Raw genomic sequence first — 144,179 nt, 5'->3', positions numbered from 1 at the left:
GATGAAACAAAGAATACAGACTCTTAGAATTCAGTCTCCTGACTTCAGGAGGAGGTCTCCTTGAACATCATAAGGGAACATTCCTGAAATGCGAACATTGGAAGAAAATGAGTGAGTGAGTGCACTGGTCAGAGTAGAAAGCGGGATGGAGCTTTGGTGAGTCCTACCTAGGTCAGCTACTTTATCATCTTCATGGTGGGGAATTGCGTGTGCTTTTCATCATTCAGTTCTCACAAGGACTCCATGTACTGGGAATAATGTAGTTTAACAAGAATGAAAATAAAGAAAGAAATTAAGACTCAGATTATAAATAAATTGCCCAATTTCACACCATTAGTATCAGACGTAGAATTTAAAATGTGGTCCATTGTCTCCGGTAGGTTTCATGATCATCCTCAATTCTGCATCGTCTCTGTACCCACGTCTTTTGCCACTGAGCGCTGCAGTGCTCCATGGAGAGCAGGACACGCCTCTTCTGGGTTCTACCACCCAGCCTCATGTGGGCAGTAGATCTCTGAAAGTGATGGTCTGTGAGTTCAGACTCTGACCTCAGTCAGACCTTGTGTTCCAGAGTCTCTGTCACCATGAAGAAAAGAACATGTCTGGGTTGCCCACAGGAACCAGGAGAAGGATGGGAGACAGGTGAACAGACAGAGCCTCCCTAACCGAGTCCAGCCTAGATGTCAAGACAGCTGCAGACATGTGAGTCTATCCATGGTCATTCCAGACTAGAACAGCTTTTACTGTACATTTAGATGTATTATTGCATGTCATCGAAATTCATAGTGGTTCATAATGGATGAAGAGCTAATGAATGCACTGTTTTGGAGTTTGACTACTGGTTTTCAAGAGTTTACCAGTGAAGCCCATTCATCAGATCAATGTTTACTAAGAAGCCTGAAGTGGGAAGCAGATATAAGTAAGCAGGTTATTATGGTTTAAACCAAAGGTAGCTTTATTCTTAGCCACCCAGGAAATGTGTTCTAACCTAGTTCTTTCCATCCATGTGGCTACAAAGAATGGCCTGAGGAACCCTCAGCTCAGGAGGTTGAGAATGATCACTTTTTGCTCACATCCTAGGAGTGAAAGTTCATCCTCAGGACTATCGGATGCTATGATAGTAAATCTCTGATAGACATTCTGTCCTAGGTGACTTTACTGCAAAAATTCAATTTCCAATCATATTAATTCTGCTTTTTTTGAGCCACATTGATGAGATCCAACTAGGCTTGGGATATAATGACAGTTGCTTTTGGGAATTTAGTAGCTTGATGGCTCAGATACAGGCATTTTCAGAGCCTCTACAATCTCTCATCTTAAACCAAAGATATGTGCCCATGAGAGAAAGAATGTAGAAATATGATAAAGATCACGGACATCAGAGCTGAGAATGAACCCTAACATTGTCCCAACCCATGTGGCTTTGGGCAAAACATTTACCAGTTCTAGACCTTGGTTATTCTCGTCTATAAAAGGGACATAAAAATACCATACTTCCTCTCATATGAGATAAAATAAGGAAAGTAATGAACATGGTTCCTGGCACATAGTAAAGGCTCAGTGAGTGTAGCAAAAAGGAAAGAAGACAATACAGCTAACTCAATGTGGGCAAGTGAGGGCAAACTCAGACAGCACAGCCTCGCCTCTTCCATGAGCTGCCAGTGGGGCAAACGGTGAGATTTTGCTCTGAGAATTCTTTATTCATGCTGAACCTCTACAGACCTCCCCTCTGTCACTCATGTCTATGTCACCTCCTCGATTACCAAAGAGACAGCTCTGCTTACAATACGTGATCCCAGGAATTCCCTGGTGGTCCAGTGGTTAAGAGTCCATGCTTCCACTGCAGAGGCAAAGATTTGATCCCTGATTGGGGGAACTAAGATTCTCTCATACCATGTGATGTCACCAGAAAAAGAAAATAAAATAGGGAGTGATTAAAAAAATATGTGAGCTGCATTAACTGTATATTTCAGAGGGGTGAGCATGCTACTTTAATTTACATATATATAAATTAAATATATTATATATAATTATACATTTATTTATGTATTATATATATTTATATATTAAATATATGTTTATCTATTGCATACTTTTATTTAATCTATATTAAATGATCCCCCTGGAGGAGGGCATGGCAACCGACTCCAGTGTTCTTGTCTGCAAAATCCCATGAGCAGAGGAGCCTGGTGGGCTACAATCCATGGAGTCACAAAGAGTTGGACATTACTGAAGCAACTTAGCATGAACACATGCATATCAAATTATATTATATTAAATAATGATGACAGTGGTGGTTTAATTGGTAAGTCACATCTGACTCTTTGGAACCCTATACACTGTAGCCCATCAGGTTCCTATGTCCATGGGATTCCCTAGGCAAGAATACTGGAGTGGGTAACCATTCCCTTCTCCAGGGGGTCTTCCCAAACCACAGATCAAACCCAAGTCTCCTCTGTTGGCAGGAGGATTCTTTACTACTAAGCCACCATGGAAGCCTATATTAAATCATATTATATATCATATATCTTCACTTTACAAATTAAAATTGTATTCTGATTACCCTGAAGTTCTAGATTTTTTGTGACAATGCATCTGTTAATTGGTTCGAATAAGAATAAAACCATCTGCATAAGTTCTCTTCGTTGGATGTGCCTCCCCTTCTGTCTGTCTCTCTCTCATAATCATACAGCAAAGTGTAACTGGGAATTTAAAATTATACTGACATCAAATTCCACCACAGGTTACAAGTCAAAAACACCTCTATGCATGTAATGCTTTCCATTTAAAGGTAGATGCTGAGATACAGTTTAATAAGCAAGAAATTGATGGAAGTTGCTGTCCAGCACTGACTCACATCATTATGTGCCCACTCACTTCTTCATTACCCCTGGCCCTTCACACCAGGGAAGCAGTTAGATTTATGAGAAAGAAGCCCAAGAATTAAGTGAAGAACACGGTGCGAAGAGCTAATAGTAGATTTCCAGCTGGTCAGTCCCCTTTAATGGTGAGAGGGAAGTGAAAGGAAAGCCAGGCAGAGTGACTCATCAGATCCCAGGACGTGGGAGAATTAGATTTAAGTGAAAAAGGATGTTTCCTAGGAAACTACATGATCGGCTTGTGAAACATCAAACAAGTGCAATTTCCTCACAACAACCATGACTAAATTGATCCACCTCAGCCGGCTTTATCGGTAGGGGGGAGATTAGCTGCCTTTTGTGTTTTCTTAGTTACTATCTTCAAATTGTCTATTACATGACAGCTTCAGTTGCTGTGTTTCTGACCTTCTATAAGGACAGCCATGGCATTTGCTGTTATGTAAGTGGAAAACAGGTTTTTTCTCTCCCTATTTCCCATTTCTCCCCCAAGCCCCCTAAACCCTTGGAACACACACCTCTGCATCACCCCCTTTCTAACTTCAATATAAGCTTCTGACACTGTCGTTGCAGCAAACCACAGGATTCAGTCATTAGAATCACTAAAAATATCCTCCCAGCTTTAGTCATCCAGGGGTCTAAATTAACTTACTCTCTTTTAACCATGACAGTGAATAATCTGTAATTCACACTAATAGGGCAAAGGAGGTCGGTCTGGATGAGAAAATGGTCTGAAAATAAGTGGAAATACTTTGAAAAAATAGAGCTCATTACCAAAAGCATATGGAGTGTTTAACTCAAATACATTAACCGTATAGAGTCTAATCAAAATCTTTAGTTTAAAAAAAGGTTGATAATTAGCATGCTAATTGATCAGAAAGCAGAACCTTGTTGTTCAAAGGAGTTAATTATTCATAAAATTCTGGAGATTTTCTGGAGTCACAGATTTGAATCCTGTGGTTTGGAGAAGGGAGCCACTGGCCTCTCTCACCACCTAGGGACAGCTGGAATTCATGCCTGGATAGGGCTTTGAGGATCTCTGCTTCTTGAATGACATCAATTGTTTTTGTATTAATGGAGATTTACAATTGAATCCACTTGCTCAGTCAACAAAAATTTGTTTAGTGTCTAGCATACACTGGACAATGTTTTGATTGTTAGAACTAAGAGATGACCTCCCCTCCCCCAAAGCACCCTCTAATAGAAGGAGGGAGACAAGATAAAAATTCAACAAACATGTCAATTTCAGATACTGGTAACTTCCACAAAGAAAATAAATGAAGGTGATCTGGTCAAGTGACCCAAGTAGGTACATAATTTGCACTCATGCTTCTCAAACTGTCTCTGGTCTGTCTGTGTTGAGGATATATTATTCTCACACCCATCACCTCATCCATTATGGGCCAAAACTTTTGTAAAATACAATACAAATAAATCACCAAAAATTAAGTCCAATTTTTGAAATTATTAGATTCAATAGGTATAAAATCACTTCATCAAATTTCTGTAGAATTTTCTGAAGGTCTATTCTCAATGACTATTTTCTAATCACAGACCACTAACAGCAAATGGACGGCAGAGACCGCTGTATCCACACCACACTTTGAGAGTGACTTACACAGGGGCTAGTCAGAGACACTTACTCTCCAGGTCCAAACACTTTGTCTCATATTAGAGATTAGTCACCTACTATAGTACACTGTAGACTCTTAATAAGTGGTAGTCGATTCACAGTGGTTTAGTTCACACTGTAATATTTCAAATTATTTAAGATTTTTAATTTTTTGGATCTACCCTGGATTTATAGCTATCTCCACTTTTAATATTGTTTCTTAGGCAAAGATATGTTTAGAATTCCAACTAACCATCTTCAAAACAATTTTTCTTAATGTAGCTACTACGTATTCACTGCTTTACCCTGCACCAGGTATTATGGTAGATTTTACATATATAATCTCATTTGAATTTCAAATAAACCTAAAAGCAGAAACTATGATTGTCCTTTCTTACGTTAGGAAACAAAAATTTTTACATATGTGCCTAGAGGTGTCATTTTTCCATTTACATTTTTTAAGCTCTCAGATTATGTAATTGTATTACCAAGATGAAAATTGGACTCTCTCAATTCTGCCAGTGATGAAGTTCATTGAAATTCCACCAGTTACCTGTGAAGTAGTGTTGTGGAGAGTCCAGAGAGGAAGCGGTCTCTGCTTTCTTCCCTTCTCAGCTGTGGTGGAAGATCCAGGAGGAAGTTCAGCCACAGACGGTAGGCAAGTGCTGCAGAGCTACCAGGAGTTCAGGGAAGTGGCAGTTAGACCAGGGGCATTAATCGAGGGAGGGCCCTTCTCTGGCTTTATTTGTTTGTTGCAATGGCACCCCACTCCAGTACTCTTGCCTGGAAAATCCCATGGATGGAGGAGCCTGGAAGGCTGCAGTCCATGGGGTCACTGAGGGTCGGACACGACTGAGCGACTTCACTTTCACTTTTCACTTTCATGCATTGGAGAAGGAAATGGCAACCCGCTCCAGTGTTTTTGCCTGGAGAATCCCGGGGACGGGGAGCCTGGTGGGCTGCCGTCCATTGGGTCGCGCAGAGTTGGACACGACTGAAGCGACTTAGCAGCATATTCCCTCTATTGCCACAGTTCTTTCCTCCACTCCTCCCTGGTGTGTTCTAATGGGTTCAGCATGTATCCTTTTACGGGCGTGTCTTCTCAGTTCAACCAGTGGCATAGCTTCTAAATATTTCTCATATTCTTTTGTTCTCTCAGCATCCTCTTTTAAAAAACTATGTTACTATGTTACTGCCAGCTCTTGTGGATTTCTGCCATTTTCTTTAACCAATATCACAGAAATGGACACCCACATCCGCTTTTATAGGAGCAAAAAGAGCTGGGTCAGGTGGTACATCCACACTTCTGTGAAAAGTGGTCAGTACAGGTAAATCGTTCCCCAGAATGACCACTCAACAGCCCCACTCCCTTCAGGAGAGAATGAATCCACAGGGCCTTCCCTAGTGGTCCAGGGGTTAAGACTTCACCTTTCAAAGCAGGGGTTGCTAGTTCAATCCCTGGTCAGAGAGCTAAGATCCCACATGCCTCACAGCCAAAAAATCAGAACATAAACAACAGAAGCAATGCTGTAACAAATTCAATAAATAATTTTAAAATGGTCTACATCCAAAAAAAATTTGTAAATTTTTTTTAAAAAAATTAGTAATTTTTTTTTAAAAAATTAAAAAGGAGAATTCTCTGTAACTTCACATTTCTTGATCTCTCTAACCTCCTCCATAGCTATCAACTTTGAACCTCCCTTTTCCATTATCCCATCAATATCTTTCTCTTTTGTTCTGTGTTATGGCCCTTTTTCTCAGACCCCATATCTTCCTCTAACTTAACTTATTCCCTTGATGCAACACAAAGTCCAGTGGCTTCCAGAAAGTGACATGGTGATACATATTTTGAGAACTTGCTTGTGTGAAAATATCCACTATTTTCTAAATGCTGTGACTCAGACTGTTAAGAATCTGCTTGCAATGCAGGAGACCCAGGTTCAATCCCTGGGTGGGGGGAGATCTCCTGGAGTAGGAAATGGCAACCCACTCCAGTAATCCTGCCTGGAGAATCCCATGGACAGAGGAGCCTAGTGGGCTACAGTCCATGGGATCACAAAAAGCCAGACACGACTGAGTGACTAACACTTGCATTCATAGTTTGGATGGTTACAGAAGGCTGGTGGGTATTTTATTTATCACTCGAAGTCAGAGGCCACTATTTCCAGTGCTGTTGCTGTGAAGTTTCAGGGAACTGGAGTCCCACTTCTGTGTGTGTTATTATTTCATTCTCTCTGTGGGATTTTGAGATCTTATATTCATTTCTGGTGTTCTGGAGAACAAACATATATTGGGATGATGTTACCTAAAATACGTGACTTCCATTTGTTAGGCAGTTTTTTTGTTCTTTAAATGTTCCTTTTTCTCTGGTTTTTACTTTAGGATATAGTGACCTCTATATTTTACAAAATACTTAAGAATTTTTTTTTAGTTTTATTGAGAATAGACAGGTATCCTTGTATAAGTTTAAGGTATATAGCCCGAGGCTTTGATTTACAAATATTGTAAAAATACTTCCAAAATAAGTTTGGTTAGTATCCATAATCTCATATAGATACAACAAAAATTAAATAAATAAAAAAAAGTTCTCCTTGTGATGAGAACTCTTAGGATTTACTCTCAACTTTCCTAATACATATTTAACTTTCCTAAATATCATACATCAGTGTTAACTATAGCCATCATCTACATAACAGACATACTTAATTTGTTGTGCTTTCCTTTATTGTACTTCACCTATTTTGTGTTTTTTACAAACTGTATGTTTAAGGCAACCCTGCATTGAGCAAGTCTATGAATGCTATTTTTCCAACAGTATTTGCTCACTTAATGTCTTTGTGGCACATTTTGGTCATTCTTACAATATTTCAAGTTTTTCATTTATTATTATTACATATTTGTTATGGTGATCTGTGATTGGTGACCTTTATTTTACTACTGTGATGTCCTGAAGTCTCAGATGATGATTAGCATTTTTTAGCAATAAAGTGTTTTTGATTAAAGTATACACATTGTTTTTTTTTTAAGACATAATGCCACTGTACATTGATGATAGACTACAGCATAGTATAAACATAATTTTTATATGCACTTGGAAATAAAAAAATTTTTTGTGATCTGATTTATTGAGATATTTGCTATACTGTGGTACTCTAGAGCTGAACACACACTATCCCTAATGTGTGCCTGCATTTCTAGAACTATTTATTTTACACCTGGAAGATCGCATCTTTTCACCATCTTCCTCCAATTCTTCATCCCCCTACCCTCCACCTCTGGTAACCAAAAGTTTGATTTCTTTTTCAGTGAGTTTGCTTTTATTTTAGGTTTCACATATGAGATCATTCAATATTTGTTTTTCTGTGTCTAGCTTATTTCAATTAGAATGAGTGCTGAAGAACTGATGCTTTTGTACTGTTGTGTTGGAGAGTCCTTTGGACTGCAGGGAGATCAAACCAGTCAATCCTAAAGGAAATAAAACCTGAATATTCATTGGAAGGACTGATGTTGAAGCTGAAGCTCCAGTACTTTGGCCACCTGATGCAAAGAACTGACTTGTTGGAAAAAAACCCTTATGCTGGGAAAGATTGAAGGCAGGAGAAAGTGACAGAGGATGAGATGGTTGGATGGCATCACCGACTTGATGGAGATGAGTTAAAGTAAGCTCCGGGAGTTGGTGATGGACAGGGAAGCCTGGCATGCTGCAGTCTATGGGGTCGCAAAGAGTTGGACATGACTGAGCGACTGAACTGAACTGAATGCCTTAAAGTTCCATCAGTTGCATCTGACTGTGACCCTATGAACTGTAGCCCGCCAGGCTCCTCTGTCCATGGGATTCTCCAGGCAAGAATACTGGAGTGGGTTGCCATTCCCTTCTCCAGGGGATCTTCCCGACCCAGGGACTAAACTCAGGTTTCCTACATTGCAGTCAGATTCTTTACTGTCTGAGCCACCAGGGAAGCCCCAAAGTTCTATCAGTGTTGTCTCAAATATCACGATAGTCTCATTTTCATGGCTAAATAATATTCCACTGTTGAACCTATATAGGTACAACTTCTTATCCACCAATGAACATATAGGTAGTTTCCATGTCTTGGCTATCATAAATAATGCTGCTATGAACATGGGGGGAGTGCAGATATCTTAGTGAGTTAGTGTTTTCATATCCTTTTGAACATATGCTCAGAAATGGAATTGCTGGATCATATAGTAGTTCTATTTTTAATTTTTTGAGGGTCCTTCACACTGTTTTGAATAATGACTATACTGATTTACATTCCTACCAACAGAGCACAAAAGTGTTTTTAAACTTGCCTTCTGCGTTATCTCCAGTTCCTTTTTCTTATTTTCATTGTTTGTTTTGGTCTCTGACTGAGATGCTGGGCTTTCCTCAACTGTGTGGTGGCCCTTGCTTTAGTATTTACAACGTAAGAACTCTCTTGGCCATTTGTGTATGGAGATATGACTTTTCATGGGGAGCTTCACTGGATGGTAGTTCAGCTCCTCCATTTGGGGAGGACTCCACAACTTTCTGTACCTCTGTTTTCTTGGACTTTTTAGTTTCTCCAGAGGGAAATTCTCTCTTGGTAAGGGATACAAGTTGGCTTTCCAGTATTTTTTCTATCATTTCAACCCCATGATTTTATTCTATCCCTTGATACTCAAGTACATGTTGCATTCCCCAAGACCACAGTCCTTCTTCTTTCAGCTTTCCAGCCAATAAGCCCCCAGCCCTCTGCTGAGATGGGGAAGTGGGTGCCCAGGTGAGCACGATCAGGGAAGGGACCCGGGTGCCTGTTTTTCTGTAGACTTTCAGTCAGTCCTCCCGTGGTCAGTCTGCCTGCTCCTGGACTCTCAGGCCTTCTTGAAACCTCCAATAAGTAGGGTCTGTGTGTATACACAGTAGGGCAGGCTTTGAACTATGAACAGACTTGCCTCTGGACGTCTGCACTGTGAAGTTAGGCTTCAGCTTCCCCAGGCCTGTTAAGTCCATGATTGCTCCTGTATCTCCTCTCCAGGCTTCTGAATTTTATGGCTCTTGCTTCCCCTCCTGTATCTTTATCACACATTATTTCTATTTTATTCTATCCCTTTCCTATCATTTCTGTAAGATTTCACAAAGGTATTGAAATAAATGCCCATGTGAATCCACTTCTATCGTTTACAAGAAAAGAATTGCAGTTGTTGTTTTGTTCTGTTTTGTTAACAGATTTTACAATACATTCTTGAAATAGTACAAGGTCACTTTGCCTGTAACTCTTTCTCTATGGACAGTTTGTATTAGTGAAAAAAGAAAAGATGGTGATAAACAATATATGTTCTTATCTAAAACTGTTGAGTTCATACCCCAAAATGTATGCTATTGGGGACTTCCTGGTGGTCCAGTGGTTAAGAATCCACTTTCCAATGCAGAGAACATGGGTTTGATCCCTGGTTGGAAAACTAAGATTCCACATGCTGCAGGGCGATTAAGCTGTGCACCACAACTAGAGAGAAGCCCACACGGGGCTCACCCAAATACATATATCAATGTCTTAAAAAAAAAGTAGGTGGAAGTCCTAAGCCCCAGTAATTCAGGATGTGATATTACTTAGAAATAGGGTTGTTGCATATGTAACTAGATGAATAGTTGTGTGGCAATAAGGTGGGGCCCTAATCTAATAGGACTGACCTCATAAGAAGATGGCCATGTGAAGACAGAGATACAGAAAATGCTGTGAAGATGCAGTTAAAGACTAGAATGGCCTAGCTCTAAGTCAAGGGTACCAAGGACTGCCAGACATCATCAGAACCTGGGAGACAGTCATGGAACCAATTTCCCCTCAGAGTCCTCCAAAGGAACCAACCTTCACTAACACCTTAATCTCAGACTTCTAGCATCCAAAACTGTGAGATGATATATTTCTGTTATTTTAATACACCCAATTTGCAGATTTGGGGAAAAGGTCAGTTTTCATTCCAATCCCAAAGAAAGGCAATGCCAGAAAATGCTCAAACTACCACACAATTGCACTCATCTCACATGCTAGCAAACTAATGCTCAAAATTCTCCAAGCCAGGCTTCAACAGTACATGAACCAAGAACTTCCAGATGTTCAAGCTGGATTTAGAAAAGGCAGACGAACCAGAGATCAAATTTCCAACATCCATTGGATCATCAAAAAAGCGAGAGAGTTTCAGAAGACATCTGCTTCTGCTTTATTGACTCTACCAAAGCCTTTGAGTGTATGGATCACAACAAACTGTGGAAAATTCTAAAATAGATGGGAATACCAGATCACCTGACCTGCCTCCTGAGAAATCTGTATGCAGGTCAAGAAGCAACAGTTAGAACTGGACGTGGAACAACAGACTGGTTCCAAATTGGGAAATAAGTACTTCAAGGCTGTCTATTGTCACCCTGCTTATTTGACTTATATGCAGAGTACATCATGCAAAATGCTGGGCTGGATGAAGCACAAGCTGGAATCAAGATGGCTGGGAGAAATATCAAGAACCTCAGACAAGCAGATGACACCACCCTTATGGCAGGAAGTGAAGAGGAACTAAAGAGCCTCTTGATGAAAGTGAAAGAAGAGAGTGAAAATGTTGGCTTAAAACTCAACATTTAGAAAACTAAGATCATGGCATCTGGTCCCGTCACTTCATGGCAAATAGATGGGGAAACAATGGAAACAGTAACAGGCTTTATTTTCTTGGGCTCCAAAATCACTGCAGATGGTGACCGCAGCCATGAAATTAAAAGACGCTTACTCCTTGGAAGAAAAGCTATGACCAAACTAGACAGCATATTAAAAAGCAGAGACATTACTTTGCCAACAAAGGTCCGTCTAGTCAAAGCTGTGGTTGCTTTTGAACTGTGGTGTTGGAGAAGACTCTTGAGAGTCCCTTGGACTGCAAGGAGATCCAACCAGTCCATCCTAAAGGAAATCAGTCCTGAATATTCATTGGAAGGACTGATGCTGAAGCTGAAACTCCAATAATTTGGCCACCTGATGCGAAGAACCAACTCATTGGAGAAGAACCTGATGCTGGGAAAGATCGAAGGCAGGAGAAGAAGGGGACAACAGAGGATGAGATGGTTTGATGGTATCACCAACTCTACAGACGTGACTTAGAGTAAGTTCCAGGAGTTGGTGATGGACAGGGAAGCCTGGCATGCTGCAGTCCATGGGGTCACAGAGAGTTGGACATGACTAAGCGACTGAACTGAGACTGAACTGCATTCAATTCAGACTGAACTGAACTGAATTTACAGATTTTGGTGTCAAGAAGTAGGGTGGCATTATAACAAATACCTGAAGATGTGGAAGTGGCTTTGAAATACAGTAATAGTTAGAGGCTGGAGGAATTTTGAGGGGCTTGGTACAAAAAGCCTACATTGCTTGAAAAGATTGCTGATAGAAGTATGGATATAAAAATGGCCCTGGTGAGGTCTGAGATGGAAATGAAGAACATGCTATTGGGTGCTGGGGGGGACAGAATCCTTCTTGTCTTTCTGGTGACAGAGAACATGAATGAGTTTTGCTCTACTGTTTTTTGAAAAATAAAACTTGCAAGTGATGAACTTATAAATGTAGCTGAAGATATTTCTGTAAGGCGAGTGCAGAGAAAAAGAGATCGAGCTGGGTAGTCAGGCAAGAAAAAGGAAATTTATCAGAGGGAAAAAAGAGGGTGAGTGGCTCTTAAGGAGAACCAGTGTTCTCCCTTTCTGATGGAGTCCTTCTTATACCCCACCAATGAAAAATTCTCTGAAGGGATGGTCATGTAGCAGAGGTCTGAAATTTGATGGTCTCGTAGCTTTGAGAAGATAAGAGCCAGTGAGATAACAGGATGCCATTTGGGCAATTTGGTCAGTCTCACAGATCACTGTGATTTTATTCTTCATTTGCGAGGGCAACATAACAAGCCATCTTATCAATGAGACCCTACCTGGGCCCTATCAATTTCCAAGCAAAGAGTGGAAAAAATGTTTCTCTTTGCTGATGATAATAATACGTGAAAGAAAGGAGATAAATCAAAGGAGAATTGCTAAGTAGAAAGGAACCAGCACTTAATGATTTGGAATACCCAGATACTTACTCTGGAGACAGGGTCAAGGTTGCAGCTGGACAACCATTTGCTGGAGAGATTAGGTACATTGATCCAATCAACCTCCAATCAGCCATCTCAGCAGTAACTAGGAATAAAGGTATGGTTCTCTGGGAAGGCTCTGTAGGGACCACTTCTTTTATGCTGTGATCCCCTCAATATACAAAGAAGACCAAGAAGGTTTTGAGAATTTTCTGCCAGCAGAAATACTGCATGTCTAGACTGAGAAGGATGAAGATGAGATGAAATGAAGAAGGAATGACTCCTGGGACAGAGTCACCCATGCAAAGACCTGGCCCAAGGGGAATCCTAGTCTCTAGAGGGCAGGGCAACCCAGAGCCAGGGGGAGTGGGGCCATTCCAGCCAAGGCAGAGCACAGAGCATCAAGTCACACAGAACTATTCTTAGGTCTTGGAATCTAGCGGAATCTTGCCCTGCTGAATTGCAGGCTTGCTTTAGACCTGGGATGCCTTTTTCCCTTGGAGTTTCTCCCTTTTAGAGTGGGATTATCTATCCTATGCATGCCTACCACTGTATCCTGGAAGCAGACATCTTGTTTTCTGAATGCCACATGAAGCAGGCAGAAATGCATCTATCAGTCAAGGAACACCAAGAATTAGGAGACACCGTCAGATGACAGGAGACAGGCATGGAGCAGCATCTTTCTGAAATCCCTCAGAAAAAAAGCAACTTTACTGACCCTTTGACTTTTTTAAATCTAGCTTCCAGAATGTTGAGACAACCCACTTCTGTTGTTTCAAAGCACATAGTTTGCGAAACTTTTTAACGGCAGCCCTAGGAAATGCCCACATTCAGTCTACTTATACCAGTTAGCAAGAATATAAACTACAGTTCTATTTCAATAGATTTTAGAACTTATCCTTAGATACAGTTGAAAGTCAGAATGCTCATATTTTTTTCTCCATAGACAATTTCTTGTAAAGAAAAAAGAAAATGTGACAAAAGATACACTCTTGTCTTCTTCAAAAGAGTAATCATCAAGGATATATTTTTTGCTCCTAATTCACAATAAAATTAGAATGACTATAAGCATTAATTCAAATGTCACAGAACTAATATATGTATTATATATATATATATATATTTCAAAAGAAAAAGGTCAAGTAAGATTAATGGATATACAATAGAAATAAAACAGTTTATAGACCAAAATTTTATAAAATAGAAAAAATTTATAAAATAGCATAAAGATTGTCCTTGTTTTATACTGAATGTGTTTTCATTATTGTAATATTTCTCTGATTCAAATTCACAGGATGGTAACACTTAGGAGGGGTTCAGCTACATAGGTAATGATCAAAATGCTGTGAAGAAAGATTTTTAGAACATGCTTTCATACTGTTTCACTAGTAAATATAAAAATCATTTTCCAATTGTTATGATAATATCGTGTGTGTTCTTCCCCTTAGCTTCTTTCCCCTGCTGTCTCTCTTAACACTTAGGAATAATTTTCACAAGGTTACCCATTCTAAGTGTGCCAATAAATGTAATTATATTTATTTCAGAAGGCAGAGTTAAATTTATAGAAGTAAAAACAACACCATTTTTTATTTATAACCACGGTAAATTTTAATAGTGAGTTTACTGTAGCATTGCATAATGTGATGTCTGATGTGTTTAACAAGATTATGATTTAATATAAACTCTGGGGAATTCCTCAAGAACCCTCTCCCCTCCAGTGTTTCTGTTTGTAGTTTAGTAAAAGAGCACTGAATTAGAAATCAAAGGATTTGAGCAAGTTCTCTGCCAGGAAGCGACAGGTCCCTCCCCTGAGCCATCTAGTGTTCTTGAGATTGACCTTCATCATTGCACTTCCCACACCTTTCTGCATTCATTGACTTCTTCCTCAGGGTTCCCCTGTGTGCATGCTTAGTGGCTTTGGGTCATGGACTGTAGCCCGTCTGGCTCCTCTGTCCATGGGATTTCCCAGGCAATAATACTGGAGTGGGTTGCCAGGCCCTCTTCCAGCAGATCATCCCAGCCCATGAATTGAACCCATGTCTCCTGCACTGCAGGTGCATTCTTTACTGCTGAGCCACTGGGGAAGCCAACTGTAATTAGTGCCTTAGGCTCAGAGCTTGGCTTATCTGCCTTAGCAAAGTGCTCACTGAGTACGTGTGTGCTAAGTCACTTTATGTCCAGCTCTTTGTGATCCTATGGACTGCAGCCGGCCAGGCTCCTCTGTCCATGGGAATTCTGCAGGCAAGAATACTGGACTGGGTTGCCTTATTAGCTCTTTGTTAAACAAGTGAGTGAGGAAACAAAATGTGAGATATTGAATAATGCCATGGACTTATTTCCTCAAAGGGAAAGGAGCACTTCAGAGCTGCCAGTTCAGCTATATTGCTTCATAAATGTTTATATAGTGTAGATGAAAAAGCGGTGTCTTCCATATCTGCAAACAAAGGATAGCTGTGGCCATCAAGCCATTAGCACCACCGCCCCAGTAGTGCACCCTTAGGGGACTTAGGCTGGGAAAAGCAGGATACAAGCCCCAGATAGCTAAGGTGCTTATCAAAGGATTTCAAAGAGCCCAGACTCTTGCGTCTTCCCAAACACAGAAAAGCGCTAAATTCATTAACTTGAGATGTCTGATTTTCTTTAATTATCATAATCTTTTGATCTTCCAACTACCTGGTTTTTGTTGCAAATGCCCCCATATATCCTGGCTTCTCCCTTGTCTCTGGAGCAGTCCCTCAGAGCATCTGAGAGGCTGCCTTCTGGGCTTATGTCCTCAGCTTTGTCTGCCAAATAAAACACAATTCTCAACTTTTAGACTGTGCATTTTTATTTCAGTCGATAATATTTTATACCAGGTAGGGCTAGTGGTAAAGAACCCGCCTGCCAATGCAGGAGATAGAAGAGATGCATGTTCCATCTCTGGGTTGGGAAGATTCCCTGGAGGCGGGCATGGCAAACCACTCCAGTATTCTGGCCAACTGCTTAGGGTTTAACAAAATGTTATGACTCACAAGATAAAACAGACAGCATTGTAAAAAGGTTCAAGTGAAACCAGAGTTGAATTCTTAACACAAACTGATGATGGTATCAGTTTGCAGCCTGGGCTTATAAATGGGGACCCACGAAACTGCAATTGGAAGTCTCATCCATGGAGGGGAAGCATTGCCCAGGATCTTTTCCCAACTGGGCCACCAGGTTGCTGTTAACAAGTGATTTAGCGCTGTTTAATCTGGATGTTGGTCAGCCTAGTTTGGTGATGTATGTGCTATGACTCTTTTCTATTGTTTCTCTTTCTCCTTTCTTTCAATGATTGTATATTGAACTTAAGTTAAATAGTCATCTATTAAATATCGAAACTGTTTATTCTGTGGGTGACAAGTAGTTTCTTTTGTTAATGAATCCTTCAAACCTAAAATAAAAGTGAATTTTCAGCAAAACAATCCTGCTGCTGCTGCTGAGTCACTTCAGTCGTGTCCGACTCTGTGAGACCCCATAGACGGCAGCCCACCAGGCTCCCCGTCCCTGGCATTCTCCAGGCAAGAACACTGGAGTGGGTTGCCATTTCCTTCTCCAGTGCATGAAAGTGAAAAGTGAAAGTGAAGTCGCTGAGTCATGTCCGACTCGAAGCGACCCCAGGGACTGCAGCCTACGAGCCTCCTCTCCATGGGATTTTCCAGGCGAGAGTACTGGAGTGGGCTGCCATTGCCTTCTCCCAAAACAATCCTACTGGACTGCAAATCCTGTACTTGCCCAGCCTCAAGACTAAAGAAAGAGCCTTGAGTGAGCAACAGAGACATCAGTTGTTTAATGGATGGGGGGATCTTAAATATATCTGAAACAAGGTCCTAGAGCAGACAGTGGGTAGGACGTGGTAATAGTCTTGACTCCCAGGAAAAGAGGGAGATTACCAGTTACGGGGAAATTGACATCCAGTTGGCTCACCTGTTGCCAGGGAAACCAAGCAAAGGGGCAAGTCCCTCATTGTCCCTTTGATAAACTATCATAGTGGAAATAGTTCTTAGAACAATCACTAGCTGGGGCCAGGGGCAAGTACCTAGGCATTTACTCACTTACTAACTAGGCTTTAAGACTAAAAAGGAAGATCGGTCAGGTGACTAGGGCCTGGTCCAGCAAGCAAGACGAAACAGCCATCACAGGTTGCCTGGTACAACCAGATTGGTGCAGCCAAAAGTGAGGAGAGCCCTTCCTCCAGCTACCAGTCAGAAGGCCACCTCCTTGGGAAGGGCAGAATGTCAGCAGTTCTCAGCCTGCCCCAGATACCTGTTGTTGAGATGAAGGTCCTGGTGAGTGCAGCCCAGAGCTGGGGCCTCCCTTCATCTGCCCAAACCTCCCTTATAAGACAGGGCTCCTTGGGTCTGGCATAGCTAAGAAAACACAAGTCCCTTTCTCCATCTCCTAGGCTGGTGGTGCCACCCCCAAACAGGAAAGCTGAGGAGACCCAGACTGCAGACCACCCATCCATGGAGTCTCAGCTCCTAAAGCAGGATGGTTACCTAGAGAATAATATTCCGTTTTCCCCACTGTTAACATGTGAGCTCTGGGTCAGAGAGATTTCTTGAGGGAAGAAGCAGGCCATAGACCAGAGTTCTCAATATGATCCCCCACCACCCAGCCCAAAAATATTGACTTCATTTGAAAGGTCAAGCCTAAAAATGTTTTTGTTTGTTTTTAAAACAGTGGAATTTGTGCTAAAAGACAACAGGGAGGAGATGTATGGATTCATTGGTGACGTGTCGGTCAGTGAGCAGCAGGGCAAGAGACCAGGAGGAGTCCTCCCAGTATCAGAAAAATCTCTAACGTGGTCCTGGGCTGGTGTGAGAATTCTTGTCTCACACATGATTTCCGCTGACACCAGGGACATTTGGTCTCACTGCCAGAACTGCTTGTTGTTTGCCCACTGACTCATTTAGAAATTAATGACTTGGGTTTTTGAGTCATCCTACAAGGTCAGGGTGCAGCCAGAGTCATAGGACAGAGTACGGCAGCCTCCCTAAGCCATCAAAGGTCTGTAAAAAAAAAAAAAAAAAAAACAAGAGAATTTGGAATCTAAGTTAAAATACTATAAGGGGCAAGAAAGCATTAAGCCTTTGCATAATCCTTTAGCACTGCTTACTTACAGGGAGCTGCCGATTCAAAGAGTGTGGAGAAGCTATCTTTGGAACCATTTTCACAGCCTTCCAATTGATTCATTGCTTCTGCCACTTTGAGCTACAAGGCTATGTGCTTAGAAATCAGCCATCTACATTGTATGTCTATCTCCATCATGTCCTTTTCTTAAGATATTCTTGCAGGTTTAATAAGTGTTTATATTTAAACTGTTATCTCTGTCAATCAAATGTCTCCAGTCAGTCATATATCTAGCTTAAGATGGAAGAGGGGCAAAAAGCTGTTAAGATGACTTGGCTGACACAGTGTGTGTGAGATCTATTCAGGGAACAGGTTAAAAATGTATTTGTTATACACAGTTAAGTTTGGGACAGAAAGTTTGTCCTCTTAAACCAGCCACTGGATAACTTTCACGACACCATCATTTTTCCTTCTTCCCTTTAGGACTTATGTATTAATAAATACATATATAAGACATCTCTCCCACTCAGGTCAGTGTAGTTTTGACTGCAAATATCAATGAACCTGTATTGTGAAGCAACCATTTTATATTATTACCTTTAACATTACCAAAAGCATTTATTATGTGAGCATGCAATAATATGTAATTTGTAAAATTATCAGGTAACTGTGTTAAAATGTATTGGGGCAGGATTATCTATGTCATGCTCACCTTTTAATAATGTGGGACTTGAGTAAATTACATCAGTTCTTTGAGTCTCATTTTCTCTACGTGCAAAATTGAGTGTGGCTTTTCTGCCTCCATGCTTCTTTCATTCCAGTCAACACCCATTAAACAACCACCAGTATGGTGTGTGTGTGCTGTGCTTAATCACTCAGTCCTATCTGACTCTTTGCGACCTCATGGACTGTAGCCTGCCAGACTCCTCGGCCCATGGGGGTTCTCCAGGCAAGAATACTGGAGTGGGTTCCCATGTCCTCCTCCAGGGGATCTTCCCAACCCAGGGTAACTTTTGTAAATGTATATCAGGTCATAGCATCTAAAAGATTTAAAATCCTCCAGTAACTCCTCATCACCACTAAAATGATGTTCAGATTCCTTAGACTGATCTTAGAATACTCTGTGATCTGTAATATGCCATTTTTATGCCCCATCTTCTCCACACATGCACATTTATATCACATTTAAGTCTAGTTACAGTAATCAGAGTTTGCTAATATGACCTTTTCCTTTCTGGACATGAACAGTTGCAAATAAGCCATTCTTCTTTCCAATATGTCACCTGGAAAATTGCTTTCTTATCTTTCTTCTCCAAATCCTACCTACCCTGTGTTTCAATGCTTTCTTGAATATACTTGTAGATATACTTCCATTCTGACACACATCATTGTAAGTAGTCTATATATTATGTTTCCCCATTAAATTATTAGTCCCTTTTAGTGCAAAAATAATGTTCCATTCATTTTCAACAATGAATCAAAAATCAGTGTTCCATTCATCAACAGTAAACAATGTCAGCAATAGTAGATTATTCATTATGTTGTGTGAAATGTTTATGATTAAGAAATAGCTATTAATATCATAAGGTACATCCTAACCACTGGGTTAAGCAACTCAAAAAAAAAAAAAAAACAAAAAACAAAACCCAAACCCTATTCAATCTTTAAAGAAGTAAAGGTGATAGAATAAATTCTAAATAAATAAATGGTTAACCCAAAGGAAGACAGAAAAGTATAAAAAAGAAGAAGAAAGGGGGGAGAAAAAGCATGGCTAACAGAACACAAAAAATGATCGATGATGGTAGAGTATCTAGATGATGGTAGGTGATGGTAGATTTAACTCCAACCATATAGTAGTTACATTAAATATAAACAGTCTGAATGCTCGAGTCAATGCATAATTTTTCAAAATGAATAAAAAGCAAGACTCAACTATATGCTATTTAGAAGACACACTTCAACTAAGGCATAGACAGATTGAAAATAGAATGATGGAAATAGATACGCAAACCTGAAGCCTAAAAGGAAGCAGATGTGGCTGTATTGATATCAAAGTAGAATTTAAAGAATTACAAAGAATACAACCAGGGAAAAGAAGATAATTTCATAATGATGAATGTCTCATCCTTTAAGAAAATCCATTTTGCATATGAGGAAACCCAAGTTCAGAGAGGATAAGCAATATAAACAAGAAGTCAAAGAGTCAGATGTGAAAACTGTCTGCATGAATCCAGCATCCGTTCTGTCCACTGTGTCACGATGCCTACTACGACTGAGCATGCCAATACATGAAGCAATCAATGAATAAACATATTATCTAGGGCCCCTTTCATCTCCCAGTCCTGAGAGTTCATTTTCTTTTCTATGTCTTTCTAGGGCACCTCTGTCATAGGATCCCCACTGCCAATGGGTCTTTGAAAGAAGAGGCAGTTCTCACATCCCACATATATACAGATGATTCCAGGTGGTAGCTGGAGAAGGCAATGACAGCCCACTCCAGTACTCTTGCCTGGAAAATCCCATGGATGGAGGAGCCCGGTAGGCTGCAGTCCATGGGGTCGCTAAGAGTCGGACATGACTGAGCGACTTCACTTTTCACTTTCATGCATTGGAGAAGGAAATGGCAACCCACTCCAGTGTTCTTGCCTGGAGAATCTCAGGGACAGAGGAGCCTGGTGGGCTGCTGTCTATGGGGTTGCACAGGGTCGGACACGGCTGAAGTGAAATAGCAGCAGCAGCAGCAGCAGCCAGGTGATAGCAATCAGTCTGCACACATTTATGATGAGTGAACTTAATGATTGAGTTTCTCACAATTTTGATATCCTCATAACTGTAGGAGAATTGTAAGAGTTGTAAATAATATCTCTTCAGAAAGAGAGGGCTAAGTTTCAGCCATTCTGTAGTTATTAATTTCAAACATGTTAGCATTTATTGGTTGGATGAAAGATTTGCCATTACTTGAGATGCTAGAAAAAGATGTTTTTGCTCTGATACTGGCCTGAACAGGGCAAGTAAGTGGTCAAGAGGAATAAGATGAAGGATTTTTATTTGTAAGTTTACTCTGATTCTTATATCTCAGAGAAGTATGTCAGCATTTATTACTTTAAGCTCAGGATGAGAATTATTGCAGCACTTACAGGTATCTAAGACTATCTTCAGAAAACTCTGATAAAGTTTCCCTCTCAAACTTCTATCACTAAAATGCTGTTTGAGCATCCTTGGAAGTATGCAACCTTTCTAATCTCTTCATATTTTGTTTTTTTTGTTTGTTTGTTTTTTGGCTGTGCTGAGGTCACAAAGAGTTGAACACAACTGAGCGACTTTCACTTTCACTTGTTCTTGGGATCTTAGTTCTCCAATCAGGGACTGAACCCAGGCCCCTTGAACCTGGAAGCATGAAGTCCTGACCACTGGCCCACCAGGGAATTCCCAACCTCTTCATATTTTTGATGTTCAATTTCACTATCGAAAATTTTACTTTAATGCTTAAAGTTCTCAAAACTGTGGGATCAAGTTCCTCAGCCCTGGATCCTGGCCTTTCTGCTGTCACCAGTTGAGATTCTTGGCAGGAGACAACGTGACATTGTGCTTACGTCACATTGCTGAAAGGCTTGACCTTTGAACCAGAGAGAACCAAGGTCTGTTCCTAACTCTGTCACTACTAATGTGCCTTTGGATAGCCATCAGCTTCTTTAAATCTATTTCCTTCTCTGTGAGATGATTATAATACGTACATCAAAGTAGGCAAGACATTTTATCTAGAGTACATGGCATAGGATTTAACACAAAGAGATAGCACTTAACACGTGGTATTTTGAAACCCAGAAGCAGAATGAAGGTGACTCAGCATTTTACAATCATTTGCTGGAGGTAATTGTAACAGAGGTCGTGTGTCCAACAGAGGTTGGTCACAGAACTGGGGTCACCACAGTAAGGAGCGTTCCAGCTCACTTCTACTCCTGGCTTCTGAATGTCTTTGAATATGTCCTGTTAATATTGTCACTGACTCACCTACTGGGGTGTTGCAAAAATTTGAATTTAAAAATGTGCATGAATGCAATTAGGAAAAAAAAAAAAAAAGATGCCCCTGGACATGATAATCTGGGCTACATCATGGTGGTGAGGTTGGTCAATTCTCACTTGAAGGAAACCTCCCCAGCTTCAGTGGAAATGTTTGTGCTGTCCACTGAACCAAGAACACAGTGTTTTGGAAAATAGATGAGTCAACAGGAAACAGAACAGTTTGAGGTTTGCTTTTAGGAGGAAAGTTACAAGGAATCTCAAACTTCATCTCTAATTACTCCCAGTCACTGACAGACATAATGTGGGAGAACTTGGACGTTCTGTAAGTGAAAAAAACTTAAGATCTCAGAAACTTAAAAAATAACATCTTAATCTATTCTAAAAGTACATGAAATTAGCTACTGTTCCATTCATTCTGCAACACTAGAAGCAGTGAAACATTTTCATCATGCCAGAGGATAAGAAACTGGGAAAGACCATAAAGGGTACTTTGGCCATACCGTATCTCTATGCCCAGGTTCTTCTTACCCCTGCCATGAAATTCTTTACTTCACATATTTAATGGCTTGGTACACACTTTCTTATTACCCACTTGTGCAACATGCAATTTAACTGATTGGAATACTTTTTCTTGACAACTGTGTTACCAATGATAGCTTTTCTTTTGTTTGTCCTAATAAATGTGTTGATATCTCTTTTTCTCTCTCCCTCCTCCCCTCTCGCTACCTTCTCTTCTGCTCCACAACTCTCTTCTCATCTCCTCGTGTCTTATCTATCAGAAAGGTTTGCCTAAGCTATAAAAGTGAGAGCTAATTCTGTCCCTTCTTGCATCTACATATGTATGCCATCATATGGTAGAGTTAATTTCTCCACCATTGGGATTGGTCCTGTGACTAACTGTGACCCCTGAGGCAGTAGAAAACTGAAATAAACAGAGATCTTAAAAGTCTTGTGGGGGGCTTCCCTGGTGGTCCAGTGGCTAAGCCTCCGTGCTTCCAATGCAGGGGCCCTGGTTTCTAGCCCTGGTCAGGGAACTACATCCCATATGCTATAACTAAGAGTTCAAAAGCCACAGTTGAAGATCCTGCATGCTGTAACTAAGACCTAATACAGCCTAATAAATAAATAAATAATTGTTCTTTAAACTAAAAAAAAAAAAGGTGCTTGTGGGACTATTGTTTACAGAAAAATCAGTATTACTTTGTCACCAAAATCAAACTAAAGTTTATAAGAAAGAATCTATAGACCAATTCCCCTCATAAATATAGACAGAAATCTTTAACCAAATATTTATAAGCAGAATTCAGAAATATATTAAAAGGACTGCACATCACTACTATGTGAGGTGAATTTTGGTGATAAACTGTTTCAAAATTTAAAAATCAAGGCTTCCCTGGTGGCTCAGTGGTGGGAAATCTACCCGCCAGTGCAGGAGACATCGGCTTGATCGCTGGTCTGGGAAGATCCCATGTGCCATGAGCAACTCAGCGTGTTTCACCACAGCTATTCAGCCCATGCACCACAACTCCTGAAGCCCAAGTGCCTAGAGCCTGTACTCTGCAACAAGGAAGGCCACTGGAATGAGAAGCCCAAGGACCACAACACACAGCATCCCCGGCTCGCTGCAACTGGAGAAAAGCCCTCGCAGAAACAAAGACCCAGCACAGCCAAAAATAAATAAAAATTTGTTTAAAAAATTAAAAAGCACTCAATGTAATCAGCATATTAACAGACTAAACAAGAAAAATCACATGACCCTGTAAATTGATAAAGAAAATGCACCTATCTGATGAAAGATTAACACTAACTCATAATAAAAACTCTCAGAAAATGAAGAAGAGAATGTGTTCAACTTAGTTTTAAGCATTTTAGCCAGTGTAATAACATAAGAAAAGGAAATGAAAGACAAATGAGCAAAAAAGGAATACAATTGTCCTTATTTGCATACGACATGCTTATCTACACAGAAAACCCCCAAAAATCTCCCCACAAAAATATCTTCTAGAACTAATAAGTGAGTTGAGTTCAGCAAGATCACAGGGCAGAAGATAAATAATCAGAAATAAGTTATACTTTTATATACTAGCAATGAACACTTGGACACTGAAATTAAAAACACAATGCAATTTATAATTGCTCGTAAAATGAATTTCTTCAGTGTAAATCTAACAAAACATGTATACTGAAAAGTACAAAATGTTGATCAAAAAAGTTCTAAACAAATGAAGAATCACATCGTGTGTGTAGATTGACAGATTCAACAAAATAAAGATATTAATTTTCTCCAAGTTATTATAGTCTTAAAAAATTATAATAAAAATCCCAGCAAGATTTTTAATAGAATAATAAATGTTTTTAAATGAATGTGGAAAGGCAAAAAAAAAAAAAGAATAATTAAAACAATTCTGAAAGGATAATAAAAATAGAGAAAGAAATCTACCTGGCTTCTAGACCTATTATATTATACAGCTACAGTAATAAAGAATGTGGTATTGGCAGAGAGATAGACATAAATATGTCATTGCAATAAAATAAGAGAATTCAGAAATAGTGCAACACAAGTGCAGCCAACAGCCTTTCTTAAAAAAAAAAAAAAAAGGAGGTGCAAAATTAATTTAATTGAGGAAGAATAATCTCTTCAACAAATGATGCAATTGGATAGCCATAGACCAAAAATAAAACCTTGACCTAAATCCCCACCTGATACAAAAATTAACTCAAAATGGATCATATGTATAAACATAAAGCCACACTTTTAGTAGGAAACAGTCTAGAAAGAAACATAGAAAAGCATTTTCAGAACCTAGCACTTGGTAAAGAGTTCTTTTGCATGATATCAAAAGACAGATACTTTTTAAAACTGATAAACTTGACATCATCAAAGTTAAAAACATTTGCTATATATAAGATCTTGGGAAGAAGATGAAAAGATAAGCTTCAGACTGGGAGAATACATTTGCAAAACATGTAACAGACAACGCCTAGTACATAGACTACCTAAGGAACTCTCAAAATTCAGCAGGTTTAAAAAAATCCAATTAGAATATTGACAAAAGACATGAAGAGACATTTCCCCCAAGATGATTTGCAAATGGAAAATAAGCACGTGAAAAGATATTCAATATTGTTGACTATTAGGAAAATGCAAGTTAATACCAAAATAACACATCACTACTGACCTCTCAGACAACCTGAAATGCTGATGAGGATGTGGGGAAATGGGACTCCTTATATACTGATGGTGGAATGTAAAAAGGTACATCCATTCTGGAAAACATTTTGAAATGTTCTTTAAAAACAAAACATGAAAATAACATATGATTTGACAATTACACTCTTTAGCATATAATCCAGAGAAACGAAAACCCATGCACAAAAGTTTACGGCAGCCTTATTCAGAGTATCCCAAATCTGGAATCAACCTAGAGGTCTTTTAATGGGTAAAGAGCTAAACTGCAGTATCGTAAATGGTGCATGTGTGCTTGTGTGTATGTTCAGTCGCTAAGTTGTATCAGACTCTTTTGAGACCCCATGGACTGTAGCCTACCAGGCTCCTCAGTCCATGGAATTTCCCAGGCAAGAAAACTGGAGTGGGTAACCATTTCCTCCTCCAGAGGATCTTCCCGCCCCAGGGATAGAACCCACACCTCCCGCATTGCAGACAGATTCTTAACCACTGAGCCACCAGGGGAGCAGCATCACAAATCCTACTCAGCAATAAAAGGAAATGTCTATTTGCTACATGCAACAACCTGGATGAATCTCAAGCAAAATTTATAAACTCTGTGATTTCATTTATATAACATTCTTGAAATGACAAGATGATCAAAATGGAAAACAGACCAATAACTGACGCGTTAAGGAAGAATCAGGTGCAGGAGAGCAGGAGATATGGCTATGAAAAGAGCAATAAGAGTCACCCTCGTGGTGATGAAAAGTCCTGTCTCGATTGTGTCAGTGTTGATGTCCTGGTTGTGATATTGTGCTGTAGTTTTGCGAGATGTTGTCTTTGGGGGGAAACTTGTCCATTGAAACGTGCCCTTTGTTGCTGCTCCTAGTACCCTAGCTCATTCATCAGGAGAAGCAGCCTGGACTAACCTGCTGAATAAAGAATGACATAAGGTATAGTCACCTCTGTCAACCTGGACAACAGCTGGCCATCTGCCAGACATGGGAGCACAGTTATCCTTCATTATTCAGCTACTAACTCACCTGCCGGGTGATGACAAATGCTTGAGGGATCCCAGGAAAGATCAGTCAAACCAACTTAGCCCTGGAATGCCACTCAACTGACGCACAGAATTATGAGCTAAATAAATGCTGCTTGTTTTGAGCTCCAACATTTTGCAATAGTTTCTTATACAACATAATATAGGCTAATATAGAACCTAAGCAGCACATTCCCCTGTTTGCCACAGTCTTTATCACCCAACCTCCCTCTGGGCTGAATGCCCAAGACTACAGGGAATGGCTTCTGCGTCCAGAAAACTGTGAAGCCTCTTGCTGTCTAGAGACACCAGGTCTGACAGGATCATGCTCCTTGGTTGCAGGTCACACATGTCTTCCGGCCTGTATCGCTCTTAGCTCCTTGCCAGAGGGACAGTCTCTGGCGTCTCCTTAAACTGGAGTTAAGTTTAGGACGCTCATTCCTCTCCCTGAATGCATTCTGAGTCTGAGAAACACAAAAACCCTCCATCCTTTTTCATCTGGCCCAATATCCCTTGTTACCTTGTCTCAGCATCTCTTCATTTTAGGGAAAATAGAAAATAAAAATGTTGAGACATTGCTCTTCTTCACCCTCAACTTTTGAGGAGGATGATCTTGTTATAAAATCAAGGTTTTGAAATCAGAGCAGGTCCTATTCAGATATCGGCCCCACTGCGAAATAACATATTGTTTTGCGCAAGCCACTTAACCTCTTTTAGGTCCATCTTGTTCATCTGTAAAATTTAAGGGCAGTTGTGTAATACAATGGAGCTCCCCTGTGGCTCAGATAGTAAAGAATCTGCCTGCAATGTGGAAGACTCGGGTTTGATCCCTTCGTTGGGAAGAACCCCTGGAGGAGGAAATGTCAACCCACTCCAGTATTCTTGCCTGGAGAATCCCATAGACAGAGGACCCTGGCAGGCTGCAGTCCACGGGGTTGCAAAGAGTCAGACACACTGAAGCAACTTGGCTTCAGAAATGTAATAGATATGAAAGAACCTGAAGCTACACATGATTTATAGTTGGTGTTTTAGAAACATGAATTCCCTCCCTCAGAAATTTATTTATTTCTCAGGCATGTGCCTGATTAACTCTAACCCTCAGAGATGGAATTACTTAAAACCTCTTTCAGTAATTAATGTCTTGGAGACCAGCTCACTGCATTTTCTAAATGAGGGTGTTTCTCATACAGCAGTGTTTCATACTGATACTGGATCGATCTCTGAGAAATCAGATTATCAGTAATGACCACAGAGGGTCCTTACACAGAGAAGAGAGGACCGCAGAAAATCAGAGCCCCTCTTGCCCAGCACACTATTACTGACTCACAGAGAATGGCTGCAAAAGCTTGACCAGAGACACAAATGCTCTTCAATTTAAATTAAAACTGGAAAGAGGTTGTCTTTCTTATTCCACTGTGCTCCCTGCTGAATGAAGAGGAAAGTGGAATTATATAACTGTCCCTTGCTAGCAATCCCTGTGCCCCATCAGGCCCAGGGACCTGAGCCCTTGTTGCTGAAATGAGATGGCAAAGGGATACAAATCAGTGACTATTCCTGAAGGTGTGCGGGAGAGGCAAGACCAGCATTCATCTCCTGGGTGACAGGAAATGCAAATTAAAAATTAGAGCTGCACATTCTCCACAACCAAACAGATTAACTCTAATCATCGGCAAAAAAACACACAAAAAACCCATAACTTTTATTAATATAAAAGGGCAACAGAGATGGTCTGATCTCCATTTAAATTGTATCTGCTGTCTTAGCTTTAGGTTCCTCCAGAAACAATTACTGAGACCACTTTTGTACAAAAATGTACTTAGGATGTGAAGGTAACACTGGTTGGGAGAAAAGAAAGTGAAGGGAAAGGGAACCCATAAAGGGTGCATTATTAAAGCACAGTGAGCCATGCTGTGCTTAGTTGCTTCAGATCAGATCAGATCAGTCGCTCAGTCGTGTCCGACTCTGCGACCCCATGAATTGCAGCACGCCAGGCTTCCCTGTCCATCACCAACTCCCGGAGTTCACTGAGACTCACGTCCATAGAGTCAGTGATGCCATCCAGCCATCTCATCCTCTGTTGTCCCCTTTTCCTCCTGCCCCCAATCTCTCCCAGCATCAGAGTCTTTTCCAATGAGTCAACTGTTCACATGAGGCGGCCGAAGTACTGGAGTTTCAGCTTTAGCATCATTCCTTCCAAAGAAATCCCAGGGCTGATCTTCAGAATGGACTGGTTGGATGTCCTTGCAGTCCAAGGGACTCTCAAGAGTCTTCTCCAACACCACAGTTCAAAAGCATCAATACTTTGGCACTTAGCCTTCTTCACAGTCCAACTCTCACATCCATACATGACCACTGGAAAAACCATAGCCTTGACTAGATAGACCTTCGTTGGCAAAGTAATGTCTCTGCTTTTGAATATGCTATCTAGGTTGGTCATAACTTTTCTTCCAAGGAGTAAGTGTCTTTTAATTTCATGGCTGCAGTCACCATCTGCAGTGATTTTGGAGCCCAGAAAAATAAAGTCTGACGCTGTTTCCACTGTTTCCCCATCTATTTGCCATGAAGTGATGGGACCAGATGCCATGATCTTCGTTTTCTGAATGTTGAGCTTTAAGCCAACCTTTTCACTCTCCACTTTCACTTTCATCAAGAGGCTTTTTAGTTCCTCTTCACTTTCTGCCATAAGGGTGGTGTCATCTGCATATCTGAGCTTATGGATACTTCTCCTGGCAGTCTTGATTCCAGCTTGTGCTTCCTCCAGTCCAGCGTTTCTCATGATGTACTCTGCATATAAGTTAAATAAGCAGGGTGACAATATGCAGCCTTGACGTACTCCTTTTCCTATTTGGAACCAGTCTGTTCTTCCTTGTCCAGTTATAACTGTTACTTCCTGCTTAGTCATGTCCAACTCTTTGCGACCGCATGGTCTGCAGCCCACCAGACTCCTCTGTCCATGGAGATTCTCCAGGCAAGAATACTGGAGTGGGTTGCTGTTCCTTTCTCCAGGGGATCTTTCCAACTCAGGGATCAAACTGAAGATTCCCACATTGCAGGCGGATTCTTAAACCAGCTGAGCTACCAGGGAAGTTCAGTGAGCAAGGGAAACTTAATCACATCAGAATGTTGTATAGTTATTATGGCCAAGAGGTGAGGGAGCTATGATACTTATCCCCACATCCAGAAGCCAAACTGAATAGAAAATCCATCAACAAATCCTCTTGTCTCCATCTTTAAAATACATCCAAAATCTAGCCTCTTATTATCACCCCAGTCCTAGCCACCAGCATCTCTTGCCTGGGTTACTGCCGTAGTTTTGTCTGTTTTTAATCTGGTCACTCTGCTTATCTGCTATGGTACCATTTATTCTTTAAAAGGACCCAGAACGTTCCTTCTCAAATTTAGCCATATCATGTCATGCTTCTGCTGAACCACTCCTTCATTGAAGACAATGAAGCCATTGTCTTCAGAGTAAAGGCTAAGATTTTAATGATTCTGCAAGGCCCAGCTTGATGTGGCTGCTTCCCCTCTGTCAACTCTCCCTCCGGGCACCCTCCCCACCAGCCAGCCTTTCTCCTAGCACCCTCCTCCAGTCACACCCACTTCCTTCTTGGTCCAAGGCTCCGGGGTCAAGCACACTCCCCGCTCATTCCCTATTCACTTGTTTTCTCTGCCTGCAATACCTTTTCCCTCATAGTCACATGCTGCTGCTGCTGCTAAGTTGCTTCAGTCGTGTCTGACTCTGTGCGACCCCATAGACGGCAGCCCATCAGGCTCCCCCGTCCCTGGGATTCTCCAGGCAAGAACACTGGAGTGGGTTGCCATTTCCTTCTCCAATGCATGAAAGTGAAAAGTGAAAGTGAAGTCGCCCAGTCGTGTCCAACTCTTAGCAACCCCATGGACTGCAGTCTATCAGGCTCCTCCGTCCATGGGATTTTCCAGGCAAGAGTACTGGAGTGGGGTGCCATAGTCACATGACCTTCTCTTTTTCCTCTGATTTCTCAGATGTCTTTTAACAAAGAGGTCTTGCTAAGACTACTCCATACAGAATAATGCTCCCAACCCCATCCTCAGTACTCTGGATCCTTTTTTAATTACTTTGTTGTTCTTCAGATCACTGGTTGGCTCCTATCACACCACATATTTAACTTTTTATGTTCATCAGACTTCCTGCATTAGAAATTGAGCCATGGGACTTTCGTAGTGGTCCAGTGGCTAAGACTCCATGCTTCCAAAGCAAGGGGCCCAGGGTTCAATCCCTGGTCAGGGAACTAGAACCCATATGCCACAACTAAGAGTTCCCATACCGCAACTCAAGATCCTGCATGCTACAAGTAAGACCTGGCTCAGCCAAGTAAAATACAAATACATAGTTTTTTAAAAAGAAATTGAGCAGTAACTGTCTCTTTTAGGTTCAGTATTGATCCTTCAGCTTTTAGAACTTGGGTGCTTAATAAATATTTGTTGAGTGGATGGATGAACATAAAAATACTCTCTATAAATATAAACTATCATAAAAATTTCCAGTTACGATGCAAGACACTGAGAAATGAAAAGTTATCTCTTTGCTCACATTCACAGTTCTTGGCCCAGCATAGAAACTTAATAAATGTTGGCACAGGGTTAGAATCAGCAGTTGATAAGGTTGCCCTGAGCTGAGCTAAACAATTTCTCGGAATGGCTTGGTTCAGCAGTGAGGACGTGCAGGGAGGTAAATGGATTATGCTTCCTACTGTGTATCTGCTTTGACGTTATGGGGCAACGTGGAGCAGTGTTTATTTTTCTTAATTAACATAAGTAACAGATACCCTTTGAATAATGATCCTGAGTGTCAAAGTGTTAGGCAACTTCCATTCGGCTGAATTGTTCTTATCAGTTTTAAATACTATCCCTATTCTTGCTTGAATAATAATGCCACTGCTTTCTTAGTCCTGAGCTCTCTCTCTCTCTTAGGAATAGGTGAGGGCATCAAGGATATAGCAGATAATTTCCTGTTTTGGGTAAACAACACTGACCTGGGCAACTTTCCAAGTGGAATCAACCACAACTATGGTTTGCTTTGAATCTATAACCTTTCTGTCTCCAAGAGCGATTTGTGGTGAACGATAGCACCATGGCACAGTTCCACTGGGCAGGCCCCCAGCTTTCAAAAAAGAAAAAAAAAAAAAAAAGGAGCTGTTATATTTCTGTATTCAGCTGTTCAACAGCCTGATATGAAAAATCAACTTTTCTCAAACCAGACAGCCGGCTTTTCAAATGCAATGTCATTGTTGTCTCTCTTGAGAGAAACAACTAGATTGTCAACCTAACTAAGCGTCAGATGACTTTATTACTAGATCATAAAGGAAAAAATGTATTAGGAATCTGTGCTTTGGCATTAGGCTGCTATAAAATAGCTCTAATTAGGGTTGTAAAAAATGATGCTTTGGGAAAAAAGTATTTGGTCTACAGTAGCTTCCCAAAAGGTCAATGCCAGTATTTTCATTTCGACACTGAAACCAAAATTACTGCCTTTAGTGTTGATGGAAAAAATTTTTAAAAGTGTGATGTAGTGAAAATACCTCTGTGCTGGCAGTCAGAAAGAAAGTCTGAATTCTGTTCTAGCTTCAGCACTAAAGAAACCACATGTCTCTGCAGGAGGGGAGGGCTAGCTTTGGACTGAGTTTAATTCCAACTCTATAAAGCTGAGAAACAGAGTCGGGCCTCTGTGCTCCAGGCATATTTGAGATTTCTCTTGCAGGGGCTTAAATATCTCGTAATACATCCTAATCTGCCTGTGATCTGATCACCTGCAGCTATGGTGTGCCCACTGGGAGGACGAGATTTTGTCTTATTCATCTCTGTACCACCACTATTTAGTTTAAAGAAGAATTTAACAGATAATAGATGCTTATTAAACATCTACAACGTTTGAACTGTGTCGTTGGCAGAATACTCAGTACCTTTTCAGAAGTGATCTCATTTAGTGTTCACCATAACCCTGTGACAGGGGTATCGCTGTACCCTTTCTGCAAATGAGGAAAGAGGCTAATGTTACTGTCTTAAAAATCTGACAACCAATAAATGGTCTTATTAGTAGGAGGCTGAGAGTTCTAATCCCTTTGTTGCTAGTCTGCCGCCAGAACTGATGTGCTTGGGGCTCAGACCAAGCACTTTGGGTCTGAAAGAGACCACTCTAGGCTCACAGTGCAGTCTCCCCTTCCAGCCTGAATGGCGACAGAAGACTTCAGTACTCACACATGTCATGTTGACCAGGACAGACTGTTTCCTGAACACAGGAGGGATATTTTCTCTGCAACCATTTTCATACCCTCATCAAGCTCTTCTCCTATGTGTCCCTGGGTTTTGGCCAGTTGCAGGAGGACTGTGACCACTGCCAGCTGACTGAGGCTGAGTATGACCATTTCCTCACTCCTGGGTTGACCTCTCTGTGTATCTGGGCTTCTCACAGGCTCGTCTGCACTTTCCCACTAACAAGCCCTATGCTTAGTCTGAGGAGATGTTCCTGGGGTGACCTCGGGCCTCTCTACCACTTTTGATCTGTCCACTAGACTCTGGTGAACGTGAGAGTGTTAGTTGCTTAGTCGTGTCTGACTTTCTGTGACCCAGTGGACTGTAGCCCGCCAAGCTCCTTTGTCCATGGGATTCTCTAGGCAAGAATACCATGTGTGCACCTAAAACTCTTGAGCTACCTTGGGATAAGGGCTACTTAGCTTGAGAGTCCAGGTCTAGGTGTAAGAAGAAGGAGCAACTACAGGGTCAGAGCCTCCAGCCTGTGGGTCAAGGAAGCTCCCTCAAGCCAGCTTCATAGTGTCCCCTCCCCTAGGGGCTGTGATGAATGGTCCCAAGGTCTCAGCTTGGACTTGCAGGCACGGTTCCCCACTCTTACATGTGTACACATCTCCACACATGCATTTCATATAACTGTCTTTCAATCTGTGTAGACTCTGTCTGGGCACAAAGGTGCCAAGTATTGTGCATTTGGCTCCAGGGCTCCCTGCCCTGGAATCTACAGGAGCTGGCTTGCTTTCAGCAGTCCACTCATCTAGCCCAGCTGCAGCATATATCCCCCCAGCTCAGGCCTTTTCAGGCTTGGAAGCTTCTCCATGATGTGTTACCAAGACAACCTGGCCCCCTGGCACTTTTATAGCCAGCTCCATGATGGGATAACATCCTTGCTTCTATGTATGGCTTGTTGGTGTGACTCAGTATATCACTCAGCAAAGACACCCGATCTTCATGAAGATAGGCCACCTTCCTGTTCTCTCTCAATAGAGGAGACACTGGTTCCCAGGATGATGCCAGTGTCCTTCTGTCTCCAAACCCACCTGTGAGTCAAACGTTTGGAGACACCACCTCCTGTTACCCTCAGACCATGAAATAGGGATGTATAGGGAGTTTGGTGCTCTCACCAGTGGGGAGGAAGTGAAAATAATGGCCACCCTCAGAAGCAGGACCTCAGGAATAGAACACTGCCTCTGACTGAAGCAAGTTAGGGCGTTTACGGGGCACTCAACAAATGTTAGAGCTCAACTCATGGCACATGATGGTATCTCAATAACAGAGAGCAACACAAGCCAGCATGGAAGCCTAAGTCAAGAAGAATCAGGGTCAGCGCCAGCTCAGGAGGGAGTCAGGACCAGCAGGAAGCATCTGCCAAGACAGTGACATGAGAACTGAGTCCTAAAGGTTGAGTAGAGTGTTCAGGAGGAGAAGGGCATTTTACACATGGAGAGCGGCTCAGTTTACTAAGCTCCTGCTGTATTCGGGGTCACCCGATCATTCCTGTGCAAAAAATCAAAGGAATTGATTGCACTTTGTACAGTATGGTGTAAGAGGTGCCACTTCCGTGTCAGAGACTCAGTTTCCCCATTTGACTAACAGAACAACTAGCTCCCCTTATCTTTCTGGCTTAGTGGGTTTCCCTAGAAGGACCTGAGTCAAAGAATCTCATCAAAAAAATTTATGGAGGGGGTGCACTTAGGTAAAATATGCGAGGAATGAAAGACAGCAGGGGAAGAATGTAGACTTCACAGAAGAGGCACTTCAGCCTGATTCTGTGGGGACCTCTGGGGCATGACCTGCACCGCAGTCAGTTCTCGCGTGGAAGCAAAGGGGCTGGCAGTTTGCACCCTATGTCAGTCAATCATTGATCAAGTTCTGACTCAAGGAGGAAGTGCCCCATAAAATAAGGTCACTCCTTTTAGAGCAAAGGTAATTCTTTAGAGAAAGGAGTGGTTATGGGATTCTAACAGCTAGTGCTCTCAGTAATTATGGTATGGGGGTACCTGCTGGCGAAGCGGACCGGGATGGGGCTCTGATGGCTTCCAGGAAAACCTTCTACCCCAGGAAGACACAGAGAATTGTTGGAGGTGCCCAATTGTCCCGTTAAACCAGCCAGGCTCTCCTACACACCTGCATCGAAAACATGAACCCGCCTGGAAATAATGGTCAAAATGGTGCTTCTTGGCATCTGTATTCTGTCTGTTCTTTTTCTCCTTTTCTTGCCAATACTGTGCCTTTTTGATCCCAAGCTTGGTTCTCATTAGGAGAAGGCAATGGCACTCCACTCCAGTACTTTTGCCTGGAGAATCCCATGGATGGAGGAGCCTGGTGGGCTGCAGTCCATACGGTCATGAAGAGTCGGATATGACTGAGCGACTTCACTTTCACTTTTCACTTTCATGCATTGGAGAAGGAAATGGCAACCCACTCCAGTGTTCTTGCCTGGAGAATCCCAGGGACGGGGGAGCTTGGTGGGCTGCCGTCTTTGGGGTCACATAGAGTCGGACACAACTGGAGTGACTTAGTAGTAGTAGTTGGTTCTCATTTCTGAAGCGAATCTAAGTTTACTCCTCCAGGGGATGGCCAGGCTGGTTCCTTAAACTCCCAGGGCCCCGTGGATAGAGAATGGCAGCCTCAAACTCAGGCCCTGGGAACTTAATCCCCTGTCCTGTCTACTATCCACAGGTGCCCTCGGCAATCTCTCTTCCAGGCAGAACAGACATGCTAGATGACTCATCTGAAAGTTTACAAGCAGAATTTCTTCAAACATTCTTTGCCGTCATGCCTGTAAATTACCATTTTTATTGTCTCTTATTTCATGGACACCAAAACTGAAAGTATTGTTTTCACATGAAAAAAGCAAACTATTTTTAGCCTGCAGAGGGAACAAGATGATATATGCTGCAGTTGTCAACTGTCTTTTAAAATGTATGTAGCACACTGGAACTCATAAATATTTAAAAGGACTAAATAATTATCTAATGTTCCCCAGCCTTCTTTTTGAAATGATCATTTCCACAGGGAGCAAGGGAGCATTTGTACTCTGTCAACTGTCCAGACACAATTATCATCTTGGAAAGCTTGTCCCTCCTGTTTGGTGCTCGTTTTGTCATTTTTGACTCACTACTCAGGTCCCCTTCTTCATCTCCCCACTGGTTTCAATGCCACACATTTGGCATGTGTGCAAAATACTTCCATCAAAGGCTCAGAGGCTCTGACCATCCGGGGGGCCTGCTCGGGAGCAGTCATAAACAGAGGTCAGGGATACACTGAGCACAGCTTTCCTCTTCTGGAAATGTCAGGGGATCCTCTGGGCAAGGAAGCGTGACAGATAATGTCTCAGCCATCTGGGATATTCTTAGAATGTGGCTATAGGATAAGAGTTTTTCCTGGATGAGAAAGAATAGGAATGGAAAACAGAAAGAGCAGAGGAACTGTAGTTCTGTCTTGGCCACTTACTAACGGTGGAACTTTAATGCACTTATTACAAAGCAAGGCTTTATAATAGCTACCTTGCAGGTTTATTGTGGGAATTAAAATAATGTATTAAAAATTAAGTAAAAAAAAAGAGCCCAGTACCATACACCTAGTAGAAGCTCAATAATTGGAAATGATGTTCACTTTTATCTTTTATCTGTGATCTATTATGATCTACTCTTTTAAGTAACATAATATTGAAAATTATTTCAGGAAAAATGATTTTTAAAATACTTCACATATGTTACTATTGTCAGTACAGTGAAAAAAAAAGTATATGTTTAATTTCCTTGATGTCAACATTATTAGCATGAGTTACAGTTTAGCTGTGGGACCTAGATGACCCTCAGGCTTATTGAAATATGTAGAGATGATTGTCCTGCACTAATTGTTGTTGGGCTTCCCTGCTGGCTCAGTGGTAAAGAATACACTTGCCAATATAGGAGACATAGGCTCATTTGCTGGGTAGGGAAGATTCCCTGAAGAAGGAAAGGCAACCCACACCAGTATTCTTGTCTGGTAAATCTCATAGACAGAGGAACCTGGTGGGCTACATGTCTTGCTGCTACTGCTGCTAAGTCACTTCAGTCGTGTCCGACTCTGTGTGACTCCATAGAGGGCAGCCCACCAGGCTCCCCCGTCCCTGGGATTCTCCAGGCAAGAACACTGGAGTGGGTTGCCATTTCCTTCTCTGGGCTACATGTCCATGGGGTCACAAAGAACTGGACACAATTTAGTGACTTATCAACAACAACATGGGCTGTGATGTGTTCTCTTTTGGTCCGAATCTATGTTTCCTGTCTTCTCTATTTCTATGTTATGTCTCAGGCATGTGTTTGCTCACAGCAAAGTCTCTTATTGCATTTCTGCCTCCAAGTTGATATGCATGTATAAAACAGATCTCCAAGCTTGGCAGGATTGCAAATATTCAGGAGTTCTGTTCCTGGGAATTGGGAAGACAATATATCATATAAGTCCTACCAATAACAACACCTAGAAAAAAATTTGATGAAAAATGATAAACAAGATTTTAATGCATAACAGGTCTCTAAAGAATATAAGAGAAATATCGAAGGGCCAAAAGTGAAGGAGAATTTGACATCAGACATGAGTAGGCACTGACGTTTCAGCTACTTTGGAGGTACCTGAAATTCCAATAACTGAGAATTAAGGTTTTAACACCCACATATGGTTAGGAGAAAAGGATGGGCAAATACTTATATTCCCATAGAAGCCTGGGATGCTAAAAATGCTTCATCTTCCTGTGATAAAACAGACTAGGATTTGTTTAATGGCACCTCAGACATAAAGGTAGGTGGAGGGGGAGCAGAATCTACTTTGCTATGAATTCTGAATAAAGGAAAAGAAAAAACTGTCCTCTGAGAATTTATAAACATAATTCTCTGTTCATAAGGGTGTAAGTTTGAAACTTGCAATGTCTGTATAGTGCAAGAAACCCCAAGGTAAGACACATTCAGACAAAAGGTGGGCCTACGCTGGTTATACCTCAGGAGGGTCAGACAAAGGCATTTTTTTGAAACTTAGCCTGGATTCTTTAGAAAGCAGAGCCTGTGGCAAAGGACTTTTTAGGCTACTATTTTTTTAGGGTCAATGAGAAACAGGGAGTGAATTTGGGAAGACAGCAGAGCTGCCAACAGGAGGACGTGCCGTGGGGTATGCCCTGAGAAGTGCAGCTGATTTCTTGATGCTTTGGAGACTGTTCTTTGAGTAACTACACAACTATATCTCATCAGTCTTCCCAGAAGCCAGGGCAGCTCTATTTCTCGGCTTTCATGTTTCATTTGTCAACAAGTACCCCATGTTAACAATCCCAATGTCCCAATGCTTGCTGAGCCTGGTCTTTGAGGTTCCAAACACAGACACAAAAGGAAGCCCTGGACAAGAGACAAAAGGCAAGTGGTGTGAGCATGCAGCTAGGTGATGTGGACTGTGTCTATCTACATGAAGCCAGCAGGAGTCCAGGGAGAGCTAGCAACCACAGTGACAGGGGGAATAAGAGGGAGTTTAGGCTGAGAGGCCTGAAGTAGAGTGTAAGCAGTATCGTATTAACATATGCATGATTACCACAGACGAGATCCCTTTGACAATGCATTTGCAATATAAAATTACAGAACACACAGAGAAGCAAAACATCATGAGTAAAGCAAATAAGCCATGATAAAACTCAAGAAAACTTGCATGACAAATATTCAGATGCATGTTTAAAATAACTATATACATGTATCAGAGAAGGCAATGGCACCCCACTCCAGTACTCTTGCCTGGAGAGTCCCATGGACGGAGGAGCCTGGTGGGCTGCAGTCCATGGGGTCGCTAGGAGTCGGACACAACTGAGCGACTTCGCTTTCACTTTTCACTTCCATGCACTGGAGAAGGAAATGGCAACCCACTCCAGTGTTCTTGCCTGGAGAATCCCAGGGACGGGGGAGCCTGGTGGCTGCCGTCTATGGGGTCGCACAGAGTCGGACACGACTGAAGTGACTTAGCATAGCATAGCATATACGTGTATACACAATGGAATACTGCTCAGCCATAAAAAAGAATGAAATAACGCCATTTGCAACAACACGGGTGGACCTAGAGAACATTGTAACTGAAGTAAGTCAGACAAAGACAGATACCATATGATATTGTTTATATGTGGAATCCAAACTGAGACAAATGGGCATATCTATGAAACACAAATAGACTCACAGAGACAGAGAACAGACTTGTGGTTGCCATGGCAGAGCAGGGGGAGTGGAGGGATGGATTGCAAGTTTGGGATTAGCAGCTGCAAACTAGTATATATAGGATGCGTGAACAATAAGGCCCTACTTTGTAGCCCAGGGAACTATATTCAGTATCTTGCAACAAACCATAAAGGAAAGGAATATGCAAACGAATGTAGATGTATGTATAACTGAATTACTTTACTGTGTAGCAAAAGTTAACACAACATTTTAAATCAACTGTTATTTCAATACAATTTTTTTTTTAAATCACTGTATGGTGAAGGGAAGAGAAACAATTCTAAAATCAAACTTCCAAATAATTTATGTACATACTACCCCCTCCCTGTTAATGCACTCCTTCTGTCCTTAAATGTAGGCTGGGTTTAATAATTTGCTTCAAAAATCCATAGGGTGAAAAGGAGTGGACACATGACTTTATAGTGGAGAAACATGGCAAGAATCCCCTAGGTGATCTGATCAAAGTTAACGTCATCATTGATAAGTCACATCAACAGGATGCACCCTTGACATGATATGATGAGAATGGCTCTCTGTTACGTGTGTGTGTGCTCGGTCATTTGTGATCATTTGGACTGCAGCCCACCAGGCTCCTCTGTCCATGGGATTGCCCAGGCAAGAATACTGTAGTGGGTTGCCATTTCCTCCTTCAGGGGATGTTCCCAACCCAGGGAAGGAACCTGCATCTTCTGCATCTCCTGCATTACAGGTGGATTCTTCACTGCTGAGCCACCTGGGAAGCCCCATTCCCCTCCCCCAAACCCAGAACCCATATTCCACCTTGGAAAAACCAACAGATAAACCCCAAATAAGAAATAATCTAAAATACCTAAGCAATACTCTTCAAAACTGGCATAATGAGCAAAAGCTGTCACTAGTTTAGAGGAGCCCAAGGAAACATAATGACTAAGTACAATGTGGTCTCCTGAATGGACACTGAGTAGAAAACTTGTGAAATCCAAAGGAAGTGTTGTGTTTACTCAATAGTAATATACCAACTTCAATTCGCTAGTTGTGACAAATATACTGAGGGGAAAAAAAAAAATACCATACTATATGACATTGACTAGTGTCTTCAGAAGACAATTACTTAATAGTGAGCTTAAATTAGCTCCAGGATGAAGGCTGGACACCGCATAACAAAGCTTGAAAGCAAGTCTACAAATGAATATACTGTCCCAGAACAAAATTCGAAAGTATTTAAAAGAATATAACAAATTCAAGCACCCCAAAAATATAAAATTTAGAATGTCCAGAACTCAGTAACAAATTACTGGGCACAAAAAAGCAGCAATATATCCCCATACCTACAGTAGAAAAAAACAGTCAGTACAAATAGACTTAGAAAGGTCTCTGAGATTATAGAAGCAGAATAAAAGTAGTAATAAAACAAATATTACAAATCATCATGATATGTTCAAGAAGATAAGAAAAGCATAAAATAATGAGATGAGATTAGATGAACTAATTCATAGAAATGTGCAAGTTATTGAAATGAACAAAAACTGATGAAAAATGCAATAATCTGACTTCTGAAGAAAATTAATCTGTGATTTTTAAAAAAAAGCTTCTCATAAAATATTTCTGGTGCTGGCAATTTCACTAGTAAATTTTACTAAATATATATGGAAGAAACTAAAATCAGTCTAATACATACTCTTCCAGTAGAGAGACAAAGAAGGAATACTTTCCAGATAGTTGTATGAGGCCTGCTTGAACTTGATATCAAAGTTCTCAAAGGCCTTTACACAAAGGAAAATTTTCCTTTATAAACATAAATACAAAGAATATTAAAAACATCAGGTAATGATAGCCAAAAGAGCATGTATCAACCTACATCTATATCCTTATCCACATGAGTGTGTGCGCGTGTGTCATTCAGTCGTGTCTGACTCTTTGTAGCCCACCAGGCTCCTCTGTCCATGGGATTCTCCGGGCAAGAATACTGGAGTGGGTTGCCATTTTCTTCTCCAGGAGATCTTCCCAATCCAGGGATCAAACCCACATCTCCTATCTCTCCTGCATTGGCAGGTGGGTTCGCTACCACTGCGCCACCTGGAAAGCATCCTTATCTTTATTCATATCTATATCTAGAGATACATCATTACCATTTTTAACCTATTTCAGGAATGAAAGTTTGGTTTAACATCCAAAAATATGTCCGTGTAATTTTCCATGTTAACAGAATAGATGGAAAATATTACGGGACTGCTCAAGAGATGCAGAAAAAGCATACAAAAGTCAACATCCATTCATCATAGAGCACTCTTAGCAAGTTAGAAATAGAAGAAAACTGATAAAGCATATTTATAAAATGATAACTGTGAAGAGAAACTTTAGATATAATGGGCATTGTCTAACACATTTCTTTTAATATAACAGAAAAAGAAGTCTTCTATGCCCACTCATCCTCACCATTCTTTTTTTTTCTTGCCATGCCTCCCGGCTTGATCATAGTTAACTGGATCAGGAATCCAACCCTGCCCCCTGCAGTGGAAGCACGGGGTCCCAACTACTGGATCACCATGGCAGTCCCTACCAGCACCATTTTTATTCAACATTCTATTGGACCAAAAGTAGTCAAGATATTCCTGAAGAAGACGTGGACAAAAAAAGAAAGTGAAAGTAATATCCAAGATGTATTATACAGTTACGGTAATGAAGACGTGTTATTAGCAGCAGGTAGAGAAACAGACCCTGTGAATAGAATGGCAGTACCAAAGCAGACTTACATGTGACCCCCAGATTTGATTGATTTCAGCAGCATTCAAGAACAACAGAGGAAAGGACAGTTTTCAACAATGGTTCTTGGAAAACAGATGATTCATGTGGCTAGAAAAAGTCTTGCTCCCTATTTTATAACCCACAAATAATATATTTCCAGTGGATTTTAGATATAAATGTAAAAAGTCAATTTGGGGGAGTACAGTACAAAACAATATAATCACAACCTTGTATGTGAACAGTTTTAAAGGAACCTAAAAATAATCCCAACCACAGGAAAAACTGGACTACCTTTATTTACTGTCAACTTTTGTTCATCATGATATCCCAGTAAAGCAATTTAAAAGTAAATCACAAAGTGGGAAAACACATTTTCAATATACATACACAAAAAGTGTTCCTATCAAGATATATAAGGAATACTTCTAAATCAATTAAAAAGTTTAACTTAAGATCAATTACAAACCAGTGATACAATCTAACAAAACATGATAAGGAATTTAGAAAGGTACTTCACCAAATGGGCAGCAATTATATGAAACTATAAAGTTAAAAATAAAACAATAAAGAGATACCACTTCACCTTCACCAAAATACCTAAAAATAAAAATTTTGATAATTTAAGTTTGATGAGAATGTGGACCAATGGCATCCTTTTCAATACTGAGAATTTGCTTCAAACATTTTTAGAAAATATAATGTCATTATCAACTAAATTTGAACATGACATATAAACTGGCAATGTTTAGTAGAAATGCATTAGTACATATAAGAATATATGTGAATAAGAATACCTATAGTATTATTGATTATAATAGCCACAAACCAGTAACCACACAAATACCCACTCATTCCAAATGATAAATCAATGGAACACTTCAGAGCAATAAAAATGCTAAAACCACAAGTACATGTGAAAAGATAAATATACCCAACATTATGGGCCACATAACACAAATTTAAGAGATTACTTCCAAGATCCCTCCACTTTTGTGAATTTAAAAACAGAAAAACTAATATACAGTGATAGAAACCATGGTGCTTATAAACTCTGGGGAAGAGAGAGATGAATGTTTGGGAGGGAATGTGATGAAAGCTTTCCAGTCTCCATATTTTATTCCTTAGACTGGATCAAATGCAGGTCTTCCATATTGCAGGTGGATTCTTTACCATCTGAGCCACCAGGGAAGCCCACGGATACTGGAGTGGGTATCCTACCCTTTCTCCAGGGGATCTTCCCAGCCCAGGAATTAAACCGGGGTCTCCTGCATTGCAGGTGGATTCTTTACCAGCTGAGTTACCAGGGAAGCCCAATATACTGAACTCCATATATATTTTATGCATTTTCCTCTATATATGTCTATACAGAGAAAAATGCAACTTTTAAAATGATGTTTGGCACAGTTTAGAAATTGGAACAAGAAACTGAGTTCCAGATGTAGAAAACAAACTTATGGTTATAGTGGGGGAATGGGTAAGGCCTAAACTGGGAGATTGGGATTGACATATACACACATCAGAGAAGGCAATGTCACCCCCACTCCAGTACTCTTGGCTGGAGAATCCCATGGACGGAGGAGCCTGGTGGGCTGCAGTCCATGGGGTCACTAGCGACTTCACTTTCACTTTTCACTTTCATGCATTGGAGAGGGAAATGGCAACCCACTCCGGTGTTCTTGCCTGGAGAGTCCCAGGGATGGGGAAGCCTGGTGGGCTGCCATCTATGGGGTTGCACAGAGTCAGACACGACTGAAGTGACTTAGCAGTAGCAGGATACATAAAATAAACAATTTGATAATGACCTACTGTATAAAACAGGGAACGCTACTCAATATTTTTAAAAGACTACATGGAAAAAGAATCTTAAAGAGAGAGAAAGTGTATATATATATATATATATATATATATATATATATATATATATGGGAGCTTCCCAGGTGGTGCTAGTGGTAAAGAAACTGCCTGACAATGCAGGAGACTTAAGAGACATGAGTTCGATCCTTGGATCAAGAAGATCCCCTGGAGGAGGGCATGGCAACCCACCCCAGTATTCTTGCCTGGGAAATCCCATGCACAAGAGGAATCTGGCAGGCTACAGTCCATATAGGGTTGCAAAGAGTCAGACATGACTGAAGCGACTTAGCGTGCGTGTGTATATGTATAACTGACTCACTTTTCTGTAACTAACACACCATTGTAAATCAACTACACCCCAATTTAAAAAAAGAAAAAAGAAATTGGAACAAATGTAAATTCTCTTCAATATATTAGTGGTGAATCAATTTTTGGTGCAGAGCTTATATGGAATAATATCCAGTCATTTAAAATACTGTGATACTACGATAAGGCATTGAGGTGGAACATACAATAAGAAGTAAAGTATTTAGAATGTGATTCCTCACTCTCCCCCCAAAAACATTTAAAATCCTAACCCATTTTCAAATTACTCTTGGATAAATAAAGGTAACTTCTTTTCCCACCTTAAGTAGCCTTGTGCATCCATGCCAAGTCACTTTAGTCATGTCCGACTCTTTGTGACCCCATAGACTGTAGCCCACCAGTCTCCTCTGTCCATGGGATTCTCTGGACAAGAATACTGGAGTGGGTTGCCATGCCCTCCTCCAGGGGATCTTCCTGACCCAGGGATCGAACCCATATCTCTCATATCTCCTCCATTGGCAAGCAGGTTCTTTACCACTAGCACCACCTTACTGGTACTCAAACTCAGGAATTCCCCAGGGTGGAATCTGAAGCCTGTAGGCCCTGTACCAGGAGGGCAGGGAGAGATTTAAAGAAGAGGCCACTCCAGGTGAGTAGCTGGTGTTTTTAACAAGCAGAGGCACTTGGGCTTGGGTGGCAGCAAGAGGAGAATGGGGTTCAGTCGCTATTCAGTCCAGAGGATCTCTGCAGCAAATGACTCTCAAGGCTCATCCTGGATAAACCGTGAGAACCGGGGTGGGCAGAATGCACATTCCAAGGATGGAGGGTGGGGTGAAGACCCTCTGATGACACAAATCCCCTCTCATGACACAAATCCCCTCTCGGTTCAACCAGTGGTCTTGTCCCACCCATGACCTCCTCCAGCAACCTCTTCAGAAATGATGGAGCTAGGTAAGTCAGCTCAGAAGTACTTATTTTTCCTTGTTTTCAGTAAAGTGCCTATATAAGATGAACTAATGGCAATGGCACCCCACTCCAGTACTCTTGCCTGGAAAATCCCATGGACGGAGGAACCTGGTGGGCTGCAGTCCATGGGGTCGCTACGAGTCGGACACGATTGAGCGACTTCACTTTCACTTTTCACTTTCCTGCATTGGAGGAGGAAATGGCAACCCACTCCAGTGTTCTTGCCTGGAGAATCCCAGGGACGGGGGAGCCTGGTGGGCTGCCATCTCTGGGGTCCCACAGAGTCGGACACGACTGAAGCGACTTAGCAGCAGGAGCAGCAGCAATGACCTTTTTAGCCAGGAAAGGTGTCCTTTCCTTATTTCACCTGGGAAAATGGTGTCTGTTACAGAATAACTTTAATATTTTGCAACATGCTCATGATTTAAGATACCGTAAAACCTTCTTTTATTTATCTTATTTGATAACATCAGACAAAACACAGACCCAACAAAGGGAATGATCTATCTTTACTCTGATGGTTAAAATTCTAATATTATAGAAATAATAATATTTCTTGTAATATTATAGAAATAAACCTTTGCTCACAGACTGATTATCAGTACTGACTGCTAAGCCCCTTTTCATTTTAGTGGAGATCATGGAGATTTGGCTTATATACTATTAAGAGGAGAAAGCAAGTTGAAGAAAAAAATAATGATCATGAAGAAAGTGAAAGTGAAGTCACTCAGTCGTGTCTGACCCTTTGCGACCCCATAGACTGTAGCCTACCAAGCTCTTCCATCCATGGGATTTTCCAGACAAGAATACTGGAGTGAGCTGAAGTTTCCTTCCCCAGGGGATCTTCCCAACCCAGGGATCAAACCTGGGTCTCCCACATTGCAGACAGGTGCTTTACTGTCTGAGCCCCCAGGGAAGCCCAATAATAATCATATACACATAAAATAAAATTATTTAGATTTACACATACACTTTCATGTATGTGAGTACAAATATGCAGTACAATCCCTGCAGGTCCTGGTTTAGACCAGTGGGCAGTACCACTTAGACTTTAGAAGGAGGATGAAGAAGCAATGAAGTAATATTTATTCCCATGGCTCCCTTCCTGCTGCTCTGTGAATTGATATTAGCAGGGTTCCTCCCATCAAAGGCTATAGATACAGCTCCCTTTTTCTTTCCGTAACAGCACCTCCCCTTTAAGCCTACCCAGTGACAGAGAACCTGTTAGAATAAAAAAGCTGATCTTGAGTCCCACAGGAATTTAGAAAGATGTTACATTCTTGGAGCAACAGATAGAAACTTCCCACATCAGTTCCCCACTGTTCCACTGTATGTTTTCTATAGAATGTACAATATAAAGAAACAAGAGTTTAAATAGAGGCTGATCTTTGTCAGGTTTTGGTATTAGGGTGATGGTGGCCTCATAGAATGAGTTTGGAAGTTTACCTTCCTCTGCATTTTTCTGGAAGAGTTTGAGCAGGATAGGTGTAGAAAAACACAATGCTCTTGTTGAACATAGATCTGTAAAATCCTAAACAAGATTGTTTGGGAAGATTATCAATTACAGAATCCAATGAACACATTGTTAAGATCATCCATGATCCAAGGAATTGTGGGCTTTATCCCAGGGATGCAAGGATTCTTCAATATCCGCAAAGCAATCAATGTAATACACCTTATCCTCAATGGTGAAAAATTGAAACATTTCCTCTAAAGTCAGGAACAAGACAAGGGTGCCCACTTTCACCATTACTATTCAACACAGTTGTTTTACAGCAATCAGAGCCACACAGAAATCCCTTGCATTCCTATACACTAATCAATCATTATTCCATTCACCATTGCAACGAAAATAATAAAATACTTAGGAATATATTTACCTAAAGAAACTAAAGACCTATATATAGAAAACTATAAAACACTGGTGAAAGAAATCAAAGAGGACACTAATAGATGGAGAAATATACCATGTTCATGGATTGGAAGAATCAATATAGTGAAAATGAGTATACTACCCAAAGCAATTTATAGATTCAATGCAATCCCTATCAAGCTACCAACAGTATTCTTCACAGAGCTAGAACAAATAATTTCACAATTTGTATGGAAATACAAAAAACCTCGAATAGCCAAAGCGATCTTGCAAGGAACAAAATAGAAAGCCCAGAGATAAATCCACGCACATATGGACACCTTATCTTTGACAAAGGAGGCAAGAATATACAATGGATTAAAGACAGCAAATGAAGCAACCGACAAACAATGAATCTAGATTCCTACAGCACAACTCCAGAAAACTAGACCCTCTCGGAATAGATCTATCATAGACAAGATTTCTCCAAAGAAGACATACAGATGGCCATAGAAAAGATGCTCAAAATCACTCATTATCAGAGAAATGCAAATCAAAACCACTATGAGGTACCATTTCACACCAGTAATCAAAACCAGAATGGCTGCAATCCAAAAGTCTACAAATAATAAATGCTGGAGAGGGTGTGGAGAAAAGGGAACCCTCTTACACTGTTGGTGGGAATGCAAACTAGTACAGCCACTATGGAGAACAGTGTGGAGATTCCTTAAAAAACTGGAAATAGAACTGCCTTATGATCCAGCAATCCCACTGCTGGAGAGACACGTGTACCCCAATGTTCATCGCAGCACTGTTTATAATAGCCAGGACATGGAAGCAACCTAGATGTCCATCAGCAGATGAATACATGTAAAATATCATTATGTAAACGAGATGCCAGTCCAGGTTCAATGCACGATACTGTTCAGGATGGGGAACACATGTATACCCGTGGTGGATTCATTTTGATGTTTGGCAGAACTAATACAATTATGTAAAGTTTGAGAATAGGCTGAAGGTGATTTCTGTGTTGACCTAACAGAATCACCCAGTGCACATGAATAAATTCTGTGGGGTCATTTTTGGGAGATGGTGGAAGAGAGGAAAGGAGAAGATTAGAATGTGCATATTTGTAGGTAGCCATTGACCAGTGGTTCCCAAGAGACAGGGTCAGGCCTTCAGTCTTTCCAAAGAGCAGGGAGGCAGAGAGCATGGATCATTAAGGGAAGCCTTGCCTATAACTTTGAGCTCCAACGTTTGCCTTTCTCAGAGCCATAGAATCAGAACTAATGGACCAGCAAAGGGCATGATGAAAAGAAAAGCACAAGGATTGGTGGGACATGGGAGCGAAATCTGCATTTGCTTTCCTTTTCCCGTGAAAGCTCTGTCTCATACAAAGAATGTATCTTAAAGTCAGACCTCTTTTACATCTTAGAAAGAAGCCGTGGTACATGTCTTGCTTCTTGTTTAAATTTTCTGCTTATTATTGGCTTCCATGACTGTTGCCCTGGGCCATTTTTTGCTGGATTCTCAGAGACCTGGGTGGGGTGAAGCAGGCCCAGAGCTCCCAAGGGAATTTGCCAGAGCATCTTGGTTCCCCAGCAGCTGTAGGTGGGGTGAGCAGTAGCTGAGGCTGTTATGCATCACTAACCACTTTTCTTCGTATTTAGAATGGTTTCAATGTTAAGTTTTTCTAAATATTGCCTCCTTGCCCCATTCTGCTCAGTGAGAATGGATCAAATCGCCTGTGAGGCTGCAACACTCAGGGGGCGGCTGGCTGCCAATCACTGAGCACTGAGATCTGGACGTTTCTTTGTGGGACTGCCAAGATCTGTCTTGGGATGCAGAGAGAAGAGAACCAGGAAGCCAGACTCTAATCCTTTCTCTAGAGAATCCTATCATGCTTTCCTCTTCCATTATTCAGGCAGAAACAGATTTTCAAAAAGCAACTAAATAATTTTTTTTTCATGACTTTAAAGTATAACATGTTGATTGTAGAAAATTGAGAAAATAAAGGGTTTACATAAGAAAATAAATATAGCCCATAAACTTAACTCATGGATTCACTGTTTATGTATTATTAACCTATTTCTTTTCAGTCTTTATCTCTTTATATATATATATATATACACCCATATATGTGGATATATATATATATTTACATTTTAAACTGCTACTATTTCTCTGAGATATAACTTAAGACTATTTAAAGAACCGTCTTTCTTTCGTCTCCATTTCTGTCTTACATGTACATGTGTGTGCTCCTGACTTATTCATGACTTTGCTATTTTATCCTTGTGAATTTTCAGCTGCTGCTGATACAGTTGCTTCTCTACCATCCTTTTATAGCTGCTCCAGACCTTGATATTATTTATTTACTTAAGTTCAAAAATCTTTCTAAAACTCCTTATAGAAGACTACATACTCTGAAAATAAAATCAATCCCACTTTAAGAACACGCCACCCTGACCTTCCTATTTGGTCTCAGTTCTGGCAGAAATCATTCTCCATTGAGCCCACATGAATCTTGCAGGTATCAATCCTCTCAGCTCTGGTGGATCTCTGGTCTGTGTGCAGGAACTTGGGGCTGACCATGACGCAATCCCTTTGCAGCGCTCATGCACATCCTGACCAACCTTCTTAGCATTGTCCTCCCCTGTTTCATGATACAAATGATACTATCATTCACCTTATTACCAAACTACAAATTCTGAGACATCTAAGACTCCTCTCTTACCTTGATTCCCAACATGCAGTCCCAAATTATCAAATTCTAACTCCTGAATCACTCTGAATTAATCCCTTCATCTCCTCTTCCTTCAATACCACTCTGGTTTAGACTTTGCGCATCTCTCCTAAATTACAACAAAAGCCTCCTTCTTACATGGCTTCCGTCTATCCCAGCCCTCCTCACATGTAACCTCCATACGGCTTCCTTCAAAACACATCTTGGCTCCAAGCTCATTGTCTCTGAACTCTAACTCCATCACTTTGTCTTTCTTTCAACCTCCACCCCTGAGGTGCCTGAGAAGCAGACTAGAGTCCTTACGATGTGGTTTCCAGACAATGAGTATAGGCATCAACCTAGGAACTGGTAAGAGATGAACACTGCCAGATCCTAACCAAGACCTCTGTGGTGGGACCTAGAAATTCATGTTTTAACACACATCATTTATTAGTTTTTTACTCAAAACCTCCAGAGGCTAATTTATTAATATAGTTCATAGAACAGATCATAATTGCTGTATTTTTTTTTTTTTTAACTCATGGCCTCCTGGAAACTAACTCCAAACTTTTTTTCTTCCAAAATGTTTTTTGTCAATTTCTGTCTTAATTAAATGAGCCAATCTCTGCTCTCTGGAGTATCCCCAGTCTCATCTTTTTTTTCCTCTATTGTGTTTGATTTATTAAGGTTTAATTTATGTACAATAAAATGTACCATCTGAGATGTGAAACTCAAAGACATTTTATCCGTGCGTACACCTATGTAGCTCTCACCCAGTTCAAGATGTAGAGCATTTCCATTATCCCAATATGTTCTTTAATTCCCATTTCCAATTAATCCCCTCCACAACCCAAGAGTGAATCACTTTGCTAACTTTTGTCCCCATAGATTAGTTTGCCTCATTCTGAATTTCATGCAGATGGAATCATACAGTTCATACCCTTTGTGGATAGCTTCCTTTACTCATCAAATGCATTCAAGATTCATGAATATTGTTGCTTGTGTCAGTAGCTTATATATCTATTTTTTAAATCACTGAATAATGGTAGTATATTTGCCATTGGGCAAATATACCACCATTTGTTTAGCCATTGTCCTGTTGATGGACTCTTGGTTGTTATTGTTATTTTTCTTTTAAAGCTTCATTAATTCTTGCAAACAAGCCATCCCATCTGTTTTATTCTTTCCTTTCCCTCAGCCCCTTGCATATTTATCATTCTCAAGACCTCACTCAAACCTGGACATCTTTCCTGACCAAAAGAAACCCCATGGCTACCTTCCTCCTTTCATCCGTTACTGCCAATAATAATGGTGACTTCTGCTGTCGAGAACTATTATATACTGGAGTCATGTTCTGTGTTAAGTTATTGTTTCCTGAGGCAGAGCTCCCCAAACTAGACAGAAAACTTGAGCAAGGCAAAGGCAGTGTCCTATTTCCTTGCAAGCATTATAGCCTCTAGCTTTACACCATAGGCAATATTTGTTAAACACATAAAATTTTAACTTCACATAACCTTCATAATAGCTCAACAGCATATTAATATTAATGAATTTCATCAATAGCAATATAATTAATTAGGGACCTCCTGTAAGCCCAATGCTCATACCTGAATTCCATTGCCAGATTCACCTCCAAATAGCTAGGTTTACTGGGCATGTTACTCAAGTTATACAGTTCCTCAAAGTCTCAGCCATAGTGCCTATAAAATGAGCCTATTAGTCCTTATTGATAGGTAGTTTATTTAAGGCACAGTGCTTTGCATAGTGCCAGGAACCCAGAAAACACTTAGTAAATAGCAGTCCTTATTATCTCTCTTAGTTTTCACTAATATCATTCAATTTTTAATCAACAAGGACCTCCTGTATAGCATAGAGAATGATGCTCAATATTCTATAATAACCTAAATGGTGAAGAAGAAGTGGTACCTATATACAATGGAATCGTACTCAGCCATTAAAAAGAATGAAATAATGCCATTCTCAAACACATGGATGGACCCACAGATTGTCATATTGAGTAAAGTAAGTCACAGAAAAAGAAATACCATATATCACTTATATATGGAATCTAGAAAGAAACGATAAAAGTGAACTTATTTACAAGACAGAAAAAGACTCACAGACTTAGAGAATGAACTTATGTAATAACCTAAATGGGAAAAGAATGTGAAAAAGAAGAGATACATGTATATGTATTACTGAATCACTTTGCTGTACGCCTGAAACTTACATGACATTGTAAATCAACTATGGTTCAATTCAAGATAAATTTTTTTTAATCATTCAATTTTATTTGACTCCACAGGTTTGACAACATTTCCAGCATCACTCTCCATCCCTTTATAACTGTAGTATCACATGATAGCCAGTCCTTAATTGGCTTGTTTTCTTTCTTTTCTCATTAAAATAGATGCTCCATAAGGACAAAGACTTCACCTCTTTCATTAATCATTGTATCTCCATCCCTAGAAGATTGCCTGGAACACAATGGATTCCCAATAAAGCAACAATGAATGAATATGTAAATGAATCAATATCATATCCATCATTTTATGGGCGTGAGACTGAGGCTGAAGCTTTAACTTAGTAAGTCCTGTGGCTCTGAGGTGGACTCTCTATTCAGCTGATCAGCAAGTCATATCTCTGCTGAATTTGGCCAGTAGTGGAACCAAACAGTCTGTCTGGTGACCGGTAGTTCTGAGTTTTAGAAAGTTCTCCCTTATCCTGTGCTGACAGCTCTCTCCCTCTGCAAAATTACAGTGTCTCCAAGTTGAAAGGGACTTCAGGTAAAGATCCCAGTGCCTGAGCACCCAGCAGTTCCTGTTTGCCTGAAACGTCATGCTGGAGGCAGCATTTAATTCAGATGAGAAGTGACACCCACATCCTGATGCCTCAGCTGCCAGCAAAGGGCCAGTGACAACTTCCATTACACAGAAGGGTGAGCCAGGTGTCCTAGAAAAACTCCAGCTCTTCAAATCCCGTCTCCCTAATTAGATTCTCTCTGCAGAGTTAGCCAGATCCCTTCCTCTGTGTCAGGTCCTAAATTCTACTTTAAAATTGTGCTGCTTCAGTGCTGCAGTGTTGGAAAGAAAGAGCTTGCAGTGGGGACTGGAGGAATAGCAGTGACAGGAAGCACCACGGGAAAGCACTTGGGAGAGGGAAAAAGGAATACTGAAATGCACCCACTCCCATATTTAACAGAAGATGTGTTGTTTTAAGACACTAATTTGTGGGAAGTGTTCAACCTTACCAAGTTCATAATTTTGAGATTTGGGAGAAAAATAATTCTTATCACATTTTTTTTTTTTTTGCCTCATGGCATAATGGTTTTTTAAAAAAAATTATTAGAGTATAGTTGCTTTACAATGTTGTGTTAGTTTCTGCTGTCCAGCAAAGTAAATCAGTTATACATATACGTATATTCCCTCTTTTTTAGATTTCTCTCCCATTTAGGTCACCACAGAGCATTCAGCAGACTTCCCTGTGCTATAAAGTAGGTTCTCACTGGTTATCTCTTCTATTATTATTATTTTTTAGTTACCTACTTTATATAGTATCAATAGTGTATATATGTCAATCCCAATCTTCCAATTCATCTGCCTCACCCCTAGCGCCCCAGTAACCATAAGTTTGTTCTCTACATCTGTGTCTCTATTTCTGCTTTGAAAAAATTCATCTGTACCATTATTCTGGATTCCGCATAGAAGCAATATTATATGATATTTGTGTTTCTCTTTCTAACTTACTTCACTCCATATGACAATCTCTAGGTCCATCCATGTCTCTGAAAATGGGACTATTTTATTCCTTTCTGTGGCTGAGTAATGTTCCATTGTATATATGTGACACATCTTCTGTATCCATTCTTCTGTTAATGGACATTTAGGTTACTTCCATCCTTGGCTATTGCAGTATGTAGTGCTGCAATGACTTCAGACTATACTGCAAAGCCACAGTAAACAAAACAGTATGATACTAGCCCCCAAAACAGAAATATAGATCAACAGAGCAGGACAGAAAAGAGAGATAAAACCAAGTACCTATGGTCACCTAATCTATGACAAAGGAGTCAAGAATATACAATGAAGAAAAGACAGTCTCTTCAACAAGTGCTCCTGGGAAAACTGGATAGCTACAAGTAAAAGAATGAAATTAGAACCCTCCTAACACCATACACAAAAATAAACTCAAAATGGATTAAATACCTACATGTAAGGGCAGATACTATAAATCTTTTAGAGGAAAACAGGCAGAACACTTTCTGACATAAATTGCAGCAAGACATTTTTTGACCCACCTCCTAGAGTAGTGAAAATAAAAACAAAAATAAATGGGACCTAATTAAACTTAAAAGCTTCTACACAGCAAAGGAAAGCAAAAACAAAATGAAAAGACAACCCTCAGAATGGGACAAGAGATTGATCTCCTTCACTTCTTGGGTTCTGGAGGATGCTCAGATGTTTGACTTTAGAAAAGCTTTAAATGAAGCTGTTATTTTAATTCTAGTCATCTAGGCTTTTTTTTTTTTTCTTATGCTGGTTCTGAGAACTATGTGCCAGCCGTTGGAAAGATGTGTTCCCAGGTACATGAGGCGTGCATCACAGAAAGAGCTACATATCTGCAGATAAGAAGGAACGGCAGCAAAGACCTTTGAGATAGTCACAAAGAAAAGCTGGGCTTCTTCTGGCCTTTTTCACAGGTGTTACAACACTGACATCCAAATTGTATATTTCTGTGTTTACCTGCATGTGGGTTGGAGCAGCTACAAATCAAAAACAATTTAGGAAAAAAATAAATCAACAGTTGTTATGAGTTCAGAGTAGAAATAATACTTCCATGCTGAACAATATGTGTTACATGAAGACAAATGTAATACACTCATGTCACTATAATTTGCATCTAGAAGTCAAGACATATGATGTGGCAATGACATAATTTTTGAAATTGAGGAAAAAAATCTCAGAAAACCTGGGCCATATATGAATGCCTTCTGTATGCAGAAATCCTCAGCAAACACAAAGAGCTCCTATATTTCCAATCAGTCACTTCCAGTGAGCGAAGGTTTTGTTTTTGTTTTTGTTTTTTTTTTTTTTAGCCATGTGTAAGTTCTCAGGAGGGGGAGATTCAGATATAAAAGGAATGTGTAGTAAATTACAGAAGTGATGCTGATGCAGGCAACCATAGGACATGGTCTAGTGATGAATGTGTTGTGAACCACCACAGAGAAATTAGACCAGAACTTCCCAAGGGGAGAGATTATATGTTACTGTTAAGTGGTGACTGCTGACTCATAATATAAACCTATAAAAATCATTTTAATGTAATTAATTTAAGGAATGAAAAAGGAAGGTGCCCAGAGGGATATGAGAGTTACGCGAATGAAGGAGGCTTTTCCATGCACTTAGGTGTGAGGGGATCTAGTGTGGTGTTTGCATGCCAAGGATGGGAGTGGGTATCAGAGGAACAGGGCATTTACACAACAAGCCAGGCCTCATGCAGAGAGTTTGAGTTGCCGGGCTGAGGACTCAAGCCCAGATGTAGGAGGTTCTGCAGGAGTCACTGAGGGCTTCTGGTCAACAGAGCGTAGGAAAAGCTTGTGTTGGGAAGGTCCCCAGATCGCATTTATAGAGACCAGTTTCTGATTCCTCTGCCTGTTTCTGCCAAGTGAGGAAAAGACCTCTTTCTTGGAAGAGGTGACATGTGATCTGATACTGTGGTGAGCAGAGAAGATAAACATGAGATCAAGGAGAACGGAGACAAGTAAGGCAAGAAATACCTAGTCTGCATTCTCTTCAGTAAACTTTCAGTCAAGCCCGGGTTAATCCTCCAACATTGGAGTTGTGGCTATAAACACACTAAAATGGAAATAACTGCTTATGAGACAAAAGCAGCCTCTGGGGCTCCAGCCCTCAGCCCACTCAAATGCCTGGGATCCAAGCAAGAATCTGTCATCCTTTCCCCAAAGTTCTTTGGTGGGAGATAAAAGAATGTTTTAAAATACCAATGACTCCTATGACAAAATTCAGATATAGATTCAAATTAAAGCATCACTTTACTTCCACATACAGCAGGTGTGAATCACTGGGGCCCTGTGTTGCTCCCTTCTGACAAGGACCATTTCTATATTTCCATTTTAGGAAGATAAAGCTCTTCGAACTTTAAGAAAGGTTTAAAAGTGTTCCTTAAGAACAATCCAGGGTCTTCCCTTTTCGGCTGTATCAGTATCAAATGTCAAGTTCATCTCCTGGTGCTTATGCCTAGCAAGTCATTAGCGAGAAGATATCACACCTACTCACACCGTAATAATAGATTATTGTTTTTTACTGATGCACAGTCACCTCAGCATATGAGCTTCCATCTTTATTCAAGGGCAAAAGTTAAGCACGCATTCATATTTGAAATTAAAACACTTTTTAATGTAAGAAGTGTATTGTGTGAAGGAAATATATCTTCGTCATGGTCAACAGGAAGCAAAATCTATGTGCAAGGCGCACATGAGGAGAGAATGTATGTGTTGAAATCCTTTCTCCATTTCCTACCTTGCGGGTGGCATTAGCCAAGTCCTGGGAATGTTTCTGAGTCTCTGAAGTCTCACATAAGGACAGGCAGCATCAGTCTCCCGTGATTCACATCACTGTGGAACGGATTAAGGAGAAAATTCATGAAAAGCTCTTTCATAGTCACCTAGTAGATTTTCAAGAAAAGTGGGATACATCTGATCCATTATACCCACTAACTAGACCTGGAATGTGAAGTCAAGTGGGCCTTAGAAAGCATCACTACAAACAGAGCTAGTAGAGGTGATGGAATTCCAGTTGAGCTATTTCAAATCCTGAAAGATGATGCTGTGAAAGTGCTGCACTCAATATGCCAGCAAATTTGGAAAGCTCAGCAGTGGCCACAGGACGGGGAAAGGTCAGTTTTCATTCCAAACCCAAAGAAAAGCAATGCCAAAGAATGCTCAAACTACCGCACAATTGCACTCATCTCACACACTAGTAAAGTAATGCTCAAAATTCTCCAAGCCAGGCTTCAGCAATACATGAACCGTGAACTTCCAGATGTTCAAGCTGGTTTTAGAAAAGGCAGAGGAATCAGAGATCAAATTGCCAACATCCACTGGATCATTGAAAAAGCAAGAGAGTTCCAGAAAAACATCTATTTCTGCTTTATTGACTATGCCAAAGCCTTTGACTGTGTGGATCACAATAAACTGGAAAATTCTGAAAGAGATGGGAGTACCAGACCACCTGATCTGCCTCTTGAGAAATCTATATGTAGGTCAGGAAGCAATAGTTAGCACTGGACATGGAACAACAGACTGGTTCCAAATAGGAAAAGGAGTACATCAAGGGTGTATATTGTCACCCTGCTTGTTTAACTTATATGCAGAGTACATCATGAGAAACGCTGGGCTGGAAGAAGCACAAGCTGGAATCAAGATTTCTGGGAGAAATATCAATAACCTCAGATATGCAGATGACACCACCCTTATGGCAGAAAATGAAGAGGAACTAAAGAGCCTCCTGATGAAAGTGAAAGAGGAGAGTGAAAAAGTTGGCTTAAAGCTCAACCTCAGAAAACAAAGATCATGGCATCTGGTCCCATCACTTCATGGCAAATAGATGGGGAAACAGTGGAAACAGTGTCAAACTTTATTTTTCTGGGCTCCAAAATCACTGCAGATGGTGACTGCAGCCATGAAATTAAAAGACACTTACTCCTTGGGAGAAAAGTTATGACCAACCTAGATAGCATATTCAAAAGCAGAGACATTACTTTGCCAACAAAGCTCTGTCTAGTCAAGGCTATGGTTTTTTCAGTGGTCATGTATGGATGTGAGAGTTGGACTGTGAAGAAAGCTGAGCGCCGAAGAATTGATGCTTTTGAACTGTGGTGTTGGAGAAGACTCTTGAGAGTCCCTTGGACTGCAAGGAGATCCAACCAGTCCATTCTGAAGGAGATCAGCCCTGGGATTTCTTTGGAAGGAATGATGCTAAATCTGAAACTCCAGTACTTTGGCCACCTCATGTGAAGAGTTGACTCATTGGAAAAGATTCTGATGCTGGGAGGGATTGGGAGCAGGAGGAGAAGGGGACAACAGAGGATGAGATGGCTGGATGGCATCACTGACTCGATGGACGTGAGTCTGGGTGGACTCCGGGAGTTGGTGATGGACAGGGAGGCCTGGCATTTTGTGATTCATGGGGTCGCAAAGTTGGACACGACTGAGCGACTACACTGACTGAACTGAGACTATTTAAACTATGCATAAAACAGAAAAGGTAAAATGCCTGTGATCACACAATTTATGTGATCCATGTGGGCACATTTTCTAATTAAAACATGTCATGGTCAAGTTTGGAAAATTCAAATAATGTAGAAAAATACAAGTAGTGAAACAATCTGTCCTTCTCCACATTCCACATCCCAGTGTTTAAAGTCACCATGATAACAGGCTCATGTGGTTCTTCCAAGACAATTTTTTTTGCATGCACCAATGTACATTTGTTTATGAATATACAGATACTTGTTCATATGTGCAACAGATAATAGTGTACATCTTTATTGGACTCAACAGTACATTTTAAAGATTTTTTTTCCATAAAGCATATATACATATATACTTCCTGGGTGGTGCTAGCAGTAATGAACTTGCCTGCCAGTGCAGGAGAAATAAGAGGCATGGGTTCAATCTCTGGGTGGGGAAGGTACCCTGAAGGAGGGCATAGCAACCCACCCCAGTATTTTTGCCTAGAGAATCCCATGGACAAAGGAGCCTGGCGGGATTCACTCCATAGGGTTACACAAAGCTGGACACAACTGAAGCAACTTAGCTTAGTGTATATGTATGTATATATATATATATATACTCTTGCTATATTTTCAGGGCTATAAAATAATTTATTTAACATTTATTTAGATTTTAAAATACATTTATTTGACAATTTCTTCTTTTCTGTTATTTGTTATATCAAACAAAGCTATGGTGAACATTCTAGTTCCAGTAACATGGCCAACTCTTCCAGAAACAAATAAAGAAACTTGAATTGCTGAATCTAAGCACTAAGCTTTTTAATTGCTTCTGAAGAGAAATAATTCCTCATCTTTTCAGTAACAATATTATAAAATTCAAAACTTTTTCCAGTTGAATAAATGAAAAAGTTTATCTCATTTACTTTTGTATCAATGTCTTAATTTTAATTTTTTAAAATTTATTTAGTTGAAAAGCATTTAAGATACTTTCCCATTTATTAATTGTACCAGATTTGTATAGTACTTTTAGAGAGTCTTAGTAAAATACATGTTGCAGAATTTATTCTCTAGTTTCTCATTTATATTTTGATTTTGTGATGCTCTTAACATGCAGAGTTCAAAGATTTTATGTGGTTACTTTTGTTATTATTTGAATTTAAACCTATGAATTCTGGGTCTTATATAGAATACTTAGTCTACTTCAAGGTAATATATCAATTCAGTCATCCTTAATTTTAGCACTTTTGTGGTCTATTTTTCAGGTTAAAATGTGTCAAACTGAAAATAATTTTGGTAGAAAGTTAGAAATTCAACTTTAAAATATACTACCACAAACAATTAGAAAATCTGGGAGCACTTTTAAGTAATAAAATTTATAAATAATGACAAGCCTTCAGCAAGTACAATGGTTTTCTATTTACTTAATTATTAAGTGTGTGTTTAACAGAATTACAATTTTTGCTTCATATAAATTATTTTTGTTAAATATATAAAAAAGCATTGTTTATATGTGTGCATGAGTGCTCAGTAGCTCATCATGTCTCACTCTTTGTGACCCCATGGACTGCAGCCTGACAGGCACCACTGCCAATGGAATTTTCCAGGCAAAACTACTGGAGTGGGTTGTCATTTCTTCCTCCAGGGGATCTTTCTGGACCAGGGATCAAACCTGCATCTCCTGCATTGGCTGGCAGATTCTTTACCGCTGTGCTATCTGGGAAGTCCCATTGTTTATATAAGTGACTGCTAAGTGCATAATTTGTATTTATTTTATCTTTGCTACATTGCTCACACAGACACTGTCTGAAAAAATGCTTTTTTTAGCATTTAAGTAGACAATACTATGTTCTTTTCTTGTATGACACATTCATATGGTGAATTATATTTATTACTGTCTTCACCAATCAGAGTACAGTTGTAGATAATGGAAACCAATGTCGTGATTTCAAGCAAAAATATTCAAAACCCAGGAGACTAGGTCTGAGTTGGTCTGCCTGATCCTCTCAGAGTAATTATGCAGAACTGACCCTCAAAAGCAGCTGCTGCCTTAGCCATTCCAGGCAGCAAGAGAAATTGAAAACCTCTGAGCCTGCAGCTGGCTTCAGAATCACATTACCTTAGCAGCGACCCTGTAATCAGAATGCTGCCTCCACTCCTGGTGACTTGAGAGAATCACCATTGAAGCTGAGATATAGATCAAAGGTGGCTCTAGTATTAAAGAATCTGCCAGAGATGCAGGAGATGTGGGTTCGATCCCTGGGTCAGGAAGATCCCCTGGAGGTGGAACTGGCAACCCACTCACAGGAAATATCTAGTATGCAAACAGACAAGTGAAGCGCAGGAAAGGCAGAGGCTCTTTCCTTCTCAATGATAAGGACTATATCTCATCATTTTCATTTCCCAGGCTTTTAGAATTGCCATGGTGGGCACTCACTCACACTTTCTGTATGTGTGATGTAGTATTAATCATATCCTTAAAATTATCTTGGACCAATTTGGCATCTTTTATCTCCAAACTGCCATTCACAACTCACACTACTCCATATTCTACAACCCTTCTACAATGCCATTGTATCAAACATTTGATTTACCAGCCATGCTGTGAATGGGGTAGGGTTAGTTTTGTCTTAATTTGTGAGCTTTTATCCAAGAAGTTCAATTTTAAAAGGTCAGAGTGATTCCCTGCAAGCAGTCAAGATGGGCAAAGTCTGAAGACGGGCAGAAATCCGAAGATTCCTGGAGAGGATTCCAAAGTGCTGGTTTTGGCCACGCTCTTCCCTTCCTCTCAAATATCCTGCATCCTAGTCTCTGTCTTTCCTGTCTCAGCTCAGTGCCCCTGCCTGTGCACAATCTCTTGTGATTTTTGACACCCAAGGAACAGAATCTATAGCTTCTGAAGCTCCACAGTGTCAGCTGTGTGCCTCTTGTGTCCTGTTGTTGACTCAACCATGACTATTTATAAGTTTGTGCATCTCTCTGATAGTTGATGGTGCTAGTGGTAAAGAACTAGCTCAGGTGGCACTAGGGGTAAAGTACCCACCTGCCAGCGCAGGAGATGTTAAGAGACTTGGGTTTGATCCTTGGGTCCAGAAGATCCCCTGGAGGAGGGCATGGCAACCATCTCCAGTGCTTTTGCCTGGAGAATCCCAGGGACAGAGGAGCCCGGCAGGCTCCATGGGGTTGCAAAGTGTCGGAAATGACTGAAGCAACCTGGCACACATGCACTGATAGTTAATAAATTCCTCATAGGCAGTATGTATCCCTCCACAAAAATTCTGACTTTCCATCTTGCATACAAAAGACAATAAATGATGAAATTCAGACAGTAAGTGATGAAATTAATGGAACAGAACTTTTCCACAACAGACTCTTACAGGTATGGCACCCTCTATCCACCAATTTTGTTTCACTAAAATTTGATAGTAAATATAAAAGCATCCTCCCAAGAGCTATAATTTTCAGTTAAAGAAGATTATACTACACGAATTTTAATCATTAGTAACTTTTCTAGTTTGCAACATTAATTGGATTATTGATGGTAATTGTAACTGAAATGGCATCAAATTCTGTACATTTAGTTATATCACACTTGCTATTTCCAGTGTGAATGCAAAACTAAGCGTCAGAAACACATTTTTGAGAGAGTTCAGTGATTTCTCTGCCCAGTAACACATCACAGGTTTGGAAATATGGATGGTATTATGTTCCTCTTTCCCAGAAATGTGTTTTGAACTTGTTTCACAGAATTTGATAGAATGTCAAAATGGTCAAGGGATTAACACATGTTTAGCAGCTGTGACCCAATCTATTTCACTGCTTCCCTCTTATTGTTTTTTTTTTTTTTTTTAGTGGGCCAAAAGATTTTTTTGAGATGGTGAGAAAAAAATTGCTCTGTTCAGAGCTTCTTCCTGACCTACACTGCAGCATACTGTCTGAACCATTTGAGGATGATTTTTGTAAGCCAGTCACCTAATAGAAAATATCCGCTGGTTGACTTTTATAGCATAGTACAAAACACTTTCCTTCTTTTTAATTTTCAGCCAGTGTAAATTACTGCAAATAATTTACAATCAGAAAGATTAATGTACTTATATTTAAAAGTTTGTCAAGAAAGCCTGCCCCAGACCGTGTAGCAGACACAGTGGTCATCACCAATGCTTTCCTGCAGCCAGATCTTTGCATCATCTGCTGAGATTATTACAAACACCCACCTGCCACAACAGGATGGTCAGCATCAAAGAACACACAGGCTTGGAACACACAATTCAGGTATTTTTTTTCTTATTTTCCCTTATCTTTTTAACTGCCTTTCTCAAGTCCTCTTTTTTTTTTTCCTTATCCACTTTTCAATTCTCAACCTAATTTTTCTATTTCCTATTTCCTTCCCACCTAATACTCTAAGTCCGTCCCCAAGTATAAATTTTATCATTAAAATTTAAAACTTAGATGAAAATCTAAGTTTTCATCAAAGCTTTCTTTTGTTATGGAACCGAACTTGGGGCTACTTTCCCAAGCAAGCCAAGCTACTGACACCAGATTGTTGTGAAGGAAAATACAGAGTCTGTTGCAAAGCACAAGGCAAGGAGAACAGGCAGCTCAGAAGACTCAACTCCCTGATGGCTTTCAGGCAAGAGTTTTAAAGACAGTAAAAAGGAGAGTATCATGGGGTATGTGACCAGCTTGTGCACAGTTCTCTGATGGTGAGGTAACAGGATGATATTTCTGGAATCTTGAAATCATCAACCTTCTGGTTCTAACTGATTTGGGTTTTATGTGCTGGTGGTCACCATGCGGTTAACTTCTTCCATCTGGTTAGGGGTTTTAGTATCTGCAGAACAGCTCAACATATGGCTCAGGATATCATCTAGAGCCCTTGAGGAGGAACTAAAGGTTTCTGACTTTGTCTTATGGCTAAACTATATCTTTGTCTTGCTTGGCTGTTTTCCTTTGCTTCTGCATTTTTTTTTTCTCATTTCTCTGATTAAATTTGCTCTTTGGAACTTGGCAAAGGTCTAGGAGACTAAAACTCTTTTACAAACGAAGTTGGGGTACTGGAATGTTTGTCCCTGAGAAGACCCTGCAAGGTCCTGCTCAATTTCATTTTCAGCCAGTGGGATGTTACTGATCTAAAGGATATGATTCAAACAAGCTCACACCAGGGGAGAGGATCCATCTCTGTGTCCTGCAAACTGGTAGCTACCTGAGGGCATGGGTTGGACAGCCTTGTCTGATTATTTCTATATTTCCAAGGCAGATTGGCAAGGATTGTATCAGGAAGATCTTATAAGCCAACCCAAGAAGAGTTGGCTTTCTGGAGTGCTAGAGAGAATATGTGAGTGCTAAGTCGTTCAGTTGTGTCTGACTCTTTGTGAGCCCATGGACTGTAGCCTGCCAGGCTCTTCTGTCCATAGAATTTTCCAGGCAAGAACACTGAAGTGAGTTGCCATTTCCTCCTCTAGGGTATTCCTGACCCAGGAATCCTACACGAATCTCTTCTGTCTCCTGCAGTGGCAGGCCTGTTAAACAAATGTGTCATAAAGACTTATATTTAGAAGTCTTTTTATGTTTTGAGGGCTTCCCTGGTGGCTCAAATGGTAAGGAATCCGCCTGCAATGCGGGAGACCTGGGTTCCATCCCTGAGTTGGGAAGATCCCCTGGAGGAGGACAAGGCAACCCACTGCAGTATTCTTGCCTGGAGAATCCCCATGGACAGAGGAGCCTGGCAGGCTACAGTCCATGGGCTCACAGAGTCAGACCTGACCGAGTGACTAAGCACAGCACATTATGTTACTAATGTTCAGGTAAATTAAGGGTGTTGTAGTGCAAAGGTAGATATAAAAACACTGTTTAAATTATATTTTCATTAAAGAAAAAATAATTGTCAAATCTCAATTGTCAAATTGACCGAGGCAATAGTGGTCAGAATGAGGAGGTGGGGAGACAGGACTTGCTACTGGTTGGTCTGGGTGGATGGGAATGAGAGTGCCAGAGGCTCCTTGAGACGACCATGTAAGTGAAATCGCTGGACAAGTAGAGAGAAGGGACTTCTGGTTTCCCGTGGAATTAACAGTTCAGAAGAACCTGGGACCGACCCTAATTCCCCAACCAGGCACACATGATGGTCGTGCCATATAAACAATAATAAGACACAGTCATGGTGGGACCATCCTTAAAACAGAGTGAAGCTGAGGTTACTCTACAACCACAAAGATAGTTAAACACCTCCTGTTCCAACTAAAACTGAAACACAGCAGTAAAGCAACTTGCCCAAGACGGCACAGCTAACAAGGGGTAGTGCCGACATCCACACATGGGCAATTCGACTCCATGTGCTTTCCTGCCCAGCCACCGCTCCAAGGTACCTGTCACATCAGTGAGAGCCATGATACAGAGCTCATGGACAGGTTTTCAGAACTCATGGGAGGGACGCCTAAGCCAGCCTGTCAGTGATGCACATGAAAGGCAGATAGTCAAGAAAGCAGCCAGGTGCTCCCCTATTATTCCTCTACAAATTAGAGAGGCCATGATGTCTTATAACACTAAAAAATCTTCCCTGTAATGAAGAACTTCCCTTGCTTGACTCTTCTTGTTTAAATGACAGGTCAAAACCTTTCCATTCTCGCTAATGGTTGCAGATTCAATCGACCCAAGGACTTCTGGATAATGATGAGATGCCAGACTCAGTCTGCCCGAGGCACTGCCTGGAGGTTTTAGCTGGCAGGCCATCCTTTAATAACTGGGACAGCAGGGTCATTTTGGTTATTTTTAACCTGCCATCTTGACTCATTTTAAACCTTTTTAATCAGGAGAAGTTTCCCTAAGTGTTATAGTGTTCTAAAAATGCAAGCAGAAAGAGAGGAGTGGGGGTGTGCTAGGGCATGGGTGGACAGGCTTGTTTCCAGCAGAGAAGGGAACTCTGACCCACGTGAGGGCAAGAAATAATGAGAACTTGCAGATTTCAAAGAGGAAAAAGTTAAGTGCCAGCCAAGACCTGTTTAACTTTCCCATGATTTCTGCAGGTTTAATGAGAGGCCAAAAAGAGAAAGACATTGCAAATGTCTGCAAGTGGATGTCAAGAGCGAGGGTGGGCTTGTATCTCTGAGGCATTCCAGACTGATTCTCTTACATCTACCACTTCTCTTCGATGGGACGATGTGAGGTAGGTACTCCTGGCTTTGAGAGTTTTGCCTCCACTCAGTCTGAATAACAGGCAAAGCACTGTTCCAGACTTGGAATACAGGGGATGGTCTCTGTGACCCAGAGAGATATATCTGGAAAGAGGAACACATAAAACAATGACAGGCAAAGACCCCCTTCTGTGATTCATTCATTTGTTCACTCACTAATTCATTCGAATATATATTGAATGCCTGCATTGTGCAGATCACTGGAACAATGAATCACTGGATCAATGAATCACCAACCCTGTCTTCAGGAGGCTCCCAGACAGATGGGGAAGAACAACGTGTAAACAGATAATCACAAGACATGGTGGGAGATTGAAAACTCAAGGGTTAGGACAGGACAGAGAAGGGGTGATGAAACCAGCCTCGGCAAGGTAGGGTTCCTTCCTCCCACAGGGAGGGAGCCTTTATGCATCATTCAAGCTGGATACAGTTGGCTGAAGAAAGACAGAAACTATTCCGGAAAAAGAAAGTAGATTGCAGAAAGGCACTTTCCGGGAACTTTCAGGAACTTAATAAAAATGCAGGGCTGGATTTTGTTTCCTACCAAGATTCATACCTGTGAGAATGTAATCTAAATGAATTGCCTCCATATCATTCACTGCACCTTTCAGGAATTCCTTATACCTTATGTGCTGCTGCTTCCTATGGAAATTGTTATTTATTTGGTTTCCCTAAAGCAAGAATTTCTCAGGGATGTCTTTTATAGGGTTTTCTACAAAATCATGTGTGTATGTGTGCGTAAGTAAAATAACAACATGAAGAAAGATGAAAAGAGAAAGAAAAAGAGATGCAGAGAGGCTAACATTTATTGGGTATCTAATGTGAACTGTATGCAGAAATCTGTATGCAGGTCAAGAAGCAACAGTTAGAACTGGACATGAAACAACAGACTGGTTCCAAATCAGGAAAGGAGTACATCGAGGCTGTATATTGTCACCCTGCTTATTTGACTTATATGCAGAGTACATCATGAGAACTCCTGGACTGGATTAAGCACAAGCTGGAAGCAAGACTGCCAGGAGAAATATCAAGAACCTCAGATATGCAGACACCACCACCCTTATGGCAGAAAGCAAAGAGGAACTAAAGAGCCTCTTGGTGAAAGTGAAAGAGGAGGGTGAAAAAGTTGGCTTAAAGCTCAACATTCAGAAAACGAAGATCATGGCATCTGGTCCCATCACTTCATGGCAAATAGATTGGGAATCAATGGAAACAGTGACAGACTTTATCTTTTTGGGCTCCAAAATCACTGAAGATGGTGACTGCAGTCATGAAATTAAAAGATGCTTGCTCTTTTCTTCAGAGCTTGGAAGAAAAGCTATGATCAACCTAGTTAGCATATTAAAAAGCAGAGACATTACTTTACCAACAAAGGTCAGTCTAGTCAAAGCTATGGTTTTTCCAGTAGTCATGTTTGGATGTGAGAGTTGGACTATAAAGAAAGCTGAGCACTGGAGAATTGATGCTTTAGAACTGTGGTGTTGGAGAAGACTCTTGAGAGTCCCTTGGACTGCAAGGAGATCCAACCAGTCTATCCTAAAGGAAATCAGTCCTGAATATTCATTGGAAGGACTGATGCTGAAGCTGAATCTCCAATACTTTGGCCACCTGACGTGAAGAACTGTCTCATTGGAAAAGGCCCTGATGCTGGAAAAGATTGAAGATGGGAGGAGAAGGGGACGAAAGAGGATGAGATGGTTGGTTGGCATCACTGATGGCAATGGATATGAGTTTGAGCTCTGGGAATTGGTGACGACAGGGAAGCCTGGCGTGCTGCAGTCCATGGGGTCACAAAGAGTCGGACATGACCGAGCGACTGAACTGAACTGAACTGAATGTGAACTGTGATCCTGAAAGTTTAAAAAATTATAAATACTTGTAATTTTATTAACACATTAGTGTCCCACAAAGTTAGCTCATTTAAAACCAATTTGACTTAGTATAACAGACATAACAATAGAAACATGCTTAAAGTATAAAGATTATTCACAGGAATGACAGAGAATAAGAAGGGAAGGTATTTAGGTTGGATTTTACTGGGAGGAATACAGAAATGAAATGTGGAGAGATATGGGGATATGCATGGACAAAGAAATTAGTTAGCCCAATGAGGTTCATTAAATGCAGAGTAAGACAGGAAAACTTAGAGTTGGAGGCAAGAGCCAGATTTTTTAAAAGTTTACATATCATGAAAAGCCATGTAGACTTTACTATAACTTTGATAGCTATATTGATGGGCTAGGAATTGAACCAAATATGCAACTGGAAAGAATACAGTCTTGAACAGGTGAAAAATAAGTGGGAAAGGGGTGTGAGATGAGAGGAGAGGACACCAACTCAAAGGCCATGTCAACAGTTCAGGTAAGATTTGGTGAAGGTCTGGTGTAAAGTAATGGCAGGGAAAGATGAGTAGATCATAGATTTAGAAGACATTTGAGTGGATAGAATTGAAAAAGTCTTACTGACCAGTTGGGTGTGAGAGACAGAAAACAGAGAAAGGGATGTCCCTGCTGGCCCAGTGCCTTAAACTCCAAGCTCCCAACTCAGGGGGCCTTGTTTTATCCTTGGTCAGGGAACTAGATCCCACATGCCCCATCTAAGACCTCAGTTCAGTCAGTCAGTTCAGTCGCTCGGTTATGTCCGACTCTTTGCGACCCCATGAATCACAGCACGCCAGGCCTGCCATCACCAAGTCCCAGAATTCACTCAAACTCATGTCCATCAAGTTGGTGATGCCATCCAGCCATCTCATCCTCTGTCATCCCCTTCTCCTCCTGCCCCCGATCCCTCCCAGCATCAGAGTCTTTTCCAATGAGTCAACTCTTCGCACGAGGTGGCCAAAGTACTGGAGTTTCAGCTTTAGCATCATTCCTTCCAAAGAAATCCCAGGGCTGATCTTCAGAATGGACTGGTTGGATGTCCTTGCAGTCCAAGGGACTCTCAAGAGTCTTCTCCAACACCACAGTTCAAAAACATCAATTCTTTGGCACTCAGCTTTCTTCACAGTCCAACTCTCACATCCATACATGACCACTGGAAAAACCATAGCCTTGACTAGATGGACCTTTGTTGGCAAAGTAATGTCTCTGCTTTTGAAAATGCTATCTAGGTTGGTCATAACTTTCCTTCCAAGGAGTAAGTGTCTTTTAATTTCTGGCACAGCCAAATAAATTTTAAAACAAATATTTAAAAAAGAAAATAGAGACAAAGTGAAACTATTTTATAATCACCTCTCCCCCTCTCTCCCCCTCCTTTTTTTTTTTTTTTTTTAACAAGAACAGTGAGATGGAGAGAAGCTAATTGTTTTACTTTATGTCATATAATTATTAATACTAAGTGGACAACTTGGGATTCAAACTAGGTCTCACTGACCAGAATCATGCTCTCTCCCAGGTGTTCGGTGAGATTGCTGCTCTAGAGTTAGTGAGTAGGAACAGAGTGAAGGAAAAAACCATAAACATCCATGCTCATCAGACCATTTGAAGAATATAGGGCAGATAAAAATCACAAAGAGTCAAATGCGAAGGGAAGAGGTGCCCAGAGCTGGCCCATTAGTTTTATTATCCATGTTTACAGTTTGAGTTTCTTGGAATTACCCACCAGTGGCTTCACAAATCTTTTCTGGTTTGATCCTCTTCATCCTTTGATGCTCATCACAGTGACATGGAAAATGAAATATAATTAGAAGTAACTCACAATAATTATAACTGCTTTGGCTATACTAAATAATGAGAGTGGCATCATCTTTTTCCTGCCATGAGAACCATCTGTCCTCTCCTGTCCCTCCTCCCTTTCCATGTCCAGGAATGTTCAACCCATCAAAGAAGCATTCCTGCTCAGCAAAATGTCATTTGAGAATTCTTTCTATCAAAATGCTGCTGCTATGTCACTTCAGTCGTGTCCAACTCCGTGCGACCCCATAGACGGCAGTCCACCAGGCTCCCCCGTCCCTGGGATTCTCCAGGCAAGAACACTGGAGTGGGTTGCCATTTCCTTCCCCAGTGCATGAAAGTGAAAAGTGTAAGGGAAGTCGCTTAGTCATGTCTGACCCTCAGCAACCCCATGGACTGCAGCCTACCAGGCTCCTCCGTCCATGGGATTTTCCAGGCAAGAGTACTGGAGTGGGGTGCCATTGCCTTTTCCATTATCAAAATAAGAAAATGAAATAAGAGGTGAGTGTAAGTTATAAATGAAGACCCTTTAAAGCTCACACATATTTCTAGGCAGCAAAATGAAGTCATTAATCCATGAGGACTTCATCCATTTATCTCTCTGCTCTATTCTCATTTCATAAACACAAATTTTCTGTTACATTCCCAATACATTTGTTGGAAGAGGGGGGTGAGAGATGAATTAAATGAACACCCACTCGATAATTCCTGACCTTTCCTTTAGCATGACAGTTTTATCAGTCAAGCAGAGAGATAATATGATGAGGATAAAAAGCTAATATTCTCTCCTGGTGAAAAAGAATCAATGACACTTTCACCCACAGCTTTATTGAAAAATGGATGATAATGGCTCAAGCACACCTACCAGAGTGAGCTGCTTGAAGCTACATTTAGCAAACTTCTTAGAAGATGAAATATAACTGAAATTGTAGGGAGGCCCTCAAAAGAGGTGCAGGGATATTTCTCAAAGTCAATGCAATAAACCCATTTCCCCCAAGCCTATGGAGGAGCAATGAAGTGCTGTTTATGGAAAGGAAGAATGAAGGTTGTAAATTGTTTGAGCTCACTGCATTTCACAGTGAACATTCTTGTTTGGTAATCCTAACAGTTTTAGCCCTTGGGGAAACTTCATTCAACTTCTGGACTATGGCTATTAGACTGGGGAGAAGAGAGAAATGCAGTCACCTATAGACTCACTGGGGCTTCCCTCATAGCTCAGTTGGTAAAGAATCTGCCTGCACTGCAGGAGACTCAGGTTCGATTCCTGGGTTGGGAAGATCTCCTGGAGAAGGAAATGGCAATCCACTCCAGTATTCTTGCCTAGAAAATCCCATGGACAGAGGAGCCTGGTGGGCTACAGTCCATGGGGCCACAAGAGTCGGACACAACTTAGCAACTAGACCACCACCACCACCATAGGACTCATTGGAAAAGACCCTGATGCTGGGAAAGATAGAAGGCAGGAGATGAAGGGGACGACAGAGGATGAAATGGTTGGATGGCATCACCAACTTGATGGACATGAGTTTGAGTAAGCTCTGGGAGTTGGTGATGGACAAGGAAGCCTAGTGTGTTGTGGTCCATGGGGTTGCAGAGAGTCGGACACGACTGAGTGACTGAACTGAACTGATCATCATTGTTGAAAACTAAATTTTAAAGATTTATGTATATTACAAGAGGATATTTCTTCCTCCAGGGAAAAGAGTCAAGAGCATACTTTCTTTCTTCCTTCAAGATGCCTAATTAATTCGCTTCCAGGAGTATTCATCTCATTGGTCAGAATGCAAAACACTGGTTGGGCTACATTCTTGTGTTATAAATAAAACTATTTTGTAACTTTTTTCTTGCTGCTAAAAACATGTAGGATCTGCAAAGTGTCTTTATTTAGGGAGGGGAATGGTTAAACAGGGGCTTCCCAAGTGGTGCTAGTGGCAAAGAATCCACCTGCCAATGCAGGAGACATGGGTTTGATCCCTGTGTCAGGACGATCCCCTGGAGGAGAGAATGGCAACCCCCTCCAGTATTCTTTCCTGGAGAATCCCATGGACAGAGGAGCCTGGCAGGCTACAGCCCATAGGGCTTCAAAGAGATGACATGACTGAAGCCACTTGTTTAAATAGCACACATGGTGAAATAGAGCTTCTACTTGTGTTCTTCCAGATTGCTGGAGATCTGTATTGGAGTTTGGGTCTAAAGACTTAGCAACATTAAACATTTAGACTAATTTCCTTATCTTCTTATGAGTGTTCAGAAACTATATTGGCTGGGTCATAGGGTCTCACATTCATTATTTCCAATCGGTTCTCATTTGTTGATAAACTGTAAATCTAGGCAGTCCTATCTCTCTTCCTAAGTTTCTCTCCCCTCTTATTAGATTTCTGTATCGTAAGGGGGGGTCTGTGGCCACCCCAACTTCATGAGATTAGGAAGAACCCCAAAGTCTGACCTTCAGTGAAAAGTATGTGAAAAAGAAGGAACAAAGCAGTCCTAGGAGTTTCTAGCACCTCTAGATACAAGGGATGTGCACCTGTCATGTTCTGCTCAGGACCAGCTACATAATTTTCAGGGCCCAGTGCAGAGCGAAAACACAAAGCCCCTTGTTTCAAAAATGATTCAGGCTGAGTAATACTCCATTGTGTATATGTACCACAGCTTTCTTATCCATTCATTTGCTGATGGACATCTAGGTTGCTTCCACGTCTTGGCTATTATAAACAGTGCTGCGATGAACATTGGGGTACACGTGTCTCTTTCCCTTCTGGTTTCCTCAGTGTGTATGCCCAGCAGTGGGGTTGCTGGATCATAAGGCAGTTCTATTTCCAGTTTTTTAAGGAATCTCCACACTGTTCTCCATAGTGGCTGTACTAGTTTGCATTCCCACCAACAGTGTAAGAGGGTTCCCTTTTCTCCACACCCTCTCCAGCATTTATTATTTGTAGACTTTTGGATCGCAGCCATTCTGACTGGTGTGAAATGGTACCTCATAGTGGTTTTGATTTGCATTTCTCTGATAATGAGTGATGTTGAGCATCTTTTCATGTGTTTGTTAGCCATCTGTATGTCTTTTTTGAGAAATGTCTATTTAGTTCTTTGCCCATTTTTGATTGGGTCGTTTATTTTCTGGAGTTGAGCTGTAGGAGTTGCTTGTATATTTTGAGATTAGTTGTTTGTCGGTTGCTTCATTTGCTATTATTTTCTCCCATTCTGAAGGCTGTCTTTTCACCTTGCTAATAGTTTCCTTTGATGTGCAGAAGCTTTTAAGGTTAATTAGGTCCCATTTGCTCATTTTTGCTTTTATTTCCAATATTCTGGGAGGTGGGTCATAGAGGATACATTTGAATCAGTTCTAATGAGGTGGATGAAACTAGAGCCTATTATACAGAGTGAAGTAAGCCAGAAGGAAAACATAAATACAGTATACTAACGCATATATATGGAATTTAGAAAGATGGTAACAATAACCCGGTGTACGAGACAGCAAAGAGACACTGATGTATAGAACAGTCTTATGGACTCTGTCAATGAAACATGTAAAATATCATGTAGGAAACGAGTTGCAGTCCAGGTTCGATGCATGATGCTGGATGCTTGGGGCTGGTGCACTGGGATGGCCCAGAGGATGGTATTTCGGGATGGGGAACACATGTATACCTGTGGCGGATTCATTTTGATATTTGGCAAAACTAATACAATTATGTAAAGTTTAAAAATCAGGATCTCTAGATGGTGACAGTAGAGCCTTAAGCCCTGCATTCATAGATCACACACCCATGAAGCATGGATCAGCTTCACCTGCTGCAGCCTTGACCTTCACCAACAAGTCTCCTCTACTGTGTGCAGGCTAAAGGGATTGGAGGATTTTGGACTCATCATGGAATTTGAAGACAGTCCCTAACACTCCAATGTTCTGTGTTCTTGTTCCCATGATCAGCCAGAATTGAGGCTGTTTGGGGGAGGGGAAGATATTAGTAGGTTATCATAAAAGTAAGTATATTTTATTAAATTGTTCTTACATTCTCCCCCTGCTCCTGTGCATCTACCTGGGACCAATGACACACAGCTCACGTCTTCGTAAGTTCATGAATATAACTCTGACGTTGACTCCAAAAACTTGAGGAATCAACAGGCTCATGTCTCCTACTAAATTTGGTGCATGGTCATACTCCATACTAGGTTAAAAAAAAAATCACCTCTTATTCCATATTCTGTTGCAAATTTGATTTATATCATTAAGTCATGTTCTTTATATTATTAATTGCTAAAGTTTGGGTTGGCCAGAAAGTTCATTTGGGGGTTTTCCATACCATTTTACAAAAAAATGAACATTTGGCTGATCCAATATAATATCCTTAGAATATGATGGATTTTCCATCACCTCACAACATATAACATAGTAAGGGCCATCTGTTATCAATTCAATCCATTGTCCTGATAGAGAAAGTAATATACTCTATGCACAGACTACATAACTCATCCAAGCCAGTCCTGACTCCACCTGTGCCATGACCTGGATCGCAGGCCTCATCCTCACTAGAGCCTCCTTTGTCTGAATCTGATGCCGCTGCTTTAGTTTTACCCCAAAATGGGCTACCCTATTTCTGTCTTTTCCATCTTCCACATGCTCCCAATGACCCGGTGAGTTTTCGTAACACCAATTCTTCGTTCACCCCTCCATATCCTAAATTGAGACCCAGAACAAATGTGATAACCACAGGACCTAACAACCTAAATCCATATAAACCACCAGAGAGCAAGTGATACACATGAACATCTTTAAAAACCTCACCCTACATCAAGCAAAAGACCTACTAGAGAGATTTTGGATACATTCTCATTTAAGATAACAAAACAAGAGCAACCTTTCACACTGCTGTTGCTTAACATAATATATCTCATATTATGACATCTCATATAGTCAATATTGACTATAACATTTGTAGTCAATGCTATATATCTGAAAACACAGCAGAAATGTCAAATTTGGAAAGTAAGGGGTAAAATTCTCATTATTAGTTGATGATATGATCTTCTACATAAAAAAAAAAAAAAAAACCTCAATAGAATAAACAGTATCAAAACTAATAGAAGAATTCATTACTATTGCCAGATGTAATCAACATAGAATAAACAATTCTCTATTCCAACAAAACTCACCCAGAAAACAAGATAGAAAATATGATATTATTTAACAAAAAAACTGTAACCATCAAGAAGTATTATAATAACATGTGAAAAGATACAGAATCTCATTAAAAACCATGAAAATTCACATAAAAGCACAAACAAGAGAGAGAATCAAGAAAAATTCTGCAAAGAGAGCAAAACTGGATGTCTTGACTGGGTTGGCGGTTACACAGATTTATTCATTTTTCTTTTTTTTAAATATAAATTTATTGAATGCACATTTGAAATCTGTACTTTATATTGTTAGCAAATTATACCTAGATAAAAAATGAGAAAAAAGATACAATATTAAACCTTTGAGTTTATGAAAGATGACAAAGGCAGATAATATTCAGACCTGGCAAAGATGTGAACAAGAACTCCTATGTACTACTGGCAGTAATGTGAACTAACATAGCTATTCTGAAAACAATTCTGGGAAAATCAAATGACTTTACTTGTGCATATATATTAACCCAGATATCTCTCACATGGATATGTAGTTAAATAAATACTCTAAGAGATCTATAAGAATGCTCTTAGATGGATGTTTAATATAATAGTGTTAATTTTTCATAGCAGAACACTGGAAGCCCCCAAGTTTAAATCAGTTAAGGAATGAAAAAATAAAATGTTGTGAATTTATGTCACAGAAAACCAGTAGTTAGAAATATGACCAGGAAAACAGTAAGATGAATAGATGTTAAATACAGTTGAAGTTTTTCTAAACAAGCAGAGGTGATTTCTAGCATAATACCAAAACAAACTTTTGAAACAAATGCAGACTAATATTCTTCTTACTCAAGACATGCATGCATATTTACAAACACATGTCAGACACATCAGAGTTGATGCTCATAGTTAGCCTGGGGATCAGGAATGAAGGCAGGAGGAAAGTAAATAAAAACAGAGAGGAAACTTGACTAAGCAAATAATAATAATGGAACTAAGGAGAATGAGAAACACCCTTTTGTACCCGAGTTCCCAAAAAAGAGAAATATAACATGAAGGAATAGGGCCAATGCAAAACGTGGGCCCAATTTGTCCTGGACTTCAAGTCCATGATCTTTCCATTTTAACAGGCCAATTTGCTGAAGTATTTTACAGTGTGCCATGGTTCCTAAAACTGTCACCTGTTTGGCTTAGGGAATTAGTATCCCATTTATCTACAATGTCTCTGTGTGGCTATATTTTATACGACAGAACCAACAGAGCCAGGATGCTGTAATAGAAGAGAGAAAAAAAAAATCACTGAGCTAGGAGTAGGAAACCCTCTCTATAACCAACTGCCTTTTGAGCAAGTCTTTTAACATCTGGGAAGATGTTGTCTTTAAAGAGATGCTCTTCCAGACTTTGTCTTCTAAAATATCTTTATATCCAGAAATGAAAACCTGGGAAAATCCAGCAAAACCATTCTTAATGTTCACACCCATATACTAGCATATGAACCCTCTGCTGCTGCTAAGTCACCTCAGTCATGTCCGACTCTGTGCGACCCCACAGATGGCAGACCACCAGGCTCCCCCATCCCTGGGATTCTCCAGGCAAGAACACTGGAGTGGGTATATGAACCCTCAGTTTTACCCAAAGTCAAGACACTATTTAGAATATGAAAGAAAAAAGTGAGTCTTTTTTTTTTTTTTTATTTTTAAACTTTACAATATTGTATTAGTTTTGCCAAATATCAAAATGAATCTGCCACAGGTATACCTGTGTTCCCCATCCTGAACCCTCCTCCCTCCTTCCTCCCCATACCCTCCCTCTGGGTCGTCCCAGTGCACCAGCCCCAAGCATCCAGTATCGTGCGTCGAACCTGGACTGGCGACTCGTTTCATACGTGATATTATACATGTTTCAATGCCATTCTCCCAAATCTCCCCACCCTCTCCCTCTCCCACAGAGTCCATAAGACTGATCTATACATCAGTGTCTCTTTTGCTGTCTCGTACACAGGGTTATTGTTACCATCTTTCTAAATTCCATATATATATGTTAGAGTCTTGTCTGACTCTTTGCGACCCCATGGACAGTACCTGCCAGGCTCCACCATCCATGGGATTTCCCAGGCAAGACTACTGGAGTGGGTTGCCATTTCCTTCTCCAGGGGATTTTCCCAATCCAGGGATCAAACCTGGGTCTCCTGCATTGCAGGCAGACTCTTTACCGTCTGAGCCACAAGGGAAGCTATTTAGGATATGAAAATACACAAAATTTCATCCCAAGAAGTTAAGAAATCCAGCATGAGAGAATGAGAGAGAGGGATTTTTAAAATATAAATCAGATTAATCTTGAATCCCTGTCAAAGTGACTCTTATCGAATAAAGTAATTTCAAGATCACAAAAAGATTTGTTGCTATTAATTTCTCTAGCCAAACATTCATTGATTTATTCTTTTAAGAACAAAAATTTACTAAGGGCCAGGCACAGTTGAGAATTCAACATTGCAAAGACTCTGCCCTCGTGGATTTTACAAGTCTAATGGGAGAGAATAACTAACCCAATTATTATACAAGTAACAAACAGTTACTTCACTGTGAAGCATGCTATGGATAAGGTTTTATAAGAGGACAAATGATCAGGTTCTTACCTATTTGGAATGACAGCAGAGAAAACTTCCCTTATGACAGAGGCATTTAGGTTGAGGCCTATGGGGGAAGTATAAGTTGGTTGATTGAAAGGATTGCATAGTAAAGGGAGAAATGTTCCAGAGAGAAATATCAGACAGAAAGGAAAAGGTCATGCAGTTAAGAGTATTAGAAAACATTGTAAAGAAAATGGGAAACAGTTAAAGGACTGTTAGGAAGGGAGTTGACATGATCAGGTTTGCATAGTTCAAACATTTCTCTGGCTGTTGTGTGGAGAGATTATGCTATCTACAGAGTGTTTTGTAGAAGAAAAGAATGAGTGTGAAGAGATAGTTACTGAAGTCCCTTTTAGATACAATAGGATATATTAGAGATCATGGCAGTAGCTATGGAGAAGGTAAGAAGTTTATGGATTTAAAATATCTCTAGGAAGTGGGATTTACCTGACCTGGGTATTGCCTTGCTATAAAAGAGAACAGAAGAGAGAAATCAGGAATGATTTCCAGGTTTCTTGGAATTGATTGGGTGGATTCATTCAGTGAGATTAGATAAGACTGGAAGGAGACAAATTTAATGTCAATAGTAATGTGGCTCTTAGGAGCAGAAACATATCAGATGTAGCTAAAGTGCAAATTATAGAAACAAAGGATTCATAAGGATGCTTTACACCAACCCACTAACAATAAAGCCTGATGGAAGCAGTGACAGATTTTCTCTTCTTGGGTTCTAAAATCACTGCGGATGGTGACTGGAGTCATGAATTTAGAAGACGCTTGCTTCTTGGAAGAAAAGCTATGACAAACCTAGACAGTGTATTAAAAAGCAAAGACATCACTTTGCTGACAAAGGTCCACATAGGCAAATCTTTGGTCTTTCCAGTAGTCATTTACGGATGTGAGAGTAGGGCCATAAGGAAGGCAGAGCACCAAAGAATTGATGTTTTTGAACCATGGTTCTGGAGAAGACTCTTGAGAGTCCCTTGGACTACATGGAGATCCAACCAGTCCATCCTAAAGGAAATCATTCCTGAACATTCATTGGAAGGACTGATGCTGAAGCTGAAGCTCCAATACTTTTGCAACCTGATACAAAGAGTCAACTCATTGGAAAAGACCTTGATGCTGGGAAAGATTGAGGGCATAAGGAAAAGGTGGTGACAGAGGATGGCATCACCAACTCAACTGAGATGAATTTGGGCAAAGTCTAGGAGATAGTGAGGGACAGGGAGGCCTGACGTGCTGCAGTTCGTGGGATTGCAAAGAGTCGGACATGACTTAGTGACTGAACAACAACAACCCATTCCAACAAAACAGTAACCCATTCCCCTCTCCTTCAGTATGGTGTTCCACACCCACATTCCGGGGACTGTCTGTAACTCCTCCTGTGTAGGTGAACCTGCATGCTTCTTGCCTTCTTTCTGTAGATTTCCCTCATCTTAGCACAACCAAGACTGCCACCTATGTTGATCTGGATATTTCTGTCCACTTAAGTCCATCTTTTCCTCTCCCTCCAATACTCTTATGCAATAGAGTTCATGTTTTACGGCAAGACAAGAAAAAATCTAAACATAAAACTTCTCTGCCCTTTGGCCTCCTCTGTCCCCTCTACCTTGCTTTGTGTGTCTACATCACACATGGAGCAAATCTCCCCCAGTGGCAGGAATATCTGCTCAACCATAAAGAACAACATTCTCCCAGCATCGACAAGACAACTCCTTAAAACATAACATTCCTTCTAGATCTTGTACAGGGCCAGAGGACCCTCTAGGGTGATGCTTACATCCGGACTGTGTAAATGGTCAATAATAAACTTAGATAACTGTGCCATTATTTCTAACTGGCAAAAGAATTCTGAGTTTTCTGAGATGCTCTTCCCAGTTTATAATCCTCAAAGTCAGCACACACAGTTTTTCAATTCTTTCTTTGATCAACTAGTTTTTTTTGTTGACACTAAGTAACCTTAGCATTCCCCAGGCTATCTGTCCTTTCTCCGGGTTTCAGTCATCTCCATGAGGAAATACATATAAATGCTCTCCAACAGGTCTGCATTTCCAGAGACCCAGGGGAAAAAATGAGTCAGCAAAGTCTAATGCAAGTATTGTTTGACTGTTGAAGTAAATGAGTCACACTGTCCTTTAACAAAAATATTTTTAATATGGCAATTTCCTAGTGGGAATGAGACATGGTCATTTATATACAATGATGCTACTTTAGGAAGATCACAGTTACAACGGACATCCCTCTGAAAAGCGGCTTCTCTTGGGCCAAATATTAATTCTGTGGAACAGATCTTCAACAGCAGTAAGTCCCTTCTTATAATGAGATCTCGACTTCCACTTTTCAGTCAAGTCTCCTGGCTGGCTATTATACATGATCCATTGAGTTAGTGCCTACTGGTCTATGAGCCTGTCATAATGCAAGCAGCATTACTTTCTCAAACCTGAAATCTAATTTGTTTTAAAGTAGTTTCATTTTTTTTCCATAACAGAAGGATTTCTTTCTTTAGAAAAGATGGTTCTTGTTGCAATGAAATTGTCTGCTAAACAACATAACCCATTAGATTTGCATGAGTCAATGATACTGAAGGCTGCATTTTCTCATTCTCCTAAGTGGATGAATCCTGTATATGGTTGAAAATGAAAGTCGCTCAGTTGTGTCAGACTCTTTGTGACCCCATGGAACTGTAGCCTGCCAGCCTCCTCTGTCCATGGAATTCTCCAGGCCAGAATACTGGAGTGGGTAGCCGTTCCTTTCTCCAGAGGATCTTCCCAACCCAGGGATTGAACTTGGGTCTCCTGCATTGCAGGTGAATTCGTTACTGACTGAGCCACCAGGGAAGCCCCTGATTATGGTTAGTCTGACTTTATCTTATCGATTTTAATTCTTAAATTTTCCTCACAAGTGTATAGTTAACACTGATGATTTATTTAGCAGCATAATATATGTAAATGAATTTTTACCTCTATATTATGGAGGGTGAACTTCTAATGGACATTAATATACAGTGAAAGACTGAATAGTGATTACGATTCCCAATAGAGAAGAGAAAAATGTATTGGTTAATAGTCTCCTGTTTATACCTCAGATAGTAAATAAAATGTGTTAGTTTTACAGCTCATGATTTGATTATAGGAATTACCAGATAAAAACGATGACAAAGCATCTGAATATGTGTTGAAGCTAAAGACATGAATCACTTGCAGAGCCACAAATGCAGCTGCCTTTGCTAGAATACAGGCCTCATCTCTCAGGAGATGTGGCCCGCAACTAAGGCCTAAAGTAGGCAACTCTGAGTCCCCAAAGAGAAAACAGAAAATAACAGTATCTGGGTAATAAAGCGGATGAAGAACTGACCTTTGGTCCATTTTGGCTCGCTTGGAACCTAGTCTAACACCTCTTCTTTCTTACCAAGCAGGCTAACATTTCTCCCTAGTTATGATTTTCTTTCCCCTGAGCACAAAATGCTCAGTCTTCTCCTAACTTGAGAACAAAACAACAAGGACTTCCTTGGTGGTCTGGTGATTAAGGATCTGCCTTCCAATGCAGAGGACATGGGTTCAATCCCTGGTCAGGGAATTAAGATCCCACATGACACAGGACAACTAAGCTCTCGTGCCACAATTAGAGAGACCTGAGTGCTGCAACGAAGACCCTGCACAGCTCCAGAATGAATAAATAAACTGACAAACAACAAAAATCCCTCCAGTGATTCCTCACCCACCTGCCTCAGCTCCGTCTTTCCCTCCACAGTTAAGCCTATGTTAAGAAACCCTTCCTCCTCACTCTCCCACCCACGAACTTGAGCTACAGCAAAGATTTTATCACCACTGAAACGATTCTTATCAACTGTGTTTATGACTCATGTGATTATATCTTATCATTCAACCCAGGATGGGAGTAAAAAGGGAAATTATTAATAATTAATCATCAACTTGGACTGCCCTGAACAAAGAGGGCATCAGGTCATGACATACCTCCTAGCAGTAAAATCTGATGGACTGATTAGTCTCTGCAAATACTGACTTTGTTGGCTGTCACCTCTGTGTAGTTCTGTCTCCCTTTATCTTAGGAGACAATCCAATATTCTGGATTTCCTCCCAACTGTGTTGCTGCCTCCCTGCAGGATTGTTTTGGGTTCTTTTTTTTCTTTCCATTTCTTCAGTGTTTCTGTTCCTAAGGTATTGTGCTAGTCACTCAGTCATGTCTGACTCTTTGTGACCCCATGGACTATAACCCGCCAGGCTCCTCTGTCCATGGGATTCTCCAGGTAAGAATACTGGAGTGGGTAGCCATTCTCTTCTCCAGGGATCTTCCCAATCCCGGGATCTAACCCAGGTCTCCCACAATACGAGTGGATTCTTTTCTGTCTGAGCCAGCAGGGAAGCCCTCCTAAGGTATTGGCCCTGGAAAATTTCTCAGTCTCTTACTGCAGAAACTCTGGGGTATCCTCATTCACTCTCACAGCTTCAATTGTAGTGTATGTCAATAACTCCTATATCTATTTCCAGGTTTCTCTTTTTCTCTGGGTTCCAGAATCACATCCAAATCCCCAACTGGTATTTACTTTTTGATGACCCACAGTCATATCAAAATTAGTTGATTAAATCTAAAGTCATCTCCAAAGAGAATAGATGTGTGGCTGACAAGAAGGAGAAAGCACAGTGGGGAGGAAAGGATTGGGAGTTTGGGATTAGCAGAGGCAAACTCTATATATAGGATGGATAAACAATAAGATCCTACTGTATAGCGCAGGGAACTATATTCAGTATCCTGTGATAAACCATAATGGAAAATAATATATATATGCATATATATATACATATACATAAACTGAATTACTTTGCTGTACAGCAGAAATTAACACAACATGGCAAATCAACTATACTTCAATAAAATTTTAAAAAATTAATATCTCCCATCCAAAAAAATTCATCCTACTGTGTTCCAGAGTTTGTGAAAGATATTATTCAACCACTTATGTTCTCAGGCCATAAATCTGAATGACAGCTGTATTAGTCAAGGTGATTACATTATAACTGCTATAAAAATGATACAAGTTACAATTTTGAAGTTCACAACACACACACCACACGCACACACACTCTCATGCTATTTCTCATTCACATGGAAGTTCATATAGAGCAGCAGGGTCTCTGTTCCATGCATTTATTTGGGGATGCAGGCTGCTTTTATCTACTGGATCTACTGTTCTCTCAGTGTGGTTCCAAGGTCATCCTGACATCATCCAGTCAACTAAGTGGGAATCAGAGACAGCCTGGAGAAAGCATGCACTCTTTAACTCCTTTACCCACAAATCACTTCCATTTACAGTCCACTGCCAAGGATTTATCATGAGGCTCCATCCTACTGCAGGATAATTAAAAACATCAATTAACTCTATGGGAAGAAAGACGAACAGACTTAGTGAGCATCAAGCCAGTGTCTACCATACCATCTTGCTCTCTCCTCCTTCTTTACCATATATCTAATCATTTACCAGGTCCTGTGCATTATGTCTCTGTAAAACCTTAAAGACACTGCTATTTTCTATTTTACACTGCCAGTTCTAAAGATTCTCAAAACTCTTACCATGATGCTGCAGTTGCCCATGCTTTATTCTTTGCTGGTACAATGCTGATCTTACAAAGTTTGAACTGATCCTATCATTATCCTGGTTGGAATCCTGAGACCTGAAAATAAAACTCTAACTCCCCAGCCTGGAGTAAAACTATCTTCATATTTCTCGTAAGGTGCTGCACAAAAGTACTCAAGCCAGTCAAAAATTCCTATAAGACTCTGTGACTTGAGCATCTTAATCTCTTCCTATGTCTTGACATGTTTAGCCACCATTCATCCATTCTATGTCTAACGTCACTTTCTCAAGGAAGGCATCTCTGACTTTTCCCCACTGACTCCTGGGTTAGACTCCCCATGCCATACGATTTCTCCACAAAGTCATGTTTCTCTATAAATTATGACATTTCATTCATTTATAGTTGATCACAAGTGTTTATTTGGTTTTGATCTAGAATACGGCATGCAAAAAAAAAAAAAAAGACAAAAGAACTGGATGAATGAATTAATCATTAAGAAAGAAGAACAGGGACTTTGCTGGTGGTCTGGTGGCTAAGACTCTGAGCTCCCAGTGCATGGGGACTGGGTTCTATTCCTGGTCAGGGACCTAGATGCCACACGCCACCACGGAGAGTTCCCATGCCACAACTAAAGATCCTGTGTGTCACAACAAAGACCCAGAACAGCCAAATAAATACTACAAGAAAGAAAGAAGAACAGTTGACCCTTTCGCCATTTTACCTCAATAGACTGTGATTTAACTCTATTTTGCCTCTACTAAAATTCAGTAACCAGAAAACACACAAATTATCAAATGCAGGATCCCGATTATCTATAAGAAAAGAACACAAAGAATCAGGATATTTTTTAAATGATTAAATGAATTCGCTGAGTGACAATCTTTTCTTAGTTAGTTTAGTATCTTTTGATTTAAAGTTCTTTCTGACTATTCTCTAACCAAATCATCTCTTTAAAACTCTTTATTTATTTATTTATATTTTGCTTGTTTAAGCTCCCACCACCTATTTCCTGGCTTTATCCTGTTAACCTATCTCCTTGCCTTCTCTTTAGGCCTAAATGAGTCCAGTACGCATACTATTGCTAAAACTCTCCCAGGCATCACTTGAATCTTATCACTGTCACCCTATCCCAATCAGTTATCATTACTGTTTACCTGAAGGCTATATTGCCTCAAAGACACAGCTCCATTCCTCTAGACTAGATGTTTGAAGCCATCCAAAATTGACCCTGTCTTTTATATCCATCAGTTCAGTTGAGTCATTCAGTTGTGTCCGACTCTGCAACCCCATGGACTGCAGCAGGCCAAGCTTCCCTGTCCATCACCAGTCCCAGAGCTTACTCAGACTCATGTCCATCGAGTCAGTGATGCCATCCAACCATCTCATCCTCTGTCGTCCCCACTCCTCCCACCTTCAGTCTTTCCCAGCATCAGGGTCTTTTCTAGTGAGTCAGTTCTTTGTGTCTGGTGGTCAAAGTATTGGACTTTCAGCTTTAGCTTCAGCATCAGTCCTTCCAGTGAGTATTCAGGACTGATTTTCCTTTACGATTGACTGGTTGGATTTCCTTGCAGTCCAAGGGACTCTCAAGAGTCTTCTCCAACACCACAGCTTAAAAGCATTGATTCTGTGGTGCTCAGCTTTCTTCATAGCCCAACTCTCACAGCCATACATGGCTACTGGAAAAACCATAGCTTTGACTAGACGAACCTTTGTTGGCAAAGTAATGTCTCTGCTTTTTAATGTGCTATCTAGGTTGATCATAGCTTTTCTTCCAAGGAGCAAGCATCTTTTAATTTCATGGCTGCAATCAACATCTACAGTGATTTTGGAGCCCCCCAAAATAAAGTCTGTCATTGTTTCCACTGTATAGCTATCTATTTGCCTTAAAGTGATGGGACCAAATGCCATGATGTTAGTTTCTGAATGTTGAGTTTTAAGCCAACTTTTTCACTCTCCTCTTTCACTTTCATCAAAAGGGTCTTTAGTTCCTCTTTGCTTTCTGCCATAAGGGTGGGGTCATCTGCATATCTGAGGTTATTGATATTTCTCCCGGCAATCTTGATTCCAGCTTGTGCTTCAACAAGCCCAGCATTTCGTATGATGTATTCTGCTCTACAAGCAATAAATGCTGGAGAGGGTGTGAAGAAAAGGGAACCCTCTTACACTGTTGGTGGGAATGCAAACTAGTACAGCCACTATGGAGAACAGTGTGGAGATTCCTTAAAAAACTGGAAATAGAACTGCCTTATGACCTAGCAATCCCACTTCTGGGTATACACACTGAGGAAACCAGAATTGAAAGAGACACGTGTATCATCGCAGCACTGTTTATAATAGCCAGGACATGGAAGCAACCTAGATGTCCATCAGCAGATGAATGGATAAGAAAGCTGTGGTACATATACATAAGGAGTATTACTCAGCCATTAAAAAGAATACATCTGAATCAGTTCTAATGAGGTGGATGAAACTGGAGCCTATTATACAGAGTGAAGTAAGCCAGAAAGAAAAACACCAATACAGTATACTAACGCATATATATGGAATTTAGAAAGATGGTAACAATAACCCTGTATATGAGACAGCAAAAGAGACACTGATGTATAGAACAGTCTTTTGGACTCTGTCGGAGAGGGAGAGGGTGGGATGATTTAGGAGAATGGCATTGAAACATGTGTAATATCATATATTAAATGAGTCGCCAGTCCAGGTTTGATGCACGATACTGGATGCTTGGGGCTGGTGCACTGGGATGACCCAGAGGGATGGTATGGGGAGGGAGGAGGGAGGAGGGTTCAGGATGGGGAACACATGTATACCTGTGGCAGATTCATTTTGATATGTGGCAAAACCAATACAATATTGTAAAGTTAAATAAAATTAAAAAAAAAAAAATATTCTTAAATTCATACTCTCTCTGCAAGCTAAATGAATTAGTTCTTAATGTATCAGGATGAAAAATGCCCCCAAACATATTTTTAACTCACAATCTTTCTGCAACCTACATAAAGTGTTGTTAACGAACAAGGATGAAAAGCAATCTTTTTTTTCCCCTTTAAAAGATTGTATAATACAACAGAAGATTACGTAGGAAAAAAGGAGTCCAAAAACATCAGTTAGAAAAAGCCCAGGAAAAGAGACAAAGGAAGAAAATCCAAGGACTGGAATGGTTACCTTGGATGGGAAAAAACACACCCAAACATGCCCCCTTCCTGCTAGATGGTGGACACAAGCCTTATTTTGTATAGCACAGAACCAATCAGGCTCCAGCGCGGGAAACAAAAAGTGTAAAAAGGGAACCCACGCAGGGTCGAGGCCACTCCTACAGGGTCACTAGCTCTCATGTCTTGGGTGTGTACTTTCTGCTGTCTGCCTAATAAAATCCTGCCTGTGTGAGCTGTAAAAAAAAAAAGAAAAAAGATAAATAAACAAGGTGACAATATGCAGCCTGGATGTACTCCTTTCCCGATTTGGAACCAGTCCACTATTTCATGTCCAGTTCTAACTGTTTCTTCTTGACCTGCATACAGATTTCTCAGAAGTCAGGTCAAGTGGTCTGGTATTCCCATCTCTTTTAGAATTTTCCACAGTTTGTTGTGATCCACACAGCCAAAGGCTTTGGCATAGTCAATAAAGCAGAAATAGATGTTTTTCTGGAACTCTCTTGCTTTTTCCATGATCCAACAGAGGTTGCCAGTTTGATCTCTACTTCCTCTGCCTTTTCTAAGTCCATCTTGAACACCTGGCAGTTCTCAATTCATGTACTGTTGAAGCCTGGCTTAGAGAATTTTGAGCATTACTTTGCTAGCATGTCAGATGAGTGCAATTGTGAGGTAGTTTACACATTCTTTGGCATTGCCTTTCTTTGGAATTGGAATGAAAACTGACCTTTTCCAGTCCTGTGGCCACTGCTCAGTTTTCCAAATTTGCTGACATATTGAGTGCAGCACTTTTAACAGCATCATCTTTTATGATTTGAAAGAGCTCAACTGGAATTCCATCACCTCCACTAGCTTTGTTTGTAGTGACGCTTCCTAAGGCCCACTTGACTTCAACATTCCAGGATGTCTGGCTCTAGGTGAGTGATCACACTGTCGTGTTTATTTGGGTCATGAAGATCTTTTTTGTATAGTTCCTCTGTGTATTCTTGCCACCTCTTCTTAATATCTTCTTCTTCTGTTAGGTCCATACCATTTCTGTCTTTTATTGTGCCCATTTTTCCATGAAATATTCCCTCAGTACCTCTAATTTTCTTGAAGAGATCTCTAGTCTTTCCTGTTCTATTGTTTTCCTCTATTTCTTTGCATTGATCACTGAGGGAGGCTTTCTTATCTCTCCTAGCTATTCTTTGGAACTCTGCATTCAAATGGGTATATCTTTCCTTTTCTCCTTTGCCTCTATCTTCTCTTCTTTTCTTAGCTATTTGTAAGGCCTCCTCAAACAACCATTTTGCCTTTTTGCATTTCTTTTTCTTGGGGATGGTATTGATCACTGCCTCCTATACAATGTCATGAACCTCCATCCATTGTTCTTCAGGCACTCTATCAGACTGAATCCCTTAAATCCATTTGTTACTTCCCTTGTATAATTGTAAGGGATTTAATTTAGGTCACACATGAATGGTCTGGTGGTTTTCCCTACTTTCTTCAATTTGTCTGAATTTGGTAATAAGGGGTCCATGATCTGAGCCAAACTCACCTTCCAGTTTTGCTTTTGCTGTCTGTATAGAGCTTCTCAATCTTTGGAGGCAAATAATATAATCAATCTGATTTCAGTATTGACCATCTGGGGATGTCCATGTGTAGCATCTTCTCTCCTGTTGTGGGAAGAGGGTGTTTGCTATGACCAGTGCAGTCTCTTGGCAAAACTTTGTTAGCCTTTGCCCTGCTTTGTTTTGTACTCCAAGTCCAAATTTGCCTGTTACTCCAGGTACCTCTTGACTTCTTACTTTTGCATTCCAGTCCCCTACAATGAAAAAGACATCTTTTTGGGGTGTTAGTTCTAGGTCTAACAGTCTTGTCTAACAGGTCTAACAGGTCTAACATCCTGTAGGTCTTCATAGAACCATTCAATTTCAGCTTCTTCAGCATTATTGGTCAGGGCATAGACTTGGATTACTGTGATATTGAATGGTTTGCCTTGGAAATGAACAGAGATCAATCTGTCATTTTTGAGATTGCATCAGAGTACTGCATTTTGGACTCTTGTTTACTATGATGGCTACGCCATATCTTCTAAGGGATTCTTGCCCACAGTAGTAGATATAATGGTCCTTTGAATTAAATTCACCCATTCCAGTCCATTTTAGTTCACCGATTCCTAATATGTCGATGTTCACTCTTGCCATCTTCTGTTTGACCACTTCCAATTTACCTTGATTCATGGACCTAACATTCCAGGTTCCTATGGAACACTGTTCTTTACAGCATTGAACTTTACTTCCATCACCAGTCACATCCATATCTGGGTGTTGTTTTTGCTTTGGCTCCATCTCTTCATTCTTTCTGGAGTTATTTCTCCACTCATCCCCAGTGGCATATTGGGCACCTAGTGATCTGGGGAGTTCATCTTTCAGTGTCCTATCATTTTTGCCTTTTCATACTGCTCAACTCAAGGAAAGAATACTGAAGTGGTTTGCCATTCCTTTCTCCAGTGGACCATGTTTTGTCAGAACTCCCCACCATGACCTGTCTGTCTTGGGTGGCCCTACATGGCATGGCTCATAGCTTCATTGAATTAGACGAGGCTGTGGTCCATGTGATCAGTTTGGTTAGTTTTCTGTGATTGCGGTATTCATTCTGTCTGCCATCTGATGGAGAAGGATAAGAGGCTTATAGAAGCTTCCTGATGGGAGAGACTGAAGGGGAAACTGGGTTTTGTTCTGATGGGTGGGGCCATGCTCAATAAAACTTTAATCCAATTTTATGTTGATGGAAGGGGTTGTATTCCCTCTCTGTTGTTTGCCCTGAGCCCAAACTATGGTGGAGGTAATGATAGTTCAGCTCAGTTCAGTCGCTCAGTCTTGTTTGACTCTTTGCGACCCCATGAATCACAGCATGCCAGGCCTCCCTGTCCATCATCAACTCCCGGAGTTCACTCAAACTCATGTCCATCGAGTCGGTGATGCCATCCAGCCATCTCATCTTCTGTCATCCCCTTCTCCTCCTGCCCCCAATTCCTCCCAGCATCAGGGTCTTTTCCAGTGAGTCAACTCTTCACATGAGGTGGCCCAAGGATTGGAGTTTCAGCCTCAGCATCAGTCCTTCCAGTGAACACCCAGGACTGATCTCCTTTAGGATGGACTGGTTGGATCTCCTTGCAGTCCAAGGGACTCTAAAGAGTCTTCTCCAGCACCACAGTTCAAAAGCATCAACTCTTCAGTGCTCAGCTTTCTTCACAGTCCAACTCTCACATCCATACATAATCACTAAAAAATGATAGCGTTGACTAGATGGACCTTTGTTGGCAAAGTAATGTCTCTGCTTTTGAATATTCTGTCTAGGTTGGGCATAACTTTCCTTCCAAGGAGTAAGCATCTTTTAATTTCATGGCTGCAGTCACAATCTGCAGTGATTTTGGAGCCCCAAAAATAAAGTCTGACACTGTTTCCACAGTTTCCCCATCTATTTCCCATGAAGTGATGGGACCAGATGCCATGATCTTCGTTTTCTGAATGTTGAGCTTTAAGCCAACTTTGCACTCTCCTCTTTCTCTTTCATCAAAGGCTTTTTAGTTCCTCTTCACTTTCTACCATAGGGGTGGTGTCATCTGCATATCTGAAGTTATTGATATTTCTCCCAGCAGTCTTGATTCCAGCTTGTGCTTCTTCCAGCCCAGTATTTCTCATGATGTACTCTGCATAAAAGTTAAATAAGCAGGGTGACAATATACAACCTTGGCATACTCCTTTTCCTGTTTGGAACCAGTCTGTTGTTCCATGTCCAGTTCTAACTGTTGCTTCCTGACCTGCATACAGGTTTCTCAAGAGGCAGGTCCGCTGGTCTGGTATTCCTATCTCTTGAAGAATTTTCCACAGTTTATTGTGATCTGCCAAAGGCTTTGGCATAGTCAATAAAGCAGAAATAGATGTTTTTCTGGAACTCTCTTGCTTTTTCCATGATCCAACAGAGGTTGCCAGTTTGATCTCTACTTCCTCTGCCTTTTCTAAGTCCATCTTGAACACCTGGCAGTTCTCAATTCATGTACTGTTGAAGCCTGGCTTAGAGAATTTTGAGCATTACTTTGCTAGCATGTCAGATGAGTGCAATTGTGAGGTAGTTTACACATTCTTTGGCATTGCCTTTCTTTGGAATTGGAATGAAAACTGACCTTTTCCAGTCCTGTGGCCACTGCTCAGTTTTCCAAATTTGCTGACATATTGAGTGCAGCACTTTTAACAGCATCATCTTTTAGGATTTGAAAGAGCTCAACTGGAATTCCATCACCTTCACTAGCTTTGTTTGTAGTGACGCTTCCTAAGGCCCACTTGACTTCAACATTCCAGGATGTCTGGCTCTAGGTGAGTGATCACACTGTCGTGTTTATTTGGGTCATGAAGATCTTTTTTGTATAGTTCCTCTGTGTATTCTTGCCACCTCTTCTTAATATCTTCTTCTTCTGTTAGGTCCATACCATTTCTGTCTTTTATTGTGCCCATTTTTCCATGAAATATTCCCTCAGTACCTCTAATTTTCTTGAAGAGATCTCTAGTCTCTCCTGTTCTATTGTTTTCCTCTATTTCTTTGCATTGATCACTGAGGGAGGCTTTCTTATCTCTCCTAGCTATTCTTTGGAACTCTGCATTCAAATGGGTATATCTTTCCTTTTCTCCTTTGCCTCTATCTTCTCTTCTTTTCCTAGCTATTTGTAAGGCCTCCTCAAACAACCATTTCGCCTTTTTGCATTTCTTTTTCTTGGGGATGGTATTGATCACTGCCTCCTATACAATGTCATGAACCTCCATCCATTGTTCTTCAGGCACTCTATCAGACTGAATCCCTTAAATCCATTTGTTACTTCCCTTGTATAATTGTAAGGGATTTAATTTAGGTCACACATGAATGGTCTGGTGGTTTTCCCTACTTTCTTCAATTTGTCTGAATTTGGTAATAAGGGGTCCATGATCTGAGCCAAACTCACCTTCCAGTTTTGCTTTTGCTGTCTGTATAGAGCTTCTCAATCTTTGGAGGCAAATAATATAATCAATCTGATTTCGGTATTGACCATCTGGGGATGTCCATGTGTAGCATCTTCTCTCCTGTTGTGGGAAGAGGGTGTTTGCTATGACCAGTGCAGTCTCTTGGCAAAACTCTGTTAGCCTTTGCCCTGCTTTGTTTTGTACTCCAAGTCCAAATTTGCCTGTTACTCCAGGTACCTCTTGACTTCTTACTTTTGCATTCCAGTCCCCTACAATGAAAAAGACATCTTTTTGGGGTGTTAGTTCTAGGTCTAACAGTCTTGTCTAACAGGTCTAACAGGTCTAATATCCCATAGGTCTTCATAGAACCATTCAATTTCAGCTTCTTCAGCATTATTGGTCAGGGCATAGACTTGGATTACTGTGATATTGAATGGTTTGCCTTGGAAATGAACAGAGATCAATCTGTCATTTTTGAGATTGCATCAGAGTACTGCATTTTGGACTCTTGTTTACTATGATGGCTACGCCATATCTTCTAAGGGATTCTTGCCCACAGTAGTAGATATAATGGTCCTCTGAATTAAATTCACCCATTCCAGTCCATTTTAGTTCACCGATTCCTAATATGTTGATGTTCACTCTTGCCATCTTCTGTTTGACCACTTCCAATTTACCTTGATTCATGGACCTAACATTCCAGGTTCCTATGGAACACTGTTCTTTACAGCATTGAACTTTACTTCCATCACCAGTCACATCCATATCTGGGTGTTGTTTTTGCTTTGGCTCCATCTCTTCATTCTTTCTGGAGTTATTTCTCCACTCATCCCCAGTGGCATATTGGGCACCTAGCGATCTGGGGAGTTCATCTTTCAGTGTCCTATCATTTTTGCCTTTTCATACTGTTCATGGGGTTCTCAAGGAAAGAATACTGAAGTGGTTTGCCATTCCCTTCTCCAGTGGACCACGTTTTGTCAGAACTCCCCACCATGACCTGTCTGTCTTGGGTGGCCCTACACGGCATGGCTCATAGCTTCATTGAATTAGACAAGGCTGTGGTCCATGTGATCAGTTTGGTTAGTTTTCTGTGATTGCGGTATTCATTCTGTCTGCCATCTGATGGAGAAGGATAAGAGGCTTATGGAAGCTTCCTGATGGGAGAGACTGAAGGGGAAACTGGGTTTTGTTCTGATGGGTGGGGCCATGTTCAATAAAACTTTAATCCAATTTTATGTTGATGGAAGGGGTTGTATTCCCTCTCTGTTGTTTGCCCTGAGCCCAAACTATGGTGGAGGTAATGATAGTTCAGCTCAGTTCAGTCGCTCAGTCTTGTTTGACTCTTTGCGACCCCATGAATCACAGCATGCCAGGCCTCCCTGTCCATCATCAACTCCCGGAGTTCACTCAAACTCAGGTCCATCGAGTCAGTGATGCCATCCAGCCATCTCATCTTCTGTCATCCCCTTCTCCTCCTGCCCCCAATCCCTCCCACCATTAGGGTCTTTTCCAGTGAGTCAACTCTTCATATGAGGTGGCCCAAGGATTGGAGTTTCAGCCTCAGCATCAGTCCTTCCCGTGAACACCCAGGACTGATCTCCTTTAGGATGGACTGGTTGGATCTCCTTGTAGTTCAAGGGACTCTAAAGAGTCTTCTCCAACACCACAGTTCAAAAGCATCAACTCTTCAGTGCTCAGTTTTCTTCACAGTCCAACTCTCACATCCATACATAATCACTGAAAAATCATAGCATTGACTAGACGGACCTTTGTTGGCAAAGTAATGTCTCTGCTTTTGAATATGCTATCTAGTTTGGGCATAACTTTCCTTCCAAGGAGTAAGCATCTTTTAATTTCATGGCTGCAGTCACAATCTGCAGTGATTTTGGAGCCCCCCAAAATAAAGTCTGACACTGTTTCCACAGTTTCCCCATCTATTTCCCATGAAGTGATGGGACCAGATGCCATGATCTTCATTTTCTGAATGTTGAGCTTTAAGCCAACTTTTTCACTCTCCTCTTTCACTTTCATCAAAGGCTTTTTAGTTCCTCTTCACTTTCTACCATAGGGGTGGTGTCATCTGCATATCTGAAGTTACTGATATTTCTCCCAGCAATCTTGATTCCAGCTTGTGCTTCTTCCAGCCCAGTATTTCTCATGATGTACTCTGCATAAAAGTTAAATAAGCAGGGTGACAATATACAACCTTGGCATACTCCTTTTCCTGTTTGGAACCAGTCTGTTGTTCCATGTCCAGTTCTAACTGTTGCTTCCTGACCTGCATACAGGTTTCTCAAGAGGCAGGTCCGGTGGTCTGGTATTCCCATCTCTTTCAGAATTTTCCACAGTTTATTGTGATCTACACTGTCAAAGGCTTTGGCATAGTCAATAAAGCAGAAATAGATATTTTTCTGGAACTCTCTTGCTTTTTCAATTATGCAGCGGATGTTGGCAATTTGATCTCTGGTTCCTCTGCCTTTTCTGAAACCAGCTTGAACATCTGGAAGTTCATGATTCACGTACTGCTGAAGCCTGGCTTGGAGAATTTTGAGATAGCTCAGTTGGTAAAGAATCCACCTGCAATGTAGGAGACTCCAATTCAATTCCTGGGTTGGGGAGATCTGGTGGAGAAGGGAAAAAGCTACCCAATCCAGTATTCTAGCCTGGAGAACTCCTTGGACTGAATAGTCCATGGGGTCACAAGGAGTCGGACAGGACTGAGCAACTTTCACTTTCTATCCATATATATCAATATTTCCAAGCATGGAGATGACTCTTAAACAACTAAATAATGTTCTTCTTTCCTGAACCAACATACAACTTTTTCATTCCCCTCCACTCAATTTCATTGCTTGTATAAGACATGTATGAGGTCAGTTTTCACACCAATCCCAAAGAAGGACAATGTCAATGAATGTTCAAACTGCCACACAGTTGTACTCATTTCACATGCTAGCAAGGTAATGTTCAAAATCCTTCAAGCTAGGCTTCAACAGTATGTGAACCAAGAACTTCCAGATATACAAGCTGGATTTTAAAAAGGCAGAGGAACCAGAGATCAAATTGCCAACATCCACTGGATCATAGAAAAAACAAGAGAATTTCAGAAAAACATCTACTTCTGCTTCATTGACTATGGTAAAGCCTTTGACTGTGTGGATCACAACAAACTGTGGAAAATTCTGAAAGAGATGAGAATACCAGACCACCTGACCTGCCTCTTGAGCAACCTGTATGCAAGTCAAGAAGAAACAGTTAGAATGAACATGGAACAAAGCACTAGTTCCAAATTAGGAAAGGAGCTCCTCAAGGCTATATATTGTCATCCTGCTTATTTAACTTAAACACAGAGTATGTCATGCAAAATGCTGGGATGGATGAAGTGCAAGCTGGAATCAAGATTGCTAGGAGAAATATCAATAACCTTAGATAGGCAGATGATACCACCCTTGGCACAGAGAGCAAAGAAGAACTAATGAGCCTCTTGATGAAGGTTAAATAGGAGTGAAAAATCTGGCTTAAAACTCAAAATGTAAAAAACTAAGATTGTGGTATCCTGTCCCATCATTCTGATAGTTTATGGTGAATGATGTCAGATTCATGATCTCCAAAGAAGAGAATTTTGCTTTGGGACCCAAGACATGGATTCAGTCACTCAGAGCTTTGTGCAGCAAAAGTTTTATTACAGTGAAAAAGGGATCAAGAAAGCTTCTGACAGACATCAGAAGGGGGTGAAGTGTGCCCCACTCACTAGTTTGGGTGGAGTTTTATATAATTTTTCAATTGGTTACCAACAATAGGTCAAAAGAATATCTCAAGGTTGTAAAGGTATTGCCAGGCCCACTCGCACAACATACATCTTAAGACAACAAGATTAGCCAGAGGAACATATTCCTGATAAGAAGGAGAAACATATCCTCGAGCAGCATGCATTGTTCTTATATAATCATTAGTACAGAGCTTAAGGAAAAACATACCCTTGAGCAAGATGTGTTGTTTTATTGTGTAATCATTAGCTCTGGGCTTGAACAAAGTTAGTGTTAGGCAAAACAAATTGTCGCCATGACAACTCAGAGCTTAATAAAAAATGTCTTATATGACTAAGAGAAAAGAATATAGAAAAAATGTTTGTCCTTTCCTCCTCCTCCTCCTCCTCCTCCTCCTCCTCCAGGGTCCTGGTCTTCTTATCGACCTACCTAAGAATTAGCTCTCTCAATTTCATGGCAAATAGATGGGAAAACAAGGGAAACTGTGACAGACTTTATTTTCTTGGGCTTCAAAAATCACTGCAGATGATGACTGAAGACATGAAATTAAAAGACCCTTGTTCCTTGGAAGAAAAGCTATGACAAACCTTGAGAGCATATTAAAAAGCAGAGACATTACTCTGCTGACAAAGGTCCACATACTCAAAGTGATGGTTTTTCCAGAAGTCATGTACAGATGTGAGAGCTGGACCATAAAGAAGGCTGAGCATCAAAGCATTCATGCTTTCGAACTGTGGTGTTGGAGAAGACTCTTGAGAGTCCCTTGGACTGCATGGAGATCAAACCGATCACTCCTAATGGAAATCAACCCTGAATATTCCATTGGAAAGACTGATGATAAAGGTGAAGCTCCAATACTTTGGCCACCTGATGTGAAGAGCCACCTCATTGGAGAAGATCGTGATGCTGGGAAAAACTGAAGGCAAGAGGAGAAGGGGACAAGAGAGGATGAGACTGCTGGATGGCATCGCTGACTCAATGGACATGAGTTTGAACAAATTCAGGAGATGGTGAAGGACAGGGAAATCTGGCATGCTGCAGTCCACGGGGTAACAAAGAGTCAGACACAACTGAGTGACTGAACAATAACAATAAGACATGAATATTACCATGCATTACCTTCTGATTTTCTTCATTACATTCTACTCCATTTAAGAAGGAAAAATTCCCTAGAATAGAAAATGCTTATTCTTTTCTTATGCCCAAAGAGCAGGGCACATACACTGTACAAAACTGATGTCAGCGAACAACAAACAAAATTCTAAACAAAATGTTTTTTTATAAAATATTTTTATATGGACCATTTTTTAAAGTATTTATTGTATTGTTTCTGTTTTCTGTTTTTGTTTTTTTGGCCACAAGCCATGTGGGATCTTAACTTCCTGACCAGGGATTGAACCTACACCTCCTGCATTGGAAGGAGAAGTCTTAACCAGTGGACTGCCATGGAAGTTCCCTAAAAATGTTTTTTTATTTTTAAAGCCTGGGACTTGTTATTTTACTGAGTAAAGGAGACATGAATGGCACTGAACATGCACTAGCTTTAATCGAGTCAACAAGAACAATTCACAGAAAGGTTGCTAAATTAAAAATAAAAAGCCAGCTGAGTTACAATACACATGCTGTAATTTGCTAGAAGATAGGATCAAACTTTTCTTCAGATTCCCACTAACTTCCCCCAAATTCTATATTCTTATGTCCAAGGTCAGGGACAGCAGCCGAGACAAGCCACCACAACTCTGAGGCCAGGGGCAGTGGCCAATAGGAGCTACCCAATGCCCGAGGTCAGGGAAGGCGGCAAAGAAGAGCAACCCCACATCCAAGGAGTGGCAGCTGCGTGGGTGCAGGATGGCTGAGAGGAGCTACTCCACATCCAAGGTCAGGAGGGGCGGCCGTGAGGAGATACCCCTCGTCCAAGGTAAGGAGCAGCGGCTGCGCTTTGCTGGAGCAGCCGTGAAGAGATATACCCCATGTCCAAGGTAAGAGAAACCCAAGTAAGATGGTAGGTATTGTGAGGGGGCATCAGAGGGCAGACACACTGAAACCATAATCACAGAAAACTAGCCAATCTGATCACACAGACCACAGCCTTGTCTAACTCAATGAAACTAAGCAATGCCATGTGGGGCCACCCAAGACAGGAGGGTTATGGTAGAGAGGTCTGACAGAATGTGGTCCACTGGAGAAGGGAATGGCAAACCACTTCAGTATTCTTGCCATGAACAGTATGAAAAGGCAAAATGATAGGATACTGAAAGAGGAACTCCCTGGGTCAGTAGGGGCCCAATATGCTACTGGAGATTAGTGGAGAAATAACTCCAGAAAGACTGAAGGGATGGCGCCAAAGCAAAAACAATACCCAGCTGTGGATGTAACTGGTGATAGAAGCAAGGTCCAATGCTGTAAAGAGCAATATTGCACAGGAACCTGGAATGTCAGGTCCATGAATCAAGGCAAATTGGAAGTGGTCAAACAGGAGATGGCAAGAGTGAATGTCGACATTCTAGGAATCGGCGAACTAAAATGGACTGGAATGGGTGAATTTAACTCAGATGACCATTATATCTACTACTGTGGGCAGGAATCCCTTAGAAGAAATAGAGTAGCCATCATGGTCAACTAAAGAGTCTGAATTGCAGTACTTGGAGGCAATCTCAAAAACGACAGAATGATCTCTGTTCATTTTCAAGGCAAACCATTCAATATCATGGTAATCCAAGCCTATGCCCCAACCAGTAACGTTGAAGAAGCTGAAGTTCAACGGTTCTATGAAGACCTACAAGACCTTTTAGAACTAACACCCCCAAAAGATGTCCTTTTCATTATAGGGGACTGGACTGCAAAAGTAGGAAGTCAAGAAACACCTGGAGTAACAGGCAAATTTGGCCTTGGAGTACAGAATAGAGCAGGGCAAAGGCTAATAGAGTTTTGCCAAAAGAATGCACTGGTCATAAAAAACACTCTCTTCCAACAACACAAGAGAAGACTCTACACATGGACATCACCAGATGGTCAACACCGAAATCAGGTTGATTATATTCTCTGCAGCCAAAGATGGAGAAGCTCTATACAGTCAGCAAAAACAAGACCGGAAGCTGACTGTGACTCAGATCATGAACTCCTTATCGTCAAATTCAGACTTAAATTGAAGAAAGTGGAGAAAACCACTAGACAAGGCAATGGCAACCCACTCTAGTACTCTTGCCTGGAAAATCCCATGGACAGAGGAGCCTAATGGGCTGCAGTCCATGGGGTCGCTAAGAGTCGGACACGACTGAGCAACTTCACTTTCACTTTTATGCATTAGAGAAGGAAATGGCAACCCACTCCAGTGTTCTTGCCTGGAGAATCCCAGGGACGGGGAGCCTCTTGGGCTGCCATCTCTGGGGTCGCACAGAGTCAGACATGACTGAAGCGACTTAGCAGCATTCAGGTATGACCTAAATCAAATGCCTCATGATTATACAGTGGAAGTGAGAAATAGATTCAAGTGACAAGATCTGTTAGAGTGCCTGATGAACTATGGATGGAGGTTTGTGACATTGTACAGGAGACAGGGATCAAGACCATCCCCATGGAAAAGAAATGCAAAGAAGCAAAATGGCTGTCTAAGGAGGCCTTACAAATAGCTGTGAAAAGAAGAGAAGTGAAAAGCAAAGGAGAAAAGGAGGCATATAAGCATCTGAATACAGAGTTCCAAAGAATAGCAAGAAGAGATAAGAAAGCCTTCCTCAGCGATCAATGCAAAGAAATAGAGGAAAACAACAGAATGGGAAAGACTAGAGATCTCTTCAAGAAAATTAGAGATACCAAGGGGACATTTCATGTAAAGATGGGCTCGATAAAGGACAGAAATGGTATGGACCTAACAGAAGCAGAAGATATTAAGAAGAGGTGGCAAGAATACACAGAAGAACTGTACAAAAAAGATCTTCACGACCCAGATAATCACGATGGTGTAATCACTCACCTAGAGCCAGACATCCTGGAATGTGAAGTCAAGTGGGCCTTAGAAAGCATCACTACAAACAAAGCTAGTGGAGGTGATGGAATTCCAGTTGAGCTATTCCAAATCCTGAAAGATGATGCTGTGAAAGTGTTGCACTCAATATGCCAGCAAATTTGGAAAACTCAGCAGTGGCCACAGGACTGCAAAAGGTCAGTTTTCATTCCAATCCCAAAGAAAGGCAATGCCAAAGAATGCTCAAACTATCACACAATTGCACTCATCTCACACGCTAGTAAAGTAATGCTCAAAATTCTCCAAGCCAGGCTTCAGCAATATGTGAACTGTGAACTTCCTGATGTCAAGCTGGTTTTAGAAAAGGCAGAGGAATCAGAGATCAAATTGCCAACATCCGCTGGATCATGGAAAAAGCAAGAGAGTTCCAGAAAAACATCTATTTCTGCTTTATTGACTATGCCAAAGCCTTTGGCAATGTAGATCACAGCAAACTGCGGAAAATTCTTCAAGAGATGGGAATACTAGACCACCTGACCTGCCTCTTGAGAAACCTGTATGCAGGTCAGGAAGCAACAGTTAGCACTGAACATGGAACAACAGACTGGTTCCAAATAGGGAAAGCAGTACATCAAGGCTGTATATTGTCACCCTGCTTATTTAACTTATATGCAAAGTACATCATGAGAAATGCTGGGCCGGAAGAAGCACAAGCTGGAATCAAGATTGCCGGGAGAAATATCAATGACCTCAGATATGCAGGTGACACCACCCTTATGGCAGAAAGTGAAGAGGAACTGAAAAGCTTCTTGATGAAAGTGAAAGAGGAGAGTGAAAAAGTTGGCTTAAAGCTCAACATTCAGAAAACTAGGATCATGGCATCTGGTCCCATCACTTCATGGGAAATAGATGGGGAAATAGTGGAAACAGTGTCAGACTTTATTTTGGGGGGCTCCAAAATCACTGCAGATGGTGACTGCAGCATGAAATTAAAAGACGCTTACTCCTTGGAAGGAAAGTTATGACCAACATAGATAGTATATTGAAAAGCAGAGATACTACTTTGCCAAAAAAAGGTCCGTCTAGTCAAGGCTATGGTTTTTCCAGTGATCATGTATGGATGTGAGAGTTGGACTGTTAAGAAAGCTCAGCACCAAAGAATTGATGCTTTTGAACTGTGGTGTTGGAGAAGACTCTTGAGAGTCCCTTGGGCTGCAAGGAGATCCAACCAGTCCATCCTAAAGGAGATCAGTCTTGGGTGTTCATTGGAAGGACTGATGCTAAAGCTGAAACTCCAATACTTTAGCCACCTTTTGCGAAGAGTTGACTCATTGGAAAAGACTCTGATGCTGGGAGGGATTGGGGGCAGGAGGAGAAGGGGACGATGAAGGATAAGATGGCTGGATGGCATCACTGACTCGGTGGACATAAGTTTGAGTGAACTCCGGTAGTTGGTGATGGACAGGGAGGCTTGGCGTGCTGTGATTCATGGGGTCACAAAGAGTAGGACACAACTGAGTGTCTGAACTGAACTGAACTTACTCACTTCAAACTGAAAAAAAATGTTTTGGTTTGTTTGTTCACATGATATTCTCACATTGATTTAAATTTTGCTTACTTATTCTGCAAATATTAACTGAACATCTACTCTATGACATAAATTATTTCCTGAGAAACCAGTGTATGTAGTAATGAACAAGGGTAGGAAATATAAATATTCAGAAAGTTATCCTGTACACCACCTTGTTCCAGGTATCATGTCGGGACTTTTGCTCAGCAAATTCTTACTCAGTTCAGGCATCTTGGTGGTTGTTTCTTCTCTGCACAGACTGGAATTACTTTTGCTCTTGGAGCAAACTGCTCTTATGGAATCAGTGACTCTATTGTGCCTATGTATCCTGTCTCTTTCCCTCTAAGAATGCAGGCTTCATGAGACAATGGCTTAGATCTGAAATATAAGGAGGTTTCCAGTACATAATAGCCCTTCTCAGTGGTTATGTAATTAATATATGCAACTTTTTTGTATGGAATATTGTCCTATTCCATTCACATCACTCCTGCAAATTGACACATTCATTGTCCACTTTTTGGCCATGTCACGCATCATGCATGATCTTAGTTCCCCCACCAGGTACCGAACCCATGCCCCCTGCAGTGGAAGGACAAAATCTTAACCACTGGACCACCAGGGAAGTTCCCATCCTCTGTCTTTGTGACTTCTAGTTTATAATCAGAATTGTGTTGCTTGCACCAATCACATACCACTCTGAATGTCCACCTGGGGCTTCTTCAGTTTAGCTCCTGCCTTCCTATTTCCTAGCACATTTCCCCAAAACACCCAGCAACAAACACATGCACACAAAATTTCATCTCAGAATCTTTTCTAAGAAACCCAAACTAAGGCACCTGACTTAAGATGTTTTCAGTTGAGGAAGCATACTTAAAAAAAAAAAAGAAAACTATACAAAGGAAGGAGTTTAAGGAACAAATAAAGAAATAAAGAAAAAGTTCACAGAGAAGGGAGATTTCAATCGCACGATTATCAGATTGGCAATTACCATTCAGGAAAGCTGGAAGAGCTTTCATTCAACAAGGAGCTTTGGAAAAGCCCAGGACTTTGGTTTGGCCTGTGTCTGAGTCCAAGTTTTTATTCAATACTTCACTATAGCCTTTCAGCCAAATGACTGACATTTCTGAAACACTGCTCTTTCATTTGTTGTGTGGACATCACAGTATACGAATAGCAGGAATCTAGGCATGGTTAAAGATAATATGTAAAGAATTTCAGCCACATGATTGCCATTCATTTCGTAATAACTATCATAATTATTTAGGGAGTGGGACTGGAAAACAGAGGCTATAAGAGGCAAATGGTAAATCTAGGGAATGATGAAGAGACAAGGTTAGTTGGATCAGGTTCTGTGTGTTATAAATAAAACAGTGAAAACAGATGAATAAACTTCTTAAAGATCTATTATTCTGTTTCTTCAATTTAAATTTATTTATTTTTAATTGGAGGAAAATTGCTTTATAGTATTTTATTTATTTCTGCTATATATCATCATGAATTGTACATATTACATATGTCCCCTCTCTCTTGAACCTCTCTCTTCTTTATTAGCAATCTTTTCCATTTCTGTCTTAAAGTGAAATTCTCCTTTATATAATTTTAATAGCACCAAGAATGTAGAAGATGAAGAAGAAATGTTTACCTCACAAACTTGAAAGATGTTACTCAGTTACATGGCTTCAGTGTGCCAAGAAATATTACAAGATGGAAGTGAATTCTTTAGAGAAACCAGTGAATATCTTCTCTAATGATATTCTGAGAAAAGATGGCAGATGAATGAATGCCGAGAGAGGATATGGGATTTTTCTTGGACTAAAAAGACTGAGACACAAAACTTAGGGACATCATTATGTAAAAGGTCACAGAAGAAATCCAATTCCTTTTACTTCTAATTTGACATCTTTTAACTGTACAGGGTAAGAGTAAGTGGATCAAGACGATAAGGCCAGAAGTACAAGCTCAGGAACAAATCTTCCCTCAAATTCTGTGTGCTCTCTCATTAACGATAATGAGAAAAGTATACTGAAAAGTGATGTAAACTGATTAATCCAGTTCATTTATCACTCAGGTAGATAAAGCAAATTTTCTGTACAATATAACAATCACTGAGTTTACTTAATTTCCTTTGGGAAAAAAGAAATTCTAAACACTTTCTCTTCCACCTCCAAAGGTATTTAGTTCCATTGTACTTATGACCCTAATCTGAAATAATTTACATTAGTCATGATTACTCAATACTGTTTTAACCATGAGATTTACCTCTCCTCTCTCTCTTTCCTTTAGTGTACAACTTTGCTAACTTTAACCAGCTATCTTGAACAAGTTTTGCCCCTTCTGACTCTGACTATTAGAAGTTATTTGACATCTGGTTCTTATGGATAATAATTTACATTAAGTAGAAGTAGCCAGAAGCCATTTAAAACTAGTGAAAAACCAAAAGTGAGGAAATTCTTTTCCATGTCTTAAATGCAGACCTTATGATAATCTGAGCTGTTAGTCAAGCCAGTCAAAAACTGTATGTGTATATATATACGTATATATATGTATGTATATATACTTGAAGAGAGAGTTTCCCTGGTGGCTCAGTGGTAAAGAATCTGCCTGCCAATAGAGGAGATGCCAATGGTTCGACCCCTGGGTTGGGAAGATCCTCTGGGGAAGAAGATGGCAACCCTTTATTCCAGTATTCTTGACTGGAAAATCCCATGGACCGAAGAGCCTGGCGGCTACAGTCCACAGGGTCAAAAAGAGTCAGACACAACTTAGCGACTAAACAACAAAACAAATGCTTGAAGAGATATTCATATGACAGTAGGCATTTCCCTTCTGTTGATATTGTTCAGCCTCAGAGCACAATTCTAGACATGAATTGGGCCTGTTAACTATGAGGATAACAAATGCAGTGTTTTCCTTACTAGTTCATCTGGGTTCAAATCTCAAATCTATTTTAATTTCATTGTGGTCATAGGTAATACGGTATATAATTCTTTCATTTAACAGTGTTTTGAATTCCTTTAGGCCTCTTTTTCTTTTATGGCCTAGGATACGGAGTAGCCTACCGAAAGTGTCATGTGCCCTAGAATGAATGAGCCACTGATTTCATCTTCTCTTACACAGAAGCCTATGTAATTGCACTATTGCTGTGTGGAGTGTTCTGTAGATGTCCATTAGGTCTCGTTTGTTCATAGTGTTGTTCAAGTCTTCCATTTCCCTGTTAGTCTTCAGGTTAGATGTTCAATCTGTTACTGAAAGTTGTATGCTGAAATCTCCAACTACTATTGTTGAATTTGCTTTTTCTTTCTTCAGTTCTGTCAGGGTTTGCATAATGTACTTTGAGCTCTGTTTTCCAGGGCATATATGCTGATAATTGATTCATCTTCCTTTGTTTTTCCTCTTTTATCATCATAAATAGCCTCCCTTTTTTTCTAATGAAATACTTTTATTTTATTTTTTTTAACTTTTTTATTATTATTATTATTTTTACTTTACAATATTGTATTGGTTTTGCCATACATGCAACGTGCATCACCACGGGTGTACATGTGTGGATGGGGAACATGTGAAATACCTTTATTTTCAAGTTGATTCTGTTTAATGTTAATACAGTGACTCCAGCTTTCTTTAGGCAGCTGTTTGTATAGTATAGCATTTTCATCCTTTCACTTTCAACCAGTTTATTTCTTAGACTAAAAACCAAGACTCTACAGGTAGAAGATATTTGTATCATGTTTCTGCGGCCATTTCTGCCAATCTATACATTTTGTTGGATTTCCTGATGGCTCAGACAGTAAGGAATCTGCCTGCAATGCGGGAGATTTGGGTTCAGTCCCTGAGTTGGGAAGATCCCCTGGAGAAGGGAAGGGCAACCCACTCCAGTATTCTTGCCTGGAGAATTCCATGGACAGAGGAGCCTGGCGGGCTACAGTCCATGGGTTACAAAGAGTCAGACACGACTAAGCGACTATCACTTTCACATTTACATTTAATGCAATTAATTATAAAGTTGTATTTACATCTGCCATTTTGTTATCTCTTTTCTATCTATTTTATATCTTTGTTTCTCTATTACTATAACATTGCCTTTTTCTGTGTTAAGCACATACACTTTGGAGTCTCATTTTTATTTTCTTATCTTTTTTTGAACTATATTTTTGAGCTATTTTCTTAGTAGTTCCCCTGGTAATGACAACTAGCACCTTAACATAAAACAATGTAGCTCAGATTAATACTGCCTTAACTTCTGTAGTATACAGAAAGTTTGCTCTAATGTATCCAAAAAAACTTTTACAGGTTCTTTGTAAAGACTTACACATATTTTTCTTTGAAAATATACATAGGTACATGATATATGCATTTTTAAAGAGGTTTCAGTAACTTTGTTAGAATTTATTCATAAATTAGAGTCAGTGATCTCATCTAGATGAAGGATGTATTTTATAGCTAGGAGAAGATGTCACACAAGTGAAGTTGCTCCCCTCAATCTTTATGTGCTACTGGTATCAGTGCTAGAAGATCTTATCCCTGGACCAGGGCTCCTTCAATCACATGAGATAATGGAACTTTCTTTCATATATTTTAGTTTAAAAATGAATTTTTACAGAGATGTATCATTGGTAATTTCAAAATTCCACAGATCTAGATATGCAAGAGATTCAAATGTGAGTCTTTAACTCTCCATAACTAACTCTCTTCATTTGAACATTACCTTGAAAAAAAAGTGAAAGTCTTAGTTGCTTAGTCATGTCCAGCTCTTTGTGACCCCATTGACTGTAGCCCGTGAGGCTCCTCTGTCCATAGAATTCTTCGGGTAAGAATACTGGAGTGGGTTGCCATTTCCTATTCCAGGGAATTTTCTCAACCCAGGGATTGAACCTGAGTCTCCTGAATGGCAGGCAGGTTCTTTACTATCTGAGCCACCAGTGAAGCCTGAACAGTACCTAAGTCCTCATGAAAAGCAAGAATCCAACCTGCAGGAGACTTCCCTGGCAGTTTGGTGGTTAAGACTTTGTCTTCCCATCGCAGGGGCTGCAGATTCAATCCCTGGTTGGGAAGGTAAGATCCCACATACCTCGAGGCCAAAAAACTAAAACATAAATCAGAAGTAATGTTGTAAGAAATTCAATAAAGACTTTAAAAAAAAAAAGAAAAAAAGGAGAATGCAACCCACAAAGAATGATGTTTAATCTTCCTTTAGTCAATACAAGAATCCAAGGATAAGACTTCCAACAAACAAAAGTCCAGGACCAGAAGGCTTTACAGGAGAATCCTATCAAATGTTTAGAGAAGACTTAACACTTATCCTTCTAAAACTATCCCCAAAAACTGCAGAGGAAGGAACACTCCCAATTTCATTCTGTGAGACCACCAACACCCTGATACCAAAACCAGACAAAGATATTATACACACACACACACACACACAATAAAATTATAGGAAAATATCACTGATGAACATAGATGCAAAAATCCTCAACAAAATATTAGCAAATTGAATCCAATAGTACCTTAAAAGGACCATACACTCAAGTGGGATTTATCCCAGGGATGCAAGGATTCTTCAACATACATAAATCAATCAAATGTGATACACCACCATTAACACATTGAAGAATAAAAATTATACAACCATCTCAAAAGATATAGAAAAACTTTTTGACAAAATTCAACACCCACTTATGACAAAAACTCTCCAGAAAGTGGACACAGAGGGAATATACCTTAATATAATAAAAGCCATTCACAAAAGACCCACAGCGAGCATAATTTTCAATGTCGAAAACTGAAAGTACTTCTTCTAAGATCAGGAGTAAGACAAGGATGTCCACTATCTCCACTTTCATTCAATATATAATTTTGGAAGTTCTAGCCATGGTAATCAGAGAAGAAAAAGAAATGAAAGGAATCCAAATTGGAAAAGAAGTGAAACTGTCACTGTCTGCAGACAACATGATACTATTATACATAGAAAATCCTAAAGATGCTATCAGAAAACTATCACAGTTCATCAATGAATTTGGTAAAGTTGTAGGATACAAAATTAATCACAGAAACCTCTTGCAAGGAAAGATCAGAAAGAAAAATTAAGGAAACAATCCAATTTACCATCACATTAAAAATAACAAAATGCCTAGGAATAAACTCATGTAAGGAGGCAAAAGAGCTCTACTCAGAAAACTATAAGGTGAAAGAAATCAACAGTGACACAAACAAATGGAGAGATATACCATGTGCTTGGACTGGAAGAATCAAGATTGTCAAAATGACTATACGACCCAAAGTAACCTACAGATTCAATGCAATCTCTATCAAGTTACCAGTAGTAGTTTTCACAGAATTAGAACAAAAAAATCTTAAAATTTGTATGGAGACATAAAAGACCCCCAAATAGCAAATGCAATCTTGATAAAGAAAAATGGAGCTGGAGGAATCAGGCTCCCTGACTTCATGCTATACTATAAAGTTATGGTAATCAAAACAGTATGGTACTGGCACAAAAATATAAATAAAAATCAATGGAACAAGATAGACTGTCCAGAGATAAACTCATGAACTTGTGGTCACCCAATTTATGACCAAGGAAGCAAGAAAATACAATGAAGAAAAGACAGTCTCTTCAATAAGCAGTCCTGGGAAGCCTGGTCAGCTACAAGTAAAAGAATGAAATTAGAACACTTCCTAACACCATACACAAAAATAAACTCAAAATGGGTTAAAGACCTAAATGTAAGACCAGATACTATAAAACTCTTACAGGAAAACATAGGCAGAACACTCTCTAACATAAATCACAGCAAGACCTTTTTTTGATCCACCTCCGAAAGTAATAAAAATAAAAACAAAAATAAACAAATGGGACCTAATTAAACTTAAAACGTTTTGCACAATGAAGGAAATTGTAAAACAAAATAAAAAGATTACCCTCAGAATGGGAGAAAATGTTTTCAAACAAAGCAACCAACAAGGGGTTGACATCCAAAATACACAAATATACAAAAAAAAAAAAACCCCAAAAAATTAAAAAATGAGCAGAAGACCTAAATAGACATTTCTTCAAAGAAGAAATACAGATAATCAAAAGGCATATGAAAAGATGCTAACAACATCATTAATTATTTGAGAAATGAAAACCAAAACTATAAGGAGGTATCACCTCACATCTGTCAGAACGGCCATTATCAAAAAACCTACAAACAATAGATGGGGGAGAGAGTGTGGAGAAAAGGGAACCCTCCTCCTCTGTTGGTGGGAATGTCAACTGGTACATCCACTATGGAGAACAGTATTGAGGTTCCTTAAAAAACTAAACGTAGAACTACCATAAGACCCAACAATCCCACACCTGGGCACATATTCAGAGAAAACCTTAATTCAAAAATATATGTGCCCCCCCATTGTTCATTGCAGCACTATTTACAATAGCCAGGACATAGAAGCAGTCTAAATGTCCATCATTAGAGGAATGGATAAAGACAATGGAATATTGTTTTTGCTGTTATAAAGTTGCTAAATCATGTCTGACTCTTTTGTGACCCCTGGACTCTACCCTGCCAGACTCCTTTGTCCATGGGATTTTCCAGGCAAGAATACTGGAGTGGGTTGCCATATTCCTTCTCCAGGGGATCTTCCCGACCCGGGGATCAAACCCACATCTCCTGCATTGGTAAGTGGATTCTTTACCACTGAGCCACTAGGGAAGCCCACAATGGAATATTCAATCATTACAAAGAATAAAACCATTTGTAGCAACATGGATGAACCTAGAGACTGACATACTGAGTGAAATAAATCAGACAGAGAAAGATAAATATCATATGGTGTGGCTTACATGTGGAATCTAAAATAATGTTACAAAGGAGCCTATTTAAAAAACAAAAATCGAGTCACAGATGTAGAAAAACTCATGGGGGAGGGAAGGGAGGGATAAACTGGGACTGATATTGACATATAATCACTACTGTATATAAAATAGATAACTAATAAGAACTACTATATAGCACAGGAAACTCTACTCAATACTCTGTAATGACTGATATGGGAATAGAATTTTAAAATATTGTATGTGTATAACTGATTCACTTTTGTGTACAGCAGAAACTAACACAACATTGTAAATTAACCATACTCCAATAAAATTAATTAAAATTTTAAAAACTAAAGTTTACAGAATGTTAAAAAAACAAGGAAACCAACTATAAAAGTAATATAATAGAATAAAATATCCAATTGAGAACCTGAGCTTCTATTCCCTCTACATCTCTTCCTCAGGCTGGCAAAGTCATTAGCTTATTGCCTATTGTATCTTAAGTCCTTAATGCCTTACTGTGACTCATATTTATTGTTACTCCACTGATCTAACTGCAAAATATAAAGGTAGAATTGAAATGGAAAAAAAAATTCTAAAAATAAAAAGAGAAAAGCCTCCCCTATGCAGATACCAGAGAGGTTATTAGAATAAATGAAAACAGTCACCTGATTGCAGAAAGCATGTCTTTTCACACAGAGGGCTGTTCATCTGAGGGCTATTCACACCCTGGGGATAAAAATCACTCAGGTTCTGGGCACTTGATAATAGAATGAACTCCAAAAATACACTCTTGTTCTGTCATATGGCTTACCCAATTCACCCAGGGGCAAACCTTTTGTTCTTTCTATAATACGTGAACCTATTGTCAACTGCATCGTTTAGCCTGCTCCTGTTACACTGGCTTCCAGCCCGGTCCTACACAGAAAATCACTGATGAAAATCACTTAGTAACCCTGGTTTCATTTCTAAAATATTGAAAGAGAGTCCATATTTCTATCAGTCAGTCTAAGTCAAGTGGGTAAAATAATAAATGATACTAAAAATAGAGAATGGAGATATTAAAAGGGTATTTTTCCTCCACATTAAATATTGATTATGGATGTGTTCAGCTCTGCTCTAGGTCACCTTCACTCAAGGACCCAGAAGCAGCCCCATTTTCAAACACTGCTTGCCTCATCACTGAAGGTAAAGACCTCATGTGAAGTACACACTGGTTATTAAAGTTCCCTCTTAGATATTAACACACATTGCTTATGTTCATAGCTCATTGGACAAAGCAAGTCGATGGCAGTGGAGCAAAGGTTTACATAATTCTCTTGTAAAGAGTAGCACTATATGCAGGGTACCCCCAAGAACAGACATATAACAGAGGGACAAGGAATATCACATAAAGTAATATAATCTATCACAACATTCACTACGGGATATCTTTTCTAGGAAATCAAAGCTCTAATGTAATGCTGCTCAATGAAACTTTCAATGATGATGGAAGTATTCTATGGTGTGTGCATGTGTGCTAAGTTGCTCAGTCATGTCTGACTCTTTGCAACCATATGGACTGTAGCCCGCCAGGCTCCTCTGTCCATGCACAGGCAAGAATACTGGGGTGGATTGCCATACCCTCCTCCAGGGGATCTTCTCGAACCAAGGATCAAGTTCACGTCTCTTATGTCTCCTGCATTGACAAGCGGGTTCTTTACCACTAGCGCCACCATCTGAAATGTTCGATATGGCATCCATATCAGTTGTATCTAGTGAACTGAGAAACCCAAGTTTTAATTTTACGTGATTTTTATAAATTTAAGTACCCACATGTAGACAGCAGTTACTATTTTGGTTGGTCCTACTCTAAAGTTTAGATTTAGAAAAAAGGAACCACAATGACAACCAGGCCTTAAATAAAATAAGCACCGTAACAATGCTTTAGGGAAATAGGATGGAAGGAAGTGGTAGGGAATCACCCAAGAATGTTTCCACATGGATGATAAGAGTTTAGTGACAAAGCAGAGTTTGCTCTTGACAAGTGCCTCTACAATTTGTTGTTATGGTTGTTGTTCAGTCCCTAAGACATGCCCGACTCTTTGCGACCCCATGAACTGCAGCATGTTAGGCTACTCTGTCCTCTACTATCTCCCAGAGTTTGCCCAAATTCATGTACACTGAGTGGGTGATGCTATCTAATCATCTCAGCCTCCGCTGCTCCCTTCTTTTGCCTTCAATCTTTGCTAGCATCAGAGTCTTTTCCCATATGTCAGCTCTTTGCATCAGGTGTCCAAAGTATTCGAGCTTCAGCATCAAGCCTTCCAATGAATATTCAGGGTTGATATCTTTTAGGATCAACTGGTTTGAGCTCCTTGCTTTCCAAGGGACTCTAAAGAATCTTCTCCAGCACCACAAATTGAAAGCATCAGTTCTTCAGCACTCAGCTTTCTTTATATCCAAGTCTCACATCTGTACATGACTACCAGACAAATCATAGCTTTAACTATAAGGACCTTTGTCGGCAAAGTGATGTCTCTGCTTTTTAATATGCTGTCTAGGTTTGTCATAGCTTCCCTTCCAAGGAGCAAGTGTCTTTTAATTTCATGGCTACGGTCACCGTCCACAGTGATTTTGGAGCCCAAGAAAATAAAATCTGTCACTGCTTCCACTTTTTCCTGATCTATTTGCCATGAAGTGATGGGATCGAATGCCATGATCTTAGTTTTTTGAATGTTGAGTCGCAAGCCATCTTTTCACTCTCCTCTTTCACCCTCATCAGAAGGCTTTTTAGTTCCTCTTCACTTTCTGTCATTAGAGTAGTATCATCTACATATCTGAAGTTGTTGATATTTCTCCCAGCAATCTTGATTTTGGCTTGTGATTCATCCAGCCTGGAATTTCACATGATGTATTCTGCGTAGACGTTAAATAAGCAGGATGACAATATACAGCTTGTTGTACTCCTTTCCCAACTCTGAACCAGTCAGTTGTTCCATGTTTGGTTCTAACTATTGCTTCTTGTCTTGAATACAGGTTTCTCAGGAGGCAGGTAAGATGTGCTGGTATTCACATATCTTTAAGAATTGCCCACAGTTTTCTGTGATCCACACAGTCAAAGGCTTTGGTGTAGTCAATGAAGCAAATGTTTCTCTGGAATTCCTTCATTTTCTCTATGATGCAGTGAATGTTATAAATTTGATCTCTGGTTCCTTTTCTCTGCAAACCCAGCTTGTACATCTGGAAGTTCTTGATTCACACACTGCTGAAGCCTAGCTTGAAGGATTTTGAGCATAACCTTATTAGCATGTGAAATGAGTGCAACTGTACTATAGTTTGAACATTCTTTGGCATTGTCCTTCTTTGGGATTAGAATGAAAATTGACCGTTTCCAGTTCTATAGCCACTGCTGAGTTTTCTAAATTTTCTGACATATTGAGTGAAGCATTTTAATAGCATCTTCTTTTAGGATTTAAAATAGTTCAGCTGGAATTCCATCACCTCAACTAGCTTTGTTTGTAGTGATGCTTCCTATGGCTCACTTGACTTCACACTCCAGGATGTCTGGCTCTAGGTAAATGACCACACCATTGTGGTTATCTGGGTCATGTTAAGACCTTTTTTGTATACTTCTTCTGTGTATTCTTGCCACCTCTTCTTAATCTCTTCTGCTTCTGTTAGGTCTACAAGTTAGCTGGTTGTTTATAGAACATGGGGAAAGCATTGAGGAGGCATTGCAAAATGTTAAATTGACCCTGTAAAGCAAACTTGGAATGAAGACCAAGAACATGTCTTTCCAAAACCAAGAAGAAGACAAGGAATACTGTGGAATTTCTGGTAGTTACCCAGAGTCACAGAATGAATTTCTCTGCTTGTAAGAGGCAACATGGTCCTTCGGCTTTAAGCAATCCAAAGGCTGCATGCATACCCTTGTTGAAACAGGGTTTCTAATCCATAGTCATTTCCCCAGTGTGAGAGTAACACTTGAGGGCTTCTCCTTATTGTGGAATATGCATTGCTTTAAGGTCTGTATTCTGAGGCCCTTACCATTTTTCATGTTTAATAGAAATACAGCCCTGTCTCAGCCTTACTCCCAACCCAGGTACACCTTATCTTCATTCCCAGGCCATTAATTAAACCCAAAAAAGCTAGTCTTGGAGTGGAGTCTGAACTTGTGTTACAGAAGAGAGTGGTGGTTAAGGATGTGGCTCTGGAATTAGAGACCTGGTTTGAAACCTACCTTTTCCATCTAAAGCTAAGCTGATGAACTTTTCAGAGTTCAACTTACCTCATCTGTAGAATATGGACACTAGGGCCCACATCATTCCTTCTGCAGACTGGAGAAACTAAAAGCATCTAAGGTGCTTAGCTCATTGTCTGACATGAGAAACATTTTCTTAGTGAAAGGCAAGTTTATGACCACAAACTATTCCAACTCCTCAGTTTTAATGGGAATTGGCAAGAAGGGGAAGAGTAATTTAAAATTCATTTAAATTCAATCATTTAACTCAAATATTACCACACTTAATAGATCAATAACATTTCACTGTTCTCCCCTTGAAATATGTCTGTTGTGTATTTGGGGTTTAATAGGATGGCAGAAAGACCTGGAAATTAATCCCACATCTAGCATTTCCAAGTTGGATGAGTATGCTTGCATTACCCTCCAAGTGAGGCTCTTATCTTTGGAGTGGAGATGATCATACTCAACTTGCCATGTAGGTGTGAGGATTAAATTATTAACCACACATGAAGAGCTTACTCTTCTGTCTAGAAAAGTTGCTCTATAAAAGAGATGGATTTTCTGATTTCTTGTCCTGTTGTATTCAGAGAAAAAGATTCCAGTTAGACAAAACCATTTACTATCCTCTAACCCTATAATTTTGAGAAGGCGATGGCACCCCACTCCAGTACTCTTCCCTGGAAAATCCCATGGATGGAGGAGCCTGGTAGGCTGCAGTCCATGGGGTTGCTAAGAGTCAGACACGACTGAGCAACTTCACTTTGACTTTTCACTTTCATGCATTGGAGGAGGAAATGGCAACCCAATCCAGTGTTCTTGCCTGGAGAATCCCAAGGACAGGAGAGCCTGGTGGGCTGCCGTCTAGGGGGTTGCACAGAGTCGGACAAGACTGACGTGATTTAGCAGCAGCAGCAACCCTATAATTAACTTCTCACTTGTCAAGGACTGAAGATCATTGATCACTCAAACTGTTAGTTTGAAACAAAACTAAAAAGAGTACACCTTTTATTTTTTTTTCTTCATGCAGAGTACAACTTAATAGTATGGAGGGAAGCCCTATACAATACAATATATTTTTGTAATTATATTATTGAAACTCAACATACAGCACTGCACTGTAGCAATCTCTTTCAAAGAGGTAACATTGAAATATCTCTAGGAGATTTAATTGGAGAATAATTTCTTCATTTACTCACTTCATTATTCAAATATACATTAGAAGGCTCCTGTATGCCAGGTGCTAGAATAAGTATTATGGATACTAAAATAAACAAAACATATTTCTGGTTATGAAAGGGCTTTATGTATATTCAGGGATGCTTCCTCTGCAGAGGACAGGCAGGTACATGAACAAATAAGTCAAAAAATTATTACTCCAATGTGAAAATCAGTTAAGGAACAGTATTAGTAAATACTAGGGGAATTCAGCCTAACTTTGTCTATAAATCCCAGCTAACTCTGTACAAATGCTGGGGCACCAATACTCAGTCCAGCACACTGTATATACATTAACACGGGTCAAAGCTTAAGAACAAACCAGTTCACTCAGTGTTGTTTTTTTTTCTTTTTTTTCCCCCATCTCCATTTGCTCTTGCACCTAAAATTTTATAGTAGTTGATTCTAAAAAGGCAAATCATTGTACAACTTATAAAATGTGGGAAATGAGTACTCCTCTGCTAGGACCACCACAATACAATGCCACAGAAAAGGTGCCTGAAACAACATGCATTTATTTTTCAAGGTTCTAGAGGGGAGAAGTCCAAGATCAAGGTGCCCTGGTTGGGGGGCAGTTCTGGTGAGGGCTCTGGTCCTGGCTTGAGGACAGCTGCCTTCTCACTGTCTTCTCACTTTTCCTTTCCTCTGGGGGTGCTTCACAACGTTGTGTTAGTTTCTGCCGTACAACGACATGACTCAGCCATGTGTACATACATCCCCTCTGTTCTGAACCTCCCTTCCACCTCCACCTCCTACCCTTCTAGGTCACCTCGGTTCACTGAGCTGAGCTCCCTGTGCTATGCAGCAGCCTCCCACTAGCTAGCTATTTTACATACGGCCGTGTATATATATCAGTGCTACTTTCTTAACTCGTCCCACCCTCTCCTTCCTTCCTTGTGTTCACAAGTTCATTCTGTATGTCTGCATCTTTATCTCTGCCTTGCAAATAGGTTCAGAAAGATGAAATTTTGACATTGTTTTATGCTTGGGCCAGGAAGGAGCAGAATCTTAATTAGATGCCCATTCCAGAAACTATATCCACTAAAGACCTTTGTAATCACTTAACTGAAGCAACTCACTTTTTAAATAAGTTATAAGTAATACATTCCTCACCAGTGTTTTGAAAGTAACATTTGTTTTCTGTTCCCAGAGCTCACATTTGATTGTACTGGCAGGAAGTCAAGACTCACAGAGCCACCTCCTGTCTAATCAGAATTAATATATAGTAATAATTGGAGGGAGACTGACATGTAACATTGAATGCCAGTTAGAAGCAAATATTGCATTGAGCTCAATGTGTATATTAAAAAAAAAAAAAAGACTGGAGAAAGCCACTTTAGCCTCTGTGTCAAAGAGGAGAAATTCTTTTTGAAAGTAGAAAGAGAAGAATTACTGGAAATCTTTTCTCATCAGTGTATGGTTATGAGATTTCCAAGGTCAAGCTATCTCAGAGTCTGTAAGGTATCTCATGACCCAAGAAAATGCAAAATTTATGAAAAAAATTATTATGAAAAAGGCAAAATATCCACACAGAACCAAAATGTCTTAAAGTTTTGCAATTTTTCAGCAAGTGTTTGCCAAGAGTAGAACCTGATTACAAATTCAAGTATAGTCTTGAGAAAAGGCATCTCCATTCCATTTAGGGAAGCCAGGAACTATTCTGTATAAACTGAGTCAGCCATCTCGAGGCTCCTTCACTGATTATTAGAATTTTTAAATCAGTTTCATACAGTTTACATTAAAAGCAGGATCCATAAAAAGTACTGATGACTACATGGACAAGCAACCCATGTCCTGGTCAGAAGGGCCACACACATGGTATAATGCTCTGATATCACTGTCTTGTGATTCTTAATACTTTTTAAATGAGAAGCTCCATGTTTTCATTTTGCACTGGCAAAGTTATCTTGATTGCCCAACTTCAACACCACCCAAAGGATGCATTCAGCTGGACTTCTGACTCTAGCTCAGGGAGGACTTCACAGGGGGGAAAAAAAAACGCCCATTCACTCAACTTTGCTTATGTATTCAGTACCTATGTAATTCATCATGTTCAAGAAACAATTCAGAAGAAACTAATGGGGACAATTGCTGTGACCCCTTCATTGGCTACTTTTCAACTAATCCTAACAGTGATTACTCTGCATCTTCCAACTCAGATATCAGCAGGCTGATGGAGTTTTGATTCCAGTTCTGATCAGAGATTGTGATCTGAATCAGGAAAAAAATATCTGGTTTATTGTATTCACAACTCCTTCACTGGATCTCCTAACCACAATCCAACTCTGCCCAAGTTGAAAGGAAGGTTACCAGATTGAACTAGATATCTTACTTTTGGCTGAATGTCTGGGTATCAGGGCTTCCTTGCTGACTCAGACAGTAAAAATCTGCCTACAATGCAGGGACCTGGGTTGGATCTCTGGGTTGGGAAGATCCCCCGGAGAGGGGAATGGCAACCCACTCCAGTATTCTTGCCTGGAGAATCCCATGGACTAGGAGCCTGGAGAACCACAGTCCATAGGGTCGCAAAGCATCGGACACGACTCAGGGACTGAGCACACGTGCACAGCCTGAAGTAACAGTCAAATAAACATTCTCTCTGAGAAAGCAACTTGACGCCGAAACTAATTCTCTGTTTCATGCGAAAAATAAAAGCAATAATTACTAGTGAGTTAAATATCAGACAGTTACTATTTTCATCTTGTTCATCAATAAAGAACAAAACACAAATGTCAAAAGAGTTGATGATGCATATCAATATCTATATTAATTTCAAAAAACAATCTTATTTAAATTCAATTAAATCCATATTTCTTTGTGAAATAGCATATTAGCACAAAGATTCTTTAAACAAGTGTTACTGACAGATGACTACACTGTTAGGAAAAGCTTATACAACAACTTAAACTATAATATGAAAGCTAGGAAGCTAGTTTTTAAAGAAATAGTGATGCTTATTTCTATGAGAGAATCTCGCATTAAAAAAAAAGTTCCAAGAACTTCGGCATTCTCTAAATTCAACATAATATACAGGTTTTCACCCAAAGGTGGGGGGGGGGGAAATGTAACTTTTTTTAAAAAAAAAATGCAGAATTAGATGTCAGGCTTTCCATTAAGTGCAACTCAAAGTTATTGGAAATAATAAGAAAGTGATGTCTGGTTTCATTGAAAAGGACTGGCAATGTGGAATAGAGAAGGAGAAAGGACCAGGAATGTGGCACAAAACCTGACCAGGAGGACCAAACAGTTCCACCTGGGCCAGGAAAGACACACAAGTCTATCGTGTGTGCGCCGAGCAAACAGGATGAGGGCAAAGGCAGTTTGTAAGTAAACGGGGGAAGGGTACCAGGAGGACGTAGGGAAGTGAGTTCAGGAGAGGAAGCCGGGTGCCAGAAACGGATCACACCAGAGGATGGAAGGAGGCAGAAGAAAGCAGGAGTGTAGTCTCCCACAGCTCAGAACTCAGTCTACAGACTCCTTCTCACCTGGGACATGTTGGAGAAGCAGAATCGTCGGCCCACTCAACAGCTAGTGAATCAGAACCTACAGGTAACGATGTGTCCAGATGATACGCATGCGCCTGGAAGTCTGAGAGCAATTCTCTAGGTGTTTGGTCCCCACCCAGTCTTCTGAGAAGGTACTTCTGCTCTCTATCACAGGCTCTCATGCCCTTGGACACTCAGTCTTCTGTCTGCTCTTCCCAAAACTACTTTTTTTCACCTTTACTCTTTAAGGATACATTTTCCTTCCTCTCTTAAAAAGTATATTCAAATCCTTATTGAAAACCTAAAATACACACTTATGTACATTGCTGATTTTGGTATCTAACTTTGGTTAAATGATAAGTGAAGAAAGGTATTTATTAATAGCTATGGGATTAAATAATTTCTCATTTGGGAAAAAAATAATGAATTTCTCTCTCCACTTTACATGGTATATAAAACAATTGCCGATAGATTAAAGTTGAATGTGAATTAAAAAGGCATAAAAATCTAGATAAGATGTGTCACATTTTTTCAAAGGAAAAAAGGCTTTTCCGGATATAAAATATATTTCTACATATGAGACAAAAGGAAAATATATATCATTCTTACAACATAAAAGTTGGAGACCACTGCAGGTCAAAATACAATAAGCCAAAGTAAAAGAAAAAATACAAACGGTGCATAAGTATAGTAACTAGAGGAATAATATAGGTATTAAATCAAAAGCTTTTATGCACTAGTAAGAAATATAAATACTGCAATAGGAACTTTTTTAATGAAACAAGTAATCAATTCATTAGAGAAAGAGTCATTTGCCCATATCTGGAAAACAATTCAGATATATATATATTATATATAAAAAAATATATATTTCAAAAATAATGGAGCACACTATTAAGACTGTTATATAGTTACAGTAATTATGACAACAGGATATCAGCTTAAGTGTGTATATTAAAGGATTCTGGAAAAGAATAGAATCCAGAAAACCACACTTCTCTGGTCAATGGAATTGCAAAGGGGCCACTTCAGTGAAGTGAGATAAGTATGGTCTTTTCCAGTAAGTGATATTGAATGACCCAGAGATTCTAGTCAAAAAGAAAAATCATCCTACCTTCATTCCACAAATAAAAGTTACTCCACATAGATTGCAGACTTAAATGTGAAAGGCAAAGAAATAAAAATTGTAGGAGAACACATAGGAGAATATCTTTGTGTCTTTGGAATAGGCAAAGATTTTTTAAACAGAGCAAAGATCTGCAAATAATAAAATTTTATATATCTGACTTTATTAAGATTAACGCAGTTCAAGTTTATCATCAAGTACCATTAAGAGAGGAAAAGGGTAGGCTGCAGATGGAGGGAAAATATTTGATTGCCTTTATCTCACAAAAGACTCATCTAAAATGTATAAAGAATTTTATAAATCAGTTCAAAAAAGTAGTTAAAATGAGCCAAAGATTTAAATAGAAACCTCACAAAAAGGATATCTGAATTTCCAGTAAACAAGAAAATATGCATACCTTTATTATGAAACCCACAGGGAGGTATCACTAAAATTCCACCCAAAAGCCAAAATAAAAACAAAAAAGAAAGATCATGTCTCAAAGGCATCTAAGATTCAGGTTTTCTTAAGAAAAAATTGACTTCCTTGTATTTCTTCTCAGTTTTCTTTTTTTTTAGTATACTTATAAATTATGAACCTAAAGAGTGTAAAAGTTTGGTTACATTTGAATCTTTACAACAAAGGAATTATGTCTAATATTTTAATTCATAATGTTACACTTAATATAGCATCATAAAAATCCATGTCAAAACTAATTTTTATCCATGCGATTAGTTAAAATCTTATTCTTAGCATGAAAGTGAGTTAATGGATCCAACTGTCCTGTTATTAAGTTCATCAAGTCAGCAGAAGGTTAGCTGCATATCAAATGCACAGTACTATAGAACACACCTCTCAGTATAACAGCCCAACAATTTAGATGATCAGCCTCAGTTCAGTTCTTAAAAATGTGTGAAGGTGCTGTGGTAACATTTTAATTTGGAAAAGAATAGCTTTCCTAGTCTTTTTCCCTACATTTTGTCATTAAATGGTGCTCTTCAAACCTCAGCCCAGAAATTAAATAGTGCCTTATGAAAGTCAAGACAGGAAACTTTCGACCCAGATTGCTTTGGGATCTTAGAAGATTACCTGATGGTCTGTCCCACATCAACCTAGACGTAGGCAACTAGGGAAACCTGGAGATAAGAGTGGTCAGATCTCAAAATCCCAGCGGTTAGCTTCTCTGAGATGCTCTTGGTTCTGTAGAATATGGGATGACTCCAAAATTGAGTGTCAGTAATCCAGATAGGGAGAAATGGATAAAACGCCTACCAAGGCTACCAAATGAAAGGCATGGCAGAGACATTTGGAGTGTCAGTAAAAGAGGTGGTGAGGTTGAATCAGCCAGGAAGAAATACAAGACAACAAGCTGAGAAACTAGAAGAAAATAATCATTTCAAAGGATGTACTGTTATATAAGCCATACCAAAACTTAGTGGTTTATTTGCTCACAATTTCTGTGGATTAGGAATTCAGGAAGGGTGTCCTGGGGACATCTTATCTCTAATGAATGAAGAAGGCTGAATTCCGAAGAATTGATGCTTTTGAACTGTGGTGTTAGAGAAGACTCTTGAGACTCCCTTGGAGAGCAAGGAGATCCAACCAGTCAATCCTAAAGGAAATCAACCCTGAATATTCATTGGAAAGACTGATGCTGAAGCTGAAGCTCCAATACTTTGGGCACCTGATGAGAAGAGCCACCTCATTGGAAAAGACCCTGATGCTGGGAAAGATTGAAGGCAGGAGAAGGGGATGACAGAGGATGAGATACTTGGATGGCATCACCGACTCAATGGACATGAGTTTGAGCAAACCCCAGGAGAATGGTGAAGGACAGGGAAGCCTAGCGTGCTGCAGTTCATGGGGTTGCAAAGAGTCAGACAAGACTTAGCAACAGAACAACAACAAAGGACTTCTGCAGAGGTGGCTTAAATAGAAGGGCTGGTAGGATTACTAGACGGGCTCATACGTATCTGAGGCTCATTCTAAACCAGCTTGTTCCTTTTCCAAGTGGTTTCTCCATACAGTCTGGACTTCTCCACATCACAGTGCTCACAAGGTAAAATGAAGTGTTCTAAGAGGACTAGCCCCATGATACAGGGCTTATTAAGAATTTGCTGGCGTCATTCTGCTTGTGTCAAACTGCATGAACCAAGTTATACAACCAGTCAGTGTAGCCAAGTTACACAACCCTGTCAAGGCGGGAAGAGACCATCCAAAGATGGAAAGGGACTCACCTGGAGGCAGTGGCATGTTGGTAAGAGTTTAACTACCAGCTCTCTGAGAGAAACAGCTCTGACTTAAAACATTTGCCAGTTTCTAGAATACAATTTCTCTTACTGTGGCCCTTGAAGGGCTTCCTAGGTGGTGCTAGTGGTAAAGAACCTGCCTGCCAGTGCAGGAGACATAAGAGATGTGTATTTGATCCCTGGGTTGGGAATGGCAACCCACTCCAGTATTCTTGCCTAGCGAATCTCATGGACAGAGGAGCCTGGCGGGTACAGTCCACAGGGTTGCACAGAGTCGGATACGAGTGAAGCGACTTAGCACACACACACGCAGCACGCCTGGCCCATGAAAGTTTACCAAAGTGACAAGCCAAAATGGCAAAGCATGGAGTTAGGAAGTGATGTACACAATCACCTCTATAAACTGGTACAAGGGGGCTCAAGCTCACCACCATCTGGAAAAGTAAGCTGGGAAGGCACTTAGTGGGACCAAAGCCTAGAGGAACAGGAAGACAAGGAATACTGTTGACAAGATCAGAGGAGCTAGGATAAAAAGTGCAGATCTTTTCCGTCCACACTCCTCACCTACCTGCCCAAATGCCACCAGAGGAGAGAGGTGGAGAGGATTCTAATTCTGAAAATATGAACTTTCACAAGTCTAACCCATTCATCAGACTAGATTCAATGATTGAGTAAAAGAGAGCAATCCCTGTGCTGCAGTGGGATGTGGGTTTGTAACACAAATCAGATCAATTAGGGAAAAAAATTACAAAATTGTATTTTGAATGAAGATTTTTATTAAAACAGACAGTGCTTCTCTTATGAAGTCTAGAACTAGTCCTAAAAGCAAAATTTGTAATTCTTACTCCAGTAGGTCTAGGTTGGTGGTGGGCAGGAAAAAAGATTAATCACCTCTCTGAATAATAATGGGAATTAATAATTCCAAGGAAAAGAGAAAGTATTGATACTAACTCTGAATCAGTGAAATAACTCATTCCTTCGTCACTATGAATTTACTCAAGGATTTAGGCCTAAAATCCTGAGACCTGTGTGCATGTGTGTGTGCACATATGTGCACACACACACACACACACACAGGCAATACATGACACTTCACACTTAACCTTAGGGCCCGGGAGATAAAAGGAAATGATGGAGATGAAGTGGCAAAATAGAGACCATACAGCCAGTCTGGGGCCTATTTCTGCCTAGTGCGTTGTGAGTTTCTATGCTGTCTGATATTCTGCTTCTCAAGAGAACCTGGGCATACAGATATTTAAATGAAATCACCAGGGCACTTCCCTGGTTGTCCAGTAGCTAAGACTCCTTGCTCCCCATGCAGGTGGCCTGGGTTCCATCCCTGGTCAGGGAACGAGATCCCACATGCTACCACTAAGAGGCAACTAAGAATTCACAGGCCACGACTAAAAGATTCTGCATGCTGCAACAACCATCTCGCCGGTGACAACTAGGACGCGGCAGAGCCAAATAAATAAATATTAAAAAAAGAAAAAATGAAGTTGCCAGAATTTTAAAGGGTGTTCAAGTAACTCAATTTCTGTTCTTTTCTTTCTTTCATCTTTCCTTCCTTTTCTCTTCTTTAACATCAAATAGTTTCATGTTAAATGCTAAAACCAAGTAATTCTGCAAATTTTGTTCAACTGGTTTGACTTCTAGTTCAGATGGCACTACACCTGAGGATCGACTTCTGGGCTTTAAGGGGTGCGTCTGGACATTTCATCTAATCTCCATGAAAGTTTACAAACACGTGTGCTCATACCTCAGTAATTGTGCTCATACCTTAGCAATTAAACTCAGGCTTGGGCAACTCCATAGCCAGTAATAGTTTCACTACCATTGGCTGTGCCTTAGGCTATAGAAAAATGATTTTCCTACTACTATTAAAAGGAGGCATCAAAATGTATTTCACAGAAATACCAAATTTAAGGTCTATGGTTATGATTAAGTGATGTTATGATTTAATTGATGTATTAGGCACAGAAGCAGAAGTTCTTCCATACTAAGATTGGTAAGGAATATTCTCTATCAGCCCTCTATTCTTTGTCATAGAGGATCACACAAAGTTCAACAATGACACTCCTTCTGGATCTCAGGACCTTGGATGCTCTCTGAACCAGAGCAGCTGCCAGAATAAGGCTAATGATGGATCAAATTCCAACTCCAGTACTAACCAACAATAGGACTTTGACAGTATTTCAATCTCCCAAAGCTCTATTTCCTTTAAGATAAAGATAATAATAAATATTAGCCATCTCAAGAATGTTAATTAACAGAAAAAAGGAAACAACAAATATAGAGAATTCAGAGTCTAACATACACTAATCACTCAAAAAATAACATTGTTTTTGGTATTATTTGATTCTATAACGCGAGGATCTGCTTTTGACAAAAATTCCAAACATGTGGATTACTCTAAGAATTTAGACAATTACATTTGGCATTCACATCACACTCAGTCAGAAGACAATGTAACTCCTGTTTTTACTGTTGCTGCTTTCCATTCTGATTTTCTATATATACATACACCCCTACCCCTCAAAAAGAAAAAAAATATAGTCTGCAAGAAAGTCCTGTGATAAGGTAATTGTGTGTATGTGTAACACATATCTGTATTTTCAGACCATACTCAGAAGTTTTCTCATTTACATATAGAGTATATTTCTATCTGCAGGAGGCCAGTTGGACCCTGTCTGAATTTGGAAAACCATTTAGGGAAACTCTAAGTCAGCTTAAATGTCAAACAATTCTTTCTGGATTGATGGGATTATAGGATCTTTTTAAAAAGCTTCTTCTTTACACTTTTTTTTTTCACTTTGTTCTTTAATAAAACTTATATTTTTAAAACCAGGAAGTTGCTTAAAGTGCAGATAATTAGCTTAAGAATTATAACATTTCCAAGTGTTTAGTTGTTCCTCATATGAATTCATATAATTAAATAAAACTATATTAGTACTTGTAAATAGTATTAGGGTGTTCTTGGCTTTGAGAATTTGACCAGGATGACCTTGAAAAGCAGACTGCAGTTTCCCTCCAGCAAAAGGGAATGAAAATTGCAGCCAGCACCTTTACCTTGAACTGTATGACAAAAAGGGGGTATTTTTCTTGGAAAATATAACTTATATGGGTCACTACTCAGAACAAGTGTTGTAACTACCTTGTTCATAACACACTAGTTTAAATACTGCTTCATTTAACTGCTTCTGTGTCATAAACCACTCCAAGCTTCAATTCAATTCAGTTTAGTTGCTCAATCGTGTCCAACTCTTTGTGACCCCATGGATTGCACCATGCCAGGCCTCCCTGTCCATCACCAACTCCCGGAGTTTACTCAAACTCATGTCCATTGAGTCGGCGATGCCATCCAACCACCTCATCCTCTGTCGTCCCCTTCTCCTCCTGCCTTCAATCTTTCCCAGCATTAGCGTCTTTACACAAGTGGCCAAAGAATTGGAGTTTCAGCTTCAGCATCAATCCTTCCAATGAACATTCAGGACTGATTTCCTTTAGAATGGACTGCTTGGATCTCCACGCAGTCCAAGGGACTCTCAAAAGTCTTCTCCACCACCACAGTTCAAAAGCATCAATTCTTCAGCACTCAGCTTTCTTTATAGTCCAACTCTCACATCCATACATAACTACTGGAAAATCCATAGCTTTGACTAGATGGACCTTTGTTGGCAAAGTAATGTCTCTGCTTTTTATTTATTTTTTTATTATTATTTTTTTTTTTTTTTTTACTTTGCAATATTGTATTGGTTTTGCCATACATCTATGCTATCTATTTCCTTCCAAGGAACAAGCATCTTTTAATTTCATGGCTGCAGTCACCATCTGCAGTGATTTTGGAGCCCAAGAAAATAAAGTCTGCCACTGTTTCCACTGTTTCCCCATCTATTTGCAATGAAGTGATGGGACTAGTTGATATGGTCTTAGTTTTCTGAATGTTGAGTATTAAGCCAGCTTTTTCAATCTCCTCTTTCACTTTCATCAAGAGGCTCTTTAGTTCTTCTTTGGTTTCTGCCATAAGGTTGGTGACCTCTGCATATCTGAGGTTATTGATATTTCTCCCAGCAATCTTGATTCCAGCTTGTGCTTCCTCCAGCCCAGCGTTTCTCATGATGTACCCTGCATATAAGTTAAATAAGCAGGTGACAGTAGACAGCCTTGACATACTCCTTTCCCTCTTTGGAACCAGTTTGTTGTTCCATGTCCAGTTCTAACTCCAAGCTTAATGATTTCAGCAGTAGGGACATTTTTAGCTCATGAACCTCTGGGTAGGATGGGAGGTTCTTTTGGTCTGGGCCAAATCGAGTTGATCTCAGCTGGGCTCAGTCACACGTCTGTGTTCGTCAGATGGGCAGTTGGTCTAGAGCAGCCTCACTCACATGTCTGAGTGGCTGGCTGTCAGTCAGGTGAAGGGTTACAAGTCTGTCCTCTTCTGGAAGGATAGCCGAGGATTGCTCATCTGGTGATTAAATGGAGATACTACCTACCTCATAAGGTTATTGAGACAATTACTGTATTGATATATCCAAAATACTCAGAAACACAAAAGGTAAAGCTCTGTAGAGGTTAGTCATTATTGTTGTTACCCAGAATATATATAAAGAATTCCTACAGATGAATAAGAAAAATTTCAACTTTAACGTGGTGGAAGCATATGAAGAGACACTTCACAGAATGTAAAAGTCAAATGGCCAACATACATAAGAATATCCTCCATAATCAGACAAAAGCCTCCAGAATCAGACAAATACAAGTTGAAAGAACATTGAATTTCCAGCGCATAACTCTCAGATTGAATGAAAAGCTTAGGTATGGCAGCACTGAATGCTAATTGACATAATGTCTTTGGAAATGACTTTGAAAATATATAATTAAGGAATTGTATATGTACATTATTCATAACCCAGAAGTTCCACGTCTAGGTTCATAACATAGAAAATCTCACGGTGTGCTGAAGAAGATATATACGTGGATACAAAATCAGACCACTTAGTTGCTCATTAATGGGAGAATAGGTAAATGAATTTTGAAATAACAGAACTCCCAATCATGATTAAAATAAATGAAATACAGTGCAGCCCACTTTGGAAGACAATTTGGCAGTTTCTTACAAAGCTAAACATACTCTTACCATACAATCCAGCAATCCACTCCCTGGTATTTACCCAAAGATGTTGAAAACTTATGTCTACATAAAAATCTGCACATGGATATTTATCACAGTTTTATTCATAATTGCCAAAACTTGGAAACAACCAAGATGTCCTTCAGTAAGTGAATGGATAAATAAAATGTAGTACATCCAGACAATGGAATATTATTCAGTGCTAAAAAGAAATGAGCTGTCAAGCCATGAAAAGACGTGAAGGAACCTTAAATTCATATGACTAGTGAAAGAAGCCAATCTGAAAATGCTACATACTGTGTGGATTCCAACTAGAAGACATCCTGGAAAAGGAAAAACCATGGAGACAGTGAAAAGATCAGTGGTTGCTATGAGTTTGGTGGGGAGAGAAGGTGGGATGAATAGGATTTTTACGGGAGTGAAACTGTTTTGTATGATATAGTTATGGTGGATAGTATGTGTGTGAAAGTCGCTCAGTCGTGTCGGACTCTTTGCGACCCCATGGACTATACAGTCCATGGAATTCTTTAGGCCCCAGTACTGGAGTGGGTAGCCTTTACAGTTAAGTATATAGTATAGTTATGGTGTCATAACTATACTGTCATGGTGGGTATATGAGTGTATGCATTTGTCAAAACCCATAGAACCAAAAACAAAAACCAAATCTAATGTAAACCATGGACTTCAGGAATCAATAATATACCAATATTTGCTCATCAGTTGTAAGAAATGTACCACCCTGGTATTAATGTTTGTCGGGGAGGCTATGTACGTATGGGGGCAGGGGGTGTAGAGGAACCCCTGGTACTTTGGCTCAATTTTTCTGTGAACCTGAGAGGGCTTTGAAAAATATTAATAAAAGTCTACTTAAAAGGGAGAAATGAATGAAATAGAATTCGTGTATGGATTTGGATAAATGTCCAAAGTGTTTTGCAAGTGGAAAATATATTGCAGAACCCTCCATTTAGAGCAGAATTATGATAAAATTTTGAAAATTGAGAACATTATTTGTTGTTTTGAAGTATACTTATGAAGTGTAATAATATGAAGTTATTCAAGGGCTGAAGAAATATCAACTTCAAGATGATGGATTTTTCCATGAAAAAAAGGCATATGGAATAAAGGACAGGTAACCAGGAGTACTCAAAGAATATATGTCATATTTTCATTCTTTAAAAGAAAATCAGAAGGCAGAGAATTATAAAACCTTGCTTCAGTGGTTATAAGACAATAAAAGTGGAAACTTGGGACTGCGCCTGACTGTGCCTAATTAAATGTTCTTCCCCTGACTCTCCATCCAGTCCTGTTTCTTCAAGGTCACACTCCCTCTCCCTGAGACCTGTGGTTCTGCCGAAGCAAAGGGAAAAATTGGTTAAATGGAAGCAGAAGGGAACCAGGAGCAGCCGATCTAGACTGGAGCATCAGGCTTGCCACCAAGTCTCTGTGTGCTCCTGAGCAAGCCACTTAACCCCACAAACCACTCTGAAATTAGAAGGTGGCCTTGGGTCATGGGTAGCATTTCTTTTACCTCTAATAGTCTACAGCTCTGTTAAAAGATTCCCACAGCTGCATTTAGGGGTTCCTCCATTTCAGTAGGTTAGAGATTCACAGGATATTCGACAACATTTCAGAATCGCGTCTGTTAGCCTGTAGAGTAACTGGTGGCACTCTCTACCATTTAACAACTCTCCTTCAGGACAGTGTTGTGATCAAGACTGGGCATCTGCACTGGCCTGAGAACCGTATTTCTGAGACTGTTTATCTGACATGAGAAGATTCGTGTAATCTATTCAATTATATATATACCCATATCACACATCACAAATACCATATCCCCCTTCCTGGCTTTATCCTTTTTTCTCTTTAGCACTCCAAAACATATTGGTGCCGTTGTCCAGTCACTAAGTTGTGTCTGACTCTTTGCAATCCCATGGACTGCAGCACGCCAGCCTTCCCTGCCCTTCACCAACTCCCTGAGTTTACTCAAACTCATGTCCATTGAGTCAGTGATGCCATCCAACTATCTCATCCTCTGTCTCCCCCTTCTTCTCCTGCCTTCAATCTTTCCCAGCATCAAGGTCTTTTCCAATGATTCTGCTCTTCCAATCAGGTGGCCAAAGTATCAGATACATGTAATATATTTTAATTTTTTGCCTTGTTTATCGTCTATTCTACCTTACTATAATGTAAGCTCCATGCTAATGGACTTTTTTGTCCATTATAATCTCCCCAAAGATCTAGAAAAGTATCTGGCACAATAGATGCTCAATAACTTTTTGGAGAAGGAATGATTAAGTGAACATATCTGTGGCTAACTTCAACATGAGTGGTCTTGGGACTAACTACCATCTGCACCACAAAGATGTCTCTAAATTTTATCCACCATTGCCTGCCCCTCTCTTGTTACTTAATAAGCACAACATTTATTCTCCCTCAATTTTGTTCCCCAAATATCACATATGTACCTCGTACAACACTTACCACACCACGTGTTACATTGCAGTCGCATCATCTTTCCCCAGGAAGAGAGTAAGTTAAACTGGGGTCAGAGCAGTTTTGTTTCCTATGCAGCATACACTTCACAATAAATCTTTTAATCTATAGTATTATTATTGACATCCTTGTTCTCCTTCACTATTTCTTTCTCCCTCAATATCTTTTATTTTTTTCTCTTTTCTTGCATACACTCAAAGAGACCTTATTTGGAGCAGTCCAATAACTCTCTCTTCTATTTCAATTTTTCAGTTGTAGTGAACAAAATATATAAGCATGATATCATATGAGCAGTATTGTATGCTGCTGCTAAGTCACTTCAGTCGTGTCTGATTCTGTGCAACTCCATAGACAGCAGCCCACCAGGCTCCCTCATCCCTGGGATTCTCCAATCAAGAACACTGGAGTGGGTTGCCATTTCCTTCTCCAATGCATGAAAGTGAAAAGTGAAAGTGAAGTCGCTCAGTCGTGTCCGACTCTTCATGACCCCATGGACTGCAACCTACCAGGCTCCTCCATCCATGGGATTTTTCACGCAAGAGTACTGGAGTGGGGTGCCACTGCCTTCTCTGTGGCCTTGTATAACATGATCTTATAAGAAGTGGCCATTAAACAGTGCTTCTCTCAAAATGAAAATTTTCTTTCATAGAATGAAAGAAAATATTTGCAACTGAAGTGAATGAGTGACAAGGGATTAATCTCTAAAACATACAAACAGCTCATGCAGCTCAATATTAAAAAAAAAAAAAAAAAACCTAATCAAAGAGAGGACAGAAGGTCTAAATAGACATTTCTCCAAAGAAGACATATGGATGGCCAGAAAACATATGAAAAAATGCTCAACATCACTAATAACTAGATAAATGTAAATCAGAACTACAATGATTGGTATTACCTCACACCAGTTGGAGTGGCCATCATCAAAACGTCTACACCAACAAATGCTGGAGAGGATGTGGAGAAAAGAGAACCCTCCTACCTTGTTGGTGGGAATGTAAACTGGTACAGGAGAACAGTATGAAGCTTCCTTAAAAAAAACTAAAAATAGAACTATGATATGATCTAGCAACCCCATTCCTGAGCATATATTTGTATAATATCATAATTTTAAAAGATACATGGACCCCAATGTTCATTGCAGCACTATTTATGATAGCTAGGACATGGAAGCAACTTAAATGTTCATTTACAGAAAAATGGATGTGGTACATGTATACAATGGAATATTCCTCAGCCATAAAAATGAATTAAATGGTGTCATTTTGCAGGGGCACGGATGGACCTAGACACTGTCATACTGAGTACAGTAAGTCAGACAAGGACAAATGCCAGATGACAGCGCTTAAATGTGGAGTCTGAAAATGTACAAAGGAACCTATTTACAAAGCAAAAATAGAGTCACAGATATACAAAACAAACTTATGCTTACCGAGGGGGAAAGAGACAGGATAAACTGAGAGACTGGGATTGACATATACACACCACTCCATGGGCTTCTCATGCGGTGCTAGCAGTAAAGAACCCATCTGCCAATGCAGGAGACACAGGGGACTTGGATTCGATCCCTGGGTCTGGAAGATCCCATGGAGGAGGGGACGGCAACCCACTCCAGTATTCTTGCCTGGAGAATCCCATGGACAGAGGAGTCTGGTGGGCTACAGTCCACAGGGTTGCAGAGTCAGACAAGACTGAAGTGACTTGGCTACACACTATTACATATAAAGTAGATAACTATTAAAAACCTACTGTATAGCACAGGAAGTTTACTCAGTACTCTGTAATGACCGACGTGGGAACAGAATCTAAAAAAGAGTGGATATATGTATATATATATATATATATATAAATGTATGTGTAAATGTGTATATTTACATATGTACATGTAAGTGTATGTGTAAATGTGTATATTTACATATGTACATGTAAATGTATGTGTAAATGTGTATATTTACATATGTACATGTAAATGTATATGCATATGTAAAACAGATTCACTGTGCTGCACAGCAGAGACTAACACAACATTGTAAATCAGCTGTACTGTAGTGAAAATTAATTAAAAAATAAATGAACAGTTCTGCCCTGTCATCAGGTAGCGATTTCTTCACAAGTCCCTGATTATATCCATCCCATCCTAAGGATGCTTTTCAGATGTTTATGTCTTTCATCAACAGTTGGTAAAAGTATAAATGTAGACATTGTTGGTGAAGAAAATAGTAACAGACTTTCATGAACTGTTGCTAACAAAATTAAGAACCAATATGTATCAAGTCATTTTTATGTGGTGAGCGGGGTCCAAAGTACCTTATAATATTAATTTCTTTAATCCTCATAGCCTACTCCTGAGTTAGTTACTCTTTATCATTCCCACTTTACCAATGAGGAAACTGAGGCAGAGTAGTTAACTAACTTTCCCATCATCATGTAGGCTGCAATAGAGCTGCATAATCAATCTGGCTACAGAACCCGTAGCTCCACATACATCTGACCACGTCCCATCCCTTCTGTAGCTCAGTAGTCCATGCCTTCTACAAGACTAACACAGGTCCTCTCTCATCCGACTCTTTAAGAAACCCTCTCCTGCCCTATTTCTACACCGTACGATGGACTGCTCAAATCCACCAGGTCCTTTCTCCCGCCAAGGCGCTAATGTTCCTGGTTCCTCTACACAGAACTGTTCTCCCCACATGGGTGTGAGCACCAACGCCTCTCTCTCCTCTCAGCTATGAGGAGATGGCAGCTCAGGTACCAAGGGGCACCCAAGGACCGCCTTACGATTGCCTGATTTTCCTGCCTACCTGCTCCTTTTAGACTTCAGGTTCTTTCCCAGTGTTTGTACCTTTATCATCTCTCGCTGTTACGCACTTTAGCCTTTTTTGTTGTTTACTGAAGTCTACTATAATTGATTCTAGAATTCTTCAGGCGATAGATGGTTGAAAACATACATTTTAAAAAAATGGGACATTTTAAATTTCCAAATCAGGTAACTTGGGAGAGGAAATAAAACAGATATTCAAGTCATCAGACTTTGTCACCAAGCTATTTTAGTGACAAAGCAAATTTAAAGATGTGATAATCTTGCAGTTTTCTTTATCCTTTGGTGAATCCTTTGGTTTCCTTGTGAAAGTAAAGGCAATCTCTGGTTGTCTCCCATCACCACAGTGTCTTGCGCTGTTGGGAGGGAACCAGTCACTGAGTCTCCACATTGTAGTTCCCTCAGCCACCCTTCTTTCTCCAGACATATTATACTGTGTATATTGACTCTATTAAAAAGTGATTTCATTCATGTTTTTATTCTGAGAAAGAAGGTGACAATCTCCATTCTAGGGTTGAGGATTTAAAAGTAGAGGTGGTAGAGTATTAGTCACTCAATTATGTCTGACTCTTTGCGACCCCATGGACTGTAGCCCTCCAGGCTCCTCTGTCCATAGAATTCTCCAGGCAAGCATACCGGAGTGGGGTGCCATTCTCTTCTCCTGGAAATCTTCCCAAACCAGGGATAGAACCCAGGTCTCCTGTATTGCAGTTAGATTCTTTACCATCTGAGCCATCAGGGAGACCCTCTGAGCCACCAGAAAAGGAGCTGGAACCCTAAAGGAGAAACCTGGAAGAAAGAAAGTGAGGCTTAATTTTGCATCTATACAGGGATGATGCTGGGGTCCATCACCAGTCTGTCTCTAGGTCAGGGGGCACTGCCCCAGCTCTCACACAAAAAAGATGTCTGATGACACAGAGCACAAAGAACAAATACTGTATGTAATCCTGAAATTGCAGGATACTTTTTATACCTTTTCATATCCATATCTCTTCCCCTCACAATTGTAATGGAAAATTCCTCAGTAGGATTGGAAGTCATTTTCTCTTCTCCTTTTGGGGGGATTTCAGGAAGAAGCTAGAGGGGTGCCAACCATTATCTGAGGATCAGTATTAAGCTTTTAGGGGAGATTTTTCTATAGAAGTTCCAAGGCGCTTGAGCAGTCTTCTTAGAAAAAATGTCCAGTTTTGCAAACTGCCTGAGTTTAATTATGGAGGCAATTAAACACATTCTTTTTTATCTCTTTCATGAAATAGAGTCACTCACTACAGCCTTATTTAGGAGAATCCTATATAACCTAACTCCTCCCATCTTTCATTCTGCCCTAACCCCTCTCTGAATTCCTATCACGGACAGCAATTGGAATATAGAAAACTGTGGATATGCCTAACTAACTGTACTTTCAGACTTTTCCACAGAGCTGGAGTTGGAGCTGGAAGGAAAATAACCATTAAATTATTTCAGTAACTAACTCACTTTTCAAATTCTGACCAAGTTTAACAGTGTCAGGAGGTCCACAATAATCAGGAAATATGAGTTCCTCCAAAAACAGACACTTTACCACGTCTCTTTGGACATTAATTTTCTTTTCTCCAGGTAATAGAAAGCCCTGTCCTAGATAAAAACGTGTGTTATTGATACTGGCTGAGCAGCAAGACTGTCAGAGAGACACCTTGATCATCGTTGAGAAGAAGAATCACCGTGAGACACAAAAGGAATAAATACCAACTGGGGAGAGTCGTGTGGTTTCCATTTCAATAACGGAGCATTGGACAGATCATTTGGAATGACTTTCCCATTGCAGGCAACTTAAGACCTGGACCAAAAACGTAGGCTTAAAAACATTTTCATATGACAGCGGAGAATTATAGTTTTAATTGTGGGATCTGCCTTTCTTCTGGGGACATCTGCCAATCTTGAAAGGGGCATTTTAGACAACAAATTGTGATTATGAAGTGCACTGAGGGGGCTTCTGGGCTATAGATATGTCTTGTGTCTTGACATGGGTCATGACATGTGAGTGAGACATAAATCATTGATCTGTTGTTTAAGTTACACATTTTTTTCTGTATATGTGCTCTATCTTAAATATTTTTAAAAATATCTTCAGTCCATTAGTCCACAACCCCTTTAAAGCAACTGAGTTCCATGGGAGAGAGAATGAGGAATAATTTCCCTTTCAGGTTAAGCTGAGAAATTAAGAAGATGCAAAGTGAACTTCCAACCGAATTTCCTCTTCCAGATTTTTTGTGTCATGAATGCTGAGTCCTCTGAAAGATATATTTTCTTTTTCAGAGAAAGTAGATGGTTTTGTCCATTAACAGGTCAAGAACTTGAAGGTACAGGTGATAGGACCTTAAAGAGGGAATTCGGAAGGAAGTTAAGCTTGATTTTCTTCTGAAAAGGAATAATGTTTAGAACCCATCACTTCCCTGATGAAACCAGCCCAGGGTGAGAGGTCTGTCTGCTGCCAAAAGCAGGGCTGTGCTTTATTCCAGCTCCTGGAATAGAGGATACAGTGCCAGCATTCATCCAGATGCAGGCTGCCTTGGCCACTTGTCAATCTGTTATCAGTGCTCCAGCACCTTTCAGGCTTGTCATCTGGGTCACCCTCTGAGAAGGAGCCCCATTCATTCCAAATTTCAGAACTACCCTATGCCAGTTCTCCTGGCTGTTTTGGATGGGGACTTGAGTTCTGAACTCTGCAGATGGACAGTTACACATTGATGGACCCCAAGAAGGGGTCTGCAAGAAGGAGAACTGAAACATCTTGGAGGACATTTTAAACCGAAGATAGTTTTTTAAAATATTTAAGATAGAGCACATATAGAGAAAGAAGACTGGCCGTCTTGAATATATCGTGGGGCTGAGTGCCAAAGGATTGATGCTTTTGAACTGTGGTGTTGGAGAAGACTCTTGAGAGTCCCTTGGACTGCAAGGAGATCCAACCAGTCCATTCTGAAGGAGATCAGCCCTGGGATTTCTTTGGAGGGAATGATGCTGAAGCTGAAACTCCAGTACTTTGGCCACCTCATGCGAAGAGTTGACTCATTGGAAAAGACTCTGATGCTGGGAGGGATGGGGGCAGGAGGAGAAGGGGACGACAGAGGATGAGATGGCTGGATGGCATCACTGACTCGATGGACGTGAGTCTCAGTGAACTCCGGGAGTTGGTGATGGACAGGGAGGCCTGGTGTGCTGCGATTCATGGGGTCGCAAAGAGTCGGACACGACTGAGCGACTGATCTGATCTGATCTGAACCAGATGTTCTCCAAGTTCTCTTTTTATAACTATGACTTTTCACAGACCCAGCTTCTTCCTACCACTTTTCCTTCCCTATCATCACTTTTCTTTTTCTTCTCAGCTTTCTTTACCTCAAGTGAGGTTAAAATTCGAGATCTTCAGTAAGAATTGACAGTGTTGATTCATTAACATGTATTTGGTTTTTCCCCACTTGAGCTTTTGTTACTATATTTAAAAGACTCCTTCTAAGACATAGTGAGGAGGACTTCTAAGACTTAGTCCCTCAGAAATGTCAAATGGTCCATTTCCAAGTGGTAACCTTTCCAAATAATAAAATTTATTGGACTATAATTATCAGATGTAGATTATTTGTGGTTGTCATTATTAATTTAAATTTAACCTGTGAAAAATAGCTATAACTTGGGGGGAATAGAGAGTATGTCTAATATTTACCATCGAAAGTAACTGTAAAGTTATCTCACTTCCCTGTATTGGTCAGGTTTGTATTCTAAAAATAATTGCATTGAGTTCTGATAATCACCATTAATGCTATGAGTCAATCAGAGTTATGTCATCATTTTTGTGTAGTAATGGAAGATGGAGATTCAGTCTAACAAATCTCCATCTAGTACCTGCTACAACACTACTCAGCCATGAGATAAATTAAGTAGACCTTCCCTTTCAAAGAGAGAAATATCTATACATTTAACAACAAAATGATGTAATAAGCATTTGCTATGTAAGTTATGTGAAGAAAATAGTAAGAGAGCCTGAAGAAGGGAAAGACTGAGCCATCTCTGTGCATATGTTACAGAAGGCATGGACCAGTCTCAGTGCTGGTTGTCAATGTGTATTTATTGAGGGATAGATTGATTAAGTTTTGGTTGAATGAGTAAAAACTAGTTTGCTGAGGGATAACTGACTTACAAAGAAATAGTAGAGGAAGTAAAAATGTTGTTAGCCAAATGGTGCCAGGAGCTGGGGGGTGATGGTAGAACACAGCGAATATCTGGAGAGACTAAAAACTTGGTAAAGAAACATTTTCAATAAAAACTTTAGCTGATACAAGTTGAAATACTGCCCAGAATATTCCCTACATATCTGAAACAAATACCTAAGCACATTGTCATAAAACCATAACACTTCAGAGCAAAGGAACTTAACAGTTTATCTCAAACAAATTTTCTGTTTTATATCAGAAGACCCTAATACCCAGAAAGAATAAATAAGAGGTGCAGAAATTAAGCCACACAGAAAACTAGGAAAATACACTGTCATAAACGATTTTAAATTAGATCAAGGTGACTTTTGCTTTTTTTATGCCCTTTGTGTCACTTCTAACAGTTTTGTAAATGTTGTATGGTAGTCCTGAGAGAGTCAATTCCTAGGCAGGCTGATAAGAATTCTGGGGCCCCCCAGGAGGAAAAAGGGGTCTGGGACTCTAAAGTAGGAGATAGGGGTCTGGAATTCTTGAAGAGGAGAAAAGGACAAACATCTTTTTTTCCTCTACATTCCTTAGTCTTAGTCACATAAAACACTTTTTTTCTTTAAGCCCAAAACTGATGATTACACGACAAGCAAGTCAGTATCCTGCTTGAGGATAGTTTCTCCTTTCTGAAAAGCTTCTGACCAATCCTGATATTGTAGAATGTATAGTATGGCAGTGGTTCTGGTAAAATCTTTCTATTGTTAAGTTCTAACCTTATTATCTTAAAATGTAAGTTGTGGGAGTGGGTCTGGCAAAATTTTTACAAACTTGAGACATTCTTTTGATTTAATGTAATAACTAACTTAAAAAGTATATAATTCCCTTGCTAAAGACTAGTACTTGGATATAATCTCAAAAACAGCAGAATGATCTCTGTTCATTTCCAAGGCAAACCATTCAATATCATGGTAATCCAAGTCTATACCCCGACCAGTAATGCTGAAGAAGCTGAAGTTGAATGGTTCTATGAAGACCTACAAGACCTTCTAGAACTAATACCCCCCAAAATGTTCTTTTCAATATAGGGGACTGGAATGTAAAAGTAAGAAGTCAAGAAACACCTGGACTAACAGGCAAATTTGGCCTTGGAGTACAAAATGAACGAGGGCAAAGGCTAACAGAGTTTTGCCAAGAAAACACACTGGTCATAGCAAAAACCCTCTTCCAACAACACAAGAGAAGACTCTACACACGGACATGCCAGATGGTCAACACCGAAATCAGATTGATTATATTCTTTGCCGCTGAAGATGGAGAAGCTCTATACAGTCAGCAAAAACAAGACCAGAAGCTGACTGTGGTTCAGATCATGAACTCCTTATTGCCAAATTCAGATGTAAACTGAAAAAAGTAGGGAAAAACCACTAGACCATTCAGATATCACATAAATCAAATCCCTTACGATTATACAGTGGGAGTCAGAAATAGATTTAAGGGACTAGATCTGTTACACAGAGTGACTGAAGAACTATGGATGGAGATTTGTGACATTGTACAGGAGACAGGGATCAAGATCATCCCCAAGAAAAAGAAATGCAAAAAAGCAAAATGGCTGTCTGGGGAGGCCTTACAAATAGCTGTGAAAAGAAGAGAAGTGAAAAGCAAAGGAGAAAAGGAAAGATAGAAGTATCTGAATGCAGAGTTCCAAAGAATAGCAAGGAGAGATAAGAAAGCCTTCCTCAGCAATCAATGCAAAGAAATAGAGGAAAACAACAGAATTGGAAAGACTAGAGATCTCTTCAAGAAAATTAGAGATACCAAGGGAACATTTCAAGCAAAGATGGGCTCGATAAAGGACAAAAATGGTAGGGACCTAACAGAAGCAGAAGATATTAAGAAGAGGTGGCAAGAATGCACAGAACTGTACAAAAAGATCTTCACAACCCAGATAATCACGATGGTGTGATCACTGACCTAGAGCCAGACAGCCTGGAATGTGAAGTCAAGTGGGCCTTAGAAAGCATCACTACGAACAAAGCTAGTAGAAGTGATAGAATTCCAGTTGAGCTATTTCAAATTCTAAAAGATGACGCTGTGAAAGTGCTGCACTCAATATGCCAGCAAATCTGGAAAATGCAGCAGTGGCCACAGGACTGGAAAAGGCCAATTTTCATTCCAATCACAAAGAAAGGAAATGCCAAGGAATGCTCAAACTACCACACAATTGCACTCATCTCACATGCTAGCAAAATGAAATGAAGTGAAGTGAAGTCGCTCAGTTGTGTTCAACTCTGCGATCCTGTGGATGGAGTAGCCTGACAGGCTTCTCCGTCCATGGAATTTTTCAAGCAAGAGTACTGGAGTGGGTTGTAATGTTCAAAATTCTCCAAGCCAGGCTTCAACAATACATGAACCGTGAAATTCCAGATGTTCAAGCTGGTTCTAGAAAAGGCAGAGGAACCAGAGATCAAATTGCCAACATCCATTGGATCATCGAAAAAGCAAGAGAGTTCCAGAAAAACATCTATTTCTGCTTTATTGATCACGCCAAAGCCTTTGACTGTGTGGATCACAACAAACTGGAAAATTCTTCAAGAGAGATGGGAATACCAGACCACCTGACCTGCCTCTTGAGAAATCTGTATGCAGGTCAGGAAGTAACAGAACTAGACGTGGAACAACAGACTGGTTCCAAATAGGAAAAGGAGTACATCAAGGCTGTATATTGTCACCCTGCTTATTTAACTTATATTCAGAGTACATCATGAGAAATGCCAGGCTGGGTGAAGCGCAAGCTGGAATCAAGATTGCCAGGATAAATATCAACAACCTCAGATATGCAGATGACACCACTCTTATGGCAGAAAGAGAAGAAGAACTAAAGAGCCTCTTGATGAAAGTGAAAGAGGAGAGTGGAAAAGTTGGCTTGAAACTCAACATTCAGAAAACTAAGATCATGGCATCTGGTCCCATCACTTCATGACAAATAGATGGGAAAAAAAGTGGAAATAGTGAGAGACTTTAAATTTTGGGGCTCCAAAATCACTGCAGATGGTGACTGCAGCCATGAAATTAAAAGACACTTGCTCCTTGGAAGGAAAGTTATGACCAAGCATATTAAAAAGCAGAGACATTACTTTGCCAGCAAAGGTTCATCTAGTCAAAGCTATGGTTTTTCCAGTGGTCATGTATGGATGTGAGAGTTGGACTATAAGGAAAGCTGAGCACCGAAGAATTGATGCTTTTGAACTGTGGTGTTGGAGAAGACTCTTGAGAGTACCTTGGACTGCAAAGAGATCCAACCAGTTCATCCTAAATGAAATAAGCCCTGAATATTCATTGGAAGAACTGACACTGAAGCTGAAACTCCAGTACTTTGGCCACCTGATGGGAAGAACTAACTCATTTGAAAAGACCCTGATGCTGGGAAAGATTGAAGGTGGGAGGAGAAGGGGACAACAGAGGATGAGGTGGTTGGATGGCATCACCAACTCAATGGAGATGAGTTTGAGTGTACTCCAGGAGTTGGTGATGGACAGGGAGGCCTTGTGTGCTACAGTTCATGGGGTTGCAAGTATTTGGACATGACTGAGCGACTGAGATGAACTAACCGAACTGAAAGACTAGGGAGGGGGCAGTCTCCATACCCCCTTTGATGTCTATGTAGGAGCTTCTGTGTCCCTTTTCTTACTTTAATAAAACTCTGCTGCACAGAATGAGTGATTAAGCCTGGTCCCTGGTCCCGAAGCTAAATATTCTTCTTTGCAGATCATGGATCCAACATCATTCACCGTAAGCTATCAGTCTGAGCAAAAATGCTGCAGCTACGGACTTCCTTTGTGGCCCAGTGGTTAAGAACCCACCTGCCAAACAGGTAGAGGTAAGAGATGCAGGTTCGATCCCTAGGCCAAGAAGATCCCCTGGAGGAGGGCATGGCAACCCACTCCAGTATTCTTGCCTGGAGAATCCCATGGACAGAGAAGTCTGACAGGCTGCAGTCCATAGGGTCGAACAGAGTTGGACACAACTGAAATGACTTAGCCAATGCAAGGAAACCAGGTTTGACCCCTGATCCAGGAAGATCCCACATGCCGCACAGCAACCAAGCCTGTTCGCCACAGCTGCTGAAGCCGGTGCGCCCTGGAGCCTGTGCCCAGCAACAAGAGAAGCCACCGCAGCAAGAAGCCTGGGCACTGGAAGCAGAGCGTAGCCCCTGCTTGCCGCAACTAAAGAAAGCCTGTGCACAGCAACGAAGACTCAGCACAGCTGTAAATAAATAAAATAAAATTCAGTTACTGTTAAAGGCATTTCTTTGACAATATTCATGGATGAGCAAGTGGGGCACTTATGCTGGTATCTAAAATCTCCCATCTCTTTTGCAAAACATAAATCTTATTAATGTTTGCACCCAGAATCATATAATTGGCATAAAGGTCACAAAAGTTCAAAGAAAAATACCATCCATCCACCTTGTAGCTTTCTCCAATTTTGAAAAAGAAAACTGAATAAATGAGAGGGGAAGAGAAATTCAGTTGGCAAGTTATATATCAAGAAAAATAATGTCTCTCTTCTGCTTTGCATGTAATTCTGCTGTTACCAGATGGAAATTTGATGACAAGTAGTCTATTAGCATCAGATTTTATGATGGTTTATCTAATACCTGGAAACAAACCTCAGTAACTGCTTTCCCTAAACGTGGCCTCTCTATCTACATACCTACTAGAATACCACACTGCCCCAGGCCCATTGCTATGGACGGAGAGTTTTTTAGAAAGGCAGTTCATAAAGCACAGTGCCAGTTATGTGCAATGGTCTCCAGAATGACCGTAACATGTGTCTTTATCAGTAAGGCCATAGCGCCACAGAATAAGTTCATGTCTTTGATTCGTGCTTATTGCAAGCTACCAACATTTGCTAGGGCGCTAGCATAACATGTGTGCTGCTGCTAAGTCGCTTCAGTCGTGTCCGACTCTGTGCAACCGCATAGACGGCAGCCCACCAGGCTCCCCCGTCCCTGGGATTCTCCAGGCAAGAACACTGGAGTAGGTTGCCATTTCCTTCTCCAATGCATGAAAGTGAAAAGTGAAAGTGAAGTCGCTCAGTCGTGTCCGACTCTAGCGACCCCATGGACTGCAGCCCACCAGGCTCCTCCATCCATGGGATTTTCCAGGCAAAGGTACTGGAGTGGGGTGCCATTGTACTTTTAAATAAACAGGCTTTCCAGATGTCACAGTGGTAAAGAATCTGCCTGTCAATGCAGGAGATGCAGGAGACAAGGGTTCTGTCCCTGGGCCAGGAAGATCCCCTGGAGGAGGGCATGGCAACCCCCTTGAGTATACTTGCCTGGAAAAGTCCAAGGACAGAGGAGACTGGTGAGCCACAGTCCAGGGAGTCGCAAAGAGTCAGACGTGACTTAGCACACTTTCAAATAGATACAAAAATAGAAATGTTAAAAATTAGATAAAAATAAATACCAAGAAGAAGTGTGCTATTTTCTCACTGCATGCTATAAGAGAAGTTCACAGCCTCCTTGAGGAGGCTCTTCCCCCATAACCTGCTACTAGAAAGATGTTAGAAGCACTGACTCTCCAACTACATTGTAAGCTTCTTGGGGTGATGAGGCTTCATCTTATCTTGATTTTTCTCTGCATCTCCATGAAAAATAATACAGATGCTTGTGTCTCATTGGCACTCAGTTTTGCTAAGAAGAGATTTCACGTATAGACTCGCTTTGCACTGATGGACAAGAGGATGAATTGTGAAGAAAAGATCCTTAAGCATTTAGTTGGGCTGAGTTTTCAGGCAGAAGACATACGTAGATGCTTGAGGCTGGGCGAGTGAATGGTTTCATTTTCAAAGCACGGCTGTGTCTGCTGCCTTTCTATGGGTACAATTTGCTTTCTCCAGAAAACTTTAAACCACACTTCTTTCTTAATGGGCTTTAACTTCAAAATCCGGGGAATTATATTTCAGAAAATAGCATCTGTCAGTCTAGTAGATAAAGAAAGTCATTAAATCTGCCATAGTCTTTTTACTCTCTTGGTCTCTCAAAAAGCAGGGAAGGGATTATATAGTAAAGATGCTTCACATTGACAATAATTCATAAGGTCTTTCTTCACCAGGAAATAATTTTTTGGCTTCTAGATTATTTTTAGTCATATAAATAATTTCTCATTTTATTAAGATAGACATTTATTTTAGTCATCTGTGACAAACTATGAGATGTCTGCTTCATCAGCCCATAAAAACAGGCTTCTTTGTTCATTCCTAGAGGCGACAAAGCTAGATCAATGTCTTTAAAAGAATAAAGCTTAAAAAAATTAAAATCACACCCGAACTTAATAGGCCTTGTTCTTACACTGGGGAATTTGTTCACACACCAATTCATAAATTTAAGCACCAACTGTGTGTCAGGTTCTGAACTACTTCCCAATTAACCATTAACCTTTGAACATAAGGGTATGAACAATCTCGCTCAAAAGGAAAAATTCACCCAAATGAGAAAAAGGAAGATGCATGCAACGCACGGAAGTTCTGCCATTGCCTTTCCTCTCTGTGTGCCAGATGTGCCTCCTTTTATCTTTTTCTTCTTTGTTGGAGTCAAATTGCTTCACAATGCTGTGTTAGTTTCTGCTGTACAACATGAGTCAGCTATGTGTGCACATGTATCTCCTCCCACTGGCACCCCTCCATCCCCGCCATCCCACCTCTCTAGGTCATCACGAGCACCAAGCTGAGCTGCCTGTGCTATGCAGCAACTTCCAACTAGTTACCTATCTTAGACATGTCATGCACAGCATTAAATTGTTTCTGCCTCTTTACTATCCCTAGAACTATAGCCCGCCAGGTTCCTCTGTCCATGGGATTCTCTAGGCAAGAATACTAGAGTAGGTTGTCATTTCCTCCTTCAGATTTTATACATGGTAGTATGTATATGCCAATGCTACTCTCTCAGTTCCTCCCATCCTCTCCTTTTCCAACTGTGTCCACTCTCTACATCCGTATCTCTATTCCTGCCCTGCAAATAGGTTCATCTGTACCATTTTCCTGGATGTTTAACAGCAGAAGAAGCTTCTCAGGCACAGGCTCTTCTCAGCTCATGTCTTCTTGCCAGGAATACAGTGGAAGACTAGAGAATCAGATGGTTAGAACAGTAAACCAGAAAAGGTCATAAAGTGGCCATGAATCTATTTTTCACGCTCTGTACAATGCAGTCTTCACCTGTAGAGTGAAGCTTCTGGAAGGGTTTCCTCTCCAGGATCAGTTGGCAAAAGACAGCCCTTTAGGCAATAGCTTCCAGTCTCCACTTGTTTTCCGCATATTTCAGCAATTGTTTCTTATCTCCATAAGGGTCATTTTCCATAAAAACATCTCAAAAAACTGGTATCCAACAGTTTAGTTGTACTCTGATTTATTCATTAAACACATATTAGGTGCATATTAAGTGTCATCCCATGAATTGTTCTAGGACTTAATTATATGCTTTGTTCAGTTCAGTTCAGTCTTTCAGTCATGTCTGACTCTTTGCGACGCCATGGACTGCATCATGCCAGGCTTCCTGTCCATCACCACCTAGCAGAGCTTTCTCAAACTCATGTCTATTGAGTCAGTGACACCATCCTACCATCTCATCCTCTGTCATCCCCTTCTCCTCCCACCTTCAGTCTTTCCCAGCATCAGGGTCTTTTCAAGTGAGTCAGTTCTTCACATCAGGTGGCCAAAGTATTGGAGTGTCAGCTTCAGCATCAGTCTTGCAATGAATATTCAGGACCAATTCCTTTTGGATGGACTGGTTGGATCTCCTTGCTGTCTAAGGTACTCTTAAGAGTCTTCTCCAACACCACAGTTCAAAAGCATCAATTCTCTAGTGCTCAGCTTTGTTTATAGTCCAATTCTCACATCTACACATGACTACTGAAAAAAACATAGCCTTGACTAGATGGACCTTTGTTGACAAAGTAATGTCTCTGCTTTTGAATATGCTGTCTAGGTTGCTCATAGCTTGTCTTCCAAGGAGTAATAATTTTAATTTCATGGCTGCAGTCACCATCTGCAGTGATTTTGGAGCCCAAAAAAATAAAGTCTGACACTGTTTCCCCTGTTTCCCCATCTATTTCCCATGAAGTGATGGGACCAGATGCCATGATCTTCATTTTCTGAATGTTGAGCTTTAAGCCAACTTTTTCACTCTCCACTTTCACTTTCATTAAGAGGCTTTTTAGTTCCTCTTCACTTTCTGCCATAAGGGTGGTGTCATCTGCATTTCTGTGGTTATTGATATTTCTCCCAGCAATCTTGATTCCAGCTTGTGCTTCTTCCAGCCCAGCGGTTCTCATGATGTACTCTGCATAGAAATTTAATAAGCAGGGTGACGATATACAGCCTTGATGTACTCCTTTTCCTATTTGGAACCAGTCTGTTGTTCCATGTCCAGAGTTCTAATTGTTGCTTCCTGACCTGCATACAGGTTTCTCAAGAGGCAGGTCAGGTGGTCTGGTATTCCCTTCTCTTTCAGAATTTTCCACAGTTTATTGTGATCCACACAGTCAAAGGCTTTGGTATAGTCAATAAAGCAGAAGTAGATGTTTTTCTGGAACTCTCTTGCTTTTTCAATGATCCAACGAATGTTGGCAATCTGATCTCTGGTTCCTCTGCCTTTTCTAAATCCAGCTTGAACATCTAGAACTTCATATGCTTTGTAATATATACACTTTGGGGGCTATTTTTTTAAACATATATACACTCTTTATGGAGGACATACACATCTCATTCAGGCAAGAAGAATGATGTATATTGTTATTACCTTAAAATTTATATTTTATGTTTTTAAAATTTTTTTATAAATCAGTAAGCCTTCAAAACAAAAGTAGAAAATCCAAGAAAACTGACCAAAAGGGAAAAAAAAATCCTCCTGAAACTAATAAGCAACCATAGCATGCTTGCAGGATATAAGGTATATTATTTTGCTCTAGCTGCCATAACAAAATAATCACAGACTTGGTGACTCAGAAAACAAGCATTTACTTTCTACATTTCTGGAGCCTGGACATCCAAGACCAAGGTGCTGGCAGGACGGGCTCATTCTGAGTCTATTCTCTGTAACTTACGTACGGCCACCTGTTTGCTACGTCCCCACGTTCTCGCCTCTGTGTACACACGTCCTTGGTGTCTCTCAGTGTGTCCAGATTTCTTCTGAGGACCATTAAATAAGTAAGTGAAAATGAAATCTTTAGAGTTGGCCCTAAGCCAATGTGACTGGTGTCCTTATAAGAGGAGATCATGGCATCTGGAGAGACACCCAGGCTGTTCCTTCACAGATTAAAGATCACAAGAAGTGGCAGCAAAATGGTGCCCATTGGCAAGCCAAGGCAAGAGGTCTCAAAGGAGACCAAGTGGCTAGCACCTTGACTTTGGACTTCTGGCCTCCAGAACCACAAGATAATAAATATCTGTATTCTAAGCCATCCAGTCTGGTATTTTGTTATGAGAGCCCTAGTAACATAATACAACAGTCAACACAACACTGAAGAAGTAAAACAAAGTCAGAGGACTGACTACTGGACTTCAAGACATGCTCTGAAGTTACAGCAATGAAGACAGTGTGATATTGGTGAAGGAATGGACAAACAGATCAATGGGACAAAATAGCACTCAAATTGATAAACACAGATAGAGTAAACGGGTCTTTGACAAAAGAGCAAAGATAAATAAATGGAGGAAAGATGGTCTCTCTAACAAATGGTACTGGGACAACTTGATATCCACACACAAAGACATAAAAGAATCTAGTCGCAAACCTTAGACTCTTCACATAAGTTAACTCAAAATGGACTTAAATGTAAAGTGCAAAATGATGAAATTCCTTGAAGATTATATGAAAAAAAAATCTAGACGACCTTGGGTTTGGTGATGACTTTTTAGATACAGTACAGAAGTCTTGAGCCATGAAAGAAGGATTGATAAGTGGAGTTCATTAAAATTTAAAACTTAAGCTCTGTGAAAGATACTCTGTCAGAATAAGAAGACCAGCCACAGTCTGGGAGAAAATATTTGCAAAAGAGATCCTGATAAAGGACTGTTACCTGAAATATTCAAAGAACTCTTAAAATCCAAATCTAAGAAAATGAAGTACATGATTTTAAAATGAGCAAAAATTTTAAACAGAAAGAAAACAACCTCAGCAGAGTACAGACTATGTGATTCTAACCGTAAGACATTCTGGAGAAGGTAAAACTATAGAGATGGTAAAATGATCTGTGATTGCCAGGGGTTTGGCAGGCAGGGAGGGGTGAATAGGTAGACTATGCAGGGGGCGGGTTTCATGGCAGTGAAATTATTCTCCATGACACTGAAGTTGTGGACATATAGCACGCACACGTCATTATGCGTGCGTGCGTGCTAAGTCTCTTCAGTCGTATCCAATTCTTCGCAACCCTATGGACTGTAGCCCGCCAGGCTCCTTCGTGTGTAGGATTCTCCAGGCAGGAATACTGGAGTAGGTTGCCATGTCTCCTGCATCTCCTGCGCTGGCAGGCAGTTCTTTACCGTTATCGCCACCTGGGAACCCCAGATGACATTTACATTTGTATAAAATCCATATAACATCCAACACTGTGAGTGAACCCTAATGTAAACTATAAGCTTTGATTGATAATAATGTGTCAGTGCTGGTTCATTAACTGTAACAAACATATCACTCTGATGCAAAATGATGATGGGGGAGGAGATTGTGTGTATTTGAGGTAAGAGGGTAAATGGGAATTTTCATTCAGTTTTGCT

At 40.3% G+C, this 144,179-nt stretch overlaps 1 long non-coding RNA gene across 1 annotated transcript; it reads right to left on the bottom strand.

Moving 5' to 3' along the window:
- Positions 1 to 53,442: 53,442 nt before the first annotated feature.
- Positions 53,443 to 115,669, bottom strand: LOC133234933 (uncharacterized). The gene is made up of 3 exons (XR_009732366.1): positions 115,436 to 115,669; positions 55,359 to 55,453; positions 53,443 to 53,581 (listed from the first exon to the last, which is right to left on the bottom strand). It is a non-coding gene; the product is annotated as an uncharacterized LOC133234933 (long non-coding RNA).
- Between the last annotated feature and the right edge of the window lie 28,510 nt (positions 115,670 to 144,179).

Source organism: Bos javanicus, chromosome 22, assembly GCF_032452875.1.
Source record: "Bos javanicus breed banteng chromosome 22, ARS-OSU_banteng_1.0, whole genome shotgun sequence".
Lineage (NCBI taxonomy): Eukaryota > Metazoa > Chordata > Mammalia > Artiodactyla > Bovidae > Bos > Bos javanicus.
Note: the sequence above shows the minus strand (reverse complement) of the source record. Positions and strands in the feature narration are given on the sequence as shown.